Source organism: Pararge aegeria, chromosome 18 (assembly GCF_905163445.1).
Source record: "Pararge aegeria chromosome 18, ilParAegt1.1, whole genome shotgun sequence".
Taxonomy (NCBI): Eukaryota; Metazoa; Arthropoda; class Insecta; order Lepidoptera; family Nymphalidae; genus Pararge; species Pararge aegeria.
Genome location: NC_053197.1, coordinates 11676514 through 11797034, shown reverse-complemented (window position 1 = coordinate 11797034; position 120521 = coordinate 11676514). Strand labels below are relative to the sequence as shown.

Below are 120521 nucleotides of genomic sequence, written 5' to 3'. Positions count from 1 at the left end.
AATATACAGAGAACACAATATTCTAATAAAAATAATTTAATTCTGTAACAAATTTTCTATTAGGTCTAAAAATTAGCATCAATAAATAAGATGACTTCATTTTGTTGATCTCTTTGGAGTGGATGCAGCAACAAAGCATATGTGCAATTGTAAAAAAAACACTTAATTACTGTTTCCGATAACAGTTTTTGTTTCCAAAAAAAGCACATAATAGTCAATATACGAAAATTTCGATTATTTACAAAACTCCACGAACAATAAAAATAAAACCCATAAACCAAACTTCGAATTATTCAGTTAATTATTATAAATTAGAGAAATCTATTTGACTAAATTTTATAACTAGAGCATAGTATAAAACTTCAAAATCTTAAAGTTATAGAGTTCAAAATTATTGCTAAAGCAAAGGGGACACTTTAAAATAGGATTTAATACCTACCTATCGTTATCGTCACGCATGGAGCATAATTTTATCCTTTTTATTATACATCATGTCATCATGTAATTGGTTTTAGTCAAGTAGCAGTTTATGCATGTAGAACATTGACTGAGTTAAAAAACGTGTTCATGCACAACTAGTTCATGTATAACTGAGATATGTACCTACTTAAACAGTCGCCTGCGTACGAATACGCAAACTAAAGCCATACTTGCCTTACTTAATATATGTATGTCGAACATTGCAGACAGTTTGATAGGATTTTTCTTAATGTTTTAGCAGAAAAAAGAAACTGTTATTTAATTAATAAAATAACCTCGTTAGTTTACTACTACATCGAAAAGATTACACACACACAGTTACAATAATATATGAAAAAAAATATGATATATTTTTGCTTAACATAAAGTTAGGCGGAATATTTTGAATGTAAAATAATAAATCAATTATTATTAATTTTTATTTTCCCTTTATCGTAAGCACTTGATATCCGAGCGCATTTATTCGCAGCATTCAATTTATATACAAAAAAAGGTAATCACAAATCTACATAGGTAACCAAATCTTCGGCTCAATAACCAAAACTATCATCTCATTCGTGATGTAGGCACAAGTAATGGGCGAAGTTCCTAAGGTGTGCAAATTCCACTGCTTGGGCTAATTTTATATTAGACAGAGCTTACAGTTGCGCTGAATAGCTGAATATAGCTAAACTTTTTCACGAAATTAAAAAAAAATTGTACTTATAAGTACAAAAAATTACACGTTATCAGTGCAATTATAAATACAGTAAAAATAATACTTCTAGTCAATTGGGGGTAGTACATACATACGTATTGGCTATTTGTTTATCTTATTATAGCACGCCAGAAAGGAACCTTATCCTAACTTAGGACTTATTTTTTATATGATTAAATGATTCTGCCCGGTCAGTGTCGACATTGCACACCGTGGGGACTTTGTACATAACATACATATATTAAAGCTATTCTTTAATGATTATGCTTATGATAACTATTACAATAAATTTAGAGGAACTAAAGCCTAACATACATGGTGTTGTAAATAATGGAAAACCTAACACCTGAAGATTCTTGACTATTTTAGTAAAACCAAATTATGAAATAAATTATGGAAACCTAAAACCTAGTTTTGGGACACGGGTATTTATGATTTTTTTAAATGGTTATAATTTTGCCCAGTGATCTTACAGTAAAGTTATCCATTATTTACAACATGCCCTGTATAAGAATTAATACTAGAATATAACTATTGTTTTAACTCACATGATCCTAATTTTAAAATATGTATTGAATGTCTTTAGAGTGTACAAAAATATCGTCAATATTTAGTAACATTTGTCTATATATAATTCTGTAGCTACAATATTATAAATTAAGGTATTTATACTACGTATAAAATCATTTTAAATAGGTAGTGATGATTGAATAATTGCTAGAAAATGGTCGCTAGAATACTTTTTTATATCTGGACCATAATAATATTAAAATAGTTTACACCTAGGTCAAAAAGGTACATAAGCTTACTCAAGCAAAGCTATTTTTTTATGACAGATGACCGCTCCGACTATCGATATCGCCCGTACTAAAACGAAAGGAATCATGTGGAGGTCTAACAAAGCTGTTTAGAGCGAGCAATCGTGCGGTAGACCCATACTACGGTAAGGCTTTTTTCCGCCCCGATACAATGTTGCTACTCTGTTTAGCAGCATGAACAAAGGCTTTGAACTATTCTATCACTTCTTTACACTGTGCCTTTACCGTTAGTAAGAGATTTCCACGCTTGCAGTAGACGTTTTCGAGTATCAAACCACTGTAACGTCTAAAGAAAAATAGACTCATTGTATATCGGTCATTTGTCACGGATTCTAGTACCTACTGGTGAGTAGATTACAAACCGCCGGATGTACAGCAGACAAGTTTAAGCTTTAAATCTAAGTTGATAAGTTCCATTTTACTGGACCGTCAGGGTTTCAAAACATGAAAAGTACTCTACGATAATTGAAGACGTATAAAACTTAAACACTAAAAGGTACTAACGATGCAGTGGAGACGAGGCAACTATTGGGATTTCACTTATATATTTTACTTCGACTGTCATTTATTTTTATGCGTATCATATAAAAGTTACATGAACAAAGATGTAAAATTTCAAAAGCGCATGTTCAAACACCGAGTAAATTGGAATTGGGTATGTGGCTTCTTACACAATGATCCAGGCAAATAATTTGATATTTGCAAATAAAGTGTTTTGAACTACATCCGGCCCGTTTTAGTTTCAGTTGTAAGTAAAACTATCTCCAGACATAAATGGGATTTTAGGGCTTTTAAAGATCTAACCTTATGCATAAAAACACACCAAAACCAAGAAAAAAATGAGTTAGCTTTAGTTATCCAGAAATTTACTTACTTAGAACCTAACTTATATACCAAAATTACTATTAATATACGCAATGCGTTCAAATGCACTTTAAGACCTCGTTCATCAAGTAATGTTTGTGAATGGTGTTATAATATCAGTTTGTATGTTATTGGGCAAACACTCTTTATTAATTATATTAGTCATATATTTTCATCAATGATATATAAAATGTGTTTGTGTCATTAAAATAAATATTATTAGTATAAATGTTTCAGTTCACATAACGTCATTCACACAATGTGTTGTAACCTATAAATTCTAATTTACTATTAAGGCATTAATATGATGGACTTGAAAAACATAATCTATGGAAACTTGTTTAGCTCTTAGTTATAGTGTATTACATAATGTTATATTTGGCGATTGCACGAAAACATTTACCATCGGCAATATCATAAATATTTAGATATGTAAATTAATTTACCTATCGTTATATCCGAATGTCACAATATGAGCTTATTTAATTCATCTAAACAAAATACACATATGCGCCATTTTCATTAATTTTACGAAATATAGAGACTGGATGGGAGTAAATCGGCGGGTAGGGACACTGGCGCTTAAGAGTGCGTCAAGCAGTTATAACTTGTATCGCTTGCTCCTACTGGGATTCTTAGAAATGGGTACCACTTAATTGCATTTAATTTGATTGCATCTTAAATCAGTACTATAACACGAAAAGAATGCATAACATAGTCTCAAGGTACATCAACCTAAATGAGTGTCCCACAGTGTGAATATTAGGTCCCTTTCTATTTTTGGTGTATATTTATACCCATATTAAGGCCAAATTATTATTATTCTTGCCAAGAGCTTGAAACGATTTTTAAACGTATTTAGTACCTGGAGATGTCATAATATTAAATCGAAATCGAGACCTATTAAGTTTAACTAGTGTTATATAATATTAGATATATCAGTCATCTCCCATTCGAATAATCAGCCTGATTCTAATGAAAATTATTTTTTCAAGTACTTCTTTTCGCGCGTTATGAAAATAAGGTGTAAGTGAACGTTGCGCATTCAGATATAACACAGCGTCTAGACACAAAGAATGATCGCAAAAACACTATCCATATATAAATATTTTATTATTTTAAACAGTAAATGTTGCCGTGCAAACCGTGATCTCTACTTTATATCATATTATATTAAGGTAGTAGTACTTTAAGCATGCGAGTATATGATTAAACTTAGTTTTCTAGATTAATTGCACGCTCCACGTCTTAAAATGTCCTTATACAAAATAATATATTTGATAATAAGTATAGAATATTTAAGAGTGAAGCTAGCGAACTTCTAACTTCGAGTGCCTCCAGGCCAGTGGATTTGGAACACAGCTAGCCTTAAAGTCTAAAAAAGCGTCTTACCTAATCAAATATCCTAATTTATCAAATCAGTTTTGATTTGAAACCTATAAAAAGTAAAATTATATTAGTTTCTATAGTATGTCGCACTGCATTTAAATTATTATGTGTACTTATAATAAATATCTAAATATTGTATGTACAAATTTGTACATATTCGACAGAAGTTAAGGATTGCTTGTATCTAATGAAAAATAACATTGCTTTTTATTATAGAAAACAATATTGTGTTTTATTAGATTCAAATTTCTATAGATATAAAACATCGGTTTTCCATATAGAAAATAGAGATAGAAGCGAGTCACTTTTTGGGGAAAAAGTGTAAAAGCTTAAAATGGTTTTTAAAAAGCGAAAATCAAACGGCTCATAAAATTAAATTTGTGTTTGTATTGTACCTTGTTTTAAAATAATATATTTAATTATTTAACCTATATAAATCTTAATTCCTAATATTACTTAGAATACATATGTACAAAATTGAAATCCATCTTCTGAAACATATACTCATAATGTTACCATGATTTCTGAAATATAGAAATCGCTTCAAACCATTCCGATACTATCTTACTACGAAACTAATATTTAATCATACGAGACCTATTGGTATCTTTAATCATCATAAAGAGTTATTTTGGCAGAGCTCAGAGTACCGTAAGGCAGAGATTTGCACGCTGGCAAATGTAGTTTTCTACAAGTTAACTGTAGACTGTATTATCATAGTAAAAAAGACTTTAAAACAAGATAGGTAATCTTGCTTTAAAGCCTAAGTTCATTTACACTTAGTTCATCTACACAAGTTCCTTTTGGTTAAATAAAAAACCGTAGCATAGAAGCCAGAAATTTAAAACAAGAAGAAAAAAAACCATTTAACTTTTACATTATAATGGTTATTTATAGTGGTCAAAAAATACTCTTTAATATTGCAATAAGAGCGCTGATCACAACATATGTCAATACAGACAAGAGTTCGTACCCGCGATAATTCGCGAATTAAGGATCTTATTAACGAACGTGGCATAAAGTCGGAGCAGTTATACATTGTTTGTTCACATTTAAAAGGTGATGTTCAAGTGACAAAACACTGCAGTTAATTATAACTCCTTCATGCTAGGTTTATTAAAGGTATATCAAGAAACGCCGAAAGTAATATACTCGGCGAAGGTCAAGACTTTCTTGCTGGCATATTTAAGTTTGATACAAAACCTACATTGTAATAATGTAAGAAACCTCAGGATACTCAGGAATTACCAGCCTTAATTGATTTTTTTTAAATAGCTCATTTATCGTGATATATATATATATATATATATACATTATTTTTCTTGTTTAAATTATCTATAATATATTAATTCCAGTTTTAGCCTGACTGAAGCCCTGCCAAAATACCACCTTTGAGTTCTTATTCTTAACTTAGGACTCTAGCCAGTTTAACACAAATATAGAATATCACTCACAATAGTCTACATTCTAAAATTTTAGACCTACTGAGTTTGTAATGTCCTTCACTTGATTTCCCAATATATAATCAAAATACACAATTCTTATATAATTTATACTGACATTTCATGGAATCTCTTCGAAATTAAATGCTATTTTATTAATCATTTGTATCACTACGTAATTATCTAGTGGACGAAATCGAAATGTTTTTTTTAAATAATAATAGATGCTATTTAAAGCTGGGATCTAAAAAGCTACGATGTTAAAATAAGGCTTCAGCTTAAGTTTCTGGGTTAGCAGTGTATTGTCATAGTTTAGCGATCATACAGATTACCACACGCTGGCCAAATGCGGATTGGTAGATTTCAGTCGCCTTTGAGAACATTAAGAAGATCTCTCACGGCAAGACGTTTTTCTCACGATGTTTTCTTTCACAGTTAAAGCAAAGAAATGCTTAATAATACACATAGCTTAAAAGTAAAGGAATCTTTTACTTTATTGTTTTATCAGTTACGTACGTACGCTTGGGTAAGATCGAAACGGTTGGCATATTTGACTTTATTTGTAATTGGGTGGGTTTATGAGGCCTTATTTTCTGGGAGCATTGCATCATTGAGGGAGCCGCAATTCACAGCGGTTAGTCTAGCCTATATAATCGCAGTTACTCCAGATGTACGTATGAACTGTAGAATCGCTAATCTGTGGCAAGCTGAATACCAAAGGATACAAAATAACAGTCAGTTTGTTTTGTTTTATGCTTGCTCATGATGTTTGAATTTTAGTATGATAATTTATATAGGCTATATTTACAACTTCCTTCAGAGTACACTTCCTTTCTAGTTTCAGTACATTACAAGACAGTTGATAGTACCACCCAGAATGTATTTATGACACTATAAAACAATGAGTTATCCGCAAACATTCGGTATGGGCATATACTATCAGCTTTTGATAAATGAACGTCGCAAACGTCGATCATTTTCAAAAATCGATAACCTTGAAGCTTAAGTTAAAACAGACTCAAAGCGCCTTGTTTTAAAATTCGAGATCGTTTATGCATCTATAGCCAAAGCCGCTAGAGGAAACTTAGTGAAATTAAAATGAGTAGTACGAAATGTACGATTGTGACAAGGAGCATTAGATCTGTTTTGTCATGTCATACGACACTCAAAAACTAATCGACGTTTGAGTGTACTCTATATTATATTACAGAAATTCAGAGCTTTTAAAAGTACAAAATTTTCACTAATTTTCTGCCGAAGCGAGGAAGGTGATCAACACATATGCTCAATAATTGGAACAGAAATCACTTGTTTTACTTAAATAACCCAGCGCTCATAATAACTCAGAGCATTTTGGTGGAAACTTACTTATAACCTGCGTTCTAGAACTATTAAATAACGAGTTAAAAGTATGTTTCCTGTCTTAAAACAGTCCGCTTCAAGAAAGTTGAAAAGAAGGCAATTACTGCAATTTTATGCTACAGTGATGTGGGGAACGCCAGAAAAAAGTGTAGAGCTGTTCTCCAATCGGCGCACATTTTCATTGGTCTAGTGTTGCGAGAAATGTTTAACCCATGCCTTAGATATTTACTGGTGAATATTTAAAAGTCATTTCTAAGATATCAACTGGTAAATTTCAATGGAAAATGCCCCGCCAGCGGGAAATCCCCACATTCTATATATTGGCAAATAAACTACCCGCCTGCGGGGATTCCCCTTGCGATGTGTCGAATTTAAGGATGCAATGCAGTGGCACAATTTTAAATGTCTGAAGGGTATCAAACCCATTGCATTTTCTCGCACAATATCTTTTTACACTGTTTTAAAATGTTTCTAGCGAATGTTGTATTTTTTTTTACATATTTGAATCGTACTTGATATCATAATCGGGATTTTAAAGTATAAATGTCGATAAAAATTAATTAAACTCGGGTTAACACTTAACAGTGGGGCACACTGGATTACGCCGTAGTATAGGTACCATTGCATTGCATCAATCGTTCCACAATCACTGAATGAATGAATAAATACAAATTTATTGAACACCAAAGAAAAAAACTTGTTACAATGTTACGAACACAATAGAGCAAGATACAGGGTAAAATTTGGTAGCCTTATTGCTACATAGCGATCTCTTTCAGGCATGCAAGGCACAAAACCGAACAGAGCACAGCTCAAGGAATACTTAGGATGACATTTGAATGCTCTGCAACCCACCCATTTTTGTCTCCTGCCTGTTCTAGCCCTGCTGAGCTTTAACACCATCCATTTCAACTTTCGTGACGGTAACTGTACATAAAAACAAACATAATGTGTTTGCAAAAAACCTGTAATAGTTTGGTGTTAGTGTAGAGTGAATGGTGTAGGGTTTATCTCGCGTGCCGCTTGTGTGGCGGGCATCACTTAGCGGACTTGTGCTTTGGCGGCGTGGTGGGCGGTCCGCCTTGCTCCGCGGAAGCGCCGATAGAAACGCCCTCACTGTCCACCTCCGTCTGTGTCATATAAAAACTCATTTACTACTGAGCCTAGTGAGTCCAGTAGATCTAGCATGCGCGCTACGAGAGTTATGTGTACTCTTTCTCTCGTCTATCTCAATAGGAATTATAAGAGTAACGAGTAGAGATACTATTTTTTGTTTCGTAGTAAATGTACTTTAAGTATATTACATAGTGATTCTTTTATCGTCTACAATCCGATCTACATTAAATCCTGAGCAATATACAAATAATTGAAGTTTACTGCAGTGATAGAAAAAATTAAACGTTAATATCTGCAATTTAGAAAGGAAGCACCTGATCAAATTAAGAACATATTCGAGTATTTTTTTCTGCTGCATCAAACGACCGCAATTGATTGCATTACAGCCGCCGCACCGCGCCCCTTACACTCGATATAGGATGCTTCTTATACAACAAACTATTAATTAAATTTTTCTTTCTATAATACAGGGTAGCGGTTGTAAGACGAAAAAAAAGTCACCGTGTCTATGAATGTGATCTGTTTATTATGTGGTTTTCACACTAGGTTGTGGAGCTAAATTACTAACTTTCTCATCTTTAGTCTGTGGTGACCCAGTTCCATTATTACTGTTCTCTACGTCATTCTCTGCAGACTCCGTGCTTGTTGTACCTTGAAAAGGAAAAAAAAAACTTTACACTAATACCATATAGATCGTAATTTTTTAGGCCTTGTACAACGGCTGGGCAGAGTTCTCCTCTAAGTATACCAGGTTTTAAATGATACGGGTTTTCAAGTTTATTTTTGTGTTTGTGTAAGTTATTCAGTACTTTTCGCGGCGGTTGTAAGTTACACTAGTTCGTTTTTAATCCCAGAATGTAATTCGACAAGTCGTGCAGATGTGATACTCTATAAACCTTGTGCAAGCCTTTTCAAAGTTATGTCTCTAAGTCCGATTTTTAAATAACAGATAAAAAAGCTACACTAAAAATGAAAAATTTTGCAACCAGCAGGATCTCTGAGTCGATCGTGGTCCCGAATGCTTTGCGCGGCTCGCGGCCTCTGCGCTTTTCCCAATTAAGCTACGGCTCGCCTTAAGTATATGCTTTTTTAATATGCTTTTATAAAAATTGATAATTCTTCCAAGTGTAGGTAAAAACACTAATAAAAATTAAAAAAAGCAATGTGTTTCAAACGTCTCATACCTTTGAAAAGGTAGATCAAAACTGCAATTTTCCCCACTTGAAGACTGATGTAAAAGGCATATACTGATTTCGGCATCGACAGTAGGCGAGCAGTAGCTTAATTGGGAAATTCAAATCCTGTCGGTTCCGAAAATTTTTATATGCATTTTAATTTTTTTATTAATTTAGAACTCCTCCAAGTGTAGGTAAAAAAACGAATAAAATATATACAAATTTTATAGGTCAGCCAGTTTTTATATGAAGCCCACACCCCTTAACGGTTTCTACGTTATAACGTACTGGAACGCAAACTTACCGGGCTGTATGTGATTAGCATTTCCGCGATCTGCCTCGTGTTCCCGAAGTACGGCATCCAAGTTGTAGCGGCGTCGGTATGAGATGAAAAACGTGCGAATATGCGCCTCAGTCTTCGTACCAAGGGTCTCAGCGATGGCTTGGAAGTCTTTACCTGTCATATACACCATTACACTATAAATCGGAATCTGAACATGAGAAATAAAATACTGACACGAGCATTCAACAGAAAGTATGCGGTATAGGTATCTATAATAGTTTGTGCATCACGTTGTGGCAATACAATATGTTAATGTCATTATCAGCTTTGTCAACCAATTAATACCAATCCACAGGTCTTAGAATATGAAGAATATTGGCAGAAGTCTAGTTTTAGTAGTAACTAGCTGTACCGGTGAACTTCGTACGGCGGATAATTTTTTTTTTTGATGAATGTTATATTTAAATACTTATTCATGAAAATTGGTCCAGCCGTTCTTGAGTTATAAACGGTGTATAACGGTGAGGTATAAACGGCTAACAAAACTTTTTTTATATATATAGATTAGTAGAGCTTTTTGTAACAGAGCTCGCCTGGGGAAGTACTAACGGCGTGCTTATTTCTGCCGCAAAGCAGCATTGTTGCATTGCTGTATTCCGGTCTGAAGGGCGTAGTTACCGTTGCAATTACAGACAGTGGGGTCTTAACACTTACGCCTCAGGTTGATGGACACCGATCGGTACGTTGTAGGGTGGGTTCCTAACATGCCCGGCGAAGTTTTGCTCCGTTTACAGACGATGGTTTTCCGCTTACCATCAATCCATCTGCTTGGTTCGACTATTAATACTATCAAATTAAAAAACCCACCACGATCTCATGCATGTGGATTTACTCGCGATGTTTTCCTTGATATTTACAAAGTTAAAACAAATTATATTCATCATCATCATTTCAACCAATTGACGTCCACTGCTGGGCATAGGTCTTCTGTAGGGATTTCCACAATACACGGTCTTGGGCTTGCCTCCAGCGGCTCCTAGCAACTCGCCTGTTATCGCCTGTCCACCTCGTTGGGGGCCGATCTACGCTGCGTTTATCGGTGCAGGGTCGCCATTCCTGCACCTAAAGACCCCAATGTCCATCGGTTCTCCGAACTATGTGCCCTGCCCATTGCCACTACAGCGTCGCGACTCGCTGAGATTTGTCAGTAACGCTAGTTCTTCTACGGATCTCCTCATTTGTGATTTGATTACGTAGAGATACTCCTAGCATAGCTCTCTCCATCGCCGGCTGAGTGACTCTGAGCCTTCTTATGAGGCCCATAGTTAGCGACCATGTCTCAGATCCGTAAGTCATCACTGGCAACACGCCCTGTTCAAAGACTTTAGTCTTTAGGCACTGAGGGATTTTAGACGAGAAGATGTCACGAAGTTTCCCGAACGCTGCCCATCCGAGTTGGATTCGGCGGTTCACCTCTTTCTCGAAAATGGACCTATCTAACCGAATCGTGTGTCCTAGGTATAGTCATCCACAATTTCGAGTGAAGAGCTCCCAACAATTACTGGGTGGAGCAGAACATGAGCGTTAGACATAATTTTCGTCTTGCGCAAATGATATTAGATTGCTTAAAATACCCGTAACTCCGAAACGATAGTAGGCCGTAGCCCGGGATCGAAATGGATCCGAGTGAGAAGTCGATGTCCTATCCACGTCTATAATATGCTGTGGCAATGTTTTGAGTGTCGCTTTGATTCATTTCGACTACGCATATCACACTCGAGGTAAACTTCAATTCATAATATTGGTTTCCAAGTCGTTTGATTATCAAATACTTTAACAAATACAATCCGAGGCGTAAAATTACTCACATGAAATATTAATTAAAATAACAATAGTAAGGTTCAGTGTAATTATTTGGGAAAAACAGTAAAATAACAAATTATATTCTATACACACCATATTTCCTCACAGCTGTTACTGCCATGAGTAGTTCGTCATTGGTCCATCGCGAGTTAATCTTTGCTGGGGGTTCCCCGGGCCGCAGCTCTTCAACGCCCGCGTCACCAACTTTACGCTTCATCGCACTCAATTGCTGTTTGTGTTGTTGCACCTGAACAGAAACCGTTATAAATAAAACATCCACAAAAAATTACATAAATACCAATTTTTAACTATTCCTTAGTAAGACGTCACGAAAGTTGAAAAAGTAGTCAGTAACAGCACAACGTTAAACACGGTATCACACCTCGAATGAGATACTGCTTCAACTTTCGTGACGTCAAATGCGAATGCTAGGCAGGGTCTGGGGTGTGCATATCTGGATTCTCCAAACACTATACGCAGGACTCTCACTGCATTGAACGTTAAGGTTTATTCCAAAAACTAGTTAACAAATTAATGGTTTAAGAGGAAAAAACAAAAACAAAATGAACTACTGAGTATGTGTGCAGAATATATTGTTAAATCGCCTAATGCAATATCGGAGTAAAACACTACAGTAACTTTTTACGAGATCAGTCTTTTTTTAATCACATTCTCCACGTTACATCACACAATTGATTAGTAACAACCATGGTGAGTGTAAAATTAATGATGTTAAGTTAAAGATCTCCGCCCACTACATAGGATCGTGTCATGTCGTACTGCGTGTACCTTTAGCGCTCACTTTGAAATCTGCCGTAAATTTTTGACAGTTGCTGTTCGGTGACGACTTGTCACCTCCATTCAAAGTCAGAAAAATTAAAGGGAGGACTGGAAGGTCAGCTAGCAAGTTCAGACCTGAAATCTGAACAGATCTTTCAGCTTTCATTTTTACTTCTGTCTCAGGCTAGTTAGACGTTCATTAAAGTAGATTTTTTTATTTTGCATGATATTGTTTGGTACAGCACGGTCCTTATGGCACGGCCCTACATGTAGCGGACGAGAAGCTCAAGCGTCGGGTGAGATCGTAAGGGTGAGAATGTGAGCTACATAGCGTCATCGGATGGCGGGTTGCGTCTTACTTGTCTCTTGAGCGAGATAATTTCTCTGTCCATCGCTTTGAGCATAGCCTCGCCCTGATTGACCAGGCCCGGCTGGGAGGCGTCGCCGGGCTGCGGGCCGGTCGCCATGGCAACGAGATCGTCGTGATTGAGGTAAATGCCGCGCGGCAACCGGTGCTTGTATCGCTGCTGTTTCGAGCCGGGCCCGCGTCGCCCCGAGGGCCCGCACAGCGGTCGCATCGAGCCCGTGCGTCTGTCACATCACCGCGAACGTTCAAACAAACCCTACTTCCAGCCCCTTAATTTAACTTACATTTCACATGCATAAGTGCAATGCTCAAAAAAAATCTATCCGCTTCTCGCTACGTAAGGGATCAACAGCTCTAAGCCAAATTGTCTAACTGCCATTTCTACGAACTATGTTGAACGGGGACTAACATAGCTTTTACATTGTCAGTAGGTTTAATTTTGAGCTTTAGTAGTGGAACAAAAAAAAATTATATCCAAAATAAAAGGCAGGTAGTAACATGTAAACTGAAACAAGTAACAGTCATTATAATAAGAGAATTGATATTGAAACGGCAAAAAATATATATTAATAAAAAAAAAAAGGTAAAGACGTTAATCCCATACGGAGTCGCGATCTAAGGCAATACTTATTTTGAAATGATGATGAATTTATTCAAAATTGTATGTACCGACCTGGCGTGCACGAGGCATGCCTGGCACAACTTGTGCGAGTTGTGCGCGGTGGTCTGCGAGCACAGAATGCCGCACACGGTGCACCACTTGCTAGTCCCGCCGCCGCCCTCGCCCTAAACCCCAATGCAACACTTTACTACACTTCACGCCTAACCACCACAAAATAACTCCTCAACTATATTTAAGTTATTTTTACCTAACAATCGGGAGGAAATTCCTTAATTCATTTTTAAATATATATCAAGTTGGCGCTGCATAAAAAGTTGGCTCTGCATAAAAAGTTGGCGCTGCTTAAAAGTTAGCGCTGCTTAAAAAGTTGGCGCTGCTTAAAAAGTTGGCGCTGCTTAAAAAGTTGGCGCTGCTTAAATAGTTTATTTATTTATTATTTATGTACCATAAATTGTGATTGTGAACATAAGATACATGAAGTGTACAAAGGAAAGCTTATCTCTATAAGAGATCTCTTCCAGCTACCCCAGGATGTTGTAAGTTATGCGGCGCTGCTTAAAAGAGGCTTATGTTCAGCAGTGGCCGGACAATGGAACATGATGATGATGGTATCAAAATTTGCAGAATAGGCGGGAGTTACACCATCACGTCTCAGATAAAGCATTGTTCCTGCGTACAGCGCGCGCGATTTTAGCTGACCGTGCTTAATCACGAGTAGCTTCACACATATTTTTTTTAACAATTCAATAGTAAGGTGACATTTTCACATGTCACGCGCGAACTTCACGTGAAAGCCAACATCAGCGCGGCCAAATAACATTGTGCGAACTGTTCCTGCTGCTGTAATTGTTGACATAGGAATAATGTCACAATAATTTAGAGTTATTCAATCCATAAAAGGTATAATTCAAACGAGAGACGCCAATTCATTTGCAACGTGATATATATTTCAAAAATGATTAAGAACTCCTCAACTCCTCACACACTTCATTTAAAAACCCGTTAAACGATATTCTGCACACATTTACAACATAAAATCAATGGGGGCTGTTAAAGGAAGCATGCAGGATTACTGAGGTGAATTATGGGAGAGGTTGGGTGCTACTTTAATTAGATCTTATACACAAATAATAATATTTAGCGGCTTTATAAATAACATATAACATTGCGAGTGTAATTTATATATAATAATAACACCAAACCTTAGCATGACTAACGACGCGAGCACAAATTAAAAACGTAAGCACTAAAGATTAAAATTCAATAAAATACTAGACAAAGTCCTCAAGATGGCCATGCTAAGGCTTAATATTTCTGTTCTAAACAAAGGTAAACCAAAATAAATAATTAATGTCAACAAAATTTGACGTTTTTAGAGTGACAGAGAAAAAGACACAGGTACTAACTGTTATTTTCTCTAAAACAGGTAACGTCAAAGTTTGATTTAATAATTTTCGTTGCACTTCGTTTAAAATAGAAAATGACGACAACCAAAATAATATTTGTGATAAAAAACACACACAAGATTTATTTCGATATAGAGATCTTAAATCTGATGATTCATTTGAAATAGACTAATTGTTATAAATATATGAACATGATAAAGAGACACAGTCTGTAGATAAAAATGCAGAGCAGTTAAACTTAAAAAAATAAGCACAGCCCAAGAAGCCCGCACTACGAAAAAATTATAACGTAAATAATCTAAATCCAATGAAAATTAATAAATAGTATTGCTAATTTATTTAAGCTAGTTGTAGTATAAATAGACGAAACAAAGCAAAAACTGGCCCATAGTTTTGGAGTACTTTTGTGACGTAAAGCGATTTGAATGTTAATTGAAAAGAAAAAATATTTATCGCAAAATAACGGCCATGCCTAAAAGATGTATTGAATAGCGTCAAAAAAAACATATGAGGCAAAAGCTTACATTTCGGAAATCCGTCTGTTTTTAAGATTTCGCCACATATATATTTTTGTTCATGATATTTAATACGTATTTTAAGCATGGCCGTTATTTTGGGATGAAATATATAATTCAAAAATGATAAGAATTTGCTCGCTCGTAATAGAATTTTATATTTTGAGTAATAAATTTGAACAGTACGCATTTATGTAATTGATAAGAGTAAATCTATCCCAAAAATACTTTGGACTGTAGTGCACGATTTATTGCCATGTTGATTGTTAATTTTACCTAAATAAAGGGATGGTGACAAATTTCATAATTTGAGTAATTAAATCAAAAGAAATAAGAATATCCAGATAATCCAAGCTTAAACTACCTTGAACTGTAAGGCTTCCTTTAGGTTACTATTTTTAAATCACAATAAATTGTTATTTTGATTATTAATTTACCGTTTGTTGATTTTCAATTTAGGTAACTCCAATTTGTGACCATATTTTGAAATTCTAAATAAATAAGAATAGTCGTATAACTTTAAATTGCTTGTGAAAGTGGATACAAGCTTTAATTACTGGCACTGCATTAATTTAAGTAACTTTTTTAAAGCATGATAAACTTTTTTTTTAGTTGTTAAATGTGATTAATAAAGGCGAATTCAATGTAGAAGTAATAATAAAATTTTGAATAATAAATTCAATAGAGATATAATTTTGAAATTGCATTTCAATTGAAGTCAAATTGGTACTGACGACTTTCTTTTTATTTCAGTTCCTAAAGCACAAAGACCTTTTATGTTGATTTTTGTTGTTATCTGACTTAATTCTATTTCTGATACATAAATTCCGTCCATAAAATGATAAGTAAATTAAAACAAGACAAGAATATTGTACAAACATTTAAAAAAACATTACCTACGTTAAAATTACTAATAAAATTAATGAAATGAAAGAATGTACGCAACATAAATAAGCTTGAATTAAGCAAATGCCTCCCTGAGGCATATGAAACATACATGAAAATAATTAAGATGACAGGTGCACCTATGAACTGTGTGACTAATAACATTTAATGGACACAAGGAGTTGGGCTTAAACATCTTCTTATATTGATTTGATAAACATCAAATTAGAATAGACAACACACCAATAAACAGATAAACACAGTGAGAGAATGGAAGAATACATTGAACAACCAGTTATTGAATAAGTGATGGCACGAGTCGTATTTTTAAAGTCTCCAGCCACTCGAGTTAAATCTTTATAATATCTATCACCTAATGTACTAGTGTGACTGAATTGAATAATATAGTAAAAGTACAAATGAGTCTGTCATCTATACTGAGTAGGGCGAGTCTGTCAGGATTCAGATTGTTTGTTTAAAGCAGCAAGATGTTACTTTTCATTCCACAATGGGTATGTTTAGAGCTTACGATTGTTATCAAATCACTGTATGTCTAAAGTGTAATAGAAGTTATATAAATATGTAGTTATAAAAGACGTATTGAGCTAAAATAGAATAAATATACTATTTTTCTTATTACTTTAATTATAAGAATAGGAATACAAAAGTAAATATACGTCGGCGAAGAAGGCATGACGGTATAAAAAAACGTCGTACCGTTTGATGTGACGCCTTACTAGTCATTTTACAACTAAGGCTCGCGAATAAATATTTTAATTCCATTTTAATCAATCGTACAGAATTTGAGATTCAAATAGAAGCGAAATTAGGTCCACTTTACTTTGGCTTTTTAATGTTTCGATAATTAAAGAATCATTCACAATTGCTAGCATTTAAGTCACTGTAATAACTGAGCTACTTTGATTTCACACAGTTCTAACTCGAGTTACTTGAGTAAAACAATTCAACTCGCCCATCACATTTGCATCAGAATGGTCATACTCTGTGGGGAAGTGATAACCCACCTCGCCTTGATGGCCGGCGCGCAGTGTAGGCCCACCGACCGGCAGTGCCTTGCCTCCGCGGACTACACCTCGGTGTAAAGTCCACCTCTGTTATTACCAACATTACATTATCCATAACAATATTCTACCTATTGAACAATATTCTATCTTTTTACTCCTCCAAAAATACGGGAGTTATCTATGGTGCATTTTTTTTTTGTTAACTGCATGGTAGATGTGAGACTGACAAATTTTAGTAAGCTGGTTTGTCTACCAGACTATCAGAAACAGACATCATGCACTTTTTGATTTATGCCAGTAAATTACATCCTGTATGACTCATTTAAAACATGTCTTAAAATATTAATGAGATAACTCTGTTCTTGTGGAAAAAAACTGTGAACATTTTTTTGGGCTCATTTTAAGGACATTGGAATCATCAGTTCATTTGCTTGCGTCACTGATGAGTTTTGTTATACATTCGGTTTTGTTAATTTATACTTATGAAATTATCAAAGTATCATATTCTAAATCACTGTTCACCAGCAGAACAAAATTAAAAACTTTCACTATTTTGATAAAAAAATATTATTGTGTATTTAATGTAAAGCTAAAATGGATGTACACTACTCTGTAAGTAATACTTTAAAAAAAATTATCTACTCTGCATTTCTATTTAAGGAGCCACCAATGATTCAATAATTTCATGTGTAAATAGTTTTCAAAAAATAATCATTGGACAATCCAGATACACTATTGTAGAGTATTATTCTTGGTAATAAAATCTTCTATTCCTTAATATTACTTTCAAGTTAACAAACTTGACACTGAATTTGTGTCAACAGACCTTATTTGTGTGAAATTGACCAACTATATATTTTTTTTAATAACAGACATGGTAAATGATTATTATTTCCCTTTCCCTCCAACTAAGAATGTATCATACACAAACAAGTAATTATAACAGGCGGGATTTGAACCTAGCCTTCAAATTTGAGTCCAACTCCTAAGCCACTGAGGGCTTTATTTCATACGAAAAGATGATGAATGCAAAACTCAATGTCAATTTGTTTACTTGAAAACTTCTACTAAGGCCACTGTAATTTATTTCAACAACCAATTAATGATAGGCATATAAAACCAGACCAAAACATTAACCAAAAGCATTTATTACTAATCAGCATGATAATACATGAAACATACCTTTTCATCATTATCAGAGTCTTTGTCAGAACCTCCTGGTTCTGAGCCAGCTCCAGATTCCCGTTTACCAGTTCCAGAGCCAGTGGGGTTGCGACCTTCCCCAACAACATCCATCAAAGATGTTCGAGCTCTGGTCTTTTTCCATGAGTAGTAATACTTGACTAGTGATGCTATTGATTTATCTGGTAACTGTTACAAAAATATAATAAGGAAACTTAACTTTCACATTCAATTTGAAAAAATACATCTAAAATTAGCCATCAATTAATTCATTAGCATCCTCCTTCTGTAGAAGTTCTTCTAGGACAAAGTTCACCAGGTTGCATCTAGTCACTTAACAAAATGAAGAGTTGGAAAGAGAACGTTAATTGATGTTATACTTGGAAAATTTGTTTATGATTATTTTGCTGTATTGGAAACTTGAATAAATAATCATTCATGTGTCCTATACCACAAATGAGTAAAATTTCATTTTTATTTGTTTTTTAAAATTAAAAAGTAATATATGATCTCAAAATCCCAAGGTAGAAATAATGCCTATTTCCTCTGGGGCTCTTTGAATTTCTTGATAGAAAAACTCAGACCCAAGAAAAATGTCATCCAGGGTTTGAAGATCTGTAACATATGTAACTTTAGTAGACTTGAGCTAACTGGTAGGCACTTAATTATAAATTCATAGTATATGTATGACTAATACAATGTTTGAAAAAATTACATTGTAAACTTTTACCCACCATTTGCCTTATTCTATGAAAGCTTTTGCCATGGAACTGAAAGGCTTGCTCAAAAAGCACTTTGTCCTCCACTGTCCATTCATCAGGAAATGGTGTAAAGTTTGCAAGGTCCATAGATGCTCTGTTAAGGTCATGTTTGTGCCAGAATAACATGCCTAATGCTTGTTCACCATTGTATCCATATTTTTCTTTTGCTGTTGTTATGTATTCATCCACTGAAATAAACAACTGAGGTAATTAAATGATTGCAAAGTATTGTTATTAGGATTATTTACTTAAAAGTGTATTATAAATTAATAAACAATAAAAAGTAATGAAGAAAAAGATTTTATAAGGTGGTTATTTTATTTAAATTTTAAGTTTTAGAATTAAATTTGATTAATTTTTTTTTTTTTTTTTGGATGGGTTCATTGCAAGTAACTTAGCTGTTACTTTCATCAGAATTGCCCAAAAATGCAGAAGGTGAAATTAAGTTTTGAACTATAGTTAACATAGGCTAAATTTGAGCTTGTTTTGGTTAACAGGGCCTAATAATAGAGCCAGAAGGTCATCATAGAATCTAATAAAAGGTTAGTCACTTTGTAATAGAAAGATATCACTTGGTTGGGTTTCTCTATGAGTTTTCTGTTTACAGTGCATAAAAAAAATGTTAACTCACACTTAATATCTGATATGTCAGCAGTAGGTGACCAAACTAGTAGGGCTCTGTCAGATATCTGATCTGGTTTCCTCTGGTCCACTGGTTCCAACTCGGGGCATACTGCTTGATAATCACGACCCACTCTAATTTTTTCAGCTGCAAATGGCACTACTGCTTGGTTTTTGGTTTTTATGATGTTTTGATGAGGTGATCGCAGCATGAAAGCAGATGAAGAGAAGCATAAAAATAAAGCATGATATGAGTTTGTTACAATTATGGTTTTACAAAAATAAGCTTGCAGTTTCGATGTAAACAATTTTAATATTTTTTTTCATAATAGACAGCGCTACTATAAGCACCGCTGTCATGTAGTCAGCATCCAGATAAGTCTGTTGAGATCTTGACGAATTTCAGATTTCTACAACATTAAAGCTGTTTTGACCTTACCATTCTCGTCTTCAGAGCTGGAATCTGGACTGCCATGACCATTTGGGCTTGGTCCTCTCGAACGCTTCCCGTTTCGAACATCAGTACTTCGTTCAGCCAAAACCATGATTTTTAATTTTACACTCAATCACGCGTATTTCACTTTGTTTCTCACACACTTTATAAGTCCATTGATAAGATATTTTTAGGAATTCTAATAAACGAATAATAAACTCAATGCGAAGCTTCGCACTTCAATTCAAACGTGATTCAAAACCACCGCATCAATAATTTGACAAACCAGACATTAGCTAGCTTGATTCATTTCATGGCGTCTGTACCTCAGCTCAGGCATTCACTTTTGACGATGTAAATGCTCGTAAAATAATTTAAAAGGCAACAAATGAATAAAAATTGTAGTGATATATTGTAGGGTCCTTGGAGTAATGATAAAATTAAATAATCTACACTAAAATATTTTTAAAATGGAATACACAATTCAATGTGTTTTTTACAAAGAGCAACACTTATGCTACAGACCCTGGAAAACGAACCAATAAACACTTTAAAATTCGAAATTCGTCTCCACTAACTTCCTCCAAGTAATAAAGTTACTAAAAGCTTTTAAGAATTACAAAAATAATAATTTAATAGTGAAAAATATTTATCTTTGTATACAGGCATAATTAAATTCTTGACTATTTGTATTCTACTAACAGATGGCGCTTATACCATTAAAACCCTTTTCTTGGAGATTACCGTAACGTTTAAACGGGTTGTTCCTATCACTAAAATGACGATTAATAAAAAATTAAAATGAAAAGCGGTAGGACCTACCTTAAAAATATTTAATTGAGTGTTGATGACAATTTCAGTATTTATCGCCGACGTGCAACAGCTACTCGTAGTTGCACCTCGTCGCGTTGATCCCAGTTATTATCATCGTCATTATCTACCCTTACTACTACACACGGTCTCGGAATGAGAAGGGTTTTACCGTAGTCCATGCAAGGTGCGAATTGGAAAAATTTCAAACGCCTTTTAAAACATTTATTAGTTCACTATCTATCTTGTTCTGTCGATGATAATAAAGTACTGTTTTGTAATTAAATCAATCATAAAGATTCATTTTAATGCACATCAGTAACAGTACAGTCGGTTTCGTTGTGAATTTAAAACGAACGTGTAAAAATGAGTCGCAAAGAAGCACTCTCTTCGTTTATTCAACAAATTCAAGGACGTTCCGTCGTCGTAAAACTTAACAGCGGAGTGGATTACAGAGGAGTCCTCGCCTGCCTTGATGGTTACATAAACATAGTGTTAGAACAAACGGAATATGTTAACAGACAACTCAAGAACTACTTTCATGGATGATAAAGGAAATAACGTACGTCTACATAAGCACACAAAAGAGAAGAATTTAGTGTTTTATGTGTGTGGAAAATAACGATTTAAGAAATTATAAATAACACCATACAAATTCTCCTGCTTTTCTCTAAGTGTAGGAAATTAAGCTTAAATTTCATAAATAACATTACATTTGAAGATAGAGTAGTTTTGAACAGTAAAAATTAACATTATTTGTTAGACAATCATTCATTCACTCATTTGTAACCTGCTAATATAGCCAAATTGGCATGCGATTACGAATTTAAAAAAACGGTTCAGTAGACCCCCGATAGTATCACAAAGTATAGGTAAGTAAAAATATAACGCGCTTTTTGGATATCAGGAAATAAATCATAGCACTCAGTACTAAACGAACCACATTAATAATTTAAACACGAGTAAAAATGTTTATCGCCCAATGCAGTGGGTCAGCTGTAATATTATAAAGCCTGTGAGTTTGTTTTGGTGAACGCGCTAATCTCAGGACCTGCTGCTTAGAATTGAATTTTTTCGTGTTGATAGTATCAGCTTAAAGCCATATAACAGCTACGACCAATTGCTAATACGACCACGCTACGATTATCAGTGAGAAATGTTGCAAAGCTGCAAAATATATCCCTTTTGAGAGATTTTGATGCGTGCGATGCGTCAACTTAAGAGATAGGATAGCTTAGATCTTTAATTATAGTCGCAATTTTATTTTATTGCAAATTATTTGTATATATATATATATGAATCCCTTTATCACTTAGTCACGCCATCACGCGTGAACGGCTGGACCGATTTCACTTTTTTTTTGTTGTGTTTGTTATTGTCAGGAGAAGGTTCTTATTTAAAAACTTGCGCGGAAAATTAGAAAATTTAAGAAAAGTTATTTTATTCATAGAAAGTACATCATGGTTAGTTCAGAGCCATCACGCCTAATATTAAAAGTTCAATTTAATATGGAGTTTTGATAAGTTTGGATAGAATAACATGAACCTTACTAACATAACATAAAAAGTGATATACTCGGTTATAAAGAAGAATACAATAGTTTTCTATGATTTACAGATGAATTTTCGTTTTTGAAAATGCCAGCAATTAGACTTACAAACTTAAGTCGCAGAACTCGCAATGCTGCGAGTCAAAGATACACAAGAACAAGTCAAACTGACGAGCAACGCGAAGCGCGGTATCAAGTTGAACGGAATCAAATTCAAATTTAAATTCAAATTCAAATTCAAATTCAAATTCAAATTCAAATTCAAAATCAAATTCATATTCATTTATTTCAAGTAGGCCTACTTTATAAGCACTTTTGAAACGTTAAGTATGTATATTTGAAGTGACTCTACCACCGGTTCGGAAACCGAGAATACCAGATTCTACCGAGTAGAGCCGGCAAGAAACTCAGTAGTTGCTCTTTTCCAACATCTACATTTACAATCATTTTTCTATCTTGCGGTAGATGAGAGCGAGGCTGGCTGCTTCCAATCTACCTTGTCATTGAGTAATTCATCAAATGTATAGTAACCTCGCTGTACTAGATGCGTTTTTACACATTTTTTAAATGTATGCATTGGTAGGTTAAGAATTTTTTTAGGAATCATGTTGTAAAAGCGGATACTCAACCCCACAAAGGAGTTCTGCACCTTTCGCAGACGATATGCAGATATCACTAATTTATGTCCGTTTCTGGTATCGAAACCAACAACATAGAAATGTTGCGTTTAAACCCTATCCGAGCTGCATTCAATTATAACGTAGAAATCGAGTACAGTTCACAACAAATCATTGCTATTGGACCAATGAACGTTGTATGCCAATATTGCAAAGCATTTAAGTTTATAAATGAAGCTCCTGGATTGTATTGCGCGTGCAAGTCAAATTGACGCCATTGGTATGCCGCCATTGGCCACCGCCATAATAATACAGTCTTAGTGAGACAAAATATTACTCTTTATAAACAAAAAGGTGATATTAACAATCGACTTACCAGAAAAACACAGACATAGATTGGTGATATCTGATCTATTATTACAGATTGGGCACAACAGGGTGGAGACAATACCCATTCTGCTAAGATGAGCGTTAAAAAGACAATGTCCAAGTCTTAATCGTATGAGTACTGTGTAAAATCTTCTTCCGTTAAACCTTGAGGATTTAGCGAACCAGGGTTTTTTTGCCTAAGTCTTCATTTATACCTGCATATTAAGAGCTTTTCAATTTAGCGGTATTCATCAAATCATTTGTCCATTCTTGCATCATGGACTTTTTGCGAATGCAAACAAGTCTGTGTAATGTAATTAGACTTATAATAGATTTAGCAAAATAATCGGCTTGTGCGTTCCCTTCAACTCCTATGTTTGCTGGTGTTCACATAAAATTGACTTTAATATTTCGATGTTGTAACTGATACCAAATATCCTTTCTAATGTACAAAAATATATTTGATTTGGTATTCAAAACATTTACTTGAAGTGCTGATAATATGTTCATACTGTCCGAAAAAATTTACCAATTATTTTCATATTTGCATTTATTAATGTTTATTAATTGCAAAGCTATTAAATATAGCCAAAAAGTCAGCAGAATAAATGCTCATTTCCTCATGTTAACGTTCTCCATGTCCACATTTTACGTGAGGTACAAAGAAGCGAATGATATGATCTACAGTTTTTGATCCATCACTAAATATTGTCTTGATGTTGTCTTATTCGAATATCTTTTGATAAACTTCTGTTTTATTTGTTAGCTCGGTGTATATAAATACGCTTATTTGTGAAAATCTTCTATCATATTGTCCAGAAAAGCAAGCAAACTTACAAAACTATTTTAATTTTGTAGGATAATTGGTCCTATGTGTGAACTTAATTCAGAGAAATCGTGAATTAAAAAGGGCGTTTTAGATGATACATAAAATGAAAAATTTGAATGTACAAAACCAAGTTTTTTGTAAAGAAAAATCTGATAATTATTGTGACAACAGCTTTATTATAAACTTTCGTATTAAATAATGAAATCTAATCAATAATGGAGGAACGTTTGAGTATACAGAAGAAATATCGTTAGACTGTGACTGAACAGGCTGTTCATATTATATAAAGTCATCTCAGCTGATAGCTAGGGTTAATGTCCTATGTCCAAGGGAATAACAAACCAAGTCTTAGTAAAACTGAGTAGTCATAGGACCAAATAAATAATAATTATTGTCTTAGGTTGCTTGAAGGTTGTTTTAGACGCATACAACATGCATGAAACCCTATATAGTGATACAACCTCATGCAGCAGAAGCCAACACACTACGGCTAGAACCCAGAGCCGTAACGCAATATACAAACAATTTTTTTAAGTTGATGTCAAATACAAATGTCAAATCAAAAACAGCAAGCTGCAAAAGTACATGCATGAATGTTTTAAGTAACAATACAAATTGAATAAAAGCTTATTTTAAGTTTATAACAGTTAAAATTATATAATTTCAACATGGATGGAAAAACAACTAAAATGCCCAAAGTGGCTAAGGCAAGTCACATCGCTTCAGACTGTGATACAGTTTTGTTTTTAATAAAAATAAACAAGCCATACCCTAGTAATTTTATTATACTTTAGGTAAAGAACAAAGCCCCGGCTGAGATACAAATCACAGCTGAGCAGTTATTGCGAGAGGCAAAAGAGAGAGATTTGGAAATATTACCCCCACCGCCGAAGCAGAAGATATCCGATCCGGAGGAGCTGAGAGACTATCAACACCGTAAAAGAAAAGCCTTTGAAGATAATATTCGGAAGAATAGACTTGTAAGTTTTCACATTCTAATTAATTATGAATTTGATTGTTCAGAAATTCCTACTAAAAAGTCAATTGATTGTTAAAGCTATTCATATGTTGTGACATGTTCTAGTCCATGTAGACAATTCAATCAACACCAAATGGTCTTAATTTCAATCAACTCAAAGTAAGATATTATGTTCAAAAACTATTGAGGAATTTCGCTTGATTGGGTTTATTTGGGTTGCTGTTTACAAAAGTTACAGTGTTTCGTCTTAGGTACGTAACTTATACCAATATTAACTATATCAAATATTAAAAAAAGCTTTGGTCTGGAACCAGGTTTAAACATTCTCACCAATGAGATTGAGCGGGCAACTTCTCCTGGATCTATCAAAGTTATTACTCTAAGTTATACAAGTTTAATATGAAGTGAATTTTTGTTGCTTTCTGCATACTTCAATGCTGCATATGCACAAAATTATATTATGAATACATCATTGACTGCCTTTCAGTATTCTATAAGATATATTTCAGAGAGTGTGCTCAAGAACTGTTTGATCTAGTTCCACCCTCACCTTTTTACCATTGAACCGCAAGGCACAATAGGACCTGCATCCCTACGTGGCTGATATACCACAGACATGTACGAAGCGCTTTACATCTTTTTTTCTGATTTGCACTGTAAGGATCAAGGAAGGACATTCCAGCTTCCAGTTTCCCCAGTACCTACAATATGAGTGGCTTCAAATCTTAAAAGAGTAAATAGGCATCTTCTAGGCAGTGCACTCAAACATAGGCAGCATCATCACTTAGCATCAGGTGTGATTAAAGTTAAGCGCTCTATAAACATAAAAAAAATCATATTCTAGTTAATCCAATGCCTGCAAAGTACAATAGGATGAGAATAAGGTAGATCCTCCTCTGAAGTTCGAAATATATGATGACAATCCATCAACTAGCTCATAAGTTCATAACAAAAGTGAAAAGTTAAAACTGGCTAATCCAATCCCTACACGCTGTCACTAGTGTCTTTTACGCAAGTTTACTATGTCTTGTAAATAGGTTATAAGTGTAATTTATGCAAGTTTTGTACTTTTAGCATACCTACAGGTCTCAAGTATCTTATGCAAGGTCTCGTATACCGTCCGCAAGTTTTGTATATAGGTTGCAAGCCTCGATTAATGCAATGCAATACAGGTCTTTAGTGTCTTTTATGCAAGTTTATTATGTCTCGTATACAGGTTGCAAGTTTCTTTTATGAAAATAAAGTATGTCTCGTATACAGGTCACTAGTGCCTTTTATGCAAGTTAATTACATTTTGTAAACAAGATGCAAGGAAACTATTTACTTCTTAGATTGCAGCATCACTTTGCTGCATAAGCAAGGATGCATTCTAAGCAGTTGAGCTGACCGGCATCCTATAATATTATAGAGAGTAGCATGTTTATAGAATTGTGTTTTTTTTAATGATTTCTTAGGTAATAGGCAATTGGCTTAAATATGCACAATGGGAGGAATCACAGAAGCAAGTACAAAGAGCCCGATCTATTTACGAGAGAGCATTGGATGTTGATCACAGAAATGTTACCCTATGGTAAGATTAATTTTTTAAATTTTAAATACCCAGATTATTTACCTTGAAAACTTGTACTTTAACATGCTTTCTTTACAAAACTTACATATTACTACCAGTTGGGTGTAAAAATAGCCATTGCCAAAATTTATTTTTTGTTTAATTTTTTTTTCAAACAAAAAATAAATTAATGGGTAATGTTATTAAAAAAGTTAAGTAATCAAATATTCAATATTTACAAATGAATGATGTTTATGCAAATATAGGTACAATTAATTCGTATTATTACAGGCTAAAGTATACAGAAATGGAAATGCGGAATCGACAAGTGAATCATGCAAGGAACCTGTGGGATAGGGCAGTTACCATCCTGCCTAGAGTATCCCAATTTTGGTACAAGTACACCTATATGGAAGAAATGTTAGAAAATGTTGCTGGAACTAGACAGGTATGATTTGAACATATTATTGTGTAGTTAAAATAGTATTTGTATGTAAAAATAAATAAATAAATATATTACGACAGTACACACATCGCCACCTAGCCCCTAAGTAAGCATAGCTTGTGTTATGGGTACTAAGACAGCTGATGAATATTCTTATGAATATAATACACAGAATTACTTATAATATACATATAAACACCCAGACACTGAAAAAAATACATGTTCATCACACAAACATTTTCCAGTTGTGGGAATCGAACCCAGGGCCACGACTCAGAAAGCAGGTTCGCTGACCACTGCGCCAGTCGGCCGTCCAAATAATAATATTAAGTACACAAATCTCTTTTTTAATTTTTTAATTGTATTCATGAAAAGTTAAGAAATTTATTATTCCTGAATTCACGTAGCAAACCGATTAGGGATATTATGGATTTAATATTATTATAACTACCATACCCCCATAACAGGTTACCTGTTACCATCTTAGACTGCATCATCACTTACCACCAGGTGAGATTGCAGTCAATGGCAAAGTTGTAGTGAATTGAATAAAAAACTATGATATTATTTTAAGAAATAATTTTCACAAGGCTGTAAATAAAACTGGATAACCCAATATAACATTCTAATAAATTGAGAACTTTAAATTGGTCAAAAATAATGTTTTTTATTACTCTATAGGTATTTGAGCGATGGATGGAGTGGCAACCAGATGAACAAGCCTGGCAGACTTACATAAACTTTGAATTGCGGTATAAAGAACTTGACAGAGCTAGACAAATATACGAGCGATTTGTCATGGTCCATCCTGATGTAAAACATTGGATAAAATATGCTAGATTTGAAGAAAACCATGGCTTCATTAATAGTGCCAGAAAAGTCTTTGAAAGAGCGGTTGAATTCTTTGGTGATGAAGAACTAGATGAAAGATTATTCATTGCATTTGCAAAATTTGAGGAGAACCAGAAGGAACATGATAGAACAAGAGTCATTTATAAATATGCTTTGGATCATATTCCTAAAGATAGAAACAAGGAGCTGTATAAAGCCTATACTATACACGAAAAAAAATATGGCGATAGGTCAGGCATTGAGGATGTCATTGTTAATAAGAGGAAATACATGTATGAACAGGAAGTAATAGAGAATCCTACTAACTATGATGCTTGGTTTGATTACATAAGACTTGTTGAAAATGAAGGCAATGTGGATGATGTTAGAGACACTTATGAGAGGGCTATAGCAAATGTGCCACCATCAAAAGATAAACAGTTTTGGAGGAGATACATTTATCTATGGATTAATTATGCACTCTACGAAGAACTTGAAGCAGAAGACATAGACAGAGCTAGACAAGTTTACAAAACTTGTCTAGAGCTAATACCACATAAAATTTTCACATTTTCAAAAATTTGGTTAATGTACGCACAGCTAGAAGTCCGGTGCAAAAATTTAAAGCAAGCTAGAAAAACACTCGGAATGGCACTTGGAATCTGTCCAAGAGACAAACTGTACAGAGGCTACATAGATTTGGAGATTCAATTGAGGGAGTTCGATAGATGCAGAATATTATATCAAAAATTTTTAGAATATGGTCCAGAGAACTGTGTAACATGGATAAAATTTGGTGAACTTGAAACCTTACTTGGCGACATAGATAGAGCGAGAGCTATTTATGAAGTAGCGGTTTGTCAGCCAAGACTTGACATGCCTGAGTTATTATGGAAAAGTTATATTGATTTTGAGGTATCTCAAGGCGAAACAGACAAAGCGCGGCAATTATATGAGCGATTATTAGAAAGAACGGTTCATGTAAAAGTTTGGCTTTCTTATGCCAAATTTGAATTAAATGCGGAAAACCCAGACAACATCAATATTGAATTAGCGAGAAGAGTTTATGAACGCGCAAATGATAGTCTTAGAACAGCTGGTGAAAAAGAATGCAGAGTACTGTTATTAGAAGCCTGGAAAGATTTTGAAACAGAAATAGGAGATGAAGACAAACTTGATAAAGTTTTGGCTAAGATGCCTAGAAGAGTTAAAAAGAGACAGAAGATCGTAAGCGAGGCAGGTGTTGAAGAGGGATGGGAAGAGGTGTTTGATTACATATTCCCTGAAGATGAAATGGTTAGACCAAATCTGAAGTTATTAGCAGCTGCCAAGAATTGGCGTAAAAAGCAAATAATACCAGAAATTGCAGAGTCTGACATTGTTACAGAACAAGCAAAAGAGAGTGAATGTGCAGAAGAAAGTGAAAGTAACAGTGAAACATAACTTATGAACTTTAATTTCAATCTAAATAAAAAAATTACATTCAATCAAACAAAACTAAAATTTCAGTTTGAATTTTTATTGTTAGTCAATTCAATCAACTTCCTCAGGTCTAACTGGATGTGTCAAGGGTACAACAGACTTTTTATTTACATCTCTAGAACACGCTTTTCGCATATCTGCAACAATAAAGAAAAATAAATATATTAATGAACACCAACAAAAATCAATTCAAAAAACTAAAGATCATTATATCTGGTTAAAGAAGAATATATTGTCCCAAAGTTCAAGAAAAGTTGCATGACACAATTAACTGAATAATATCTATTATACTAATATCTCTTACAATAGGTTTGATTTGAATTAAGATTTAGAGAACCAGGGTATTTAATAAATGCATTTCTTTTTACCATAAGCATCTTCATCAGGGTCTCCAGAATAGTATTCTAAAACTGTCCGATACACAATGTAGCCTAGATTCTTATACATGTTGATGGCCACCTTATTGCTCACTCTTACAAATAAATCAACAAAGTAAGCCTTTTTCCTGTTGAAGAAAAATAAGTAAATACATAATAAGCTATTTTCAACTAATTTCTGAGTATAATATATATAATAATAGTCCCTACTGTATTGTACACAAACATTCAAACCAAATTAAATCTATAAGTATTAAAATATATTGGCATTAGTATTAAACAGTAGTGAATCTATCAATTTATAAAAGTTTAAATTTTTTTTTTAAATCCAAATTATCTACCTTAAAATCTTAATTTTTATTTAACTTCATATTATTTTGTGCTATACCCTGCAGAACAGTGCGGGCTATGGGGAGATTAAAAAATAAACTTGTATGTTTCTTACACTCTTATACTAATTTACTGCTATATACTATATACTATAAAGCTGAAGGCTTTGTTTTTTTTTTGTTTGTTTGCTTGAACACAGTCCAATTTGAAAATCTTTCAGTGTTTCTCATCGAAATAAATATGTTGTTCATCCCAAGTATTTAATTAAAAACGAAAATGCCCTTTATGCCATTCAATTTCATGAATAGTACTTATTTGATCATTATGGAATGGTTGTACTCAGTGAACTTACTACTTCTTTAATTTGTAGATGTAGAAGTTTCCTTATGTAGGAAATTAACAAAACAAAACTGGGCACTAATTTCAATAACATGTTGCACATTTAGCCCCAAGAGCCTTACTGGAGCAGCTGTCTGCAATCTTCTAAAATTGTATCCTTTTTAGATCTGCTCTACATGTGAACAGTTGCTTGCAGGGCCACCATACATGGCACCAGATGTTAATACTAATAACACCATAACTTCGTAGACACCATTTAATGACTTTGGGCTTTAGGCCTCAAGTTCTGCCATAGCTGTTATGACACATGGCCAATACTCGATAGACCTTGTTATTGTAGCCATGAGCGCCATGTTCAGCGGGCACACAACACAAGTGGGCATGTGAGGCCCATGTTAGGTGTCATTCTAGAATGATGCCCAGATATTTAACCTTTGTGGCACATTCTAGATTGTGCATAAGGGAGATGTAAAAGGCTGCATTATATTTTATAGTTATTAAATATTACATGAATCGAATGGTTTACAGCTTACTTTTCAGATACTTCCTCGAGTATATTCATCAAAGTTGCCGCTATTCCCAGCCTTCTGTAATCTGGATTGACTGACAGAGCGGTAACATGACCATGCCAGTTCTCACCAAGACCTTCTGCTTTACCCATAACTAGAAAAATTTAAACAGATTATTCACATACTGAGTAGTGTTGATAGCATGCTTAGTGCTTAACACATCAGCCTCCCTTTCTGGGTTACCAAGTTTGATCCCCACCAAGAACCTGAAACTTTTCAGTTGCTTAACTTAAGCAAATAAATATTTCTTGCTTGAATGTCGAAGGAAAATGTTGTGAGGAAACCTGCATGCCTGAAAGTTCTTAATAATTATCTGAAAGGTATCTGCAATTACCTAACTAGTATATGCCCTTGACCAGTGTACTGGGCTACAGCCTGAAACATTTTCATTCCAAGAGGAGAGCCACACTCTGAAGAGGGCCTAATTATTTAAGTATTTAGGTTCTTTGGTAGTATAATGCTTAGCATGTTCAACTACAGATCGCTGGGCCTTGGGTTAGAACTTTGGTTTTTCTATTAGAAGTCGAGTTGGATAACCACAGCTATCCATTATTATGATGAAAACAGCTTAAATCATAAAAGTAAATAAATAGCTTAGGACGTAGGCACGACAAAGCAATAATTTAAGTTTTGTAGTTTCTATCACTTACTGTATCCCATTATTTCCCCACTTGGAGATTCGGCTACTTGAAAATATTCCGGCCAGTGAGCCAAATATTGTGTATAGAAAGATAAACCATATGTTTCGGTTAACGGGTCCAGGTTTCTGAAATTTTAAACGTTTCTTTATAATGCAAACAATATAATTGGTAAAGATAATAAATATTTATTACCGACACAGTGTTAAAATAGAGCATGTCTTCGCACGTGAATGGGCGAATTGTAGTCATGGTAAAAAGTATTTTGCTGTATAATTTTAAGTGTTTTTTTTTTAACCGAAACAAATTTACGAGTTTAAATATGTTACTTTTAGCCAAAACTGAGAATGTGCTGAAAAGTCAATTTCTGTGTTATCCTGTTTTCAGGAAAAAGAATGAAGTGTTTTTTTTTATTCGCTCATTTAACATTTTTAGGCTTTAGGTTCTAACCTAAACAGTGAAAACCATAGATTGTGAAAACTGAAATTAAGCCAGTGCTGCCAAGTTCTAAAACATTTACCTTGGAAAATATGAAGTAAATCTACAAAATACTAGGACAATGAAATATAACCCTATCATTTGAATTATTGGATTGATGAATTGGGTTTAAGTCTACGAGTTTAAATGTTTTTTGAAAGGTATTCAATAAGAATTCTATTAAATAAAAGTTATTTGCACAATTGTAAAACAGCTTATAAAATATCTAGATGTGTGTCACCTCAAGTTATACTTATCAAAAGTATAATTGGTCTAAGGTCTCATGAATTGAGTGCACCAAACCGGCCAATGTGTGTCGACTGCTGGATTAAATTGTTCAGCCGGCAAAATAATAACGAAACGGTAATCAGAAACGCTTATCGCAATGGCTGAACCCTGGCAAGTGAAAATTGACACAAAATTATTTGTGAGCGTTTTGTGGACTAGTGCCGGTACCTTTCACTACAGCTTTCTTAAATCTAGCCAGACGATTACGGAAGATGTTTATTGTCTGCAATTAAAAACCGTAATGGAAAAGCTACCTGCTAAACAACCTACGCTCGTCAATCGCTCTAGGCTATGTCAGGACAACGGTAGAAAAGTTCAAAAAATATCTTCATTAATGTTTATGGTTGACTCTAGAATATTTGTTTTTTATTAGACGATCACCAGAGAGAGACCATATTATATTCAAGTTTATTCAACCATTAGTGTATTAGTTGCCAAAAGTATTAAGCTATAGACAAGTCCGCGTTATTAATAGTGAGATACCTTACTATCCCAAAGTCACTAATTAAATAAAGAATGAAAAAAACTCCTTAAAAATTTAAAGCCTGTTATCAATACATTTACCCCCCGATGTTCTGAGAAAACTCCTAGGCTGGAAACCCTGAATATATTTAATTTGTGACTTGATCACAGATTAAATATCTTGGTCTCAAAGACAAATCAATTAGAAATCCGCAGAAGATAGCTAGTGAGCACAAGTGAGCTATTGAAATCATAATATAAAATCTGGAAATCCTAATAACAATGAAAGAACTCAATGACAAATTTGACTAATCATTTCATATAATGAACTTATTAATCACAGAAATAATAGCTTTTGGCATCACCAAAGACAATATAAAATCAAGTCTATGCCTAACTCAGGCTTTCAAAGAGGATAAAAACACTATCCTGTGTTTATTTATAAACTTTTTGAATTTTGAGCAAAGTTATGTTTTATTGTTGCGTTTCACTAGTACAATACTTCGATCTTAAAGATGTCATTTTGTTAACGAGATAGTTAAGAGCACGATAAAAAAACAAAACTAAACACTAAGAACGTAGGCTTGTCTACTGTCAACGGTGCGAGAATTATACTTCCTTTCATTTTAACATGACGTGTAAATTGGTTGGCATGACTGGTTCATTCAGTGTTGCATGTTTTAAAATCAATAAAATGAAACGAATATTTGATTGTTAATTTTCCTCTTAATGTAACCACTGAATAATGAATAATAATATAATCACCTTCTGCATGAAAATAGGTATAACATCCGACGTTTCTTGTGGTTTTGTTTTTCTACTAATACCTAATTTGAACCGTAACTTTTGGGCAATGAATATTAATTCTTACAAAAAAATGCTTGCTTTATGATCATCATAGTCTTAGATAAACCTTGTATTTACAGCTTGTTATATGATCGCATAGTTTAGAGGTTTATGGCTCAGGTTTTAGTTATACCGCTTTGCTTATAGTAAAACGTAACATTACTATCTTTAGTTAACGCGGGTGAAACCTCTGGGAACAGTTAGTCAGTATTACAAAGACAAAAGATGTTTTTCTGTATGTTGGTAATTTTGGATAAACATAAAAACAACCTAACTAGTTTTATAAATAAAATTAAAGGCTCAATCTTCAGCCTCCTTTAATATGACTAGGACGAATGCACTGCAAATACGTATAAAAAATACGTAAAAAAAATGTATACGGATTGACTTCGCTTCGCTTTGTATGAAAGAGGTACCTCTTCCACAGATTTCATAATTACTTGACATTTGTACTGTAACAAAATTGTGGTTTAAGATAATTATTGCCATACAAAATAACTTTATACTCAACTATTGTCCTACTCGTTTTACCACATGTCGAAAGGCATATTTATTACTCTTTTGCAAGCTAAAAGCTCAAGTGGAGCGATCTATGGGCATCTTGCAGAGTTTACCAACACGACAATGGCCGAATTGTCCGTATGAAATATTTTTTATTGGCTCGTACATCTAAACCTGCCATGTCTTTGGTTTTAAAAATGGCGTATACAAGCTTTTTGTTTGCCGGTTTACGCTGCTAAATGAATCGTTTTCAAGATCCTGTGCGTAGTCCAGCGAAACGTAAACGTCGTGAATATGAGAATAAAGTGCATGTGTTGGTACAATAATTTGCACCATGGATTCGTGACCAAATTTTCTTAGCGTTATGGTGAATTAGAATGGTGCCTGTGGTTTGTCAAGCTCGCACGTCGACAGGTTACCCGTTTGAAACGTAAATATCATCCAGCGAGCGTTTTGTATTTCAGATATGACAGTGTCGCAAAACAGTAGATAATGGAGAGTTCAGAAGACGATGCGGGCGCCGCGGCGAACGCTTCCCGCCGCGTATCGGCGCGGGAAAAGAACGTCGGGCGTATTGAGGACGTCAATGCAACTGGTAGTTTTCAACAAGATCCATTCGAACCAAGAACGTCTTGCCAAACCCCCGCGATGTCCGAAGACAACTTCGACGGCGACAGCGTTTCGTCGCCGTCGACTCAAGATGTCAACACGAGCACGGAAGCGATCTTGGATATGATAGACGAGATTGTAGACGGGCCCGGAGCGCCCAAGCGGTTGCCCCTCGCGGTGGAGAACGATACCGACAGCAGGTTCGCTGGTGGCGGAGATTGCTATATCAAAACACGTAATGTTCAAAGCGATGTCACTCCTGCACCATCTCCAAATTTAGTCTCTGTCACAAGTGCCAATAGTGAAGAAAATCAAAGTGTTGGCTCAAGTTCTCTCGGTCTACAGTCCTTCCAAATCGATGTGGTAGATTTACAAACATCTCAAAGTGAACTTTCGACAGATTCAAAGAGACTTGAAAATGACTCTGGTGAATCAAATAAACCTCAAAGTGAAGTTTTTGTGGACTCGCAAACTCAAAGTGATATATGTTCACCAGAACATTTTTCACAAAGTGAAGTATGTGCGAAAGTGCAGGAACCAATAAGTGAAGTATGTGCTACGGTACAGACATCTGAAAGTGAAGTGTGTGCAGAAAGACTGTTATCCCAAAGTGAGTTATGTATTACAACAAAGCCTACCTACTGCGAAATAACTGCTGAAGTGCTAACTTCAGAAAGAGAAGTATGCCCAATAACTCAGCCAGCATGTACAGTAGCAATTGAGGAAGTGCAACACACCAAAACTTCTTTCAGTTCAGAAGGTTGTGAAGATGAGCAGACATCCCACTATGAAAGCTCAAATGTGCAGATGTTTAAAGGGGAAGTTAATAAAATGGAGCAAATTTCTCAAAGTGAGCCTTGTGTGATGCCACACAATGACTTAGTGCAGGCAGATAAAATTGTACTCACAAAAGCACAATCAATACACAGTGAAGGAAATGCTGAAGTGCAGTCAAATGAAAGCAAAGTAAGTTCTGAAGTGTGGACTTCACAAAGTGATTTATGTACAACATTACAGTCATCAGAAAGTGAATTATGCATAGCAGCACCCACATTTCACAGTGAAGAAAGTGAGAAAGTGCATGCATCTAAAAGTGAAGCTTGTACATTTATAGAGAGTTCCCAAAGTGATGTTAGCAAGACAGGTCAGACATCAGAAAGTGAAGTTATTGAGAAAGCACAGACATGCAGTGTGGAAAGTCCAGAAGACCAGACCTCTCATAGTGAAGCATATAAGGAAGTGCATACTTCTGAAAATGAAATTTTTGTAAATTTATGTGAAACTGAATGTTTGCAAGTGTCAGAAAGTAAAGTCAGTGCTTCAGCAAATATATCACACAGTCAGTCTAAAGGGCATTCAGCCCACAGTACAGCAAGTCAGGAAGTTATTATATCAAATAGTAAAACAGTAGAGCAGACATCACAAAATGTGGTATATACAACAGGACAGACATCAGATCATAATGTATGTTCAACAGCACTGACATCACACTGTGAGGGAAGTCCAGAAGTAGAGACTTCACATAGTGAAATAAGTGTGGATGTTCGAACACCTATGCATGAAACTGGTGTTGCAGAGCAGATATCTAAAAATGATGTGTGCGATACAGTGCAAACATCAGAACATAATGTTTCCCCAAGAATACAAGCATCGCTTCATGAGGAAAATCCAGAAGTGCAGACCTCACACAGAGTAGGAAGTGAGGAAGTTCATACATCTAAAAATGAAACTTATGCACAGATATCTCAAAATGTTGTTTGTACAAAAGCTCACACATCAGAACATTATAATGTTTGTTTGACAGCACATACAATTCACAAAGCGGAAAATCCAGAGGTGCAGACCTTGCACAGTGAAGAAAACGCAAAAGAGCAAAGTTCAAAAAGTCTATTGAGTGAAACACATCCATCTCAAAAAGAAGCGTGTGTAGCTGAAAAAACATTTCAATGTGATGTTGTACAGACATCAGATAATGATTTATGTACAACGGCACAGACTTCACGTAGTGAAGAAGTACAGGCTTCACACAGTGAGGAAAGTGTAGAAGAGCTGATATCAATAAGTGAATCTAGTGGAGAAGTGCATCCAACTAGTAGTAAAGTTTGCATACCAGAGCAAAATGATGAATGTACAACATTAAAGACATCACAAACCGAAGTAAGTAAAGGATTGTCAACATCTAAGAGTAAAACTTGTACTGAAGTGCAGACATCTAAAAGTAATTCTTTTCCTGAGGTACAGTCATCTCAAAGTGAAGCTTTGGTGGAAATAAAAGTGGAAAGTCTTGTGTTGTCACAACAAAATGTACCTATACTTAGTAAAAATGACTCTACAGTATCAATGGATACTGAAAAAAGTACAGTATCATGTTCTGAGGATCCTAATGAGAGTGTACTAGCAAATATTCCTTCCAGCAGTATTGTACAAACTGTACAAACTGTGCAAAGTGTGTTAAAGGCTGAAAGTGCAACTTGTGAGCGGACATTCAAAAGTGTTACTTCTAGTGATTCGCGGGACAAAGTTACAGTAGAAAGTGCAGAATCAACATCAAGTGACAATAGTATTAGTAAACAGAGTAGAGTACCTACTATGGAGAATGTGACAAGATCACCATTAAGACGCCCTCTAGTACGACCACCACCTAATCGCCCAGACTCTACTGTCTCCTCAACAGTAGATTCAAGCAATAATGTTTGCAAATCCGATCAGGTCAGTGAATGTATTGTCAAAGAGGTGTCTAGTTCTTCAGATGCTGTGCCCGCCATACATGGTAATGCCAAGCCAGAGAATAAAAATGTTACTGAGGTTAATATTTGCAAAGCGGAAACATCGGGCAGTCCAACTAGGAGAATCAAACTTATAAGGCAAAAAATTGTTCCCCAGATAAGCCATATACAACAAGAAATAAAGGTTGATGCAAATATTAAACCAACAGAAAGTGAACAGTGTCAATCAACATCTCCTGATATTCAGACAAATTCTACTGAATCATGTGAACAGGTAACGGTTGATACAATAGAAAAAATATCAAATGTCCCACAAAGTGATAAAACATTGCCTATCCAAGGTAGTTCAACATTACCTGTTCAAATTGTTTCAGTACCTGAATTATTATGTAACCATCTGTCAGACCCAGCAAGAGATAAAATAGCACAAACCCTACAAGAGACGTCTGCCAGTAGATCTGAAGCAATTGAAGTCTGTGCAAGTATAGTCGATTCCCAAGAGGTGGAAGATACTCAAAAAAAATTGCCTCCTCTTAAAATTAGTCTTTCTGCAACAAATAAAATGGAATCAGTGGATACAACTACAATTAATACAGAAAGAGAAAACAGTGATAGTAGTTGTAGTAATGTTATTGTAGAGGAGTCTGAATCAATAAAACAAGTCCCTAAATTAACTATCAAATTGAGTAGTAAACACACTGAAGAAATAAAACCTCCTATACCAAAAGTAACAATAAAACCTATTAAGCCTCCACCAGTAAAGGAGCTTTGTTCTGGGGAAAATGCTAAAGAGCAAATACCTAATGTCACCAAATTAAATATAAAGCCTATTACCAAACAACCAGAGAAAATAAATGAGATACATAGAAAATCTAGTAGTAGTGAAATTTCTGAATCGGAATACTCTGAAAATGATGAAAGTACTAGTACATCAGATCAAGCCTCTACCTCTGACCAGGGTTCATCCGATATTGTCCCTAAGGTAACTATAAAACTAGGTAAACCAGGAACAGAATCTGAGGGGCAATTTTATACTGAGAAAAATATACCTAAGCTAACAATAAAAGCTATTCAAAATAGTGAACATGAAGAACAACTGTCTCCATCAAAATTAAAAGTTTTTATTAGTCCATCACAAGACATACAGGCAGATAAAGTACCTAAATTGACAATTAAAACAGTAACAAAATGTGAAAGTCAACCTCTTAGCCCAAAGCTAAACATAAAACCCATAAAACCACCAGATCACATAGTAGAGGACAGTGTAGTTGAACATGTTCATTTACAAGAGATACCAAAATTAAAAATTTCAACCGAAACATTAAGTTCGAACCCTACAATAAGAAATTTGGTGCACTCAGCTCCAAAAATTATAGATACTGTGAGCAGTAAATCTCCCAAAATGGTTAGTAAGTCTGAACCTGAAACTACAAGTAAAAGTAAAAAAGCAGCGCCCTATGAAAATTCAGAGAATATTCCTGTAGTTACAAAATTAAATATTAAGCCCTTAACAAAACCTTCAGACAGCACTGATTTATCTGAGGGCTTAGATGATAAAGTTCCTGTAGTTTCAAAATTAAATATAAAACCCATAGTAAAGTCTAAGGATAGTGAAGTAGATTATAGTAAAGATGATGTACCTAAGATTACGAAATTAAATATAAAACCCTTAAAAAATCCTGAAACAAATACTTCTGAAGAAAAAGACTGTGATGATTTAAAAGCTGATATAGATGGAAATAGTATACCTGTTATTACTAAACTTAATATTAAGCCTATTGTTAAGCCGCTAGATGAAGATACTTTAAAAGATAATGAGAACCAGTCCTCTGAAACAGGTAATTCGAGTGATGATAATACTGACATACCATTTGTTACAAAAATAAATATCAAACCCATATGTAAACCAAATGATACAATGGAGTCAGGACCAAGTATTAAGAAGGAAGAACATATTCCAGTTATTACCAAATTAAATATTAAGCCATTAGTAAAACCTGAAGAATGTACAGCTCCAATATCACCGAAAAAAGAGCTCTTAAAAAGCTCTGCCATGAGTATACCAACAATAACAAAACTTAACATCAAACCTGTAATAAAGCCTGAGGAAATAACACAACAAGAAAGTTCAGATGATGCTGAGGAAATTACTACAAGAAATCCGCCTTTAGTCATGAAAATTAATAGGAAAACTGTTGATTCCTATGTTAATGATAATCAATACATCATTGATAAAAAATCCGAACTTGAACATTTTAATAACATAAGTGTCGAATCAATTCCTGTTATTTCCAAAATTAATATAAAACCCATAGTAAAACCACTTGAAGTTTCTGAGAAAAAATGTGTATCAGACTTAAATTGCAAAGCAAATTTAGCAAAATTGAATGAACCAGAACTAAGTGAATCCAAAACAAGCGAAAAGATAGAACAAGAAGCAAAGCAAAACTGTGTATCTCAATCAAATATAAATCAAGAAAAGACGCTTGTCAGTAAAGAGAAAACATTACAAATTAAAGAAGTTGTATCGGAATCTACGAATGCAGAACAAATATCATATGAATCAAAAGCCACAATGACGGATATATCATCACAATCATCGTTTAAACGTTCTAAAAGGCCTACAGAAAATGAAGAAATTAGGAATCCGATGTGTAATGTTTTAATAGCAAATTCGCAATTGGATACAACTTCAAACGAAACGTCAAAAACACTAACTGAAAGACCTACAAGAAGTAAAAACGTGCCAATGAGGCAGAATTGTATGTTGTTAAAGAAATTATTAGAAACACGGAAGGACAAAGAGGATGATATATTAAATCAAACGAATATAAATAAATCAGTTACTTCTTCAAAATCACCGAAAAATTTTAATATTAAAAATGAATTACTTAAAGAAAAAAATAAATCGGAACAAAAACCTGATAAAGGTGAAAGTAGTCAAACAAATGATATCAGTTGTAGTATAGGATCGTTAAAAGTTCGCTCAATGCAAGAGTTATGTAAAGAAGCAAATGAAAATCTAACAAAACCATTATTAATTAATATATCTGAGAAAGTTTCACAACATAGTTCTGATCAAGATTCCCCAAGAATAATTCTTAAAATAAACAAGACTGAGCAGGGTGCATCAGCTAAGATTTTAACAGAGGAACCCAAAAAATCTGATGTATCAGTTTCTACTGGAAATACTCACGAATTGGAGAATGACATTCAACAAAAGAAAAGTATATTAAATAGCAGAAAAAAGCCTCATGTAGACACTCCAATGCCTATGGGCAAAAGATTAAGAAGCTCTCGAATTTTGCAGTCTTCAGAAAAATCTCCTTTGTTGAGGCAAAATATTGTTAATAAAAGACCTTCTACTGATTCAAGCCCTCCGAAAATCAAGTCGGACAGTGAGCTTTCAGTGCTTGAAACTAAGAGATTAAAACTTGGGCAACTTTTGTCTAACAAATCTCTCACCATTACACCAATAGTTGCCAAAACCTCTCCCACTTCACCACCCATAAAACCTGTGGAAATAAAACATGGCATCAAACATTCAATATTAAATAATGAAAATTGCGCAAAAAATGGGAGTTCCAAGCTACATAATATTTTATCTAATCTACAGGCAAAACAGTTGCAAGTTTTACCTTTTAATGATCTGAATCATACCGAAAATAGTCAAAGTTCAAGTCCAGACTTGAAATCGAGTACTTCAACTGATAGCCCTGAAATAATAACTGAAAGTTTAATCATTGAAAAGTCTACACCTGAGGTTCAAATGATTTTTAATGATAACTCTGAATCTCGCGATTTTGGTATTGTATCTGATGAAATGGCGCGGGATCCTTTGCAAGTTGATACCTTGAAACCCTCTAATGATTTTCTTCAAGATGATATTCCTGATATTCCCAAATTGGTAGACTTGACACCCCAGCCGAAAAAGCGTGGTCGTCCCCGAAAAATCCCTGCATCCGAAGGCGCAAAACCAGTTGTATCGTTGCCAGTTCCGGCACTTGAGGAGCGACCGCAGCGATCACTTCGATTATCAAGGTATTGATATAATTATTTTTTCATCTGTTCGAATAATCTTCATTTGATATAAAATGTTACCTAAACCTTTATATATTTGCAGGGACCGTCCAGTAATACTCGTAAAGCCGCGAGGTCGAGGTCGCGGCAGGGGTCGGCGGCTGGAGACCGAACTCAACCCATCTCCAGCCCCCGAGTCCGTTGAAGAGATTGCTAATAAAATGTTTGCCGAACAAAAACTCGAGGAAGAAATAGACCCCACCAGTTCGCGCATCAAATTGCCGCGAATGACAGAGGCGTTAGATAAAATGCCGTCCGTTTGTTCTACACCTTTATCCAGTAGGAGACGAACTTCGTCTACTGATCTGCATATTTTTGCGGCTCAAGAATTGAAAGTTGTGGTAGAACAAACGCCGCTTCCCAAAATGGAGGACCCATTTTTAAAGTCTCCTGTAATAGTGAGTGAAATGAGAGGGCGTGGCAGTCGAGGTGGGAGAGGCAGTCGCGGGGGACGAGGGCGCCCCAGTCGCGGCCTACGGGGTAGAGGCCGAGGGCGTGGCGGGGGCAGGGGTGCCATGTACATGAAAGTGAGTATTAAATAGCTAATGACTACTATGCTCTGTCGTTTTCCATAACTTACCAAACGTAAACAAACCGTCTTGGGATGTTTTCTTATTATAATTTAAAAATCTGAAATCTTATATGCAAATTTTTAAAAACAAATATTTTTGCAATATTTATTTTTTGCTTAAAGTCTAAAGTCAAAAATATCTTTATTAACAACAATTAATATTAAAAATAACACTGAACTATTTTAAGAGACTTCTTCAAGATGTCAACCGTTAGTGTATTGTAAAATTGTATGCAATTATCTCTAAACGAAACGAAATTGCTTTTTAGTCTAAATCAATAATGATTTAGACTAAAAAGCAATTTCGAGAATAAGTGTTCTTTATTCTGTAGATGCTCAAAAAATCAAAATTGATAGTTGCTATTTAGTTAAGCTAAGCTTTTTTTAATAAAACTATTATTTGATACGAGAGATTTTGTTGAAGCTGTGATAACGCAGTGGATCGACTTCACTGTCGGAAGGCCGAGGTCGTATCCTAGCACGTACCTCTAACTTTTCTAAGTTATGTGTGTTTTAAGCAATTAACATATCACTTGCTTCAACGGTGAAGGAAAATATCGTGAGGAAACCGGCATACCGGAGAATTCTCCATAATGTTCTCAAAGGTGTGTAAAGTCCACCAATCTGAAATGGGCCTGGGTGGTGGACTACGGTCTTAACCCCTTCTCAGTGTGGGAGGAGACCCTTGCCCTGTAATGGGCTGATATGATGATGATTTTGTAAGGACATAATAATTATTAAATACGTTTTTTAAATAGAAATTAATGTATTGTTTTTTTTTTCAGGAGACCATGGGTATTTATGGGAGAGTTTGCGGCCCAGCTACAACCACTGTGCAACTGTTTGAAGAAGAGACCTGCATGATGGATGATAATGCTACACCAGCAAAGTAAGTTTATTGTTAACAAAAAAATTTGAGTAATTTTTTAGACAATTTTGTTTTGATTTCAGGGGGTTAAAAATTATCCTATATCTGTTCCCAGGTTGCTTGTTATATCTGTGCTAAATTTCTTTAAGACTGGTTTAGCTTTTCAAGTCGCAAATGTTTCCCATGTCAAATATTCAGCTGTGCATTGATAACAAGTATATAAAGAAATAGCCTTTCATAATAAGTATAGTTTTAATATTTATAACTTTCTTAGACTATATTAATTTATATTTGTATTTTAGGCCCTCACATTTATTGGATGAAGATTCTCAGAGTTCTGTCAAAAGTTCTACCAATGATAGTAATAAAATGAAAAAATCTAAGTTTGCTGATTTATTTGATAGGTAAGTTTTGACCGTTGAATTTTTCTGTATTGAATACCTATAATTTAGTATTTGTCCTTAAGGTGCTGAGTGCTGCTAAATGAGGTTGAAAGAACTCCAAATATTATTATTATTATTAGTTCTTCCCATTATCTATACAATTCAGTAAACGCTTCTCGACAGAAAAAAATTACAAAGTTACCACTAACGAAAATGTGTTTTTCTAGGTAATTTATCAAAATTAAGGGATAAAATAAAAAAGAATATGTATGTAGAATGTATGTATTACAGCGTATGGTTGTTTTAATTTTTTATTTGTTCTGGTATTTCCTTTAAGTAGTAAGTAAAAACTTAAAAATATTAAATTAAATTTATGATGATTTATGCTGCGTCGCTTGTACTCATTATAAGGTGTTTTTTAATAAAACAGATTAAGACTAACTTTTTAAATCTTCAAAAAAATAATGAAATTGATAGACTTAAAAGTGGTGAAAGTGGTGCTTCTCTTTTCAATTTTTATTCTGTGAATAGAGAATTTGTATCATTTGATTTCAAGCTTGAAAATTGATTCTCATCTAATTTTCATAGCCGGCTTTAAAAAAATTATAGATAATTTCTAAATTTGCCTGATTTATTCTACGATATAACTTAAATTAAGAATTTTATAAATTTAAAATGCATATAAATTAAGAATATTTATCACAAATTTTCATTACAGTAATAAAGTATGGACGGCGGCTGATGTCAAGGAATACTCATGGCCGCCACCTGAAAGAGATGGTGGAGAGAAACAGGTAATAAAAAACATGGGAAAGTTTAATTAATCGACTTCAAAATAGGAGGCGGTCCTTTTCGGAAGTAGATTCTACTCGAACGACTATATGTATTTTATTTTGTTTATCGATTTCTACGCTAATTGTTGACCTATTTTTTTTTACTCTAAAGATGGTTCCAATGACACCAAGCCCGGGTTCTGATATTTGTGGTGATAAAAATCCAGAAAAGTCTTCAAATTTTATAGCCATGTTTAGTATGTGTCGAACTGTCTGTGTGCGTTTTGTCTGGTAGGTAGGTAGGTTTCGGCCGTGGCTAGTTACCACCCTACTGCTAAGAATCGCCGCCAAGCGATTTAGTGTTCCGGTACAATGTCGTGTACAAAACGGTATGGGGTTTAATATTACTGCAATTACTGTAACAGGTTAGCCCGTTACGATCTAAGACTAACCAAAGGGCTAAATAAAAAAAAAGCTTAAATCAAATGAAATCTATGATTCAGGTGTTTTAAGTTAACTTCAGTCTAATAAAAGTTAACAGTTTTATAAGCTATTAACTATCCATTTTTCGCCCGCGTTTATTACGGTTTTTTTTACAAATCTCGTGGGAACTGTTGGTTTTCTTGGGATAAAAGTAGCCTTTGTTCCATTCCGTCCTTTCAACTAACTACATTCCAAAAATATATTCGATTGGTTCCTTAGTTAGGGCGTAAAGCAAGGAAGGAAGGACGAGACTGACATTTTATCCAAGCAAATGTAAAAAAATAATAAAATAAATATCCATAAAGAAAGAAGTTTGAAATTCAAATTCAAAATTTCTTTATTGATGTACGCCTATCACAGGCACTTATGAAGCGTTCATACAAAAATGTTTACATAATTTTAAGGGGATTGTGATAACATCGTTCGCCAACTTAAACCTAAAGCTACGAGGGTTCCAAACGCGCCCTGGTCTAAGAAGAGCCCTCAACAAACGTAAGCCAAGTAAATTTGGTGTGGTAAATACAAATTATTTTCGAGAGTTATAGCAATAATTCATACGTGAAACGAAAAAGCAACAAACATTATGTTATTCTTCACGTTAAACTACGTTATGGGGTTGGCATAACTTGTCTAATGCAAAAGCATGTTTTGGAAAATAAAAAAAAACAAGTGCGATGAACTAAATAAAAATAAACACGTCAAAAAGAGTTTTTCTTTATATTTTTATTATTTTCTTAACAGTTTAAAAATAAACTGCAGTAAAGAAGATAACTATTAACTTGTCCTAATATTTTATTTCAGGTTATGATGATACAGGAGCAAGTGGCAATGTTTCTGGGAGTGAAAAGCTTTAAAAGGCGATATCCTGAACTGAAAAGGCGAACTATATCAGCCGAGGAAAGAGACTTCGTGCTTAGCAAAGGACTGGTCACTGAAGCACTTTGCGACCTTGGTTAGTGTATTTATTTTGATTTATTGTCGTCATTTATTATTCTTTTATCATTCCATAGCTTAATATTATTAAGCTATGGAATGATAAAAGAATAATAATGCCCATTATAAAAAAAAAAAAAAAAAAATTTACTACGACAATACACACATCGCCATCTAGTCCCAAAGTAAGCTTAGCTTGTGTTATGGGTACTAAGATAACTGATGAATAATTTTTATGAATAATATACATAAATACTTATACTTATAACAAACACCCAGACACTGAAAATATTCATGTTCATCACACAAATATTGTCCAGTTGTGGAAATCGAACCCACGGCCTTGGACTCATAAAGCAGGGTCGCTGCCCACTGCGCCAATCGGCCGTCAATTTTTCATCAGTCAGTCGGCCATTGTTTTTATTGGTAATAGAGCTTTTTGTGACGGAGCTCGTCGTCATGCCTATTTTTGCCGCTAACCCAGCATTGTTGCGATGCTGTGTTCCGGTGTGGATGTGGTTGCCGGCTTCTAATTTATAGCTTCTTAATTTTCTCGGGTCTTGCTTCGGCCCACTAGCGTTTAAGCGATCTGGTACGCTGTCTGTTTAGGGAGTATGCCAGTTATATTAAACCCATACCGTTCAATATAACTGACATGCTCCCTAACAGTTTAGCCGGTTACCATACCAGCACTTACCACCAGGTGGGATTGCAGTCAAGACGTGACTTGTAGTGGAATAAAAAAAAGTCCAACGCGGGTATCGTATCCAGGACATCGTTATCTGTAATCAAACATGCTTATCGCCAGACTCGACTATTATTCTATTTTACGAAAAACAACAATATTGATTTTTATGCTACTCGTAATAAACAAACTGCTTTTCACTTTGACTAGGCATAACAGCAGTGGACGCCAGTGAAGTCTTAGACATAATGCTGTCAGACTACCCGCATAAATACGAAGAGTACAGAAGTCATCAACGGCAGAAGCAACTTACTGAACCCGAAGTGGTGGTTGAGGAAGTTAAACCTGGCGTTAAGACAGAAACGGTGGATTTGAAAGAGCAAAAGCTTGAACAAAAACCTGAACTGCCGAAGATTGACCCTGAAAAACTTAGACAAGTAAGTGTATTATGATCATCTCAACTAATTGCCATAACTTATTTATAGAGAATAATAAAAATGTTTCGATAAATCTTCCTTACTAATCTGTGCCCTTTGACTTAAGCTTCCACTGCTTTCCAATACAACATTTCCAATCTTCTCATTTTCTAGGGTCAGTTTTACTGCTATTCCCCTACTTTTGATTTGCCGTCCCTTTCTCCTCTTTTCTTTTTCCTTTGTTCCATTTATAATCACTCTGATTTTCTCTGAGCGTACAATGTACCGAAAATTACAAAATAAAATAACTGCAAACTGTTGCAATTTTAAATCGAATCCGAGCAGGCGACACCCCAACTGGCAGCTCCTTTCAAAGGGTGTGAAAAGTACTGGAATACGACGCAATAGTTATTATCGAAGCAATAGTTGTACGTTTCAAAAGTGCTTATAAATAAGGCTTACTTGAAATAAATGAATTTTGTATTTATTTATTTTAATGTGTTATACCACATTTATTTGTGAGGACCTAAGTTCCCCATTTATTTATTTATTTAAATCCTTAGTATACTTACAGCTAGCCAAAACGTATACTAAGTCAGTTACAGATGTACATTACAAAAATATTAGTTAACTTGTCTGTATATAATTTAGGAAATTAGTTAAACTTATGTGTCAATTTGTTGGTGCTGAGCAATCAAATTATTAAGAAACGAGAGTGAGAATAGTGGTATAAATTCCGAAATGTGGTTTGGATCCTTTCCGTTGAACTACGTCGATTATTGTGAACGCGACTGTCGCAGGAGATGGCGGCCGCGGCAATCGCGTCGGCCAGCGATTGGAACGCGCGCCTGAACGCTTCGCGGCGGCCTGCGTGCGCCGACCTGCAGTCGCTGACCGTGCAACGCCGCCGGCCGCCGCCGGCCGCGCCGCCACAGGTGCGCGTGCAGCCGCCGGCCGGCTTCTACCCGCACGCGCTGCTACCCGGCCAGTACCAGCACTGCTACCGGCTCTACACGCCCGAGGAACTGCGGTGCGTCCAATATTTCCATTTATTTATTTATCAGTGGGCCTCACCGGCCCTGCGTTCTGAGTTCTAGACCGTTGGTTCGATTCCCACAACTGGAAAATGTTTGTGTGATGAACGTGATTGTTTTTCAGTGGCTGGGTGTTCATCTGTATTTTTTTACGAACATAATACACATAAATACTTATATTTATGTGTATTATGTTCGTAAAAAAATATTCAACAGCTATCTTAGTACCCGTAACACAAGCCACGCTTACTTTAGGGGCTAGATTAACACTAATAACATTTAATATGAAAGGGCACCTTAAAGAATTTTGTTGTAAAATAACTTTATCAGTGAGAATGTTGCGTGGGGTAGGGATCTGGTATGTCATCTATGTACAAGTTGTAATCAAAAACTTGCTATGTTGTGTACTGACTACTGGTAGGGTTGTGATTGCAACTTAATTTTGTTTTTTTTTAAATTAATATCATTTATCTTTTACCTTGTCACATAAACTCTGTGTTGTTTGAGATGAGGTGAGTGACCTAGTTGTCGTTAATTGTTTTACTCTTAAGTTGACCAATAAAAAAAAAACAAAGATGGCGATGTGTGTATTGTCGTAGTATAGTTATTTATTTATTTATATTTATTGGTCCAGGTACTTCCCCCTGAACACAGCGCTAGCTGCACCCCCCGCGCCGCCTTCTCCCGCGGAGTACAGTTCGGAGTCAGAGCAAGAGTGGGGCTCGCGATTCTCCTCCACTGACGACTCCGACACTGAGACCCATAGGAATGCTAAAGTAAGTGACAGTAAAGACATAAAGAAGCAGGATTGATGAGGGGAATTTTCGCCCATCGGCTGCTTGATGTGATATTAATTTTTTCATCACACATGCTCGTAACTTGGATCTTACTACATCGGTATAAAGCTCATAATCCAAGAAATTAGACATGCGTGTTTTGTTTAACATTACCGAAATTGTGTTTTATTTATGATATCCCGATTCAGTTAAAGTTTTGTACCTCACTGCAAGTAATATGTATGAAGATGAACCATTCTTAATTTAACCGTGTAATACAGATTCGTTTTTTTTTTTAAACCAACAGAGTTTTTATAGGGTATTTTTTTATAGTACGCATTTTTTTTTGTGAAAATGTTTTTTGGATTTTATTAAATATGATAAACTAATATTTCATTCGATCAAATTATTCACAATTCATAGCGAGTTATGTACGAAAATATTCACTTTATTTTAATTTACTGTATGCAGCGACTGTATGAGCAACGATGCTGGCTGTATGTCGGATTAACTGGGCGCGCGAAAAAATACCGTCGTGCCATTTTCCCTAATTAACATTTTGTTAATATCTTCGCTTCGTGGTTTATTAATAATAATAATTTAATATATCCAGCTTTTGGATTAATAATGGAGCGCTTGTTTAGGAAATAATAACCCCCTAAAAAACACTTTTTTTGAGCAATTATTGCTTTGAATTACTCTAATATTTATCATGTAATTTAAAACTTGTGATAGGCGTAAAGTTATATATTAAGCCTCCTCCTTTTTCATCGCTCTAATGTTATAACGGCAAAAATTAATATGCATGTGTATTTTTGTTTCTCCTTCACGCCACTGTACCACCGATTTGTTCGCGTTTACATTTGTGAACAACTGAATAATCAAGTATCATCGTCGTCATTATCAGACTCACGACATCACACTGCTGAGAAAGCGCACACTTATTAAGCGTATTTGGAAGCAGCCAGCTTCGCTCTTACCTCCCGCAAGATAGAAAATTATTGTAAATGTTGATGTTGGAAAAGAGCAACTAATGAGTTTCTTGCCGGCTCTTCTCAGTAGAATCCGCTTTCCGAACCGGTGCTATTAGAGAGTGCCGGTAGAGTCACTGCAAACAGACATACTTGACGTTTCAAAATTGCTTCGTTCTATAATAATTATTAATTAAAAAAAACATCATAATTATCGAATTCAGTTCATGCAAATAAAAGTGCTAAAGTTTTGTAAATATCTGATTCTGCGCCATCCATCGGAAAAAAAGATTTATCGTAAGACACGCCATTTTTCCGGTTTTTGTATAAATTGATTAAATTAGTAATTTGTGTACAGCGGAAAAAGATAACAAAAACGAAGCGCAGCAGTCACACTGAAGCGTCAAACTCTGCAATCAGCCTCAAGGAAGAGGAGGTGGTGGACACTTGCCGCGTGTGCAAGCTTCGGCTGGAGGCCAACCGCAAGTACACGCACGAGCGCTTCCTCGTCTGCGCCAACTGCAACGCCAAGCGTGAGTAACGCCCGTACTGTACCCCAGTGGAATATGTGTTTACTGTGTAAAATAGCTGCATAGTTGAAACTGGCCGCGTGTGCTAGCTCTCGATGCACAACTGACGTACAAGCACGAGCGCTTCCTCGTCTACGCCGACTGCAACGCCAAGCTTGGGTAATGCCCGTACTGTACCCCAGTGGAATCCTACGTATTTACTGTGTTAAATAATCGTCGATATAGTTAAATACTTGCCGTGTGTACAAGCTGATGGATTTCAACTGCAAGTACAAGCACGAGCGCTTCCTCGTCTGCGCCAACTGCAACGCCAAGTGTGAGTAACACCGGTACTGAACCCCAGTAAAGTAAGTGTTAACTGTGTAAAATAGCTGCACGTGTAATAGTTGAGATTTTCCGCGTGTGCTAGCTTATGATGCACAACTGCAACCCCTAGCGTGAGTAACGCCCGTACCTAGTGGAATACCTACGTACTGTGTTAAGTAATCGTCGTAATAGTTAAATACTTGCCCTGTGCACAAGCTGATGGATTCCAACTGCAAGTATACGCACGACCGTTTTCACGTCTGCACCAACTGCAATGCTAAGGCGTTAGTACAGCCTTTACTGTAACCCAGTGGAATAATCCTTGTTAAACAGTTTGCATTTGCCGCGTGTGTGCGTTTGGCTAAAGTACAACCAAAAGTGATATTGTGTCAGTAACTCACACATAATATCATCATCTTTATGATATCAACCCATTACAGGCCCGCTACAGGGCACGAGGCACGTGGTAGTCCACCACGCTGTTTCAGTTCGGATTGGTGGACTCCACACACCTTTGAAAACATTTTTTGGAACTCTCAGCATGCTGGTTTACTCAGAATGTTTTCCTTCACTGTTAAATCATCTGATATTTTAATCATTTAAAACACAACTTATAAGTGCGTGCTGGGATCCCCCGAAAGAGAATTCGAGCGATATTCCAGCCCCCCAAACATTTTGGCTACTCGCTTCAAAATTTCAATATTGTGTCAAGTAGTTTCAGTTTTTAATACTTGGTCTTAATAAAGTGTAAAGTATAACTCGTAACGACACGGAGTTTACACACAAAAGCCGCCGTCATATCCCGGAGACTTAGTGTCGAAGTTATCAAACTACCGTCATTCAGTCGCCGTACAACTCGTAGTACGACTCTTATAAGAATGCACACCAGCATTCTTATAAGAGTCGTACTACGAGTTGTACGGGATGCTTCATAAAAAGTAAACATAGTATGATAATGATTTTTTTTACGCTTTCAGTGCACCCGTCATGCGTAGAACTAGGTCCGGATACGATCCGGAAGTGCCGGGAGTACGCGTGGCAGTGTGCAGAGTGTAAGACGTGCTGCGGTTGTTCCCTGCCTGCCGATGCGGAGAAGATGTTGTTCTGCGACCTGTGCGATCGCGGCTTCCATATCTATTGTGTGGGGCTGCAATCCGTGCCTAATGGTAAGCGGGTCCGATATATGTCTACATGAGATGGGATATTCTTCTTTGATAACGTGTTATAAATGTTAAAAGTGTTATAAATCGATGAACGCCGGCTGCATGCACGGAGTAGCTTGACTCATTGTCACGTTCCGCCTGAGCCGAGCGTGAGAGAGGCACGATAGGCCTAAGCATTTCCAACTCACTAGCGGAGTTTTACTTCTTAGGGAATTTATTCATTTGAAGCCTAGGTACGTTATTTTTTGTTTGGATTAGTAAGGTTGCCTAAATTCCCAATGTCCTTCTAAGTATAGCAATAAGCACCCATTTATTTCCTACTAAACTATTTACAAAAAGCCTTACATTATCTTCCGTTAACCGATTTTACAGAAACCAATGTTAACTATCTGTTTGTGAGTTTCAGCAGATGAACATTGGTAAAAAACAAATATGCATTTATAATATAAGTAGGATAGATTTTAATATTCAAGCAATCTCTTCCAGGGCGGTGGCACTGTGTTGAATGTGCAATCTGTAAATCGTGCGGTGCGCGGGAGCCGAGCGGGGCGGGCGGCAGTGTAGCAGGTCCCTCCGGTACTCCGGGGGTAGCCGGCACGTCGGGGGGTGCTGGAACTCCGGGAGTTATCTCTACCCCGGGGGGTGCTGGTACCCCGGGCGGTATGGGCAGTGTGAGCACGGACGGCGCAGAGTGGCATCACCAGACTCGGCGCGGTCCGGGCGGGCACAAGGTCTACTCGCACTCGCTTTGCACGCCGTGCGCAAGGTAAAACAATTCCGTTTAACTTGTTGTAACACTGTCGGTTTTAGTTGAATCATTGTACAATATACGGTATTGGATAGAAGCAGGCGTTACTTTGCGATATTCCATGATAAACAATGAACACTAAGCTTCATCATATCAACCCATTAGCGGCCCACTATGGGGACCTTCTCATTGTGGGTCGGGACCAGTGACCCCTTATATATTAAGTTGTTAAGGCCGTAGTCCACCACGCTTACCCAGGTCGGATTGGTGGACTCCACACTGTTTCTTTGAGGACATTAAGGAGAACTCTCAGACTTGCAGGTTTCCTCAAAGACATCAACATTGAGTTTAATTTGCTATAATCTTTCACTTTTTGTGGATGCTAGCAAACTAGGTGCTGCCCGAGCTTAATTACGGTAGTTTACAAGTCCCGTAGGAACTGTTTGTTTTTCTGGGATAAAAAGGAACCTGATGTTACTGTTCGTCCTCTCAAAAAAAAGGTTGATTCGTTGCTAAGTTAAGGAAGGATAAACACTTTTGCTTGTATATATTAGTTAGTTTTAAGCCTCTTTTTCATTGTACTTTGTGCGAATAAATGGTGTTGTGAATGCACTATGATTTACATAAGTGAAGCGTGATCAATTTATTTAGTTCACGTGTTGATGAAACTGACGGAATTTTTATTGACTGTTTCTATGGCTTATTGATGAGATTTTTATTTGTTGGGAAAACACGACACGATCCTTCGATCTCAGTATATTACAATTTATAAAAACGCATTATCATTTCGCGTTTACAGGTGTTTATATGAAAGTTTAGGCTGTCTTATAGCTTTCTTAACATTAGGCTTACTCTGGATATATTCGGCAGTTGCTAAAGAGACAGGTCTCTAGCGACCGCTTAGCGACTGCAGTAGCATAACACAATATAATATTATAAAAAAATATATACAAGGTGGAATAGTATGACGGGGACGCGTAAAATTAAAAAGGTTGGTTGTTTATGACGTTTTCCATGATTATATTTTGATAGCAATATAAATAAATAAAGTTAATATTCTCCTGATTTCATATAATAATTGACAATATTTGGGGTGGCGTTAGGGTCGGATAAACCAAGTGCCTTAAAAGAGGGCAACGCATTGGTGGTGCTGCAGATGTTTATGGGTGGCGGTGATCACTGAACATTAAGTGATCCGCTTGGTATTTTGTGCGCTAGAAACTAGAAAAATACAAAAAAAAAACAACAAAAGAAGCTTCCATGATTAACTAAATTTCCCCAAACACCTGTGTAACTCAATGATTCAACTTTAACTCTTGTGTGTGATTCGTTGTACTATTGATTTAAATATATTGCCGAATTCCGTACAATATCTTAGTATGTTTATATATGCTATGTTGGTTTTAAGTATATGTACCAAGTTTAGTCTTTCATAAAATATAGACTTATGTTAGATCTAATATACCTTATCTAATATTATTGGCCAAAAATGTTACACAACTATGGTGTTTTATGGAGTTCGTAATTTTGTTGAATTAGATAGAGTGGCTTTAAGTGCTATTAATAAAAAGATACGTCAGAAATACTCATAATTATATCGATAGTTGGTTAATATGTTTTTAGTAATGAGAGTTTTCACGCACGCGGGGATTTACCCTACCGCAACGCATTTTACATAATTATTACACAAATCTAAATTATTCAAAAAAAACTGGATTATACTATTGATACAAAAAATTTTATTAAAAATGATTAAACATATACTATAAGTAGCAATATTTTATTGATTTAATTAAATGATGTATTCAATAAATTTTTAACTGAAGCGGATAACTAAGTAAAAGTCGATTTATGTATGCATTTAAATTTGTGTTTTTTGATTAATAGTAGAAATATTAATAGTTCAAATATTAGTATTAAAAAATACTTCTTTGACTTTCAAAGCTTTTTATATACTAACATGATTGTGCACTTTTCAATTATTGTATAATGGATAAAAAATAATTATAAATGCATTTTTTTGGAATGTAATGCTTTGCGACGCGGTAGGCTCCTATGTGCGCAAGCCTTTAAGCCAAAGGACTGGTAGATATATATCTTATAACCTATAAAAGATATATTTCATTTTAGTTTTATTCATTCTACTTCAAGCCACTCAATATGTTTATGATCAATATAGAATTACATGAAATATAATGAATAAATTAAGAACAATATTTATAAGATTTATTTAACCAGCCAAAGATTTGATCCCCATTAATTACCTTTTAGATCCATTCTCACTTTAAATAGTAAGATTTTGTTTATTTGTTGCGATTTTGAAATATTATAGGTCCAGTCTTAGCAGGTCCAACTTAGCTGAATACTCTTAAACTTCTTGTGTCCTAGTCAGTCTTATAATTAAATTAAGATAATTAAAGATTAATAATTGACTCAGTGAAATCTGAAAATATATTTTGTATTTTCTATAATTATAGGTAGGACCTGGACGTATGTGTATATTTCGGAAGATTTATCTTTTATGATGGAATATACTAATGACTGATACAGCTGATTGAGACAACAATTCTTTGGTTCTGGTTCTACTAATTATTTTATAAACTGATATCAGAGTATTAAAATTAACTAAAATATCTTTCATAATATCTAAAAATTGAAACGATATGTTACTTAAAATGACTCGGTATTGTTTTTCAAGTAAAAACAAGAGGGGCACCGGCAAAACGTGAAGCCGATATAACGAGGGACGCAGCATAAAAGTACAATTATTTTTATCCAAAGATTTATGTGTATTTTAACTGGTCTTGGTAGACGATTGTGTTTTCACGTCATCTCATGCGTGTTAAATGACTAACAAGCTCTCCCATCCCTGAGCCTTGAGTGTCGGCTTTTAAACCCGTCCAATTGTTCAAGAATACCAATGCGTTCCTAATCGTTTTCCATGTCACTTTCTTCATAGAGCCCAAACTACTGTTTAGCGTGCCAAGAATGAGATTTTCTACCTCCGTTTACTTATTCGATCGCATGAAAGTTAACTACGATTTATATGGTATCGAAAGAGTGCAATCTAGTTACAGTACGGTTTTCCAGTATTGTAACTAGATGGCACTCTTTCGATACCATATAAATCATAGTTAACTTTTACGCGATCGAATAAGTAAACGTAAAATCTCATACTTGGCACTCTCAGATTTAAAATTCCCACTGAGGATATACATATTTACCATCTAACCCTTCGCCACAATTACATAAGGATTTCTTTCTGATATTGAATATCAATATATTAGAATAGTAGTTTATGTGTATTTAGGAACGTTATAAGGGAAAACGATTTGGAACACTTGAGTCTTAAAGGGACGCTTAACGGGTAAAGTAAACAAACATGTCAAAAGTTGGCGTAAATCTGTCGAAGTATGGAGTCAGAGTAACTTAATTTTTTCAAGTTACAAACGTTAGATCAACGTAAACGTTAATTTATTGTTTTATACGAACGACGTCATGATTTGTCAGTTATATATAAATGACAGATTATGAACTCAACTCCGACGATAATTTTAAATTACTAGGAGTCTCTTGTATAAACTATATTTGTCATTTGATATTGATAGCCGGCCTCTTACAAATTATCAAATTGAAGTATATCCGGTTACACATTTGTTAACTACAAATCTTACACAAGTCAAACCTGAAGTGTAACTTTAATACATGCAGGTAGTTTACTTGAGATCTTACTTACGCTTAGTGTTGATATCATCCATACAAATCGGCAGAACAAACTCCAACTCAGCTGAGTTTGTTTTCTTTTAAATTTTACACGCAAGGCCCTGTCTTCACTGTCGACATCCGCTTTGTCTCTGGTATTATTGTAGCATTTTGACCCCGCATAATATAAGACCCCCATGCGTTCTTACTCAGCACAAAATCCGACTGCCAAATTCTATTTAATACTTACTATGCTTAATTCATTTAGAACAACTTTTTTGCCAAAAATGGAGTATAAGGTTTTATGTATGTATGTAAGTTTCTTTAGTCCCCCACAACTCTTAAATACCTGTACCGAATTGGATGTATATGGGCTATCGTTAGATTCTTTACAACATCCATCTAGTGGAAGGCTCGGCCGCGTCGTTACCATCTTATTAACAGATTATGCCGCGTAAAACTGATTGGGGGTGCCATACCCGAAACAGTTTATGATCTCAAGACTGCATCATCACTTACTAACAAGTGAGATTGCAGTTAAGGACTAACTTGTAGTGGAATATAAAAAAAATCCTCTCATAGCCATGTCATTTGCTATACATTTTTTGAAAAAATTCAATATGGCGTATGTTAGGCGCCATTTTCAAATGTGAAACAAGAAATTAGTGAATCTGATCACGATTTTTATCATGCTTTAAATTTGTGTAAGACACAATCAACGTCCCTATATAAACTAAGAGCATAAAACGCAGATGAAACAGATAAAAATTAAGTAATAGTTATTATTTAGTAGAATTTGGTATTAACTGTAAGTTGCATGTCACACATCTCTTCATACGTAAGATATTTTTATGATTACTTAAGTTACGGAGGTTGTTTGTTGTTATATTTTTATTATATTATCCTTTAGTAAATATGTGTTTAATACTTGAAGGTGCTTCATTTTTAAGTATTATATGCACGCAAACAATCTTTGTAGGTCAGTAAAGCAGGTACGAATGGACATTTTGGACAATTTACACGAAATTTTCTTTTACTTATGACAAAACTTGTAAGTATAGAATTGTTATTGGATAAAAGTCCTTTTTGACACGATTATACACCTATCTTAGTTTCTACCTAAGTTTTTACCACATAGCTTATATTGGTAAATTACTGATTACAGTGTAAGTGATTTAATGAAAAAAATACTTAATTGCTATGATTTTAAAATTAACAGATATATGCCTATTATAAAAATACATTTATTATTTTTCGGGCTTAAGCAAATTGAATGATTGGTTAAAAACTTTGTATCACCTATTTAAATGACAATATTTACATAGGTGACCTTCGATATATCAACATATTTCCAATTAGTCAACCCAAATCTAATTTGAAATCTGTCAATACAATCTTGATTAAAATAGCAGTAGTACTTACTTAATACAGTTTACCTTTATATTTTAATGCCAAAAGGGACTTTTTTTTTTTAAATAAAAACTTGTAGTCTATTTCTGTTACAATACCAAAATATATTTCAGCATAATTAATTAACTTCATGCTTTTATGTGTATCGTTATTAATCAAACCTATTTTACTGTCCGATTTTCATTTAATGTTTACTGGTTATTTATTTCTCGATTATATTTTTTATTTAATTGATGCAACATGCTACTTATTGCTGTTCTCTTTTTGGTAGTTTCAACTATAATATTTGTATTATTAGCTGTTAAATGTTGCCTCAGTTAATGTTTTCATCGTGTGGCTATGGATGTCAACATCATCACTTCAGCCATGGCAATACAAACTAACACCATTTCATACTTGTCGACTAACACGGGCGTTATTCTAAACTTCATTTTAAGCGTTCACTAACTACGAACACTTTGTTACTTGTTTTCTGGCTCTTTACACGAATGTTACTTTTAAAATACTCGCCTTTCTTTTGTCTTAATGTTTTTTCAGTACTTTTTGGTTTAACATTTTGTGTACAAAATCTATTTAAGGATTTCTATAATAAAAATACACAAATTAAATATACTTAATTTATATGTTGTATGTATTATGTTTATATATTATGTCTTATCATTAAAAGGTGTTTACAATGTTTAATCTTATATGTGACATCTTGAGCATATATTTACGCTTTTTTTTTTCTACTTTAATTTATTGAGGTAATTGGGTCTTTTAGAATATTATACAATTACAATATTTATGTAAGTATATTAAATATATAAACAATTTTTTTTTCTTTTTTTTTATAAAAATTTAACTGAGCCAACGGAGAAGTAACAAAGTATAGAGAGGTGAGACCGTGCCCGGCGAGGTCTCGATTGATACTAATGGCGTGTTTCTGTGTTCCGGTGCTTGTGCGCGTACGGTCCGTATGTGTGTGTGCGTACATAGGGCGTATCGCATCGGTCGCTACTGCCCGCTGTGTGACCGCTCCTTCATCGGGCCCAAGGGGACCATGCAGCTCGTCATTTGTAAGCTCTGCGATAGGCAACTGCATCAAGGTACGTCATCGCCGTAGACGCAACCGCCTGACCCCGCGCGACCTTGCCCCCCAACGCACCTCCCACAATCCTTAAATCGCAAGGCTAGGCGTAATCCTCCAGATTAAAAATGTATTGCGTTCCTAAATAACATTTAAGTTGATCGCGCATTAAAGCACGCACCGCATGTCACACGTTATTTATGTAGGGTAAGCATACTTATTACAGTCAACCCACCAATTATTGACATGTACTCAAAATTAAAATATACTCAAACAATAACATTTGTAGTTGAACAATAATAATAAGATTAGGAATGTTAATGAGCTTTACATCAACCCTAACACTTATTACCTTCCTTTCTATTTCAATATCTGCAGGGCCAATGGTCCTTTTAATGGCAAAACGGTAAACAATCAATGTTATTCATGTCTAAATAACTTATTTACTTGTTATAATAACTTTATTTTATTAGGATTGGAATACTCGGTATGCCTCTATATTTAGCTTTCTTATAAAACCAATGGTTTTACCAGTAAAGACATTGCTTTCTTCTGTAATATTTTTAAAAGATATTTTGGCAACCCTTAGTGTCAATCATTGGGTGTTTACCCTACTACAAATAAGAATGTGCACTAATGAGGACATTAGCATTTCGCCGCGGGCGTTTACTATAATGTGCGATTAGCATTAAACTATCAATAAGTAACCTTTATATTATGTATTCATATTACGCCTAGACCGTGTGTTTATACAGCTTGGTTTCTATCATCTAGCGAAAGGACACTCTTTTTTGGGATTTGAATGGGTTCTTTGAAAAAAAAAAAAACTGTGTCCTCGAGCTGGACGCTTCACGCTTTACAGTTTTATGCATCCATACGCATGCTTCACATTAAATCGCAGTTCAGACTACTCTAGCAGTCTAATTTTCTTACCTGTCTTACTTTGTAAACAATCTCTTGGGTACGAAATAATAAAAACACTTACATAAAGAAAATATCTTTTCATTTTCTTTGTTTTTATTTATTTTGTTGCATTTTTTATTTAAAAGTTATTTGTAACTTAACATACTCTACACAAAAAAATAATAAAAAGATTATTTACATTATAAGACAAGTTAGGAAAAATGGAGTGCATATATTCTATGTACAAATGTGAATACTATATGAAAAAATAAAAGCGTGGTCTGGAATGCGTTCGATGTACGATTTTTATCAGTGTCTTCAATGGTCACATTTCTGAGCTTCATCCATTATTATCGCTTTTTTTTAACTCTCGGTGTGCCACATTATTATCGGTACTCATTTATCTAGTCTGAATATATGAGGGTACACTATGAAATGACACAATAGGAAGCTTGAGTCATGTGATAGATGTTTAGAAGGAAATAGGCCAAAGCATGATGTGTAAAACACAGCAAAATATGTAATCTTCCGCCTCGTTTAGACAATAGCTATCGATTGCATCTCAGTCAGGGATCTGATTCTCTATGGTATTGTAATCTTACCGTTGCACTAAATGCATTTTTTGACGTAAATTTGAACGCTCCTTCATACTAATTTGATTTGTTCTTACAAGTCGTATATTTTAAACAATTATACCGATACCTCATATCGTTAAATATGTTTTCAATATATGAAAAAAAAAAAAAAAAAAATTATACAAACAAATTGATTAAAACGATTTTGTATACAGTGCGAGTGGCAAAACGGTGCATTCCGAAAATTCCGAAAATTTCCGAAAGTTTCAGTTAGATCAAAACAACAAGTGTTAACAAAATAAATCAAGGTTACAATGTTTATGGTGGTAAATACAGATTTCTCAAAATAAAAAAAAGTTCGGCCATGGCCAATTATGTGTAAATAAACTTCTTTAACCCCATTGCAATTAAGAACCGTTAAACTGCACCCTGTTTTCTTTTGAAATATTATCAAAGCATATTTTCGACTAAAATGTATTATAATATTGTTTGTATTAGATGAAATAGGATCTATGGAAGGATTGTAATAGTTTACGTCACAGACTGTTGACAAAAGTGTGTTAAGTGATAACCTAATAGAAAATCAGGACCTGGATGATAATATAAATTGATTGTACTTAAAATCTTGCCATCTTTTGCCATATGAAACATGGATGCCATGCCAAGGATGGCAGATTTTATCAAATTAGTTTTGGGTATAGCCAAATTAGCATTTATGAAGGCCCAAGGACCTTCAATGGTGGTTTAATATACATAGAAATGCTGATGTGTGTGCAGTGCATTATGATATTATAATATGACCTATGGTGAATGTTTGCTTAATCGGCTCGTATAATAAAGATAGGTTAATTAACGCGCTTCATTGCTAGAAGCTACAAAACAACAAAATATTTAAACATGCAAAATGACGAAGGCTCCACTCCAGGTGTAAGCAAAACTTTTAAGCTAAAGTCAAACTACATAAAGACTTTACTAAAAAAAAAAATTTTTTTTTTTTAGTAATCGTTTAAATGCACTATTGGGGCATTACATTACGAGAGAAGAGAGAGAAGAAGAGATATATTTGTTAAGAGAATATTTAAATATCAATTATTATTTAATTTTGGTTGCTAAATAATTAAAATCGTTAGTGAGATTAGTCAAATATTTATACAAGTGCGGTAATCTGTGATAAATACCATACATAGCAGTGAGGTGAAGAAGTCTCAGTTTTCTTTCAATAGGTACACAAAACAAATATTAAATACTTTGGTATTTTGATTGTGATTTTAATTAATGGTGACGATAGCAAATTTTTATTGATTGATATATATATCTAATATATAAGTAAAAATTAAATTTGTGTTTGTTGTAGAAGTTCTTGGAGTTCAGTGGTATAGTCTCTGATTTTAATATTTTTTAATATTTTGTGGTTCGTTCAGTTTTGGTAATATACTTACTAGCAAACATCTGGTCATGTCTATTTGCGTTATAAACTATTTAGTTTATCTATACACGGCTATTTAGCCGTATATAGATTTACAAATGAATGCGGTTATAACGTCGGAATAGTTAGTCAGTGTGTCAAGCTCTGAGATTTGAGAGGTGCCCTAAGTTGAAGTGTGACAAAAAACTGCATAACTCTTACTTCATACCACGTTTATTTGTACGACACTTGGGGTCTGTTTCGCACTTTCAGAAAAGAGTTAAAAAGCCTAACGTAAGTTTTGTCACCTGACATAAAAAAGATGGTAAAACAGGCCTTTAGTATATTGCCTAAACCGGGTAGACAATTAGATTTAAAAAAAGCAATCGATATTATACGAGCTTCGATTCAGCATTGAAACGGATGTATGGTGAACTGTCTGTAACGTGTGTGGCTGTCTGTTGGTGCGCAGAGTGCGTTAAGGCGACGGTGTCGAGCCTCAACGTGCTGGACTACACGTGCGGCGAGTGCCGGCGCGGCGGCATCACGTCGCGCGCCGCCGCCGTACGCCTCGCGCCGCGCACCATCGCCACGCTGTTCATGGCAAAGCGCCGCTTCAACAAGTACGCGCATCGCCAGTACCTGCAGAGCCGCCAGCAGGAGCGCGCCGCGCTCTCCGCAGAGACGAGCCGCCACGACGAGTCCGACTCCGAGCTCGCCGACGCCGACGACGCCAGCGATCCCCTCGACGTCGGCGACCCCTAAACACGCCCGCCCACCCCCGCGCATACTTATCGGTGTATAGATTTCGAACTGCTGTGTAATATATCTAGCTGTTATTAGTTCATAATGTATAACTCTTATTCGCTTCGGTAATACGGTCGTGAGGTATAAACTGTTGCATAAATCTGATTAATATAACGATTAACTAGTAGGCTATGTATAGGTAAGCTGTCGGATAGTGAGGAGATAGATGTTCGGTTGTGTTGTCGCAGCCGCACGGCGGCCGTGCGACGCGACCGTCGGCGCCGGCCGCGATCGACGCGTCTCTTCTGGACCCTCGAGGGCGTTTCGTTTCGCATATTATAATTTAACGTCATGAAGTGGTTAGATAGCTGTAGTGAGCGGTTCACTAACGACAAACTGTACAGTAATTTAATACTAACTTCACTATATGGGTAGCTGGGCAATCATACTATTTTTAATATTAATTTTTTTTAAAGTTAGCGAGACAAATCATGTATGCATCCCCGTGTTATTTATATCGAAAGGAGTAGAGGGTACGAGAGATCGAGTAGTGTTGTGTTGTTTTCTGTGATGAACGTTGATTTCATCGAAGCTGACATTGTGTTTATACGTGGTTCATATGGAAGAAAGTGTTTTAACTAGAATGTTTTCTCTGCGAATAATTTCCCAAAACTTAAAAATAAACTGTATATTATATAAATCTGCCTTTTAATGCATTTGCAATGCAAAATCTTCGTACGAAATGAGATGCTCGATTGGACAGACATTTCTGAAATGATTTATTTGAAAAGAAGACAGTGCGCATTTTCTTTTTGAATTTAGGTTAATTTTAGAGTATTGTTAATTTTGCTTCATAAGGTATTTATTTTAGTTATACTTTTATATGGATACAACTGTATACAACTTATACGCGTTATTCACATAATTATGTATTACTCTATATTATATTCTAGAAGATGCGAAAGTATAAATTAAAAATATTTCAGTTGATTGACTGTGATGACCGATATGTATTTACGGATGAATAAATTGACATTAAAAAGAATTTATCCAAACCCCAAAAATAAATATCGATTAATTTACTTTTTAAAGCTATGTTAATAGATTGTTAGGTTTTTTTTAGTTTAATTGAACGAGTGAAATCCAGCAGCTCTCCTTCCGACTCATGATTTATATTATTTTAACTCATTCAAGACAAAATGCTAGATCTTGACGTGCTATTTCTTAAGTATATTGTGACTTAAAGCTACCCTGACGTATTGACAGAAGACACGTGAATTATTGTGCGTCGAGTACGTTACGATTCTCACGTTATAGTGGAGTGATGAAAGTTCTTTTTTACTCTTTCATAATGAATTTTGTTAAAAGTTTTTTTGGTGGTATTGCCAACTAGATCTAGCATTATGTCTTAGTTTCAAAGTACAAAACATAGGCTACCTTTGTCTGCTAATTTATTTACAATCGCCCCGGAAATTGTATAAGCCCAATGAATGTTTATAATCAGAATAAATTATATATCGAAGAGTATATTATTTAGTTTTCATTATATAGATTGATTGTTTATTCTATCAAGGATGATATAGTATTACTTAAATAGATGATTTTAAACGCTTCGATTTCTCGGGCGATGCTCAAAATCTATCGATAATTCTTATTTTTCCATTTTTATTTAGTATTCAATGAAACAGTGCAATGAGTGCGCCAGGTTTGATGATGATGAATCGTTGCGCCATTTGGTGAACTAAGTGACGTAAATAATCTTTTGAAAATTCTTCTGTCTACATACCACTGAATTTTTGCGAGAGTTTCAGATTTTGATATTCATGAATTAAAGTTAAATTACAACTACAAGTACGGTTTTGGGTCACAAACTACGGTTTCAGCAAGCTGATTCTACTGAGAATAATCTGGCAAGAAACTCGTATGAGTTAAAACTAAAATAATTATTTATAATATAAATATAAATTCATATGAGTAAACTAACTAAAATGAACGCTTTTATTTCTTCCAATTAAAAATGTAACAATTCATTTAGGTTGTCAAAAAATGTTTTTTTCTTCCTTGTATTAAATTTGCACTAATATTATTATATGTACTATTAAAATAAACCCTAAGGGCGTAGAGATATTATTAGACATTATTTCTACTCCGATTCGTTTCATTGTAGATAAATCATAGTAACGAAATCAGAATTGTTGTACCCCACGATTAAACTAACGTTAAGTTAAATTAAGCTACTTGTTTCACTCCACATTTTTGCCTCCATATAATGTAATTTCTTTAAAATCAGTAGACATTATTATACATTTTTTTTTGTTTTTAAAACGGCGAGATCCATTTGTTTCCTGGACTAAAAAGTATGAATGTGAAAATAATGAATTTATAAATTTGAAAGGCGATATTTGAAATGCATTCTAAAGATTCCCCTGTGCTTTTCCGGTCAAAAAGTAGCTTATGTTCATCTCAAAGATGCAATCAATATATTTGCCGAATATCATCATAATTACCAATTCAGTATTTGGAGCCGAACATAAGGTAACAAATAAACCAATAGACACTTGTACTTATAATATAAGTTAAGGTATGACTTAATAGTCGTGTACGGAGTTCAGGCCCCCAAGTCTGCTAGTACAATTCTTTCTCAGTAGTCGTATGACAAAAAGTATTAGTAGTTTATTCTCCGCTCGATTACCGTTGTTTTGATGAATTATTAAGGAAAAAGCACGCGAATCGTTTTGCAAACCAACTTATTTTACTATTGGTTGTACATAATATTTTAATAATATATAACAAACGTTTTTTCATTACTGCTACGATGTCATTCGTCGACCACTCATAAATAAATGCAATAGCAGACTTCGATATTAATGTCTAAAGTATAGTATTAACTGTCAAAAGTTATACGATGGGTCATGATGTTTGATGTGAACTCAAAACTAAGATCTTAGAATGGATAAAGCTAAAATTCTCGCAGGTTTAGATAGGTCCTCCTTTCTTTTTAAAATTTAAAATATTAGGTGCTTTCCATTTAATTTCCATGGCATCGCCTCCCAAAAGTAAGTCCTACGCCCTTCATGAGACCTTATTTTATTGAAATTTAATAATGTTCTGGAGTTATGGTTCCTCATAAAACTTATCTCGGCAAATCGACCCAAATTTGATCATCAAAGAAGTCATTGATTTTAAATGCAGGTATGTCACAATATTTAGACATTTCGATATTTATATTTCTTTTAGACAGATGGATTATTAAATGAATATTGCAGTAAATTAAGTACTATCCCCTCATTCAAACTTTGTAAGGATAATAGTACTTTAATATGTACAGATAGATACTTGATTGAATATTTTATTTTTATCGCCATAAGGCTACCGGCTTGCATTGTTTCAGGTGTATGCGTCTTCTGTACTTACGGCCCCAACTGCGCGCTATCGCCTTTTAACCACTGCTGAGTGCAATTGTCCCAATATGTTGTGTATTATATATATCGTGTATTAGCGGTATAATCAGTAACTTCAACTAATACTGATTAAGTGTAATGTATCGAAGTTTAGTTTATAATTATGCTTTCTTTATAATTAATCATAATTTACTTAGTGACAATTTTTAAGATATGTCAGCAGATAATTTCATCAAATCATGTAACTTTTTTATGATATTATACACAACTGGTATCGGTGTGTTTTACACACCCTAAATTCGCATTGCTTTACTGACACAGGTGAATAAGACTTACTTGTAAGTTAAATAATTATAACTTTTATGTCTACTTAATGCAAGTGTAAACGTTCTAGAAATCTCGCACTGTTCGGTCAATTTTGTAAAAAAATAAAGTAAATTTAATTTGACCACTTGTTTTTATTGTTTTGTTCAAAATGAAAACACTGTTCGATTTGCAATAAAAATAATTTATATATTTTGACTTAAAATATGGTAAACTCGGTAGCATAATTAACAAAATTTTATAAACACTGAAAAATATTCAGCAAATATATTTTTAAAACGGCAATAAAGCATCTGCATATGGGCTTGGTACCTGCAAACAAAAGAGTTAAGTTATACTTTGTTTTTTACTAGCAGGGACTGCGTAGAATTACTGTTTCTCCTTCCCCGAGAGATTAAAAGGGCAGTAAATAACAGATTTACACTTTCATAATTATTTGTATGTTTACATAGTTCTGCACAACCCAAGCAGTGGCATGCATATATGCATGGATGAATTTTCTTGGATGACCCGGTTAACTTTGTACCACTAAAACACAATCTGTTGAAAGTAAACGAATTTGGCAATTTCTGCTGTCTCTTAGGGGTTTTGGCCAAATTTCAGTATTGAGGCAAACGGAACAAAAATAACAAATTTATCCAGCCATTTTTGAGCTAAAGTGAGTCATATGGAGGTAGTTAAACGAAGATTGTCGATCTTTTTCGTTTAACTACCTTCAAACCTATAAAGTAGTGATGAGATGAAAAAGTATACAACCCACATTGAGGTAATTTTGGGACACCTCAGAGCCCTTCAAATAAATGTGGTAATTCTGTCGGACAAAGCACTGCATAGCTATTGCAATATTATGCAACATTTATTTGCAATGCCCTGAGGTGTCTTAAGTACCTTTATGTATGTTGGATACTTTTCGTTTAATTACGGTCCAATAGATAGCTAGAATTTAATGACCGATGGAAAATCGCATTCTAGGCACTTATACTTGGTATTCGAATGTTAAATGCCTACTCTGGTCGAACAACCTGTGCACGTACTACAAAAGCTTATATTCCGCCAGAGATGTGCATGGATGAGAATTTGTGTGAAACTTAGCATTAAATAGCTTCAATTATGAAGAAATAAATTGTGACTGTGGGGCGCATTAAAATTCATAGACTAATAAAAAGTGAAAATTTGTACTATTTAATTTTTATTGATCTTATGTATTATATTGTGACAATTCAGGGGTTCAAAAAATATCTAAAATTATTTAAAATTGACAAGTTTAAGAGAAGGGTTAAACAAACTACTAAGAACCTAAAGGACCAGTTGTTATAACTACGAAAAAGGCGTGCCTGCCTAAGTATGAAATGTGTACAAAAATGAGGACAAGTGCATGTAAAAAATACTTTTGGGTATGCAGTTATATGCATATGAACACCAAATAATTATTATCTGGAGACCAAGTTTGGTCGAAAAATACATATATTTACTCTGTGTAATAGCAATACAAGAGAGAATATCAGATAGTGGCTGCAGTGGTCTGAGTCTAGTATCATCCATTTCATACAAGCGTAAAGGCACTGTCTACCCTCAAGTTTTTTTTTAAAGCTATTTACACCCTGAACACCGTTTGGCATGCCACTGTGTCTAGTGATACTCACGTGTAGAGTCACTCCTGCAAGCGCAGGCCGCTGATGGAGAGGAAAGTGAAGGCGTTGTGTAACGCCACGACTGGTACAGCACTTAAAGCCACGCGGGAGTTAAGTCGTCTGCCAACTATCGCTGCAGCAGTTGACATACATTGCGGCGTAGGGGAGCCCCACACCTGCGAGTAAAAATATTGGTCATATTTCTTAAATAAAAAAATAAGCCTTGTGGTTTTACTAAAGTACTTATTCAATTCAGCAATATTCTCTATACGAATTCAATAATGAAAAGGGACACTTGAAAACCTAATAAGAGAAGCACCAATCCTTCATTCACAGTAATCAATGAATGGAACTTTCGACTTCAATTGATTGCAAACTTGAAGTGGATGAAAAAACTTTCTATTGAAAACCCCTATATAAAAATACTCTAAATAAAATTTTGCTCATCCTTGGCTGCCAACACTTGATATATACTTCATGTGTATTATTTCATGTGCAGGTATGTATGAATGTGCGTGTGAACTATTGTTTTAATAATTATTGTGGCCCCATATCACCTTAAATGTAAACGAAGTTGATGTTGAGGTTGTCACCGCGTATTTTTTTAATGAAAAAATAGTACTGTTATTTCTGTAAAACTATTGATCCTAGGAATACGTCGTGGAACAGAACCTCTTCATAATGATCAAAACTGTAAAGGCTGGCTAAGTAGGTACTCCGTTTCCATTAATTAACTACAAGATTCATCAAAATCATTTTTTGCCAAGCATATTAAGTACCAACCTGATAGAATATCCTAATATAGAGCGCAGGGCAGGGCTCCCGTTCTTGGCAGTCGTTGAGCAGTTTTCGCAGCGCATATTCGAGCACAGCTTCTAGGTCACTGTCGGACATGTTGGACGCATGCGTGCGGTGTCGATCGCAAGCGGCCGCGTCGGCGAAAGACACTTGACACGTAGAGGGGGATGAACCTGCGAGAAGATACGTCCTTGTACAAATACAGTTCGTGAAAGGTCAGACCTGCATTTTTTCTTCTCAATAGCTTGTTGCTATTGAAAATGTGTCATAAAACTTGGCTAAAAAACAGTCATTCTTTCTCAAACACGAGACACGCAAACAAGCCAGGCAAAGTATAAGAAATTTGTTTTAAACAATTACTAGGTTCCTTTTTTGGGTATAAAATAAATAAATAATAATATAAATAGTCTCAGGGGCTGGTATCATTCCGTCACGACCGACACTGAGATGGGATATAGGCACTTTGATACAGTAAGTACACTACCATCCAATTTTATTTCTTTCATTAATATCGTACGCTGTTTTACCTTTTTTTTAAAGCTGGAAATAATAATAATAATAAATATACTACGTCAATACACACATCGCCATCTAGCCCCAAAGTAAGCGTTAAGCGTTAAAATAGAAAAGTCTACTAGAAAATTGCCATGTCGACCTGTCGCGAACAAAAGTTAAATAAAACTTAACGAATTGTGCTTTAATTTGATGTATCACAGGACTTGTGGAGCTTGGCCTAGAAGATACCTATTCACTGTTTTTTTTAAAACCACTCTGGTTGTGCCATATACATGATTGAGGTTTTGAACTTCTTTTGCACTCGCAAGGGCGTTCAAACCCTCAATCACACAGAGAGAAAATGCAAATTTCTTCTTGCGAGTTTTAAAGATATTGATGACGTATGGATTAAAATCAGACTAGTGTCTAAGAGTGCTATGGTAATATGATGAAGAAGCTGTTACTGGAGCAACAATACAATTAAACAGAAGTAGTGTTTAGTAACATTTTATTCAAATTATATAAATATCTCTATAATATAATTTATTTTTTGCTTTCATCAATTAAAATATCATTTGACTTTACGGTGGAGGACATCGTGAAAAAACCTGCATGCATGAGTTATTCGTAACGTTTTGAAAAGGATGTGAGCTCTTCGCGCTTGTCTGGCGTTGTGGACCTAAATCCTTCTCATCTGAGTGGATACCCGTGCCCTGTAGTATGCTGGTAGAGCGATAAGTTGATATAAATATGAACTTACTAGCTGTTGCCCGCGACTTTGTCTGCGTTTGATTTTGTTTTTTGATGTGGCATTAAATTAAGTTGTAATTCTAAAAGAAATTTAAGTATTCAGTATAGCTAAGCCTTAAATGAGGGGTTTGCTGCTGTCCGCTGTGGAGTTCTGTCCTCTATCTCCAACCACAGTTTGGGCAAAATTAAACACATATTATAACCTCTATAGTACAAAAATAATGTCGGTACAAAAAGTATCCTATATTACTTTTACACTTCCAAGAATATGTGTACAAAGTTTCATGAGGATCGGTTAAGTCGTTTTTGCGTGGAATAGTAACAAACAAACTTACATTGACATTTATAATATTAGTAGGGATGCAAGATTTTGCTTGTTTTAAACAAAATTAACATCCTAAAAGTATCGACCTACCTGTGGCGACGTAACAAACAATAGCAGCGACAGTGTTCTCATAGTTCCACCTCCTCGTAATGGCCACTTTATAGTCTCCGACATTGCAACCGGTTTCTTCATCTAAAAATAAATTAAAGAAGAATATACATAAACACTTATAATCGAAACCGACATACTGATGTAATGCTTATCACACAAAAATTTTCCAGTCGTGGGAATCGAACCCACGGCCTGGAAGTCAGAAAGCAGGGTGACTGCCCATTGCGCCAATCGGCCGACAATACGGTGGCATGTGTTACAGTTATTTTATAAAGTGGGTAAATACTAAATATCCACACTTTTGATAACTGTAACTTCATATTTGCCAGATATTTTATTAAATTGATTAGGGTTTTACAAATACCCTCATAATTATTAATTAGTTAATAGATAGTTTTTAAGAAATAGTTAAAATTATATTTGATTAATAACCAATGTTCATGACATTGAGTTGGTGGGTTTTTTGATATAAATACGGGTGTATTTTCGATACACTTAATTCCTACATGGACTCGAACGATGCAAAGATACCTCCCGGTGTCGTAGTCGTTTATCATATTCTAATAGGTTCCTTCGTAGACAGTGGCGTGCATAGAGGGTTTTGTACAGGGTATGCAAATAATATAAAATCAAGAATATCTCTAGTAATTGTTATAAAAACCAAAGAGTAGGCTTTTTATAACACTTACTATTTATTTATATTTTGTATCATCTGCCCCCTTAGTGCATATTCTGTGCATACCATGTATGCACGCCACTGTTTGTAGACTATTCACATCACCTAAAATGAGTCTATGTCAGGGCGGAAAGCTGCTGGTAAAAGTTATCCACGGAATTTCAGTTATACGAGTAGCATTTGTTACTGACCAACATGATTTGACCGCTAGATTTATCGCGGTAAAATTTTACATAAAATTAGTTGGCATCCTGGAAACAGCTATTGCCGAAGTCCATTTTATTCCTGGCAAATAAATAGTTGATGCGGTTTTTTTGAAAAAACAAACTACGATAAAAAAAAATACCTGTGTAATTCACACACGGCATAAGTGAAACTACTGAAAATTAGCCTACACGAGATTGAGTTGTATATACAACAATAACAAATACAATACAAAAATAATAAATATATACAATGAAAACCGAACAATACAGAGGCTTTAGAGATACATTATTTATTGTCTCTGAGAATTATTTTATACCAAGATTAAAAAAAAAAAAAATTTTTAATGCAAAACAATTTATTATGATTCATTAAATATTAAAAAATATTCAGTTTTCACGATAACTAGAACCAAATTTATATAAATTTATGTATTTGTTTGTTTATCGGGACGAGATTGTGTTTCATCGGGTTCCAAATCACAACTATTCTAAAGGAATAAGTATCATAATAAGTAAGGCCGACTCACATTCGAAGCGATTGTTATCCGTATGTGCCCAGGCATGCCACTCGACGCAGGCCGCCCGCGGTAATGCCTCCACCACAGCGCACTGTACTATAGCGCCCGCGGTTCGCCGCTCGAGTTGCCTTCTAGCCTCCCGAGCCGCTCCTCGACCCGTCACGTAACATACGCTCTGGAAAACAATGGGCATGATTAAAGGAACAAAGAATCGCTAAAATATTGTATTTATCTAATGACTTTATTTTTATTCAAAGTGCAAATGGTATTTTTTTCAATAGGCAGGTGAAACACCGAATGCAAAATTATGACGTCACGTCTATATAAGCATAGTTTTGTAACGCTTGAACTTCGAAAATCCCTGCGCATATCAAGTATTTTTCAAACTATCAGTTGCTAAGATTTTTTACTTCCATACCAAAATCAATAATGTTTAGCTATGATACGAGTTACATACAGTTCTAATTTGCCTGTGAGGTCACAAATGCGGCCGTGACACCGACGTGAGTTTTTGCGGGCAATATTTAAAAAACAAAACCTTTAATTACTGCCACAAGTTACATCCTATAGTCGGAAAAATGTAATAGGCCCGTTTTGACATTTGTGCAAGACCATAGAATGTAACTTGGAACGAAACTGAAAGAAACAAAAAAATAAAAATCAATTACATACAGTGTTTTAAAAAATACGTAAATTTTTTTGGGACGTTAAATAATATGAAAGAACATATCGCGAGTATTCTTTTTGCGCTTACTTCATAGTAGCATGCAATTTATAATTGTTGCGAAATGTTCCGAAAACAGTTACGTTCTCAGTCTTTTTTTTTTATACTAGAGCTGTAACCATTTTTTTTACTGAATATCGAAATTAAATATTGTGTAGTTATCTTTACTGCGAAGAATGAGCTTGGTTCTCAAAATGGGTTCTAAATAATGAGTCTGAGATGATGTATCTGACCAAGCGGCACATGACTGAAGCGTCCCCGCGCGCACTGCGCAGTTTTTCGTTCCTCATCTTGTAAAGTTGACTGTGCGCTCGTTTAAGTTTGATATATATTGTTTACTATTACGTTAACTATGGCTCTTCTATTTTGGACATTAATTTAAACAGTGATTTGACTCGATTTTTGTGTTTGTTGTTATATAGTACTAACTCTGTTTCAACATGTTGAAAAGTGGATGAGGATGTTTCAACATGTTGAATATAATCAACAGCCAGTCACGCGTATTGGTTGTGAAGTTAAAGGAATACTTTTAACGAACGAACACTTTACAATACATAATAATATCAATCAAGTACTGATACAAACTTGAATTGATTTATCGTGAGTATCGAGTACAGAGTCTTATGGTTCCATAACTAGTTACGTCGCGATGACAAATGTCAAAACGGGCCTATTACATTTTTACGACTATAACATCATAGGCCAGTTTTTCAAAATTAGTCACAAAAAGGGAATTTGTTATACTTAGATTTGCATTGTTTGCCGGTGACGTTTATTTTGACATTAAGCAAATTTTAAACAGAATGTTTATTAGTTTCAGTAGTTTCAGAGTTCATCAAAAGGCAGGGGCAAAAGCGGGTGTCGTATGAGGTGACTCAGGGTATATAACGGAGGACGGGCATCAGCGTCCTCTGTGCTACTACTACCATCTACTGCGAACATTAACCCGGCAAACCCGCCCATTGGGAGAGGCCTAAAGTCCACCAGTGGACTGTTATAGGCTATTGATGATCATTGATGAAACAAATCTTTACTCTATATAACATTAGTATAGATTATATACACTATATAATGGCTTCAGTGTATTGTTGGGGCTGCTGCGCTTTTGCAGTGCATCAAAAATGTTTGCGGAGAACCACGTTGATGACTTCTACTTTTGATGCAGATCATGAGAAAAAGATCTGCATCAAAATTCTGCAAAGAGCAGAATGCGCCGAAGCTCCAACAATATTTTGTAAATATTAACCGATAAATGGGGAAATCCCTTTATGGACTGGGTTGGTACACACTCACACACCAAGTGCTCAAGAGGGTTACTTACCTTAGTTAGGTGATTCCTAATTATTTATTAAATACTTTTTTTTTATGAATTTATATTTTAATACTCATTATCCTATTCCGGTCTAAGAGGAATCCAAAAAATATCATAAAAATTGGTCCAGCCGTTCTTGAGTTATAAATGGTATAACTAACACAACTGCCTTTTATATATAAAGATTTATAGGTTTGGCCAATTTTAGTTTATAATATAGTAAATAAGATAATTGTTATTGTTGTAGCTATGGATTTTTATCTGAATTAAACTTTATTATCATTATTATTATATCACTATAGACATAGACTCACTTGTACAACGCTCCGGATGTGAGCCCGTGGATGAGCCGCCCTCAACACTCGGGTGAGATGTCTCAGTGCGAGCGAACACTGCGCCCTCGCTCCCCCGTCCGTTAGTTTCATACAGCCCGGCACGAGAGCGATCTGACCGCAAGTACCGACCACTTCACCCACCTGCAATATGCAATTGGATATATTGGTGCTAGCGCCGTGCAGTTCATGCACGCACAAAAGCACTTCCTATCCTATAGTCTATGAAGTTTTACTTTTTTTTTTCAATAATTGTGTATGTATAAATAATTTTATTTCGGCTATTTGTCTTTCTGCGCCTTTTAAATAATAATTAATATACTACGACAATACACACATCACCGTCTAGCCCCAAAGTAAAGTAGCTTGTGTACTGGTAATAAGATAGCTGATGAATCTTTTTATGAATATAATACACATAAATACTTATAATATACAGATAAACACCCAGACACTGAAAAACATTTATGTTCATCACACAAATATTCATCTAAATTCTATAAATTCATAAAAAGATTATTTCCATCCCTGCTTTCATTGTTATGCATGATATAGAAAAAAGCTATTACTACATATAACTATACTATTTTGTTATTAAATAACTGAAAGTACTCGTAGTCGAAACAAAACAATAACTCTCTCTCTGCCACGCGCATATGATTGAGCGCGTGCAAGAGATACAGAGAGACTTATCACAAATGCAGTGCAACATCCCGCCTTGAGCTTATTCATATAAACATAAACGCAATGCGTTTATTTGTTGTACGTGTCACCTCTTCTTAAAAGACCTATACTTGGTGGAAAAGGCATTTCCGCGTGACGCGAATTCGTATACAAAATTGAAATGAACCTTAAACGCTTGACTATACGGTCCAATGTTCGCCGGCGCCCAGTGCGATATTCCTTGGACATGCATCGTGACGCGTTCCTTCATTACACCGTCGCTGTCCTGATTATTGTTGAGTGCTTTATATGCAACCTAAAAATAGACACGATAAGTATGAGAGTGAAGGTAAATAAAAAGTTGTGTTTGACCAGATTCAATAGAACGTATACGTCCATTAATGTTATTAAAAACGCTTCTGCGACAGAAAACCGATAAAATACCAATCTGTGACCAAATGTGAAAAAATAGAGCAAAAATGCAAAATTCAAAAATATTCTATGCCACTACAAAGTATACAAATATATTATTATTAATCTCAGCGAAATTAAGCTTAGCAAGGAATAATATATAAATTAAAAATAAAAAAAAAAACCACCGAGTCTCAATATTACTGATCTAGTCTACTACTAAGCACTTTCATTTGATACTTTTAGTGAGGGAGTTGTAAAAAAATGAATAAAACAGACAGACAGATATTCAAGAACACTCTCGAATTATTCAACTTTAAAACAAAAATAAAATCAGTATCCGTTAGGCAGCTACGATGCTACAGGCAGACACATAACACAGACAGTTCAAACTTATTAACACCCTGTCGTTTTACGACGGCGCGGTGGTTAGAATTTATAAAGAAGTAAGTCGCATGTTCTTACCCCGTCCAGTATAAGTCCAACGTCATTCGGTAGAGGGCATTGTACGCACACTCTCGTGGGAGGGTTTGGAAACGAGAATGTGTCAACGTACACCTTGTTAAGCGCCGCGTATTGGTCCATATCGCGCATGTATATGTTCACCGAGCAGACGTCGGGTAGTCGCAAGTTTTCCGACTCGAGTAGGTCTGAAATTGTTATAGTGTGTCAGTTTTTATTATATATATACTTTTACTAGCGAGTCTGGCAGACGTTATTCTTCCCCAAAAATGAAAAAATAAACCTGGAATCTGAATGCAGCGCCACCTATCGGGTCCAATTGTGAACCGAAACAATTCAGGGTCCTGCAAACAAAAGTTCCGAAGAACGAAGTGGCATTTGTCGCACAACATTTATAATTTCTGGGTTATTCCAGAAGTACTCTTTAGGTTGAGTACCTAAAGAGTGTTTATTAGTGCCATTGCCATTTTAGGGTATATATAGCAAAATTGCGAGTAATTAAATATAAACCGCTGCTATAAGGCGGGTTCGAGGGATGGATATACACAGTGATTTCTTGTCGTCGAACATCTACAGTAATCCCAAGCAATATTTAAAATAATTGAGATTTAGATTAAAAATTAAAACATTATCTGCATTTCGAAATTGGTAGCAACTGATTAAATTAAGTATTTGTTCGATTAGTTTTTCTGCTGCGTGAAACCGTTTATTCCCCGTTGTAGAAATATAATAATCTGCTACTTTAATATTTTATAATACTTTGCACATTTGTACTATTGATAGAATTGATACCAGCGCCGTGCCGTACCGCTGGCACTTGATACAGGGTGTTTCTTTATTATTAGTTTTCGTTTAATATGTTTTTCCAATGAATACGAGACATTCGACAGATTAACTGAGTAAGACGACAAAAAGTTCACCGTATATGTAAGACCTATTAGTCATAAACTAAGTAGGTATCGTTCTATTTTGTTTATCAGTTTTCTAATTTGTTTTAAGTGTCTTCTGTAATTATTCAGTGCCGCAAGTCGTGCATTTTATAATGCCATGCCTACCCGACATAATAATATAAGTTGCACCTAAACAATAACAAAGTTAAATGAGATAAGAGTGTCAGAGATAAAATGTACTGCTGCAGTGCAAACTATCTTATCAATGTAATCTGTCATCTTTTAAACAATCTACAACTGAGATAAGTGTTGCCATATTTTGATTTTTATAAAAAAACAATTTTGGAGTATATTTTTAAATACTATTTTTCGATTAAAACAATATTAAGAGCGTAACATCACTAAATTTGATTATAGAACTTTACAAACTGAATGCACTATGACCACTATTTCCCCTTTCTTGATATTATTAATTGTTAACATTTATTTAAAAATAAAAAAATAAACAGAGTTATCCACTTTTTATATTCATCAATAGCCTTAAATTTAAATATTCATCAATAGCCTATAGCAAACAGTTCACTGCTGGACTAAAGACCTCTCCCAACAAAGGTTTTGCTCATAATCACCACGCTGAGCAAAGTGGTCGGTGAAAAAGCTGCTCGCTGCTCTTTGTTATATTCCCTTAGTCACCTCGTACAACACCCGACACGCACAACGCGACACGGTAAGAGGAGGACAACAGTATTCTCATCAACCGTCACCACACGGCACCCGCCAGCAGTGTATGCATACAGCAGGACAATTGCATAAATGGCAAAAGTTCTCCTCCTACACGAGTTATATATCGATCTTAGGGTAGTAGTGATTTTGTGCATGTATGAAGAGCACGCCACTGCCCGCCAGCATAACCAAAACCAGTCTGTCTTCAAGTTTGAACATGACTTATTTTGCCGACCTCACATAACGGGGAATTAAAAAGAAGTATAGTTGGTCAAATCTATCCCAAAAATATTGCTTATAATTCATTTAAAACAAAAATTTGTAACGCGAGTTTATTGCTATAGTATTTATTAGTATTTTCATAGTATAGTATTGTCATAAGACAATTTATACTCTCACATTAGAAATTTTATGATATACGATGAATACTAACATGGGCGTACCCATCTGGTCTAGAGGGGGCAAATGAGATTCTTTAGGTCAAATCGTCTGCGGCTGTTCTGCGAAATCATTTTAGAAGGCCCTCTATAATCGATATTTGTCTGTCTGTCCGTCTGTATCTTGGCCGCCATAAATTTTTTATGAGTTCTTTTCTATGAGTTAAATTTTCTGCGATATTTCCAGGGCAAGGGGAAGCGGCCCTCCCCTGGGTACGCCCATGAATACTAAGCTTAATGTTTCTTGTATTTACGAGAGTAGCATGTTTTACGAGAGTAGTGTTACCCAATCAGAAAACATTGCGATCGTCACAGTGTCGCTGTCTTCTTACGAATTATCGACCCCACAGATTGTTTATTAGGCAGCCTAAAAGCCGCTTAAGGTATAGTAATATTATGAAAATATATTCATAACTTATTTAGTATGGCAAACCCTAAAAACAAACATGCAAATACTAGCACATAAAAGAAAAGCTTTTGCACAAGTTTACCTACTAATGAGTTTCTTCATAGCGTCCTTAGTCGCTACAGCTGTATCAACACCCTCACCGACAATGCCTCCGATGAAATACCACCCATGTCTGTTCCCATATATCGTTCTGTGATCCAACACTGGCTTTATCTCACTTGAATCGTGCATTTCATCGTAGTAATAACCGTCCTCTACATTTTCTTCAAGTTCGTTATCACACAAGTTGAGTCCTTCAACATTGTCCCCGGAGTATGTGAGCAGAGGGTGAAATTCATTTTTCTTTATTTTCTCAACTTTCTCCAGTTTCTCTATAGACTCTAGTTCGGTCTCACTTAGTTCTATATCACTTATGTCGCTAAACACCGTATCGCTCAAGTCTTTTACAAAATCTAATGAGTTTCTCACTGTTGGAGGTAGTTTTATTACTTCGTAATTCTCTTTATCTTCTAAGTGTAACTTTAAGTTTAAATAGCCGACAGACGCTACTGGGTCTTCGGTATGCATCACCATTGCTTTTTCATCTCTGTTGACAATTTCATTTTGTTTAAAGCATTTCTTGTAGTATCTAAACGAACGTAACTGTTGAATTAGGACCTTTCCCGTCACAATTATAATAATTGAAGGACCGGGCGGATGGTCCACTTGACTGTTCGACGACCTCCCTGGCGCAAAGGTGAGCGCTGTGAATTTAAGTAGGAGGTCCCGAGTTCGATTCGATTTCTGAATTTTCTCTGGTGGGAAGCTTTGCCTATGGCTAGTTACCACTCTACAGACAAAGATGTGCCGCTAAGCGATCTAGTGTTCCGGTGCGATGTCGCGTAGAAAACGATAAGGGGTATGACTACCATACTCCGTAACAGTTTAGCCCGCTACCATCTTAGACTGCATCATAACTTACCACCAGGTGAGATTGCAGTGAAGGGCTAACTTGTAGAGAAATAAAAATTATTTTGGAAATATTTGGGAAACCATCGGCTATAAGTAAACAGAACAACACAGTGCAAACCTCACATTAACACCTCCCACATGTTACCGCCCTGTGTCCGCATCTACTTGAGCCTTAGTTATTAAGCCATATGCGCCTGAAATTACACAGGAAACCATTCCCTTCAGAGCGGCCCCGGACGATCTCAACAGAAATATTTAATACTTCTAAAAACGGATAGTACTAGAAAAACATAACTTACATAATTAGTTTCTTCCTAAACAGCGGACAGTCAAGCGTAAATGTCTCATACTCGCCACCTTCGCCGCACACGTTGAGTCCATATTTTTCTTGCATGACTAGAAGATGGGGCTGTATTTCTTTGATAGTCATGCCCAGGTGTATCCGCGGATCGAGACCTAAAGCTGCCACCTATTTATGAAAGAAGACAAATGAGGCTTACTGTTTACAACTACAGATAAATATGATCCATCAACCTCAGCATATTGTCACACTTCTAGCTTTTTATAAGTGTAACAGTAATTTTATAAAGTGGGTAATATATCCAACCTTTTGATAATTATAAATTCATATTTGCCAGATATTTTATTAAATTGATTAGGATTTTACAAATACCCTAATAATTATTAATTAATTCATAGATAGTTTTCGAGAAACAGTTAAAATTATATTTGATATATGATACTGATATGAATAACCCATGTTCATGAGTTTGTGGGTATTTTGATATAAATACGGGTGCATTTTCGAAACACTTCAGTCCTACATGGACTCGAACGATGCAAAGATACCTCCCGGTGTCTTAGTCGTTTGTCATAAGAGACTAGCGACTCGCCCTGGCTTCGCCCAAAAGACAAAATACAAATATTCTGTCTTTCGGGAGTTTGAATGTTTTTAACTCTGATATACTCTGAGATATTAATTTTAATGATAGCCTGTAAAGGACAATTTTAATCCACATAAAATGCACAACTTATCTAAAGTATTTAATTGGATGAGGAATAAGGGTATTGTTTAAAATAGTTTTTTAAATAAAACATAATTTTTTTGTTGTAAAATGTAAAAGGTATAAGTTAGTGAATTATTTAGCTTTTGTAAAGTAATTTTATAGCGTCATTCCATCCACAAATCAACCGCAGTAACCACAAATAAATAAAATGAATATAATCGGATATCTAAGGAATTCGATATGTTATATCAGATTTGTATTTCAGAGGATAATAATAAAGTAGCTGTTTAAAAAACAGAGCATTTTTTGGATTCCGTGTGAACCGATTCTTTCCCGGGTTAACAATATCAGCTTACCTGGGTATATTTTTACAATTTTTTTTTTTATATTATTCATTGACAGACCAAGCAGATGGCATTAGGTTATCTGATGGTAATAGGAAAACTGTCGCATGTAAAGACAGCAACACTTGGCAGGGTACGCCTGGAACCCATTAACTGCACGTGCACGTGTCCCCTCCCACAATGGGAAGTGTTAAGGCCGTAGTCCACCACGCTGGCCCAGTGCGGATTAGTGGTCTCCTCACACCTTTGAGAACATTATGGAGAACTCTTAGGCATGTATCTTTTCTCACAATGTTTTTCTTCACCGTTGAAGCAAGCGACTTTTTAATTGTTTAGCCTCATGTAGCTCTAATAACACCGGAAACCACGACCTTTCCGACCGGAACACAGCATTGCAACTATGCTGCTTTGAAGCTGAAAAACTTCAAAGCAGCATGGCACTTCCCCAGATGAGCTCGGTAACAAAAAGCTACCACGAGAAAATCTCGATTGATAGAAGTAGCGTTACAGTAAAGTCAAAGTCAAAGTCAAATATTTCAGCATTTAGATAGATCAGGCACATAGATGGCACTTTCGATGCTTGCATTTCTTAAACAATATGTACCCCGCAGCGTTGGTCGATCCCCGACGAGGTGGACGGACATTAGGCGCGTCGCAGGTAGCCGCTGGATTCAAGCGGCACAAAACCGTGGAATTTGGAACTCCCTACAAAAGACCTATGTCCAGCAGTGGACGTCTATCGGTTAATATAATGATGACTAAGACGACAGCGATAACTACGATAAACTTAGCCGGGTGCATGCGAATAGAACATGCAGGCAATGTTGTTGTTGGCTGATTTGGTATGATATATTTCTTTTTTTTTTTTTTTTTGCAACGAGCACTTGTTGAACACGGTCGTGTACAGTTGTGTTATACAATTTGTTTACCTACCGTCATTTAGTGTACTTAGAACGCGGGAAAAATGGTTGTAAAGAAATGTGCATCGTGTAACAAAAACATCACGAAAAAGTGTCCTGGCCTAGAATGCAGCAGGTGCAGCAAGGTGATCCATGCGGATCCATCGTGCTCCAAACTTTCGAACAAGCAACTTAACACCTTAAAAAACGCTACGGGTATTGAGTGGAGTTGTGAGGAGTGCCTCCTAAACGTGACCCGTAGGTCGTCTTTCATTATCCCTGATGATGATCCGGACGAGGATTCGGATTCTGGGCACACCCTGCATTCAACAAAATCCGTCATCGATACACGGAAGCTTGTCCAGGATATTAGTGCCGTGTGGCAAGTCCTCCAGTCGGGAGAGGCCCTTAGTCCAGCAGTGAACTGTAATAGGCTGTTGATGATGATGATATTTCTTTTAGACAGTTTTCCTGTCTTAACAAATAAAATTATACGTTATAACCTATACAATAAAAGTTACTATCGTGTATCAGCTACAAGATGACTAGTATGTGTGTAGGTAGAAATGATCAAGAGAGGTCGAAGTGCATCCGTTAATGTGTGCTCAGTCAGATAATTGATAAATGGAGTCTCAACTCATAAGGTCACATTACTAGTTCATATTGCAGTTAAGTCTGTTTTAATATATGCAACGTAAGGCGCGGTTTACAGCATTTGCAACTTGCCCGTAGGGCGTAACACGCATTTGGTAAATAAATAGGAAAAATGGGAAAGTAACGCTTCGGATTGAGTTATTTAGTTTGCGGCTAGATACTTTGTTGCTTGATACTTTGCGGCTAGATGACGATGTGTGATTGTCGTAGTATATTTTTTTATCTATTATTAGATATACACGTAGTAGGTACTTGGTCTATAGCAGAGGCAATTCTTCCTGTGACATGTGTCCGCCCCGCCACACCCTATCCATGTCTGTATAAACCGCGCCTTATTGTGCCCTACCCTGTATTATTTAACATAGAAGATTTAATGCATCTAAATGCGAGCGTGCGGAAGGGACCTCCTTGAAGTGAACTTCAGACAATGCGTTGTTTGTTAACCGACATCGCAAAAGGGAGATTACTACGTGTATAAGAGTATCTTTACGTATTTATGATGTCCTTTGTTTCACGGCCAAATGGAGCGGACTGCTTCCAAGCGACCTTGTCAATAAAAAAAATATTAATAGTATAATATGTATAGCAATCAGTCGCTGTAATAAATCTCGGAACGTCAGTCACGCCTGATAGGAATCATTGACGTTGCCGTGCGCTTGCTAAGAAGATTCCTTACTCATTGCTTCGGTAGAATAGAGGCCAGAATTGCGTTACAAATTCAAAATCCGTGTTATGGTCCGAGAAAAAAAAAAAAAAAAATTGTTTTGTCAACAGTGCATCTTAGCCAATTCTGGCAAAATTTTGCATTGGGATAGCTTGTAGGTATTTATAAATAAATAAATAAATATACTACGACAATACACACATCGCCATCTAGCCACAAAGTAAGCGTAGCTTGTGATATGGCTACTAAAATAGCTGTTAAATATTTTTATTAATATAATACACATAAATACTTACTTATAATATACAGATGAACACCCAGACACCGAAAAACATTAATGTTCATCACACAAACATTTTACTGTTGTGGTAATCGAACACGGCCTTGGACTTGGAAAGCCGGGTCGCGGGCTACTGCATTTATAGCATATACTTCTATATTTACTCTATTCTGATCTGCCAATCTAGATAACCTGCTACCGTCTTAGATTGCATCATTACTTACGATCTGGTGAGATAGCAGTGAAGGGCTAACTTATGGGGAAGTAAAGAAAAAAAAATGATCGGCGCAGTCTTGCCATGTCATATACTCTACCTGCTTTATAATACTAACGTTTGTTTAGTGTTAAATGTTTACGAAAATAGCAAAAACAGAAAATCGATGCGACAGTTTGTTTGTAGTTACCTAGCTAAATAATATATGAAGTTATATTTGTCAAAATAAATATTATCTATTACGCACTAGGTAAATAACGATAATTTGTAAACATCACGGCAAAGTAATTATCTAAATGTGTTCTTAAAGGTTTCGGTAAATAATTACTCACGTTCGTTAATGCACATTGCAAAGAATATGTAACTTGAAATTTAATAGGAATATTTTTCTTAATGCACCCGCGTCTCTTTAACCATCTACCTACATTTACTTATTCGATCACGGGAACGTTAACTGCTATTTTTATGGAATGAAAGAGGCCATCTAATCACGTACGAGTACGTTAGTCGCCCAGATGTGGTCCGACTGGTTACCAGCCAATTACTGGTCTATATATTAATTTTGGTTGTAAGTATATTTATTCACAGTATTAAATAATCATAACATTCAAATGAAATTATTAGATTGACTCAACCAAATTACGCTTTTTTTTTAATTCTGAATAATTCTTAATTAGTTAAGAGGAGAATAAAATTTCCGAGATCATGTGTGTCATGGAACATAAGAAAAACACATAGCTTACGCGTGCAAATTTATGACCAATACCAAGACGCGCCGGTTTGTGAAAGCCCTGTGATTGGTTGTAGGTACTTGGCACATTGCCTTTTCTTATAATAGAATAAGATTAAAACCTTTATAATGATGGCTTCAACACCACTGACTATCATTTCTTGCAGCAGCTCTTTTTGGTTTCTCCTCCACAAGTACGCAAGTGATACTAGACCTAGCCTCTGACATCTGAAAATAATTCCTCAGCTACATAACACATATATATATATAGAGAAAGATTGTATTTTGTGGTATAAGTGTTCCATAAAAAACAGTTTAATCTATAAAGAACACCCTCACGATGAAAACAAAGATCAAAGCGTCCGCCGTCCACAAAACGTACTCAGTGCGGTCTCTTGGCAGTAAACCGTCAATTGAAATAAATATTGTGCTCAGAATCGTCAACGCACTTTATTGTACCGTGCGGAACCTGGTGAAAACAACGAACTCGATCTAGCGTGAAATAAAAACATTATTGCAGCACCGCATTGTAGCGTACTGCTAAAAACATATATGAACCTGCGAGAAATGTGAACAGTGCAAAAAAAATGCTTACCAATTATGTAAATATTTTGTTAATAGTGGCATAGTATAAGCCATTACGAAAGCTTCGTTATTCATATCATTCTTGAATATTTGCATAGCTTCTGAGTGATTTTTAATAAATTAAAGAAAGTAAAGAAAACAATACTTACACATTCTCCACCCTAATTCTTTGGTAATCAGACAAAATGGCTCCAACAGCCACCGCTTCTATATCTACTTCATTCTGCAATAAAAACATGTTAAACTGTCAAAGCGGATTATATGCTTTATCCCCATGTCTATTGGTTCTGAGCGATAGATGTTGAAATCCCAAGATGCTGAAAAAGTTACCTCACACTGGCAAGAACCTTATTGGTAGACCCTGACTAGATGGACAGTCTATAGAGATATAATATGTTTTTTAGTTTTACAATGGCAACCCTGTTAATGCCTTCTATGCATTGGTATGGCTTTGAATATTTTGGCTAACCGACTGGTCCAGCATTTTATTTTTATTTTTACAAACTACGCGATGCAAAAAATATGTATGAATCAATAAATACTAGAATCAATGTAAACAAGTATTGCACAGAACAGAATCTCACAGAGCATCAGGTTTCTGAAATACAAGCTATCAAAGTTCTACTTGTGGCATGATACTTGTACCAATTAGTGAATAATGTAAACAAAGATTTAGCATATAAATTGACCTTTTTCATTTACATTTATAGATATACTATATATTTTTTAATTTATTTATTTATTTAGAAGACTGGTTAGGGTGTCTGTACCCTGTATAGGCACATTAAACATGGTGTCACAATAATGGTTGCAGTAGTCAAAACTGTGTTGCAAACAATTTTAACTCCCACCTCCACCAACACCAATGAATGCATGGAACCAATATCACAAAACCAGATTGTATTACATATCAGCTTTTATGTTTAGTTAAATTTTGTTAATGGTAATTACAGCAAATAAATAAATAAAAATTTAATTTACCTTAACTTTTGTCAAAAGCCTATACAAATCTTCCACCTCATCATTGTCAGTGGGCTTATAGTTCCTGCCTTGGTCCACAGCTACACCAGATATTATCTCTCTGTACAAGGGTAGGCCCATAGCCTCTGCGTACAGGGCAATACCCTGATGACCAACTGTTTGATACATGTAACTGTCCAGCTCATCTGAAACAAATCATTTTCTTTTTAAAAAGCAGCATTTTAGTGGTCTAGACTAGAACAATAGTCTTTCTATTAATAACATGCTAGGTGTCATTCTAGCTTATGCAACAAACTTTAAGAATTCTGAAATCTAGAAATTTTCAAATCCATGCTAAATTTGAAGATTTCTAGATTTCAGAATACTTTAAGCCATTTTTTATTGAGTTAAGGATACATGGAAAAAGTTTAGCAAGTTTCATTTTTTTTTAAATGTGGGGAAAAAATGGGGCTCACTTAACAGAATTATTATGTTTTTTTTAGAATTAAAATCACAATCATTTTAAAATAAAACTGTTTTGAGTTACAGTAGTAATGTAATGTAATTTATCTTATATGTCAACTCAATTTGGGCTTGCAGCTTTACCAACCAGGTAAGGTTTATCCTACATATCACAAGTTTTACAAAATAAATTATTAGTATTAATATTAAAATTTACTCATTATTAATTCTATTAAAAATATTATGTAGAAAGAAGCATGTGGTTTCATTTAACTAAATTTCTACATGACAAGTGTGACAAGTGTATGCATCTTAGATATTTATTTTTTGGATACAGTCCAAACATGTGTACCCATGTTTTAGAGATCACAGTGTACTATATAACAGCTACTTAAAGGAGTTTATTTAATATTATATACTCTGTTTAATCCTTACTTAATATTCGAAATGCAAAAGTGTTTGTCTGTCCTTGCTTAACACCCTAACTAAGCAACCAATCAACTTGATTTTTGGCATAGTTAGTTGAAGGGATGTAGAATAAATAATAGGCGACTTTTAATGCCAGAGAAACAAATGGTTCCCGTATTAAAAACACAAGCATAAAAAACCATAATAAACACAAAGAATGCAGGCAACAGCTAGTATTGTATTATAAAGGTACATTTGATATGTATTTTTAAATTATAACCACATAATGTATTTATTTCTTTGATTAATTAGGTGAATATATATTGCATGCACATTTATGCACACTGTGTGCTAGTCTGGCCATCCATCCAAACAAACAGATATTCATTATAAATGTTCCTTCTTTTTTCATTTAACAAATTGTTACATATAAATAAATAGATCATTTCTATTAACTTCCAGTAAAATAAAACAATTCTGTTGAATAAAGAAATTGAGGTACATTATTTCTTTATTCAACAGAATTATGACTAATAGTACCATTACTTTACTGGCTTTTGGTGAGCCTTAAAAAATAGCAGTGATCAATAAAAAAGATCATCTGTTGATACTATGGAAGGAACAGGATGGACCAATTATACATGGTAAATAAGCACCATTTTCACTAAATAGCGATCTCTACCAACAAGCTGTTGGGCATAATAAAGAGAGTTAGTTAGAATTAGAATAAGGGTTAAGGTACACACAATTCCTATTAGATGTACACAAATAACAAGTATTACTTTAAATAAAATACAAGTGAATTGTAAATAGATTTAAACGTCAAAAGTAACCTTTGAAAACAGGTTGGAGGTTGGCCAGAGCCACGATGGTATGCCCGGCGCCGACGCACTGCATCATGTTGTAGCAGCTGTCCTTTCCACCGCTGATTAACGCAACCACCCTCATCTTAGCAACTTCAAATATCACCAATAACAATCTAACAATAATTACATAACAACCATAATAACTATTTGTGCAAAAACAATGACGATTTCACAATGCGGTATTCCTCACGAGACCAGCATCCTTTCTGTATTGGGTATCACGTCTCCCATGTAAGCTCACTTTACAGCGAGCCTGTGAGAAAACGAAAGCACAGCACACTCATTATCTCTAGGGCGATAACATTATTTAATTATGAGAAATTAAGTAATGAATACGAAAATTCTACACATCCAGGCGCTTGGCGCAACAGAAAATGACAATTGAGATTGTCAAATGTCAATTTGGTAAATAGCATAGACCATAGACATACAATATGGTTGGTAAGATTCTGAGGAATTGACTCTCTGAGGATGGAGTACATTGATGTACATTGATCCGAGGTCTGTTTAACTTTACTTGACTTGTATTTATTTGGTTTTTAATGAAAGGATGTTATGCTTTTTTGATTATAGCACGAGTTGTTTTTCCAAATTCCACCTTAGCCAAGATGTTTATAAGACTGACCAGTTCAAAATCTTTTGTAACTACCATTTTCATTCAAGGTTTCCAAGGCGTTGTATAAGACACTGAGATGGTATGTAGGCACTTTGATACCATAAGTACACTACCATCCAATTGTATTTCTTTCTTTCATAAATATTGTACGATGTTTTACCTTTTTTAAGGCTGGAAATACATGAGGTATCCTGTGTAAGTCATTCCAATTAATCAGCTCATATTATTTAAAAAAAGTAACCTGAACAATCCTCGAGTCCACAATTTTTGGGTCCCATATTTATTGAAAATAGCAACACTGCTGGCTTCAGTACTGCCAATCAGTTCACGCATTTATTTTATGATAAATGGACGGGCTTTTATTAGAAATGTAAATATACACAGAAGATAAGGCTGTACGTTGATATACCTTTGCCTTTCCCTTACGAAATAGAATAAAAGAAAAAATGTAAATATAACCTCAACATGCACGTAACTTATTATTAAATAATCATAAATCTATAATAATTATATTAATTTAAAATGAAAGGCACCGGTGAACTATTCATTCTACCACAGTAAATTGCTGCGATATTAGCCAAGATGAGCGTGATACAAAGAAGTTTTATTCCACTTTACAAAGGTGTTAAAAAAGGCAATAAATGTAAGTCAGTCTTATCAATAAAACATTAAGAAAGAAAAGGACATATCAATAAAACAATAAATTGAATGTTGTACCTAAACGTAAGAGCGAGCCCTGTGCCCAACGAACAGACATTAAAAAAAATCCGGTTTTGTTGCCTGTGCCATAAAATTTTGTGGGTTAGTTGGTATATACCAAATATTTACTGTTAGTATATAGTATGTTTTTTACAGCCTGGTGTAGGTACAGCGATATTTTTAATAGTTAGTTATCAGCCATGTGGTATTTCAACAGATGAATCCTCATCTGTGCACTTAAACCATCTAGTGTTTATGAGATTCCTTAATCTATTAGCTACTTACTAGTCTTCCCTCAATAACTTGTTTCTTTTTCATTGCACTGCTTGTAACGCTAACTCATTTTTATGTCCTATTTTAGCTTGAAATATATTTTACCTATCTCTTTTAGAACACAATCATGTTTATAGTTGAAATGTGAATGTACCTTTATGTGTTTTGTGTTTTGATAGACATTTTTTTTATTATTTGTACACCTCGCTTTTGATGATTGTGTTGAAAGTTTGAGGTTTATTTTAAATGAGAATGGTACAACTAATTTTGCCCTACTCACACGGACCTTCCAATCTACCTGTTGTTTATGAATAATTTCTAATTCCACAGATTTGACCCTTACTACTCGGCTCATAACTTCGCCTGCACTAAACAATACCGAACAGATTGAATTAATAAAATCAGCTACAGATACAAGTCAATCTAAGTCCAATTGGTTGAATTTTAAAAATAATATTCTTTGTAAGCAAGGCAACTTGAACGAGAAAAATATAGATGCTGTTTTATTAAAAACAATGGTGGCAAACAAAAAATTTAATGCTGCACTATCTTTTGCCAATTATTTGCAATTATCTGACTGTGAGTTATCAATAGGTGCCATCAATAGTCTGTTGAATCTTTATTATGAATACTCAAAAGAAAATGAGCTGTCGGAGACTGAAAAAACCTTTATTTTGAGTACATACACACATCTTTATGAGAAATATAAAGTTCTGGACAGTGTAACTTGTGAAAAGCTTTTACATGCGCTATGTGCAATAAATGAATGGAAAAAATGTATGAGAGTCTTAGACGATATTCAATTAACTGGTACACCCTCTCATTCTGCATATAGTACATTAATAGGAACATTTTTTAAAAACAATAAGAAAGCTGAAGCAATGAAGATGATAGAAATAAGTGAGAACAACAGAAGACCACTTAAAGATTATGCATATGAAGAATGGATGAAGTATATTTTTCGAAAGTATAAAGATAAAAAGACTATATTAAAATATTTGAATGAGTTATGTAATCATGTATCAAAGAATGGTACTGTGGTCCCAGAGGCAACTGCACACAGGTTAAAAGAATCATATGAGTCTATCAATTGGAATGTTAAATTTACAGAGATAAAGAAAGACAGGTAAATAAATATATTTTAATTAAATAAATTTATAAAATAACTTGTTCTGCCAGTATGGGAGATTGTACATTTGTAAAAATTCCAAAACTCTTAACCAAAAAGCCAGAGAAACACCATGTATGTTTATTTTATTATTTTGTATGATAGACATTCCAATATAAAATAATGTCAATGAATAAAATTACAGGTAAGGATGATTTGTTTCTTGGGCATAAAAATAGGCATTGCTTTAGGTGAGGTGGTATGTAGAGATACTTCCTAGGAACAATGAATCATTGTTCTTAATTTCTAGACAGAAAAACACTCGCACAGTAGAATTATAAATTTTATATTTTATTTTAGGGGTTTTTTTTAAATATTTTTAAAACATAAAGTTGGACAAAATTACAAACATATTTTAAAAATGCTTAAAAAAAAATAAGCTGTTTCAAGATCTTTATATGCATTTTAAACAAAATTATTATTATATTTTTTACAGAGGCCAATGCAAGAACTGCAATCATACATTAGATTGCCTCAGGTTAACTACAGAAGAATTTACAACATTACAACAGAATATTAAAGAAAAACTTATAGTTGGCTCTGATCTATTCCTTAAAACATCTCCGGATGAATTGGAAAGGTTCATGGATTTTGTTGGAAGAACAGCCCCATATGATATAGTTTTGGATGCATTAAACATAGCTTACGTAGCTGGGAGAGGTGATGTTAATGATAGGGTACGACTATTGACTACTGTAGTTAACCATTTTCTACAGAAAAAGAAAAAGATACTGCTTCTGGGCAGGAAACATATGCTTAAGTGGAAAAGAGGTACACTGTTGCAACTGACGAAGAATACGCAAAGTTTCTTCACCGAAAACCTGTGAGTGTCTCATGTTTCTAGATCACCATGAATATAAACCCATAACCGGCCCACTACATGGTCTCCTTTCAGAATGAGAATGTTTTACGCTAATCTTCATCTCTAGCCAAGTGCGGATTGGTAGACTCCACACACCTTTGAGAATGTAATCAATCAATCAAATCTTTATTCAATTAAGGCTATAGTTACAGCACTTATGATTCTCATACATTTTTTTGTTTTATAAATATTAATGTAAAAAAAAAAAAAAAAACTCCAATGATCAATAATTAATAATGAAAATAAAGTAAAGTTTATGTTACAGCCATAAAAAATTCAAAATTCAAAATTAAAAAAAAAAATCAAAATTCAAAATTCATTTATTTCAAGTAGGCCTAATATAAGCACTTTTGAAACGTCAAGTCTGTCTGTTTGTAGTGATTCTACCACCGGTTCGGAAGGCAGATTCTACCGAGAAGAAGCCGGCAAGAAACTCAGCAGTTGCTCTTTTCCAACATCAACAATTTACATTTTGTATTTTAACATTCATTTTTCTATCTTGTGAGAGCTGAAAGCGGAGCCGGATGCTTCCAAGCAACCTTGTCATTAAAAAATTCATCAATTGTATAGTAATCTCGCTCTAATAAATGTGTTTTAACAAATTCTTTAAACTTGTGCATTGGCAGGTCCAAAATCACCTTAAGAATCATATTATAAAAGCGTATACTCAATCCCACAAACGATCCCTGTACCTTACGCAGACGATATGCAGATGACACTAATTTATGACCATTTCTTGTAAGTCGACTGTTTATGTCCACTTTTTGTTTATAAAGACTAATATGTTGTCTTACAAATACTATATTGTTATAAATATATTGTGAAGCTACTATAGGCTACTAATAGGCATACTTACTGTAGTAAGTATGCCTATTTCTTTAAACTTCTCACGGAGGGATTCGCGTGATTTAAGTTTATATATTGACCGTACAGCTCTTTTCTGCAATATAAATATAGTTTCGATATCAGCTGCTTTACCCCATAACAAGATTCCAAAATATATAAGAGATGCTTATGTTGCCTTGCCTGCTTGCCTGCGAGGCATTTAGGTTTTCCTTCACCGTTATAGCAACTGATATTTTAATTGCTTTAAATTAAACGCGCTAAAAAAAAAAAACTTAAAAAAACGCCCATAACTCCGAAAAGTTAAGAGACGCGTACCGGGGACAGAACTCGTTCCCCCCGAATGGGAAGACAAAGCCTTAACCACCATAACTCTTACTGGGCTATCACCGCCTTCTAGTTATATACATATTATTAGATTTCAGAACTTTGCAACGTAAATCGTAAAACGCTACATCGCCGCTCTCTGTACTTGAAATTTCAATCGGCAGTTGTATTAGCGCGTTCGAACAAAAAACAAACTCTTCAGCTTTATTATTAGCACAAATAAACCTTTACCTAAGTTTAAACAATGTATTCAAACACATTTAATTAATCGTGATCACTACAGAATTGATTAATTCCTTAACGACAAGGCTGCTGGTATGCAGGCCGCTTTGCTCTCATCTCTTAGTATAGACAAGTTCTTTAGATTGTGAAACTGTAAAATGATGTTGAAAGAGAGCAAACTACTGAGTTTATTGCCGGCTCTCTCAGTAGAATCTGCCTTTCGAACCGGTGGTATGGTAGAGTCAGTGCAAACAGACTGACTAGACGTTTCAAAAGTCCTTATAAACTAGGCCTACGTACTTAAAATAAACATAACTTTCTTTATTCCAAATCAGACTAAGTTATAAATAATAATAATTACAAATTAAAATTAATATTTACCATAAATATAAGCCGTCTAATTGTTCACTTATGGGCATTTTGCTGTAGATATTGCCGCTTTGAATTGCTAGACTTAGCCATTGGGCTAAATAAGCGCCAGCTTTTGGGTCACCAGACGTCAAGACCAATTTTTGGGACACGATGTTAAGAAAATACTAGAAATAAATGAACAATGTTAATGATAAATGAATTTTAAATTAAAACAAAAATGTATGTAGACTTTTCTGAACCTTCTACGTTATTTTTATAAATTTTTAGGACGCAAGATGATCCGTACTTCATAACAGCGGCCATTTTAAGCGGTCCTCATACAGATATAGTGTCCCGCGATCTGCTCCGTGGCCACAAGTTTCTGATGCAACACGAAGAGTTGCGTCAATTGTTCCAGAGGTGGCAGTGGGAACATCAGTGGACGATTTTCCCTAATAGATATAGACCTATAATTCAGGTGACTTAACTTTTCTCCTGAATTTAGTAAATTAGGGAGTGTTATGAAAATTAAGCTAAATTAGCTATACTCCGCGAAAAGTAGGAGAATCTGTATGGTGTAATTTATAATTTCTTCAATCCTTATACTCCACACCCAACCCATGTAGAATGTAGGGTACATTGCCGAAGATCTGTTGAAACCGGAGGATCCTCAGGAGATGTTGACTATACAATGAATTCAATTATTCATAGCAAATTTAGCTTAATTTTCATAATATATTATGGATTTCCGCAAAGTAACGAATGCTTCTATCCAATAATTGAGGAATGGATTCCTTATCGACAGACGGACGGACAGACAGATTCGCCTGATCAAATAAGATTCCTACGCATACATTTACGTTTCACCAATCGATTTTCACTTTACAACTCTTATAATATTTATATTTTTCGTATGGATAAAGGTTATGAAAAAAAAATTTTGAATTTGAATTTTGAATTTACTTTAGATGGCGCCTAACGTCATCAAATAAAAGTTCGTGAAATTTTTTTTCGCTAGGAATCACCGAAATCACTTTGCATCCGATTAAGGTTATTCCTAAGATCGGGTTTGATTCTAACAATAACTTTTCTTTTAGGAACCTCTAAAGTTCACGCCTATCGCACAACGCAGCAATACGGGCTGGCATCTACCGTATGAAGTGGAGAATTCATCAACCTTTGGACAAATTAAAGACGGCGTACCGGATGTGAGCAGTTGGCTTTGCATGAGACAAAAATTAAATAATTGAATCAAATAGTTCAATTTTTTATTAAATGTTATAAAAAAAATAATTTGAAAATTAGTTCCTTATTTAACAGATTGTTGTATGCTGGCAATATTATGTTTATAATATTTATGCATGTTTTTCTAAATAGAATAAATGTTTTTTTTTATACTTAGATATTTTTTTTATTTTAAACTCTGAAAATCTTAAATAAATAAATATACTACGACAATACACACATTGCCCCAAAGTAAGCGTAGCTTGTGTTATGGATACTAAGATGACTGATGAATAATTTTATTGAATAATATACATAAATACTTAGAATATGCAGATAAACACCCAGACACTGAAAAACATTCATGCTCATCACACAAACGTTTTCCAGTAGTGGGAATCGAACCCACAGCCTTGGACTCAGAAAGCAGGGTCGCTGCAAACTACGCCAATCGGCCGTCGGTCGTGTGGTAACTACCACTGCCACTACTACCATATACTGTAAGAGCCCTTTAGTGCAGCAGCAGACTGATATCGTTGTTTATTAGTGGCTATTTTGGGAAATCCAATGTTAAGAATTGGGCTCGACCTAGGAATCGAACCTAGGCTCCCATGATCGGAAGGCCAACTTATGGTGTCCCTATGAATTCAGTGCCTATTCATGACTCCAAGTCACTGACCTCTATATATAGACAGACAGCATCTTTCAATTGTCAGATGGCGAAAAAACTATGACGTTATGCTATGTCGGATTAGTTATAATAATAATTATTATTATTTGGTCCCGTATGCATACATACATGGAAAACCTACTCTGTGAGAGGAAATCAAGAAAATAAAATCTACTGTTCAATCATCTTTGGTGAGGATTCTTGAATACCTTGTGTTTGCGTCCTCATTGCCTTGAACGAAATAAATTGCCATTCCAGGCTATTTATATTGAAACCTACTTGGTTTCTTGAAAATTATAACCAAAAAAATAATAACAATGGACATTAAACTGACATAATGTTACAATAATGAAAACGTTTTTCTTCTCAGATATTTTTTGTAAGTTTTAAGTTTTATTTTGGTTAATTCGAACAGTTTTTAAATTTATCTGTGGTATTCCCAAAAATAGAACAATGCCTAAAAATAGAAGACAAACTTCGGATCAGTTGGATGATACCGAAACGTTAAAATCTGAAAAGACATCGAAAACCAGCCTCAACGCAAAATCTGATCAGAATGTGAAAATTAGAAAAGAATCTGGTGAGATTACATGCGATATCCTAAGCCTATTTACGCCCCCCTGCCTGGCATAGGCCTCCTCTCTCATAGGAAAGAGGGCTTCAGAGATAAACCCACAGCGCTGATCCAACTCGGGTTGGCGGGCTTTAACGACTAGTATCACAAGTTAGTTATAATAACGTGTTCTCCGCGGCACGGGGATTAACATCGCAAATTACCTCACTAGTTTTGGCCAGACCCGGGTTTCGAACCCATAATCTCGAGCCGTAATAAAACATGGTAACAATTATTATCAATGGTACAGTGCATGTGAATTGTGATATCACAAGCGATTGACTAGTGCTGTACATAGGTTTTCTGTAGGCAATTCCAAAGTCCGATAACGCTTTTGTTCGTTACCGGTCAGTTGATTTTGGAATGGTTATTATTTCGATGGCCGCAGTTTATTTGACAGCAGCGTTCACCAGCGTGGCGGTCATATAAATGGGAGATAGTAGAGCTTATTGTGACAATGCTCGTCCGAGAAAGTACTACAACAATGCTCAGGTATTTCTGCCGCAAAACAGCATTGTTGCAACGCTGTGTTCCGGTCTGAAGGGCGATTTGGCTGTTGTAATTACAGACACATAGAGCTTAACATCTACGCTTAAGGTCGTAGTCCAACATGCTTGCCTAGTACGGATTGTTATACCAGCTTCTTTCCAATAACTCTAAATCAAATGACATAAAAGTGTGCGTTTGTTTGAAAATTTATACAACGGGCGTATTAGGGCACAGCTCGTCTGTAACCTCACCAAGGCTATCTGCAGCCTCAGCAGACAACCTAGCAGCAGATGGAAAAGCAATAGAACAAGATGTTGACCTTGAGTTGCTGCTTATATTTGATTAGTTGGTTTATACTAATGAATTTTATTAGGTTGGTAAAACAAGTGCTTGACAGCGACTTACAATTACTAATAGCACACTTTTTAAACACCTTAAAAACCCTTTACCAAAACTCTAAGGGTATAAAAAAAATAAGCAACACTTCGCAGGGTGTGCAAGGAACACGTTCCGCAACGTGCTGTCCTATGTCCGTCAACTTGAGGTGTTAACCTAATTACACCCGCAACCACGAACTCCATACCGGACTTACTTTATCTCAAAACTAAATTGACAGTTCTAAAAGAAGGTTCCTCCTTCTTTACTGAAAATTAACAAGGTGGCCCTTGACTGCAATTCCCCTGGTGGTAAGTACCAACGTACCTACTAATGAAGCAGTCTAAGATGGTAGCGGACAAACCTGTTAGGAATATGGCAGTATTAAACTAATACCCCTAATCTACAGGCAGATTGGGAAAAGGAAAACTTCTATAACTACTTTAGTTAGATTAGTTATGGATTGGCACCAATGTTTACCTACTGAATCCGCTAGTTTAGTTATACAATTTCAGAGACTCCAATAAAGAAGGTCACGTCTCGGGGTCGACGCAACATGGAACGAGTGGAGATGCTAGCGAGGCCAACTGCTCGTCGACTGCGATCCTTGTGGGACGACAAATGCGAAATCCTTCCCAAACACCGCAGAGATAAGATCAAAAGCGCTTTGGAGGAAGACTATTTTCTAAGTCCCGAGTAAGCTACTCCCTCCCACTAATGCACTGGTTTCCGAGGTGGGCACCAAATTATACCTTCTCGCCGTTGCGTAATACTCCACACGATGCCACGCCGCTTCGAATTGTGTTTCCGGCATAATTAAGTAGCTTGCCTACACTCACGTTATATTAATTGTAGCCCACGACTTCCATATCGCTGATTATAGAGCTTTTAAGTGGGTATCTCTAAGCACCCAAATAAAAATGTTCAGCCTAGGTATACACACCAACTTTTTTTTCGTCTTGCAACAATGTACCTGATTAGTTAAATAACAAGCAACTTATATTAAGTGTAACTGGCGCGGTGCGGCGGCGGTATCAATTCCATTAATTGCGGTCGTTTCATACGGCAGAAAAAAAACTAATATAATAAGTAATAGGTAGTAATGCAGAAATTATTTTTTTACTTCTTTATGACTGGTGTGGTAAACTTCAACTATTTAAAATTTTGCTTATAGTAACTGTCGGCTGTCGTGTTCAACGATAAAAAAATCACAATGTATTGTCTTTACAAAAATATAACTTAATATTTTTGTATATTATTGTTATTTCATATAGAATATAGAGCTTGGATCCGCTATGCTAGCACGATGCGATAAGCTAGGTATCTATTACTGTAAGGAGTTTGATTTTAAACGGCTTAACGTACTATCCAATGCAATTTCGGATCTCCAAAATTTAATTTAATTCCCAACTAGGGTCACCGAGCACATTGAGAGGATGAAAAACAAAAAGAGGATGTAAAAACGTAAATAACTTCTTCGGAATCTTTAAAACCGACAATCTTTTCTTCTTCTATAAATATGCTGCATGTTTTCATAGACAAACGGAGCAATACTTCCAAGCTTTGAGCGAATCATCTAAGCGATGGACGGGTCCGGGTGGCATGGTGGGCCGCTGGGAACAGGCAGAGCAATCACGGGAGCTCCGGCAAAGACAGAAGTGGCTGGTCAATTTCAGTGCTCAAGTATGTGGTAGCTTACTACTAGAAGTCACTATGAAATGTATCTACATTATAATATTATTTTCTTTTTTTGATTCTTGGAATCTCAATATGAATAAGAGATAAAGTAAAAGCCTATAGATAGCTCCGCGGCAATGAATAGTAAGTAGCTAACCTCAGTAGTAAGGGTACTACTGAGGTTAGCAAGGATCCGTTCATCCCATCGCACGTACCGCAGGGTGGCGTGATCTACGCCTGAAATCAATTCAATCCAAAATTTAATATGGAAGCTGTCCTTTTCCTACCCTTCTCTGTATATAAGGATAGCACTATTAAATTTATCTATAATCTGAAAATTTTGTATTAGATTATTAACTTCGGATGCTAGACGAGATCTTAGGACCTATAATTATAGGTACTTACTTTGTGTCACAATGTTACTGCCGTAATTTTTGTTTTCCAACAAACATTTCGTGGAGACCACAAAGTTATCTTTTGTTATATCGAGCAAAACATCTTACCATCCATGATTCTTATCTGCTATTAACCATATGGAGTTGCGGCACTGCATTTTTAAAATTTTATAAAATTTTATATAATTTTGTACAAAATGTTATGTAACATTTTTATTATAACTTTATGATATTAAACATGTTTGAACAAAATTTGAAAAATATATCATATGTAATCAAAATAAAATTGGTGATTATGTAATGTAATAACAATCATTACTGTCAGTAAGTGTACCTAACAACACTGCTGAACATATGCCTTTCGAAGATCGCGTCACCACAACACAGTCCTCCGCCATTTTCTTCAAGCTGCTTCCAGATCCTCTGTCTAGCGGGCTGGATCTGAACCTACATTGCGTTAGCGATTCTCTGTCTCTCTCTAGGTACTCTAGATACTCTACCCCGTCGTTCACCTCTATCTTAAACTGGCTAAACCTTTGAATTATAACGTTGATATTTCTCCTACGGGTTTCATCGTTTGGAGTTTAATAAATCATTCTTTAAATTTATTTAAATGATACAGGATAATAATTATAAAATTATAATAACAACGTTATCGTCAGTATGGAAGCGTTAAAAGGCGAAGAAAGAAGACGTTGAAGGCGTTTGGCATTTCGGCACGATGGCGTGGAGAAATCCATTGCGTTAAAGTTTAAGGGTATGGCTTTATAACTGCCACAACTTTCACTGGTTAGTCCGCTACCATCAGATTGTGTCATCATTAACCAGGTGACTTGGGAGGTGAGGAGATGGTGAAATGTAAATAGGTAGTTTAATATGTATTGTTAGTTAAATGGTCAATAATGTATTAGCACATTTTCTAACTGCAGTGTTGCAGCACCATTAGGTATTATAGCAGGAAAGTTAAAAACAGCCTGTCATTGAAAATTGTATTAAAACATTCAAGATTATCTCGTTACCCATATAAAATGGATGAATATTTACAACACTTGTTTAATAAACAAATCACAAAACTGGATTAATTACGGATGTAAATGTGTTTCCAGGTGGCCTACCGTCTGTGCGATTATATCGCCAAGGGACAAAAGGAGATGCTGGTCTCCAACAGATTGCGAAGTATCGCTGATGTTGTTTTGGAAAGAGTCGCAGAAATATTAGGTTGGCGTTCAAATATTCTCACAAACACTAACTTCATTTCAGAGTCGTAGATCCTCTAATAAGCTAATAATCAACCGATTAATGTTCACTGCACTTTGTTTGACATTGGACTTTGTAGGTAGTTTCAAATACGGTTTTGTGCCGCTTTTGTCCTATGGCTCACTGCGACACGCTTGATGCCACCTGTCCACCTAGAGTTGAGCACCTACAGTCCACCAGAATATGCTCTGAGCATAGATCTCCCCATCGCCCGCGGAGTGACTGGTGAGACCCATAATTAGCGATTACATGAGATGTCGCGACGCTTCCCGAAAGTAACTTTTCAATAGTTAACTTTTCCGAAAGGTTGCCTTAGAAAAGTAATTAAACCGAGTACGTTAGTGGCTTTAACTGAAATACACTTTTGTGTTTAGGAGAGCCAAAACCCTCACGTTCCCATCCCGGCCGCCTAGCCAGGTTCATGGTAGCGATTTCTGACCGTATCGCTGTGTGGATAGAAAACGCAGTGTACCGTGCCGACGCCATCGAGCCCCGTGAGTCCAGTGTCGACGAACACATGCGGCTGGATTCGGAAAAACCACTCATATGCTAACTGGGTAAGGTGGTTTTTACCTTTTTATTTTTAACAACACGAACCCGCATCGTTTGTAGACTCCTACATCAAATTCGTCTGATGATCCCAATGGACACAGACAGAGTCAGTAGCCGATGGAATATGGGAATCCCAACAAAATACTTATGTCCAGACATCCTTCTCCTGGGATGATGATGATGACTTTTTACTAAATACCCACAGAATGGTGGACTGCCGTAGACCTGTTAGATGAATAATTGCTAATTTCTCGACAGAATGAATGAATGAATGAATACACTTTATTGTACACCACATAAACATATAGTAAAATTATAAATAAAAATTTAACACAAAGTATACAATTTGGCGGCCTTATCTCCGTGCATTTAAATAAACATGCATATATACCTATATATACATATAATAAACTTACAATAAAATATATAGATACTGATAATTAATATATACCTATATAATAAATATCAATAATACATAAATATATATATACAATATTGTCAAACCCCATAAACAGAAGGGAACAGACATGTTAAAGTTCCGAAGATTCAGACAAAAAAATGATCTTTAACAAGTTTTTTAAAAATGGTAATAGACTGTGCCTCTCGGATTTCAAGAGCTTATATAACAGCCTGAATAGTGAAAGATCAGCGGAAGAAAGATGAATTATGAAGAGTGGACAGAGTCCACTTAAATTTTTTTTTCTTGCTCTATTAAGCTATTGCATACGCAGGACCACATTATCCGTAGTGATAATACTATATATCTCTAGCAATATTGGATGATTCTCTCGCGACTGAATCTAAAGACGGTCACCCATCCAGTTACCCTTTGCGTTAACGTTGCTTCTTTTTTAGTTGAGGTCATCGAAAGTAGTTTTACTCTACTCCTTGTAAGGTGTTGCCTGGAGAAGATAACTTTATGTGATACGAACGTCGCCTAAAGCGCATCTGTCATTAGCTCCTAATTTTTTTGTTATCTTTATGTATTTTTCCTTTTCGATTTGGTGCAGAAAAAAGTTAATCTATTTTTCCATGCCAGCGAATTAAAATTATCGTATAACAACAATTGGTTACTATAGTGACATAAGTAATTCAAATTCGCTTACTTTGCAGTAATTTATGTCGCGTTAAAAAGCGTGCGACGCATTATGACATAATATGATTATATATATAAAAATGTGGACTAGAACAATTAGTGTTTTATACGACTTGTGTAATACCTAGTTACCTATGTGCATTTTTATCCATTATATTATGGAAGTTCTTGTATTAAAATCCACAAGCCGTAGTAAAAAGAAAATATTGATGGGAATTATGATCATCTATGACGAAATCTAGGTCACTCCTGCTTTCTTACAAGATAGAAAAATGATTGTTAAACTGGAAAACAGCAATCTGTTGAGTTTCTTTCGGGCTTCTTCTCGATAGAACCTGCCTTTGGTAGAGTCACTGCAAAATATTCCTAAATTAAACAGCAAACAGTCGCGCCCTCATCGTTTCAAGCGTTTATTTATTATTTTATTAACACAACACACATCGTTTACATCACAGGTCTTATTTAAAGGTATAAGCATAAACTCAAAAGAATTTTTCTATACACCCAGCCTAGCTGTAGACAAAGTTTGCTTGGTTAATTTAGTAGCTAGGTATATTTACATTCAGCTTAATGCTACAAAATTATAACTCGTTACTCATTACCATTTAAGTGTAAAAAACCTTTTGTTGACGTTCCAATTATATAGCTCAGTATAGGTATTTATTTATTCCACCACAGGTTAGCCCTTGACTTCAATCTCATGTGGTGGTAAGTGATGATGCAGTCTAACATATTAGCGTGCCAACTTGTGAGGGAGTATGGTAGTCATACCCCATAATTGGTTTCTACACGACGTCGCATCGGAACACTGAATCGCTTAGCGGAACGTCTTTGTGGTAACTAGCCACGGCTAAATCCTCCCACGAGACCAGACTAGAGAAAATTCTGAAATAATTAATTTCCAATTTGCCTCTGCCGGGAATCAATCCCGGGTCCTCCTAATTTAATTCACAACGCTCACCGTTGCGCCAGAGAGGTCGTCAACGAAATGAAATACGTTCATATTCCTTCACTATTCATGTACAGCCTGCGGGGGTTTGAACTCGATCCTCCCTTAAAGGAAGCCAAAGCTTTTACCCTATCCATCTTTCATCGCTTCTGTTTCCATTAACAACTATTATGATGCTATCCATATGCTATCCTACTCCGCGAACAGCAGGCGAATCTGTACGGTGTAATTCATAATTTCTTCAATCGTTATACTCCACACCAAACAGATCTTCGGCAATGTACTCTCTACACGTACGTTTCGCTCCGAAACCGGAGCATCTTCAGGAGATGTTGACTTTACAATGACTTTACAATAATTGTTGACTTAACAATTAATCATTGTAAAGTCAACATTTAAGCTTAATTTTCATAACATATTATGGACTTCCGCAAAGTAACGCCTGCTCCTATCCAATATCCAATATCCATTAACAACGACGAAATGCATTGGTTACTTACTTTGAGTAAATGGGACTAAAATTCATTGGGTTCATTTTTAAATTTATAGCAAACACATATTTAATACAGTGTTTATGATCGATACGTTATATTGTTCGGTTATCGGCAGTTATGTTAATAAGTCATGAGGAACGCCTACTATTTCTAACTCGCAAACAAAGGAAACCATGTCAATGTGAACACCAGTTTCTACAACCTATAGGCACTAGTTACATTGTTGCAAAGTAGCAATAAGCATTTCAAAATTATTACTAATCGCTGCTAAACTAGAAATTGCCTGCAGCTTTGTGTTTTTTTTTATCATTTAGAGTTTATTCGAAAGTAATAATTGACGGCAGTAGCGTGCAGTTCATACATGCACAAAAGCACTGCATACCCAAATTAAAATAAATAAATAAAAAATTTGTAGTTTAAATAACTCGTATTGGAGGAGATTTTTTTCCATTTTGTGCTATGTACCTGCTTTATGCATACCCTGGTCAAAAACCCTGTGCATGCGAGTCTGAATTTGACTGACTAAGCTGTCTTCGGCGGCAAAAATAAGCGTGGCAGCGGTACTTCCCCGGACGAGCTCTGTCACAAAAAGCTCCGCTGCTTCTGTTAGGGTACTGACCTCCATAATAGATAAAAGTTTTCTGTCCGTCCGTTCACGTGTCAAGGTACGTGAAAAGAAACAGCCTTTTGAAGTAGTAAGAATCTTACTAAGGGCCGTTGCACACCAGGGGCGCAGGGCCATTCGTATCCCACTAAATTTCACGCGTGCCTTTTTTGCGAGGCTGCTGTCGCCGACGGTGGGTCCAGCCATACTCGAGTGGCGGTGGATTTTGGAGGTCCGAATTTGGTCTATTCTTTCCGCCTTAAAGGACTTTTTAGGAAAATGCCAAATAAAGCGCAGAATAAGTTAGATATCTTTAGTTATCATTGGCACATGATAACATGGCATTAGAGTAATGTGATGCTAAACTCTTCATAACTCTCCTTTAAGAGAAGGCATTTGCCAGAGAATTAGGCCCTTGATAAGGTTAATAAACATAACAACAACAATAAACAACACTTAACCAAGGCGGAAACTGGATGAGTTGCCATGGCTTGAAGAGAGTATCATGATAAGCCATTGGTTGCGATTATTATAAGTGTCCACCAATCCGCACTGGACCAGCTGTGGAGAGTTATTTTTTTTGCATTAAAGCAAGCATTTAAATTGCCCATGTAAACCGAGCCTTACTTCACAGAGCAAGCAAGGAACACGTCCCTAGGAATGGAATATTAACTAATTACGATGATCTTTATTGCACTGAGTTTAGTCTAAATAAGAAACCACTATACACATGACATTACATACTTGTTTCAACTCGCACCTAGTTCTCATCAATTTCCGCTACGGCTCTCCTAACAGCATATCTTTGAATGATTTATTTTCATATAAATATACATCAAATATTTCTTAATACATCAAAATATGGCTGTGACCCGCATACTCGCAAGCGATGCCATATGTTAAGCCGTCAAAGTTGATCTAATAAATTATTATTGATATCATATCAGAAGTGAGTATACAACGAGCCAGTTTTTTCTTGAAGACAGGTATGTGCATTAGGTATTCAGATAGGTCTGACCTTAGGAGGTGCTTGGCTTAGGGATACCTACAGCAGGACTGGTTTGCGACCTTCTAGGGCCCTATATAATGTGTCTGTCTTCCGCAGATCAGCATAGTTTGCACTCAGAAGGCCTAAGAGCAGTTCTAGTGAGATCTACCCTCAATAACCCACTACTCATCAAAATGAAATTCTTCGTACGTATCTTTATAATATATTTATATTTCTCTTGTTGTTATAAGAATTATAAAAATCTGAATAGTTATATTTATAAGTAATTTCTTATTATCATCATATTTTACTCTGCTATTATTATAGTCTCAGTAGTTCTAATAAAAATGCCTGTAAAAAGCTGTATGACCTGTGCATTAATATTTTTTTTTATAATTATAGATAAAAGATATTAGGTAGTTACAGACAACCCTAATTTTTATAATATACGATTTTCAAGTTAATTTTAGCAGCTCATTTGCCAGCCAATAAAAAAAAGGATTATTTTCTATTAATATTTTTGCGACGTAAGAAATATTTCGGCCGACTTTTTCAGAGAACTGATATAAATGAGAGAGAGATACGTAGAAAACTACGGCATAGAACCTATAGGTAAATTAGTCGAATATAACATATTGTAGGTATCTTGTGATAATACGATTACCTACAATATATTTTCATGTTAAATAATCGCTGTAAAATATATTGGCCGATTTGTTTTCTTTTATTCAACTGTAAGATAGTCTTTATCTCACCTAGTCGTAAATGCAGTCTCGCATAGTAGCGGGCTAGCATGTTAGGGGTACAGCAGTTAACATGTGAAACCTCGCTTACCTGACAATACCTAGCGCGTAAATGAATTAACAAATTTTTCAAACCTGTCTAAAATGATAAAAAACCTTTAATTTTTATCATTATAGACAGGTTTATCATCTGATTTTTGTTTATACTTTGTGATAAGAGAGGTGTTTATTGTACATCCTAAAAACTATGCTACTTCGAATAACTGTTTCTTTGCGAAGAAATGTAAATGTAAAATTATGTTATGTTTCGTTTTGCATTTTAGTACGGAACCCTTTGCGTTTAAGCCAAACTCGCGCTTTGCCGGGGCTTTAATATGTGAATGTAAATTTTTAGGTATTCTTCTTCTTGTGCTGCGTCGCCATGGCGGCTGCTGCCCCGCAGTTCATCACCTCATGGCCCGGCTACGTCGCACCCGCTTTCGGTTCCAGGGTAAGAAATTAACCTTCTGAAGATACGCCCTTAATATATGCGATTTATGTAAACTCATAAGTAATATTATAAAATGTTATCGTAAGTAATATTATAAGAAGGTTAGAAGGTTAATAATTGTATACTTATTGCATTTACAAGCTGATAAAATTGAACGTCAGTGTAGAAATTATTTCAAGTGCGGGTGCCTCGCTCCTTTTATTGTAATTTGACTAAATACAGTGATGATTTAAAAAAAAATTTTGAAAATTGAAAAAAATAATTGTACAAATATCATTATATAGGATTAATTTCAGTAGGTGGTACGATCATCTGTAAGTTATTTTGTAAAATGAAATGCCGAGCATCTATCTGGTAATTACTAGGAAATGGCTAGACCGATTTGTTATGTTTATTGTTTTCTGTTTGCCTCAAAACGAGTGTGGTATAAAACCAAAAGAAAATTATTGAAAATTCAAAAGCATAGCATTTAGATGGTGCGATGCTTTTATTTCAAAACTTATATTTCAGACCGTAGTGGCCGGACCCACTGTCGTGAATGGATTCGACGGCTTCAACCGCTTCGTGTCCCCCGGATACGTCGGCGTGTACTAGTGCAGCCCCCAATACCTGTCCGGATAATACAAACGAAGTACTCAAAAATTGGCACGCGTCTACTGTTATGTACATAACTAAATAAACACACGCTCTAAATATTTTTTTTAATTTATCGAAATCTATATAGACTATTTTTCCACAGATATAAGATTGTTTATTTTTTCAAATGCTTGTTAGATTGAGTTAAAAATACCTTTTAAAAATATTTATTGAATATGTACAAAGGACTAATGGACTATATGGACAAATCCATACTCTCACTCAACCTACGTTTTACGCAGTACTAATCGAAAATCTTCAGATTGCATAATAGTTAATTTAGTAGTGCTATCCTTATATATAGGAAGCGGTGTAAGCCGGATAGTGGTTAGGACTTCGGCTTCACTTTCTCGAGGTCACGGTCGCATCCCAGCAGAATATTTTAAGTTATGTGCGTTAAAAGCAATAAAATATCACTTGCTTTTGTGGTGAAGGAAAACATCGTGAGGAAACCTTCATGGCTGAGATATCTCCATAATGGTCCCAAGGCGTTTGGAGTCCACAAGTCCGCACTTGGCCAGCGTGATGGACTTCGGGACTAAACAATTCTGATTGTGTGAGGAGAAACGTGCCCTGTAGGGGTCCGGTAATATGTTGATATGATGATCTTTATATATAAAAGAAAGAGCAGGAAAAGTATTTATAATATAATACTTTAGATTAGATTGATTCAAAATTACCGGACGTTAGCGTAGTTATCTTTTAAGCTCAACCACTTTGGCATGTTTGGATGTATCTTCTCTCTTCCGGAGATTCTTGACACCCCTTGCCCCGCCGTTACCATAACCGCTGCCAGAGCCAGGGGCTGCCTGGGGCTTTGGCTTTCTTTTCTCCATCCATACAAAGATTTGCCCGGTAATGACCACGCTAGGCAGGCGGGTTGTTTGGATGTACGCATACTTTATTATAGCAAAGGGTAGGCACACCGCACAAGGCGTACTTATAAAAAGATTTCGTTCTTGACTACAGAAGCCAATCTTACAATACAACCCTAGGCATCACGGCGTGATTTAGCAAGAGGTAGAGTTTTACTTTAGAAACGTTTGTTTTGTGTTTCATTTTTATAGATAAGTAACCATTTTTACGTACGTAAACAGATAAATAATGTAGACACGCACATATTCCTTTTTGATATTCTATTAAACGTATGACAATTATGTGGTAAATAGTGGCTGTATTGGCGTAAAAACAGAGTTTTAAGTTGGTCTTATATACTAACAATGGTAGGGATTGTGTATAAGTTCCATCACTTATGTGTTGATATAAAATCACGTAAATATAATAATTATTTAAATATGCTCCACCAATCCGCACTGGGCCAGCGTGGTGGACTACGTCCTTATCCCCTTCTTATTGTGGGAGACCCGTGCCATGTAGAGGGCCGGTCATAGGTTGATATGATGATGATGATGAAGTATGCTATATAAGAAACCATCCATTTGCCATTTGCTATTTAAGAAACCATCATAATATGAGCTTGTGGTTGGTCGAAAGGTCACCTAACTTTTGTTTCTTTTACATTTTTTACATAAGTCACCTTCATAATTTGAAACAGATTAGCCCGCTAGCATCTAAAGACTGCATGATCACTTAGCAAGTGAGATTTCAGCCAAGGGCTAATTTGTAGTGTAATAAAAACACCCTGTCCATAGCCTTTCTCATCAATCCACTACCCACGACTCTCTTAAATAACATAACAAAACCCTTTAATTATATCAACCACACACTGTCTTTTTCTTAAGTGCGTTTAGACGAGTTAGAACATGATGGTATAGGAAGACTAAGAACTTTCTTTGTGTACGGTGCGGTGTGAGAAATGTCCGTCGACAAAGCGTGCATAAGGTTTGCGGTTGCATTTCTATCAACCGCAAAGGTAGTAATTAATACCTAATCATTAACCAAATCAAATAAAAAAGAAAAGTTTCATTTAATACATGAAGCGTTTTAGCTTTAATGCCAGTGTTGTCAAAGCTGTGTAGAGTATTCCATTCCCTTATTCTGCGCATTGTAGGGCTGGCACAACATTTCTTCTTCGAAATATTTGTTTTTTTTATTCGATGACCGCGATCAGGAACTTCCTGGCGTCGAGGTGAGCGCTGTGATTTTAAGTGGGAGGCCCGGTTTTAATCCTAAGCAGATGCAATTTGTCTTTTCTGTTGGGAGGTTTTGCCGTGGCTGGTTACCACCCTACTCTAAAGAGTCAAAATTATATTTTTTCGCGTCAGCTTTTTAGTCCAGTGGTCCTGTCTAAAGGTTGCCGGTAAGAGATTGCTTGCAGCAATGAGGCCGCCTTTGCATATCTACATTGTTTACTGTATGCTCCTTACTGATTCTTTTTCTGTATGTTATACGTGCAATAAGTCTTTTTCTTCTTCTTCTTTTTATGGGAGTGAGAAAAAAATCTAAGCAATTAATCTTGAAATTTTGATAGAAGGTTTCAAGGCTAGGATGACACGGATGCAGATCGACTAAGCAGTTAAAAATATCGCGTATCTCTCTTCGCGTTAAGGTTTTATTGCGGAAGAGAGTGAGGAAAAAAATCTGATAACACATTATAATCTTTTTGACGTAAGCGACGTCATATAAGCTCGACATAATAGGCTATAACCACGGTAATCATTATGCAGCCGAAGCCGCGAGAAAGTCTTTTATGGTAGAAATTGTCTCATCGAGACTTCACCGTATATGGAGATTAAATTAACATAAGCGATAGAATGACATCATTTATGTGAGCATATTCAAATAGTTTGTTGTATAACATTTTGTGCTCTTTCAGAACAGGATTTAGATTGGTGCTAGAATTAGCGAATTTTATAATAAAGTTATCAGCATGTATGCAAAGGAAGGCATCCTTTGCTTTCGGTTTGTCGCGTAGTGTGAGATTAGCCTAACGCGTAAATTCTTAATACACATACCGGTAATCTATCGTTTGGAATATCGTCGCAAGCGACATCGCAAGCTACGGATATCACATATCCAATTACCCAAAATGCAGGTGATTTTGGGAATCGCATGCAATCTGGTGTGGTCACTCACTTGCAATAACGTCTACATATCGTCCGTTAACAATCAAGATATTCCTAGTACTAGCCCGGAGTAAGGAAGTTGGCGGAGATTCACCCCCGTGCCTCGAGAGCAAGTTAAGCTGTTGGTCATGCGCCTGATCTTTTTTGTGTCGGAGCTGCCGTCCATCCACTATGAGTGTGAGGTAAAAAAAGTGAACCTGTGTTTGCGCACACACAAGTGCACTATATTACGAGTATATCCGGAGTAATCGGAAATATCTCTGGAGATGGATCACCATGTCCGAAATCGGTCAGGGAAACTGTATGTGTGTGTTTTTATGGATCCAAGGCCGTGGGTTCAATCCCCCAACTAGAAAAATGATTGTGTGATGTACATGAATGTTTTTCAGTGTCTGGACGTATATCTGTATGTTATAATTATTTATGTATATTATTCATAAAACACTCAGCTGTCATCTTAGTATCCATAACACAAGCTGCTAACCTTACTTTTGTTCTGTATGGCGATGTGTGTATTGTCGTAGTATATTTATTTATTTGCACCAATTACTGACTCGTGCAAGTAGAATGCAACAGAAATCTACTTGCACTAGTTAGCCGTGATACCACGTCCCGTTAAACGCAGCGACCGATTTAAAGTGTGTGAGCGGCAGTTTAACGCCGCGATCTGCGTGCGATCAGCAGTGCTGTAACGGAATGCCTGTGAATGTGAACCTTTTTAAAGCATTCAATCGCATTATTTTGCTGTAAGGATGTCGGAAGTGCGAAAAAGTATTGATATATATGGTGTCGATACTTTTATAGGTCTCAACATGAATTTCGATATTCATACCTAGTTTTAATATTAGGTATAATTGCTTGTTTGTTCTCGATCGAATTTAGTATTAAAGGTTGGTTGGTAATAAAGACGGTAACTATGACCTGGAGACGGTAACTAAGACGCATGATAATATTTATCCCGTAAAAGCAGTTGTTATGTATAACTTCATCGCTTTATTTATCTTGGAAATAATTATTTTTGAACGGAAATAATTTGCCTCTTAAAAAGAATGTTGATAAACTCGGTAACCACATACATCTACTTTAAGAGAAAAGGTAAGTGATGCCGACCCGCTATTCAATTTTACTTGTTATGTTAAGCACAAAAAAAGTTAAAAATAAATTTATACACGGGTTACAATTTTTTTCAGGTTAAATACCAGTGGTTGCGGTTAGTGGCGTAAGTGGTTTCCAAAATATTCATCACTGAAAATATCGATATATCGATTTTTGTAGAACACGCCTATGTAGCTGTCGTGCGTTGATTATAGAACGCGCGAAGTGATAGTAAAAGCGGTTAGCTCAGTATAATAGGAGCAAAATAAACTTCTTACTCAATCTGGTTCCGCTGGGCATTCAAAGATATACCTAATAGAGTTTTATAAGATGAGTTTCTTTGAAAACATCGATTTCTCTTTTTCTCTTAAGGACACACAGGCTTTGATGAGATAATCGAGCAAACTACTTATATAGGTTTATTATAGGCACATAGAAGAGTTCTTTACTCTAGATCGTTTTTTGTAGGTATTAAGTAATGCTAAATGAGGTTGAAATAACTTTAACTTTTAATAAATAATGTATGTAGCTTTTTACAGCGGAAAGAGATGTTTTATGCTTGACCATATTTCTAACTATATCGCTGTCTATTTTACACGATTCAGTAAAATTATCAATATAGGAAAATTTACAAAGTTAACTGTAACGAAAATGAGGGTTAAAATAAAAATACTACATATTGGTTGTTTTGAATTTTTTTAGATAATAAATTTTAAGTGTTATAGCTTTTAAGTGTGTTTGTTTTCACCCATGTTTTTATCAAATCTATCTGCATCATTGTGTACTGAAATCGAGACATCACCGTAACAGGTCTTGCCACCATCTTAAGCATTGTATGTTGATAAGGGTAGATTAAAACAGTGGCGTGCAACTCATACATGCACGAAGGCACTGCCTACCCTAACTCTTTCACATAATTCGATTACAGGGATTTTTATATTTTAAGCCATATGTCGGCTTTAAACCTACCCTGGTAAAAAACCCTGTGCATGCTATTGGAGTAACGATGGGTGTTGCTGTTCCAAGATGCTGGAACTGCAACACCCATCTGGAATGGCGATTCTACTTAGATAGAAAGCGGTGCCAATTATATTGTACGCACTGACCTTTATTGTAGTAACACAATAGAGGTCAGTGTTTTTATACAACTCACTAAACTAAATTGGCAGGTCAAAAATAGTGCTTTTTAAACAAAGAACATTGTGCAAATGGTTGCTCTACTTACAGAACTGTCAATTAAGTCTAGTTTACAAAAGAATTGGTATCGCTAGTGCCAACTATGTTGCACACAAATCTTTTAAAAAATGCCGGAAGTTAATAAATATTCAATCTTATCCAAAATCTTTGCAGAAATATTTGCGGACAAAAGAAAAAAGTACAGAGATATAAACATGGAGCAAGAGATTACAATTTGGTGGCCTTATAGCTATATAGCTACTTCTTCCAGGCAACCAAAGGCGTAAAAGGAAAAAAAACATAGAATAGAGATAGGTGTAATAAATAAGATATAAACATTAGGTACACAAAATATTACACACTTTACATTACACATGATGTATATGATGAAGATGTATATTGGATGTAGATCGGTTTAAAACATACTTTTAATGCCCTAGAGAGTAGATTGCGCCCAGGCAAATTTAACTCAGCTCTAAACCTTATCTCTTCTCTGATAGAGAAAAGAATAAGAGCTTCGACTTTCTACTTTGCTCTTATGTGGATATAACAGTGATAGCCTAGCCTAGCTTAGGGCTTTAGCCTCCCTTTAGAGGGACCGAGTTCGATCCCCAGTACACATTTTCGAATATTATATTATATTTAATTTTATATTATTATGTGTTTTATGCAATTATATAGCACGACTGAGAGACTATATTGTTCTCAAAGGCGTGTGAAGTCTACAAATCCGCACATGGCTATATAGACTATGGCCTAAACCGTTCTCATTCAGAGATTCCGTACCCTGTAGTCACCAGTTAATTGGTGGATAATGATAAATCTTTTTATCACAATAAATATCCATCTAAGAATCTTGGGAGTGATATATTTATGGCATTCGAGCGCTAAGATTTTTTATAGATTACGTAACTTTAGAATTTCTGTCGTGGGATTTTTTAATAGTATAAGTAGGACTTATTATAAACTAGAAAGGAAAAGAAGGTAGATAAGAATGTTTTAAATAAATACATTTCTATACATACCAACCGGCTTTACAACGTAGCAATAATTATGAAAAAATAAACAAAACTATCTTTCTTTCAACTTTGTTGATGTAAGACTAGTTTAAAAAGGTAAACAAAACAAGTCTGTGGAAGTTGCCGTGATAAAATTGCTTAGGTAACATTAGGCTCTGTTCACATTTATAATTGAACCAGTGACCCAAATAACTCATCTTAAAGTAATAGATAGGTATATTCGGTAAAAGTAATTATCTGTGACAGAATTTCAATTTGACGAAGATTCCTTACAAGGCCTCCCTATATTTCTAATTTATAATATTCTTACAATATCAGTTAAGGAATGTTCACAATAAAGAGCCTCTATTTTAAATTCATATGCCTGTAAAAGTCCAAAACGACACAAAACTCTCAACAAATTCCGGAAGTAAATAAATCATCAATCTAATCCAAAGATTGAGAAATTGACTTAAGTAGTGCTATATCCAAAATATTCAGTAAGTTATTTTTTTTAATATTACGACTTGAAACCGATACCTCATGTTCTCATTATGGAAGTTAATAATAAATAATAGATCTAATCCAAAATCTGCAGATGAGAGATTGACGTAGTGTTTTATTCAAAATATTCAGTAAGTTTTTTTTTTTAATATTACGACTGAAACTGAAATCTAAACGTCAAATTCTCATTATGACACAGACTTAAGTGCGTTCATACCTCAGTAGTCTCTGTCTATTAAATAGATGAAACTATAAATCTCAATAAAATCTGCCGCGTGTAATCTCAAATTATGTAACTTCAGTTCCGTGCGAGTCTCACAAAAAGATCTTAGGGATAGTAAGCCATTAGTTTATCCAGTTATATAAAGGTTAGCTAATAGCCATTAACAGTTGGTAGGGCTTGAAGAGAGGAGCGGGTGATACCTCCTTAGACTTTCCAATCCGCCAATTTTATTGCTAGGAAATAGGTGAGCCTATATTAAATACATACAAACACATGATAAGAATAAACACTTAAAGGTTGCGATATAATATATATATAAAGAGCGTTGATAGCCCAGTGGTTAGGACTTCGGCTTCACTTTCGGGGGGCCGAGTTCGAATCACAGCAGGCACCTCTAACTTTTCTTAGTTATGTGTGTGTAAGTAAATAAATTTTTTCTGAATCTGCATGCCTGAGAGTTCTCTATAATGTTCCCAAAGGCTTGTGAAGTCCACCGATCTGGGAGGGCACTGGGAGAGCGTGGTGTCCACCACGTTATCCCAGTGCAGATCGGCTTATACTTTCTCATTGCGAGAGGAGCCCCTTACCCTATAGTGGGTCGGTAATGGGTTGATATGAAGAAGACGAAGACACTAGAATCAAGTGAAAGTGTTTTTTTGGTGAGTTTGTTTGTTACCATGTCCGGGTGTACAAAAACATCCCCCGATCTTTAAATTTGGCACATGTATCGCTGGCATCTTAGAGATGGAAATATCATAAAGAAGCAGACGAAGTCGCGGGCAGCGGCTACTCTAATCAAATTGCGCGTTCGATTGAATGTGACATCGATTTTTCACCCGCTTCAGTTTATGATGAAAAAGTGTAGGTTATGTATTATATAATTAAGATTAGGTCATGTTTCTTTTTTTTAAATACTATAAGCTCTAGCTTTATTTTTCTAACATAATTTCCAATCACAGCATTCAACATAGCATATTTAGAAACTAGTTTAAATTCTTATTCTGTTAATTAATATTTAAACTAGTTCTAAATATCCTAGAAACTAGTTCTAAATATAAAATAATATAAGTAGAAATTATATAAGAGTTAATAACATAAAATTTCAAGCATCTGAATATAATATTAGCATGCTAGCAGCTAATGTTATATTCAGATGTACCTAATTATGCTTTTACGTTTAGATGATGAACTAAGTAAAAAATGTAAAAAATACAAAGTATACGAGCCACTTTTATATTGTATTAGATCTATATCTAAGCCTTATATAATACGTAGTTTTTAGAGATGTAACCGAAATAATGAATGCTGATCATTATCAAGAATACATTAAACGCTGAATTTAGCACTTTTAACTTACTTCATGAGGATGAAATCTATATCTTTTACAAACAAGCTGACATGAATGATAATGTTGTCTCACTCATTTTCAATACATAAAAGAAATTACAGTAACTGTTTTTTAACTTGTAAGTGCTCCGCTGGCTTATAGGATTGACAACCCCTGGTTTATGCCTTTTTGGTCATTAGAATATACAAATGTATTAAGATGACTTTATTCTCACGTATATAAATAAATAAATATACTACGACAATACACTCATCGCCATCTAGCCCCAAAGTGAGCGTAGCTTGTGTTATAGGTACTAAGATGACTGAGTAATAATTTTATGAATAATAAACATATAAACCTATACAATACAGATAAAAACCCAGACACTGTTCATTTATCACAGGAACATTTTCCAGTTGTGGGAATCGAACCCATGGCCTTGGACTCAGAAAGCAGGGCGCTGCCCACTGCGCCAATCAGCTGTCCAGAGTATCAGAGGATAAATTCAAGAGAGTGTTGTTGCTTTTGATGTAATGACGTCAAGTCAATCAACGTCAAAATTTTTGGCAAATGGCAATGAGACTTATAATCTACAAAATGTTATTAAAGCACCCAGATTAAGTTAGTCAAGTTTCAGAATCTACATTTAATAGGAACATTTATTAGACACAATATTTTTATCTACTCTCTCAAATACATAATCAATATGCAAGCTCTGATACTTTCGGAATTACGTATTAATATCATAAATATTAGCAATATCTATGAAGTAACGTGTAATACAGTGCCAATGACTATTTCCTAGTTATTTACATATTTTGTGATGTTACCTGTGATACCCAATAGAGTAGTAGATAGTTTATTATGTAAGATAATAGGATTTAGAAAAAAATAAAGTAATCTTTGAAAGATTTACACAATGAAAAATGCGCAATATCTTAAGTCAAAGTCAAAAATATCTTTGTTCAAGTAGTCCCATAGGTGGCACTTTTGATGCGTACATTACATGGTAATGAGATGATGGCGATAACCATATTCGTAAACTTAAAACTAAAGCTACGAGGGTTTCAAACGCGTCCTGGTCTATGAAGAAGCCCATAACAAACTTAGTCGGGTGTTTTTTTTGTTATCACCATCTCACATTGTCATTTTAAATTATTAAAAGAGCAATCTGATTAGAGCAATCATTCACACATAAGCTTTTTTATCGATTACGTAGTCCTTTATACTACAATATGACTTTTCTATAAGCTTACGTTTAATACAAACTGAACTTTTTAAGAGACATCTCCAAGATATCAATGGATTATTACTTTATTATTAATATTACTGGTTAAATGTTATCATCTTAAAATGAGATGATAAAATTTAACCAGTTATTTTTATTTAAAAACAAAAAAATTGCTTTTCAAAATAAAAAATAAAAATATTCACATCAGCTTATAAATGACGCAGTTCTGGGAATTATAAAAAAAAATTATTATATTAAAAAAACTACAACTGAGTTGAGAACCACTCCTTTTTGAAGTGGGTTAAAGTATCGCATTGATAACCTATTACGGTTATAACGCGCTGCCAGCAAAAACACTGTGGATATTATTAATTAATCATACTGTTTTTATAACGCGCACGTTTCTCATTTTGAGTCTCATTAGGTTTGAATTCTTATTAAAATTTAATGGTTACTTTATTAACATAATTTCTATTTCTTAATTAATATATTATTTTAGTAAATGAAAAACGAAATTAGTTAAAATAATAAGTCCAATTAAAAATAGCATCAAATACGTTTTTTGAATACATATAAAAGACTTCAACGAGTACATTTCAAAGAGCAGATTTTTACCTACATTTTTGCTTTGTGCTTGCGTGCAATGCAAAGATGAAATAATATTTTGATATTGTATCAACAACCAACCAACCGCCTCGTGTACTCGTTGTAAGCATATTTGATTTCCGATTATGAGGTCTTGGGTAAGATTACAGAGGCGGCCAAAAATAGTAGGGTTCTTCTTTTATGATATTCTCATTAACAGCCCAGAATTTCGAAGCTGAATTTACAATGATTAAGTGTTCTCGTAGGCACGGAGCCTAAGAGAGCACTTTATCATCACATGTACAATATAATAATTGTCAAAGCCCACCAATTTCCATTAGAGATGGGTTGTGGATCCATTCTATAAAGTTCTCTATTTTTTATAAGATAGGAAAGCCTTGCATAGCAACGGGATAATAATAGACTGAGGATGTGTGCCTAGTCTGAAATTTTGCAAACCTGGGTGATTAGGGGCTTATACAAGTAAACGTAGTTACATAATATATGGTCGTGTATATAAAATATTCTTAATATCTAGTTTGAACCTAGTAGCGTGTCGCATTGTGGATTGAATTGAAACTACATACATCCATATTTGGAATCTTGTCAGCATAGAGTACAGCTATAGACGTAATCATAGTAAACCTGCATTAATAACATTAAAGTATTGTATTGTATCACTAACAATTAACATGTTTAACTGGAATATAATTATGTAAAGGTAGCTCATAGGAAATTTATTAAATGTGCATGTTTTGTATTATATCGTGCTGAAAAGATATACCTAAACAATTAATTACATTATGTGTGAAATAAATTATATTATATATACGCTACATAGTCACTATCGCGAAAAAAAGAATATGGAACAGTAACTTCCTGAAATAAGTTTCCGCGTTCAACCATACAAACAAACTCTTCGGCATTAATAATAAGTAAAGACATAATTGAAATTGCTTAATCAAATAAATGGTTTCTCGGAAATTGATCAAACGGTTTATAACGGTATAAATATTTTGTAGATGAAAGCTCTTTACTTTGTGCACCATCCATTGTCCGTTTTATCGCTTTAAGTAATAAGGCAGCCTTTGCACCCTGACAATATGTACTTATACTTTTGTTTTTCTTTGTATGATTACTATTAGTTTTGTTGCAACACAGTGATGCTTTCTATCTGTCTATGAAAGAAATAGCGGCTGTGTTCAGGTCAAAATAATATTAACATATAAACCTTTTGAGGTCCAATACTGGACACTGTATTATGCCACTTTTATCCAGTGACCTCATGGACCTTATAGGCTTATAGCGTCTGTCCTGGAAACGGGTAGGGTTGCAACAAATGCTGCATTTTCCAGTGAGGCTTCAGACCTAAACATCTATAGGTTTTTTGAGCTACGTTATTTCTACTTTAGCTTTGTAAATCGCTGAGCTATATGGGAAGCTCTGGTGCTTATTTGATCAACTAGTTATATACTCTGAACATAGCTCTCTTCATTGCCTGCAAAGTACCATTAGCATAAATAGCATCTAATCAAGCAAATAAAAGCCAATAAAGTAAGCGACTTTTAGTTGTTTCGGTTGCAAAGCTAATCATAAAATCAAACTAAAAATTTTAAAAATCATTAAGTCACGCGCGCCATGATTTAGGTAAAACAGTGATGAAGAGGTACTTCACTAGGTAAGGCAGGCTCTAAACCCGTCCTCATGTATGAGTTATGAGCACCGAGAGTTTATAACTAGTTTTAGTAATAGGAATAACGCTCATTTGCTCATTTGGCCGACTTTCTATTGCGGTCGCTACGATGTAACTTATTTTTCTTGTTTTTTATCCGACTATGGCGAAGTGAGTGTGATGTTTTTGATAATCTCATTTCCAGCGCTCCCTTAGCGCATTGCACGATATTCAAGACGAAATCCCTCTCGCAATGCGCTAAGGTTTTGTAGGTATAGCACTCCGGATCGTTCCCGGTTTTAATATAACTACCATACTCCTAACCGGTTAGTTCCAACTCAGACAGCATAACCACTTACTACCAGGTGAGATCAGGGACTAAATTGTGAAGGGAAACAAAGTCATCACCATCATTTTAGCTGGTGCAGTTTGCCATAACCATGCTTTGCTAGCAATTGAGAATTGGATAACATTGTATTGTACCTCTATTATTGGGAAGTAATGGCTATCCCGGGCAAGCGAGTTGGTCACCAGTATAATACAGATTGCACAGGTCTCGCCGTCGTTTATGCTTGTACCATATATTCCTGACCAGCTAGTTGGAAATGGTTCTACCAATGTAGTTAGGTCTTCGATCATCCATGATCAGAGCCTGCTTTATCGATCAGCAGATAGTACCGCAGGCAGAATGTGTTAACTATTGGAACGATACCGAATTTTTGATTAATTTTGAATATGGTGTTGAACTCTGTATATATTTAGGGGTCATGGTACTTATCTTTGTCTGGAGAGTCTAACCTCTAAATCCCTGTCTCCTATGAGATACACTCATACTCAATATTCTATTACGTGTCTACTTACTTTTTTTTGTTTTTAACCTTTTGAGATATAAAGGGTTCATATAATTTTTAGAAGACACAATAAAATACCAGTCCAGATTAAAGCTAAATAGCGTTTTTCTAATAATAAAAAAGTTATAATTATATTAAGTATTTGCTCGCGCTACTTTCTACTGACTTCCTCTTGGATTTTGATTATCAACTTGGTGCACAGGTGTCATAATATCTTTATTGTAATTGAAAATCTTTGAAATTTCAAGCGCGCGCGCGTTGCTTTTAAAGATCTATACTTATCTTAATTAAGATTTTAATTTTATATTATACTTATTTAGTAATAAAAACTAGGTCAAATTGATATTGTTTACAAGTTATAGATAAGTGCTATTGTATATTGTAAGTTATATTGGGTAAGATTTTCCAAATATCAGTGCAATTACCATTTACCAATGACCAAGCAAATGAAAGGTATGTCTATTGTTCTAACATAATAATTTGTCAATCGAGTTTTTTGTTTCCTTATTCAAAATAAAGTCTGGTTACAATACCATGTCACTTTACGAACTAACACGCAATTTTTAACGGATTTTGTAAACCGTTTTTATACGCTAATTAAAATTGCACTAGTAGGTAAATCTAGTATTTGTAGCTATTGAAGTCGTGCTGAAGTTATTTTTAATTACAGTAAGCTGGACGGGTAGGCCATTTTTTATTAGTCATACATCGCGGTTTCTACTTATTCGGCATTTAAAAAAAGTACTTAACTGCTTGGCGCAACGATACCGAAAGGGTGATAATTAGCTATAGCTGAAGTATTGCGGCACAAGATCGAGGTATTTGGAACTCTCTAAAAATACCTATGTCCAGCTGTGGACGACGATATAATCCAAAGTTGTTTAGTACTACCTGAAGACTCTAGTCTTTAAACAGTGAGTTTTTATTTTCGGTTACTATGGGTTTTATATGAAATATAAGTCCCTTAGATGGGACGAACCCGCTGAACCCAAGAGCATAATTATGAAATCCCAAATTTCAGCATTCGGCATACATCAGTTTGTATGAATTATGGTTAAATTATATGTAATTTAGCATCTATAAATTTCTCAATAGACCCCTGCTGATATTCGAATCAAGTCCTTCCTATAAGGCCCAGCGAAGGTACCGCTCAAGAGAACGTTATAAAATTGGACTCTAGCATATTTTTTTTTAGTGTGCTTCCACACCGTGTAATGATATTGGGCCATTGTCGACATAACACGTCAAGTAGATAACAATAAAAAAAAAATTATTGACGTAATAAAGTCCTACATTAAAGAACTGCGTGTTCTCTAAGAGCACTACAAGTTAAATTTATAGTGGTGGTTAGAAATAAACATATCTTCTTAGTCTGAACTACATTAATGGGTCTAAAAAAAATTTAATTTAATTTTGATGCGCATCGGATTATTTGGATAAAATCTGTTGGAATGAATTGTTTATTTTGGGGCTATGTTTTTCTAATCGGTTAACTTCAGGTTTGTAATAAGTATTTATTTCTGACTTGGCACGGTCATGTAATATGGAGGGAAAAAGATCATGCTATCTGAAGATTATTAAATATATAGATATGTAAAAGTACAAAGAAGTAGATAAAGACAAAAAGAAGATTGACGGATTGATTTGGTTTTATTTCTGAATTAAAATACACATTTTCCATTTATAAACGGTCTTTTAGTTATCACCAGTCCCACATACTCGTTTACAGAACCGTATTATTGACATATCTATAACGTATGTAGTAGCAATAGTCACAGTAATTATGAATGGTATGGCTATTGAAATGCCTACTCGAGCGTTAATCTATTGAATAATAATGTAGTTGCTCCAGTTATTTAATTACAAATTGCAAAGACCTTGGACTTATGAACTATTAATAATAATAATAATAATCATTTATTTTTCTAAAAAACAATGTAAATAGGTAACCAAAGCTTAACTATAAAATAAGCTAGAGGCCCTGATAACCAAACTAAGTATAAACTCGTATGATAGTTATCCGTGCTCTCCCCCGTTAATAGTTGCAATAAGACACAGGCTTTGTGCTTATAATTACAAAATTTTAAAGTACATAATAATTAATATCTAGTCTATCTATTAATAGTAGTTTTGTGAGTGTGTTATGTGTGTATGAGTACGGTAGGTATTTTATTCTTGTATAGAAAGTAAATTTTCAGTCGTATCAAAATCTAAATCAAGGAGCCACTTATTTATTTCTTTTTTACAATTATGGGAAGATTTATTGTACAAAAAATTACCAAGGAAGGCAAAAAATTTGTTAGAGAAAGTGGTGCTACGCATAGGAAAATATCACATACTAAATTTTTCCGACGTT

General features: G+C 35.1%; 7 protein-coding genes and 1 pseudogene across 12 annotated transcripts; 5 read left to right on the top strand and 3 right to left on the bottom strand.

Annotated features, from left to right (window-relative positions):
* Positions 1-881: 881 nt before the first annotated feature.
* LOC120631359 (REST corepressor 1) lies at positions 882-20411 on the bottom strand. Of its 2 annotated transcripts, none has more exons than XM_039900882.1 (10): positions 20093-20411; positions 19664-19816; positions 19006-19220; positions 18272-18460; positions 13310-13422; positions 12629-12860; positions 11583-11736; positions 9648-9800; positions 8737-8819; positions 882-8182 (listed from the first exon to the last, which is right to left on the bottom strand). In XM_039900882.1, exons 1-10 carry the CDS (start codon positions 20196-20198, stop codon positions 8090-8092), a joined length of 1491 nt encoding a protein of 496 aa, XP_039756816.1. In that variant the 5' UTR covers positions 20199-20411; the 3' UTR covers positions 882-8089. The 2 variants fall into 2 exon arrangements, with proteins under 2 accessions (XP_039756816.1, XP_039756817.1); XM_039900883.1 differs by having other exon boundaries at positions 19664-19801; positions 20093-20198.
* Positions 20412-21262: 851 nt separating this feature from the next.
* LOC120631717 lies at positions 21263-21495 on the top strand (annotated as a pseudogene).
* Positions 21496-24819: 3324 nt separating this feature from the next.
* On the top strand, positions 24820-29572 carry LOC120631464 (protein crooked neck). Its single transcript, XM_039901068.1, has 5 exons — positions 24820-24967; positions 25055-25240; positions 26694-26809; positions 27080-27236; positions 27915-29572. Exons 1-5 carry the CDS (start codon positions 24929-24931, stop codon positions 29505-29507), a joined length of 2091 nt encoding a protein of 696 aa, XP_039757002.1. The 5' UTR covers positions 24820-24928; the 3' UTR covers positions 29508-29572.
* On the bottom strand, positions 29563-32224 carry LOC120631465 (N-alpha-acetyltransferase 20). Its single transcript, XM_039901069.1, has 5 exons — positions 31999-32224; positions 31812-31927; positions 31126-31255; positions 29915-30051; positions 29563-29683 (listed from the first exon to the last, which is right to left on the bottom strand). The coding sequence occupies exons 1-5, from the start codon at positions 32049-32051 to the stop codon at positions 29598-29600; spliced, it is 522 nt and encodes a 173-aa protein (XP_039757003.1). The 5' UTR covers positions 32052-32224; the 3' UTR covers positions 29563-29597.
* Positions 32225-34434: 2210 nt separating this feature from the next.
* LOC120631349 lies at positions 34435-66088 on the top strand. 4 transcript variants are annotated; one of them, XM_039900864.1, is made up of 15 exons: positions 34435-36433; positions 36467-41749; positions 41832-42315; positions 43145-43248; positions 43530-43631; positions 44329-44404; positions 45668-45818; positions 46695-46921; positions 47701-47930; positions 48569-48710; positions 50040-50214; positions 51495-51683; positions 52167-52446; positions 58519-58628; positions 61965-66088. In XM_039900864.1, the coding sequence occupies exons 1-15, from the start codon at positions 34866-34868 to the stop codon at positions 62255-62257; spliced, it is 9414 nt and encodes a 3137-aa protein (XP_039756798.1). In that variant the 5' UTR covers positions 34435-34865; the 3' UTR covers positions 62258-66088. The 4 variants fall into 4 exon arrangements, with proteins under 4 accessions (XP_039756798.1, XP_039756797.1, XP_039756799.1 ...); XM_039900863.1 differs by having other exon boundaries at positions 34435-41749; XM_039900865.1 differs by lacking the exon at positions 61965-66088 and adding an exon at positions 55127-55187 and having other exon boundaries at positions 34435-41749; positions 58519-58592.
* Positions 66089-66130: 42 nt separating this feature from the next.
* LOC120631350 (diphthine--ammonia ligase) lies at positions 66131-86943 on the bottom strand. The gene is made up of 14 exons (XM_039900868.1): positions 86829-86943; positions 85147-85331; positions 84315-84388; positions 83703-83808; positions 79088-79257; positions 77924-78423; positions 75382-75566; positions 74693-74821; positions 73825-73986; positions 71484-71649; positions 70054-70155; positions 68379-68566; positions 67608-67771; positions 66131-66276 (listed from the first exon to the last, which is right to left on the bottom strand). Exons 1-13 carry the CDS (start codon positions 86941-86943, stop codon positions 67616-67618), a joined length of 2238 nt encoding a protein of 745 aa, XP_039756802.1. The 3' UTR covers positions 66131-66276; positions 67608-67615.
* Positions 86944-87944: 1001 nt separating this feature from the next.
* On the top strand, positions 87945-93619 carry LOC120631658 (mitochondrial ribonuclease P catalytic subunit). The gene is made up of 5 exons (XM_039901324.1): positions 87945-88120; positions 88780-89575; positions 90054-90440; positions 92511-92700; positions 93320-93619. The coding sequence occupies exons 1-5, from the start codon at positions 88060-88062 to the stop codon at positions 93470-93472; spliced, it is 1587 nt and encodes a 528-aa protein (XP_039757258.1). The 5' UTR covers positions 87945-88059; the 3' UTR covers positions 93473-93619.
* An 878-nt stretch (positions 93620-94497) lies between these two features.
* Positions 94498-105531, top strand: LOC120631537. Of its 2 annotated transcripts, XM_039901166.1 has the most exons (9): positions 94498-94696; positions 96109-96289; positions 97132-97276; positions 98772-98883; positions 99297-99427; positions 102697-102705; positions 103262-103267; positions 104743-104838; positions 105349-105531. In XM_039901166.1, exons 1-9 carry the CDS (start codon positions 94570-94572, stop codon positions 105430-105432), a joined length of 891 nt encoding a protein of 296 aa, XP_039757100.1. In that variant the 5' UTR covers positions 94498-94569; the 3' UTR covers positions 105433-105531. The 2 variants fall into 2 exon arrangements, with proteins under 2 accessions (XP_039757100.1, XP_039757099.1); XM_039901165.1 differs by lacking the exons at positions 102697-102705; positions 103262-103267; positions 104743-104838; positions 105349-105531 and adding an exon at positions 103723-103794 and having other exon boundaries at positions 99297-99479.
* Positions 105532-120521: the final 14990 nt, after the last annotated feature.

What these genes read in the sequence shown, in the direction of transcription:
- LOC120631359 (XM_039900882.1), bottom strand. Translation starts at nt 20,198, where the DNA reads ATGGTTTTGGCTGAACGAAGTACTGATGTTCGAAACGGGAAGCGTTCG. An exon ending in GCATGCCTCGTGCACGCCAG is followed by an intron (nt 12,861 to 13,309) that starts GTCGGTACATAC and finishes GTGATGTGACAG; the next exon opens with ACGCACGGGCTCGATGCGAC. An exon ending in AACAGCTGTGAGGAAATATG is followed by an intron (nt 9,801 to 11,582) that starts GTGTGTATAGAA and finishes TGTATATGACAG; the next exon opens with GTAAAGACTTCCAAGCCATC.
- LOC120631464 (XM_039901068.1), top strand. Translation starts at nt 24,929, where the DNA reads ATGGATGGAAAAACAACTAAAATGCCCAAAGTGGCTAAG. An exon ending in ATATTCGGAAGAATAGACTT is followed by an intron (nt 25,241 to 26,693) that starts GTAAGTTTTCAC and finishes ATGATTTCTTAG; the next exon opens with GTAATAGGCAATTGGCTTAA. An exon ending in CACAGAAATGTTACCCTATG is followed by an intron (nt 26,810 to 27,079) that starts GTAAGATTAATT and finishes GTATTATTACAG; the next exon opens with GCTAAAGTATACAGAAATGG.
- LOC120631465 (XM_039901069.1), bottom strand. Translation starts at nt 32,051, where the DNA reads ATGACTACAATTCGCCCATTCACGTGCGAAGACATGCTCTATTTTAAC. An exon ending in ATGCTCTATTTTAACACTGT is followed by an intron (nt 31,928 to 31,998) that starts GTCGGTAATAAA and finishes TTAAAATTTCAG; the next exon opens with AAACCTGGACCCGTTAACCG. An exon ending in CCCTGATGAAGATGCTTATG is followed by an intron (nt 29,684 to 29,914) that starts GTAAAAAGAAAT and finishes TTATTGTTGCAG; the next exon opens with ATATGCGAAAAGCGTGTTCT.
- LOC120631349 (XM_039900863.1), top strand. Translation starts at nt 34,866, where the DNA reads ATGGAGAGTTCAGAAGACGATGCGGGCGCCGCGGCGAACGCTTCCCGC. An exon ending in GAGATGGTGGAGAGAAACAG is followed by an intron (nt 44,405 to 45,667) that starts GTAATAAAAAAC and finishes ATTTTATTTCAG; the next exon opens with GTTATGATGATACAGGAGCA. An exon ending in CGCCAACTGCAACGCCAAGC is followed by an intron (nt 50,215 to 51,494) that starts GTGAGTAACGCC and finishes TTACGCTTTCAG; the next exon opens with TGCACCCGTCATGCGTAGAA.
- LOC120631350 (XM_039900868.1), bottom strand. Translation starts at nt 86,943, where the DNA reads ATGAGGGTGGTTGCGTTAATCAGCGGTGGAAAGGACAGCTGCTACAAC. An exon ending in CCTCCAACCTGTTTTCAAAG is followed by an intron (nt 85,332 to 86,828) that starts GTTACTTTTGAC and finishes GATTTGTTTCAG; the next exon opens with ATGAGCTGGACAGTTACATG. An exon ending in CGTATAGTCAAGCGTTTAAG is followed by an intron (nt 73,987 to 74,692) that starts GTTCATTTCAAT and finishes TGCATATTGCAG; the next exon opens with GTGGGTGAAGTGGTCGGTAC.
- LOC120631658 (XM_039901324.1), top strand. Translation starts at nt 88,060, where the DNA reads ATGAGCGTGATACAAAGAAGTTTTATTCCACTTTACAAAGGTGTTAAA. An exon ending in TGTTAAAAAAGGCAATAAAT is followed by an intron (nt 88,121 to 88,779) that starts GTAAGTCAGTCT and finishes CTAATTCCACAG; the next exon opens with ATTTGACCCTTACTACTCGG. An exon ending in AGTTTCTTCACCGAAAACCT is followed by an intron (nt 90,441 to 92,510) that starts GTGAGTGTCTCA and finishes ATAAATTTTTAG; the next exon opens with GACGCAAGATGATCCGTACT.
- LOC120631537 (XM_039901166.1), top strand. Translation starts at nt 94,570, where the DNA reads ATGCCTAAAAATAGAAGACAAACTTCGGATCAGTTGGATGATACCGAA. An exon ending in GACTATTTTCTAAGTCCCGA is followed by an intron (nt 96,290 to 97,131) that starts GTAAGCTACTCC and finishes ATGTTTTCATAG; the next exon opens with ACAAACGGAGCAATACTTCC. An exon ending in AAGAGTCGCAGAAATATTAG is followed by an intron (nt 98,884 to 99,296) that starts GTTGGCGTTCAA and finishes TTTTGTGTTTAG; the next exon opens with GAGAGCCAAAACCCTCACGT.